General features: G+C 55.8%; 2 protein-coding genes across 7 annotated transcripts; both read left to right on the top strand.

The window, feature by feature from the left end:
- Positions 1–10,770: 10,770 nt before the first annotated feature.
- Positions 10,771–50,129, top strand: CAVIN1 (caveolae associated protein 1). Its single transcript, XM_074978871.1, has 2 exons — positions 10,771–11,340; positions 47,009–50,129. The coding sequence occupies exons 1-2, from the start codon at positions 10,921–10,923 to the stop codon at positions 47,678–47,680; spliced, it is 1,092 nt and encodes a 363-aa protein (XP_074834972.1). The 5' UTR covers positions 10,771–10,920; the 3' UTR covers positions 47,681–50,129.
- Positions 50,130–58,880: 8,751 nt separating this feature from the next.
- On the top strand, positions 58,881–93,852 carry STAT3 (signal transducer and activator of transcription 3). Of its 6 annotated transcripts, none has more exons than XM_074979346.1 (24): positions 58,881–59,001; positions 78,357–78,503; positions 79,777–79,921; positions 81,686–81,784; positions 82,581–82,676; positions 82,785–82,866; positions 83,306–83,400; positions 84,863–85,014; positions 85,206–85,364; positions 85,516–85,608; positions 86,326–86,385; positions 86,677–86,706; positions 86,818–86,911; positions 86,992–87,039; positions 87,361–87,444; positions 87,696–87,794; positions 88,337–88,472; positions 88,987–89,039; positions 89,125–89,219; positions 89,847–89,986; positions 90,539–90,751; positions 90,959–91,001; positions 91,410–91,522; positions 91,719–93,852. In XM_074979346.1, the coding sequence occupies exons 2-24, from the start codon at positions 78,376–78,378 to the stop codon at positions 91,772–91,774; spliced, it is 2,313 nt and encodes a 770-aa protein (XP_074835447.1). In that variant the 5' UTR covers positions 58,881–59,001; positions 78,357–78,375; the 3' UTR covers positions 91,775–93,852. The 6 variants fall into 6 exon arrangements, with proteins under 6 accessions (XP_074835447.1, XP_074835445.1, XP_074835444.1 ...); XM_074979344.1 differs by having other exon boundaries at positions 90,539–90,754; XM_074979343.1 differs by having other exon boundaries at positions 82,563–82,676.
- Positions 93,853–132,462: the final 38,610 nt, after the last annotated feature.

Below are 132,462 nucleotides of genomic sequence, written 5' to 3'. Positions count from 1 at the left end.
AGCTCTGAGTTTGGGTAGAGGAAGAAGTTGGGTGCAGGCTCTGGGCTGGGGCAAAGCATTGGGGCACAGGAGGGGGTGCAAGCTCTGTGAGTTTGGGTGCAGCATGGGGTGAGGGTCAGGCTCAGGGAGGGAGTCTGGGTGCAGGGTGCAGGCTCTGGCTTGAGGGAGGGAGTGAGGGTGCAGGATGGGAAGAGGGGTGCAGGCTCTGGGAGGAAGTTTGGGGGCTGGAGGGAGTACAGGAGTTTGGGGGCAGAAGGGGGTAGGAAAGAGGGTGTAGGCTCTGGAAGGGAGTGGGGCATGCAAAGGAGCATTGGAGAAGAGAGTGGGTGCTGCTACACTTATCTAGGGCACCCCCATCTGGCAGCAGCTCCAGGCGGTGGGGTCTACACACACTCCCCCACCCTCCCATCTCCCAGCCCTGCCTGAAACTCCCACTTGCTGCCCCCCCTGCCACACACCTGCACCCCTGTCTCTGCCTGCTGCCCGGGCACCTTAAAACACCTCAGGTGCCTGCACAGGAGAGAGTCTCTGTGTACGTCTCCCAGGACTTGGGAGCAATGCACGGAGACAGCCTCCCCTCCCCAGAGACAGCAGGGACGCACTGGCGGTGGCACAGACCCAGCGGTCAGAAGCCACTGTAATCCAGCTGTGACACCACTGGGGGTGGCAGGGGCCTCTGAGCTGTTCTAAATCGCCCCAGGGGCAGAAGGCAGGGCTGGGGGACATAAGGGGTGCAGCATGGAGATAGCAGGTAGGGCTGTAGGAGAGACCCAGCCGGCAATTCTCCTGACTATCACGGGCTCAGGCCTAACAGCTTCCTCCTTTGGGTCCTGTCCACCGCTAGCCAAGGCTGTCAGGACCCCTCTCGACTTTACGATGAACAAGAAAGAAGTTCTCCCACCTGTTCCCTACACTCAGCACTGCATAGCAGCCAGGTGGGGTGAATTTTGGGATCATTTCCCTCCTCAGCGTTAGTTTCTGGACCAGAGTACCTCAGCGAGACAAAGCAATGAACCACGAATGGGAAAACCAGACGTGGGTAAATATCTTTAGCTACTTTGGCTTGTATTGTGTCCTTTGTCTTTTTTTTTTTAAAGCTAATTGATGCCATAAGATACTGTGAGTCATCCCCATCAGTGACAGGGTGGCCTAGTGGCTAGGCCCCCTTGCTGGGGCCTGGGTCTTCAGCCCCCACCCAACAGTCTATGGGATAAGCTTGGGCCATGGCCCCAAGAGCCTAATTCCCCCTCCAGCAGGAGAGGGGTTCCCTGGGGTTGGGGGGGGCTTCCCCCTGTGCCTGGGGGAGGGTCATGAGGCCATGCATTCCAGCAGCCGACCAGGCAGCTCCTGCCTCTTAGCTGATCAGCAGCAAACTGGGCTGGGTTCCCTCCCTTTATACCCCTCCAGGCCTGACCCTGGCTGTAGGTGAACCGTGGAGCGGGGGCTGATTGGGCCAACCCTGCCCTGCCCTGACCTGCTCTGCCTGGCTTTTCTCTCACACTCTTACAGGTATGCTGAAAACAACAAAACGGAAAGCAGTCAAGTAGCCCTTTAAAGACGAGCAAAATAATTTATTAGGTGAACTTCCGTGGGACAGAGAAGTGGGTCTGTCCCATGAAAGCTCAGCTAATAAATTATTTTGCTCGTCTTTAAAGTGCTACTTGACTGCTTTTTGTTTTGATAGTGTATAGACTGGCACGGCTCCCTCTCTGTTTCTAAAAACAACAAGCAGTCCTATGGCACCTTAGAGATTAACAAATGTATTACCTGTCGTGGAAAAAACCCACTTCATCAGATGGGTGAAAATAAGAGTCCAGGGAGAAGTGTCATGGGGTAGCTGAGTTAGTCTGTATCTTCAAGGGGAATATGTAGCAGCAAGCCAAAAGCAAAAAGCAAAGGAAGGAAAAGAAAATTTCCTGTCATTAGTAGGACCAGTTTAGCATAAGATGTAGAAATGTGAATATAAAAGGCTCGCAGTGGGGGCGGGAATTGCTCTTGTAATGCGATAGCCAGTTGAGATCTTTATTCAAAATTAAATTAATGGTGTCAAAGTTGCAAATGAATCGCAATTCAGGTGTGTTCCTCTGTAATCAGGTGATATAATTTTTTTGTAGAAGACTGGCTAATTTTAAATCCATTATTGAATGTCCCTGGAGATTAAAATGCCCCCTACAGGTTTATGTGCATTGCCATTCCCAGTAGCCGATTTGGGTCCATGCATCCTTTGGCACAGACACTGTTCGGTTTGTTCAATGGACGTGCCAGAGGGGCGTTGCTTTTTAAGATGCATCGAGTAAGCGAACTTTGTCACAAACGAGGAGCTTTGGAACAGAGCAGGACAAGAACCCCTTGACAGTCAAATCAAGAGAAGAAAGTGGGGATGGCCAGGACACAGTCTCAGAAAACCATCATCCAGCAGAGTCCGTCAAGCTCTCACATGGAACCTGCAGGGAAAATGCAGAAGAGGAAGACCTCAGACAATGTGGAGAAGATCTACTGAGTCTGAAGGACAACAACTGGGGTACTCCTGGGATCAGCTAGAAATTTTGTCTGGAGAGGGAGTAAAGTGGAGCAGCCTTATAGATGACCTGTGCTCCACCAGGAGTACTATGGTTTAAATCAAGTAAGTCTAAGTCTCGCCACTTTGACTGACACAAGACTAAAACCAGCTGTGTCTACACGTGCACGCTACTTCGAAGTAGCGGCACTAACTTCGAAATAGCGCCCGTCGCGGCTACACGCGTCAGGCGCTATTTCGAAGTTAACTTCGACGTTAGGCGGCGAGACGTCGAAGTCGCTAACCTCATGAGGGGATCGGAATAGCGCCCTACTTCGACGTTCAACGTCGTAGTAGGGCCCGTGTAGACGATCCGCGTCCCGCAACGTCGAAATTGTGGGGTCCTCCATGGCAGCCATCAGCTGGGGGGTTGAGAGACGCTGTCTCTCCAGCCCGTGTGGGGCTCTATGGTCACCGTGTGCAGCAGCCCTTAGCCCAGGGCTTCTGGCTGCTGCTGCTGCAGCGGGGGATTCATGCTGCATGCACAGGGTCTGCAACTCGTTGTCGGCTCTGTGTATCTTGTGCTGTTTAGTGCAAGTGTGTCTGGGAGGGGCCCTTTAAGGGAGCGGCTGGCTGTTGAGTCCGCCCTGTGACCCTATCTGCAGCTGTGCCTGGCACCCTTATTTCGATGTGTGCTACTGTGGCGTGTAGACGTTCCCTCGCTGCACCTATTTCGATGTGGTGCTGCACAACGTCGATGTTGAACATCGACGTTGGCAGCCCTGGAGGACGTGTAGATGTTATTCATCGAAATAGCCTATTTCAATGTTGCCACATCGAAATAGGCTACTTCGATGTAGGCTTCACGTGTAGACGTAGCCACCCAGTCCAGCAACTTCATACCCTCTAGGTCTGCTTCTCTTTTCACACACCCTGATATCAAACAGGTATCATTCTACTGCAGTCAGTGGAGTCACCATGGTGATAGGGAGAGAAGAATCAGGCTAGTTGCTGCGTGTCCAAGAGATAAAGGGAGACACAATCCCCCCTCTCGCCCCCCACAGCAAAAAACACATTAATCTCCCCACACAGCTTTGCACAACGTGGAAACGTGACACATGAGAAACCTCCCTCCCAGTAAAAGCACATCATTTCCTTTGCCTTCTGTTAGATCATTAAATGGACACATGATTTCCTAGGAAGAAAGCCAAGCCGCACAAATGGAATGAACTTCGTTGCAATGCACAACGGCTAAGTACATATTCTGCTTATTGTCAGTATCTTTGAGTAAACATTGGCCTTTTCTTCCAGCTTAAAAGTTTAAAGAGGGGCTTTTGCCCTGTGCAAAATAGGTCAGACCCAATCATGGCGGCATTTTATACGCAGCTGTTAATTCCTTGTCCTTTGTGCTGCTTGCCACAGAAAGTACTTGAGTCCCATGGGTGACCAGGGGGTACATGGCATCATGAAGCAATTCACTAACTAGTCAGAGCACGACCTATGTGCAGCCACCTCTGGGGAGGAAACCACAAGCTGCCATGCTCTGCAACAGCTGGGTTAGAAAGGAGCTCTCAGGGCCTCCAAGTGTAATTTTTTAGAAATCTCTTTTTTAAATCACCTGACTGGGTTGTGTGCAGCAAAGTGGAGTTGTACATTTCCTTGTGTATCCTCTCAAGGTGCCTAGCTCAGCCTCGGGGAGACAAGTAATTATTAATCATCTCATGGTTGTGCAGAGGAGCCTGAGTCACGGCCGGTGTTGCCTGTCAGCTGATTACCTGGGGGCAGCTCAGGATTGATTCAGATGCCGCCCAGCTGATTAGCAGAGCACCCACAACCAGCATGTGTTTCTATTGGTGGTGCACATTTGCAAATGCCTTGGTGTGTGTAAAAAATTTATTCCGCCCATTGGTGGCAAAAATGAGAGGGAACACTGGTTATGGCCCAGGATCCCAGTGTGTTAAAAGCTGGACAACCACAGAGCGAAAAGCCAGTTGCCAATGTAAGTGTGAAACTGGAGCCAACAGATGGCTGCAGACAGATAGCGGAGCTGAAGGAAACAATGAGATAATGCTGGCATCATCACAGGCAGTGGTCTAAGCTCACCAGCACTGTAACCTGACAAATACAGCATGTGTGAGTGAGACTGGGGCCTCAGAGAAAATGCAGCAGCATTACGACGGCGAGGTTCTAGTTCTCCTTTTGATCCAGGTATCTGACAATCCCATCAGCTGCCCTGGGAAGATGGAGAGAGATGGAAAGATCAAATACCGTAGCGGACCAGTTTGTTTAAAACTGAGCTCGGGGCTGTTGAAATGCACCACATCGAAGGCTGCCCAGGAGAGAGGGCTGCACATTTTCATGGAACAGAGACATGCAGAGCTGCAGAAGAAATCTATGGTTCTCTCTCCCCCAGATCCCAGTTCCTGCCCTCCAATTTACCTCCTCCCCTTGATTTAGAGCAGGGGTTAGCAGCCCCCGGCACGGGTGCCAAGAGCGGCACGCAAGCCGATTTCTATCGGCACGCGAGGCAGGAGCTCAGCCCTGCCCCTCCTCCCCCATGCAGCTGGGAGCTTGCTCAAAGCCAGGCGGCCCGTGGATTAACAAAAGACCAGATAATTCTACCACCAACTGCCTTCATGGTAAAGCTTGGCCTCTTTACTTGTTTATTAATGAGGGTGTTGTAAGTAGGACTATCAGTGACTTTAAAAAGTATCACCAGTATGCATTCGGACATAGGGGTCAAACAGTCAACTTTCGGCACTCTGCCTTGGAAAGGTTGATTCCCTTGATCTAGAGAATCTCTTGGAGGGGGAAGAACCCACTTAGCCCTTGGCCCCATTCAGCTACCAACAAGAAGGGTAAAGGTGTCAATTGCAACAGGGTTTTCTGTACATGGCCACTAGTCTTGCACAAGTAAATTGACACCAATGCAAGCACAGCTGACAAACCTACCCTATCCGGGGCGACTGGCTTGGCAGTGGTTCTGCAGAAAAGGACCTGGGAGTTATAGTGAATGAGAAGCTGGATATGAGTCAACAGTGTGCCATTGTAGCCAAGAAGGCTAATGGCATATTAGGTTGCATCAAGAGGAACGTTGCCAGTAGATCCAGAGAAGGGATTGTTCCTCTTCTTTCGGCTTTGGTGAAGCTGCATCTGGAGTACTGCGTCCAGTTCTGGGCCCCCAATTATAGGAATGATGTGGATACGCTGGAGAGGGCAGAGGGTGACCAAAATAATGAGGGGGCTGGAGCACATGACTTATGGGCTGTGTCTACACTAGCCCCAAACTTCGAAATGGCCATGCAAATGGCCATTTCAAAGTTTACTAATGAAGCGCTGAAATACATATTCAGCGCCTCATTAGCATGTGGGTGGCCGCGACACTTCGAAATTGACGCGGCTCTCCGCCGCGTGGCTCATCCCAACGGGACTCCTTTTCGAAAGGACCCCGCCTACTTCGAAGTCCCCTTATTCCTATGAGCAGATAGGAATAAGGGGACTTTGAAGTAGGCGGGGTGCATTCGAAAAGGAGCCCCGTTGGGGCGAGCCACGTCAATTTCAAAGTGCCGCGGCCCCCCGCATGCTAATGAGGCGCTGAATATGTATTTCAGCGCTTCATAAGTAAACTTCGAAATGGCCATTTGCATGGCCATTTCGAAGTGTGGGGCTAGTGTAGCCATAGCCATGAAGAAAGATTGAGGGAATTGGGACTGTTTAGTCTGCAGAAGAGAAGACTGAGGGGAGACTTGATAACAGCCTTCAACTTACTGAAGGGAGGTTGCAAAGAGGCTGGAGGGAGGCTGTTCACAGCGGTCATGGATGACAGAACACGGAACAATGGTCTCAAGTTGCAGTTGGGAAGGTCCAAGTTGAACACTAGGAAAAACTTTTTCAGGAAGAGGGTGGGGAAGCACTGGAATGGTCGACCCAGGGAAGTGGTGGAGTCTCCATCCCTGGAGGTGTTTAAGTCTCACCTCGACAAAGCCCTGGCTGGGCTGATCTGATGGGTTTGGTCCTGCTTAGGGCAGGGGGCTGGACTTGATGGCTTTTTTAGATCTCTTCCAGCTCTATTGTTCTACGATTCTACGACTGTCTTGGTTACAACAACCTTGTAGCCCACTGAGAGGAAGGAGGACCAGTCGTGTGCTCCACTCACTAGCCTGAGGTGCCCGTCGCTGGTGTAGGTTGAATCAGTCAAGCCCAGTGAGATGCGGAAACCCAGAGAACATGTTCTGACTGTAGCACAATCAGGACAACCGCGTGTGAGTAAAATGTCAAGGAACATTCAGGACCAAAAGGGAAAGATTCAGGGTGCCACCTATTAGGCCATCCTGGTACGTCCCATTGAGCCGAAGTAGGGCAGTGACTGGGCTAATAAGAGGCCTTTAAAACCCTTCACAGTGGGCAGGGGGCAGAGAGAGAAAGAGAGAGAGAGAGAGAGAGAGAGAGAACAGTTTAGAGAAGAGAGCAGCAGGAGCACCAGAGATCACAGAGGGAGAGCGGGAGCTGAACAGAGGCCAGAGGCCCAGGAATCGGACTGGCTTTGTCACAATAGATAGTCCTCACATCTCAGCTCAAAGAGGTGAGAAAGCGCTGTGCAGAGCAAGGCTAGACCGGCCTCCTTAGCCTCTTGTCGAAAACAAGCAGCCCAAAAAAATATAGACTTGTACTTTCATCTTCCCAACAGCCTTCCACCCAGCCCTACAAGCTCAACCCCCTTTGAGTTGGGAATTGTTATTCCCATAGTACAGACAGGGAAACTGAGGCACAGCAGGGTGCTGTCACCTGGCCAGAGTCATGCCATAGCGGAACTAGAAAGAGAACAAACATCTGCTGACTTCCTGCGCCAGGTGTTATCCCTCGCCCCACACGTCCTCGAGAGCAGCTCTGAAACTGAGCACCTGTGAAGAACAGCCACAGTATGGCGTGGCCAAAATTAATGTTGTGTGTCTGTGCATGTGTGAAGCAAACACAGGAAATGTGGTGTGGGGGTGTGTTTTTTTTTTTTTAAATCCTCGGGGGCGAGGGGGACGGGGAAGCCAATTCCCCGAGAAACACGAGTGCATAACAAATTAAATTATTTTTAGCCAAGTGTGTTGTGGGTTTCATATGGGGAACCATAAAATAAAGCTGTCCCCTGCTGCGGGTTCAACAGCATTATCAAGGAAGCCTGTGAGACAGCTGGGAGCGTTGCCATGGATACCCTAGTGCAGGATCAGCAACCCTCGGCACAGGTGCCGAGAGCGGCACGCGAGCCAATTTTCATCGGCACAGGAGGCGGGAGCTCAGCTCCACCCCTCCTCTCTCATGCAGCCGGGAGCTGGCTCAAAGCCAGGCTGCCTGCGGATGACCAAAAGACCAGCTCATGCTGCCAACCACCAGGTAAACGGTAAAGCTCGGCCTCCTCATTTATTTATGAATGAAGCTGTTGTGAGTAGGCCGATTAGTGACTTTAAGAAAATATCCCCGGCACTCCGAGCGCACATAGAGGTCAAAAAGTAAAATTTCGGTGCTCCGCCTCAGACAGCTTGCTGACCCTGCCCTAGTGGATGGTGGGGTCCCCAGCTTGGTCACAAAGCAGCCAAGGCTGCCCTAAGAGAGGTTGGAGACCAAATGACTGATGGACCCCTCGTTTGCCCACTTGTGGCCAGGCAGGAAGCTGACACTGGCATGCAGCGGTAGGATCCCTTCTCCTGAGATAATCCCAGGCCCACGAGGTCTGGCAGTGGCTGCTTTTCCGGCCAAGCCTAAGACAGCTCCTCCTAGCTCTGCACTGGGAGCGGGGGTCACTTCCCTTTGGCTGAGCCAGAAGAACCAGTGGCAAGCTGGTCTCAGCTGGGAGTCAGCCCCACTCCTCTTCAGCCCTCTCCTTCGGCCAGCCCATCCAGGGCCTCATGGCTTCGCCCGCAGCTCCCAGATATTCCCCCTGCGTGATCGGGCAGAGCAGTGCTTCCGCTGCGGTGACATTGACGTGGGCAGATGGGCACAGTACACCCCACTCCTTCGATCATCTCGCCAAGCTAAAGTGAAAGCAGCTCCTCGTCCTACATCAAAGTTTGCTCAGATCTTATTCAATACATACCTGTCGGGCTGGGACAGGAGAGGGGAATTTAATAAAGCCGCTGGTTGTGAATCAAAACAAGTGTCTTATTCACCATCTTCCCTCTATATGGAAAAAGGGATTTAGTTATCCCTCTACAAAGTCTTCTCCAGACCATCCAGTTAGTTAGTTATGGCCTTGCTCTCATGATGGGGGTGGTGCGAGAAAATTTCATTACAATAATATTTTATTATTAAAAAAATAATTCATATTTAGGTAAACGACAGCTAATACTTAATAATAGTAATTATTGATATTAATTATTACTTTAAAAGATCCATATGAATATTTTAATAATAAATAATATTCACATTTATTAACGTGAGACGTGTCCCTGTGTAACACCAGCTCAGCCAGGGAGTGGGGATGAGGGTGTCAATTCTCTGTGCCAGGGATGCGATTGCCTGTTCTATACCACTGTTAATCCCCGTACTCGCTCCCAGGGAGCCCGGATCACGTGGGTGAGTGAATTTTTTTGTACACATTCAATGTGATTTTTGTTTATAAATCGGCGCAATTCAGCTAAATGCTGAGCTCATGACCTTGTTTAGCATTTGTTTATTATCGTCCTTATTTTATTTGTGGTCTAGTTTTTCAGCTCCATAAAGAAGACTGTTGTTAGGAGGTCTCTGAAATTCTTTCACCTTTACAAGGGTTCCATGGCAAAATAAAATTGGGGAAACACGGTGGCAGATGGTCCTGTGGCTGTAAACAAAAGCCAAGGCAATACACAGGCTTGTAAATGGCTTTTGATTAAAGCTCCTCAGGACAGAGGCTGCTCTGCTTCTCTCTCCAGCACAGCAATGACTGTGATACCCCTGCCACATAATTAATCATCACTTTGGCTAATCAGCTTGCTTCCTTTCGGACAGTGCCTTTGGTACTCGTACCCTGGCACATGCTGAGAGCACGTACTAAGAAAACTAGATTCTGCTGGTGAATGGGGGACTGAAGAGCTGAGCTGGCTGTTCCCTGGTAGGACTGCTTGGCTGTTTCGCTGCATGCTGTTTATAGTTACCCCTTTATTCAAATCCACACACGGATACAAGTGGCAATCCAGTAGTAACATGCCAACACCAGTCTCACGTATGGACTTACATGTGTGGGTCCACATGCATGTAAATTTACACCATCAGGGGTAGTGTCCCCGTAAGCTGAGCACTTGGGCAGCCCCCAGGAGAGACTGAGGTGCTGCCCAGCCAATCAGCAGAGCGCCCACAGCTGGCGGCGTGCGTTTCTATGGGTGGTGCACTTCTGCACATGCCTCGGTGCACATGACAAAATTTATTCTGCCCAGGCATAGAAAAAATTAAAGGTAACACTGACCAGGGTGTGCAATTCAACTTCATGAATGATCCAAAAGGCACATGCCAGGAATGGTCAGGAGGGCATTTAAGCCTCTCTTTAAAATAGTGACAATTGACCTGACCAAAACGTGTGAAGAAATACAGATTGAACCTCACTAGTCCGGCACCCTCAGGACCTAACTGGTGCCAAGCGAGAGAATTTGACAAACCATGGCAAGTCAATATTGTCTAGCAGCATTACCAACACTTCCACTTCTTACTGGGCTCTTAGAAGACATTTGGGGTAAATTGGAACTCTGAGATCCAGGACTGCTGGCTGGAAACAAACTTTATGGGGCCGTGGGAAACTTGGCCACACCCATGACAAGTGGTTGTCCAGCTAATGAAAATTATGACCGATTACAGCTGTTGCTGGATGTGAGTTTTGGACTAGAGAAGTTCAACCTGTACAAGCTGGAGACAAAGAAGATTGAATTTTCCAGATAAGTTCCTGTACAGTCATTTCAGCCATCCTTTCATGGACGCAGCTGTGTCCAGAAGGAGCTGTTTTGTTCTCTCACAACTTCCCAGGTTACAGCAGGGTTTTGTTTTTTCCTCTCCGGCCGATTCCTTGGGAGTTTTGCAGCGAACGCCTTTGAGTGTATGGGAGTTTTAAAGCTTCACAATCCTCCGTGAGCCGTGCCTGGGCTCGCATGCCAAAGCCATCGCCTTCCCTCCGCTCCAACTATTTTAATCATTTCAAAAAGGGTGGGCCGCCAGGCATTTGGCAGTGGCTCCTTTTATATAGTGAAGGTGGAGTCAGCCAATGGCTTGCAAGCCTGGAAAAATTTGCAGGGCAGTTTTGCAGTGCTGTGCCCCACACACACACACACACACAGCCAGGCTCTGTGCTCTCCATTTCTGGCTTGCTTCCCAGCTGAGTTGAGCTAGGGCTTGGGTTCACATTTTTTCTTCTCACTCTGCTCCCTGCAGCAACAGCTTCTCCAGGCTCTGCTAGCTGGGACTCCCGGTTAACCATGGCGGACACCCCTTTGCAAATTATTGAGCAGCCAGCTCCCTCCGAGACCTCGGAGGAGCAAGCAGCCGAGGAGCCGATTAAATCTGACCAGATTAATGGTGTGATGGTGCTCACCCTTCTGGACAAGATCATCGGGGCGGTGGATCAAATCCAGCTGACCCAGACTCAGCTGGAGGAGAGGCAACAAGAGATGGATACCGCAGTGGCCAGCATCCAGGGGGAACTGACCAAGCTCACCAAAGCGCACACCACCACCAGCAACACCGTGAACAAGATGCTGGAGAAAGTCCGCAAGGTGAGCGTCAACGTGAAAACCGTCCGGCAGAACCTGGAGAAGCAAGCTGGGCAGATCAAGAAGCTGGAGGTCAACGAGTCGGAGTTGCTGAAGCGGAGGAATTTCAAAGTCATGATCTACCAGGTAAGGAGACGTCCTGCTGCTCCCCAGTGTGCATTTTCAGAGCTAATGGTTCCACCAGGATGTGTTAGAATCAGGGTTCCTTCTAACTTTTTCCATCCATGGGCAGAATAAATTTTGTTACGCGCACCGAGACATGTGCAGAAGTGCACCACTGATAGAAACACACGCTGCCCCCTGTGGGTGGCTGTGGGCACTCTGCTAATCAGGTGGGTGGCATCTGACTCTCTCCTGGGTGGCCACCAGGGTGCTCAGGTTACATGCAAGACTGGATAGAATGAGGGTGCCTTGCTTTGCAGAGCTCCGCTAAACTCACCAGCCCTCCCGTGCTGAAGTATGCCATAAACGGGGCATTTAACAGCGCTGGTTTCTTCATTAGACAAAGCTTAACACGATAATTTGTTTCACTTAAGGGGAAAAATGCGTGCAGGAAATTTCATAAAGAAGGTGTGGCCGGCCTCAGGCGCCTTATTGCAAAAGCCCAGCAGAATGGGGTTACTTAGCAGAGACGGCTCTTTAACTGCAAGAGGCACGAAAGTGTACTAGGAACTGGAGAGGGGTGTTTTAAATTGGCCATTTCATTTATGGAGCGGGATGAGGTCCTTCACGCGGCAAATAACAGTGGTGCTAGTTCTGGTTTATAACCTGCATCCCGCAGCAATAAGCTGGAACAGTCACTCCAGAGTCGTGTTTAACCTCACTCTTGCAGGAGACATTAAACAGAAAATACACCGTGGTCCGTTGAGTTCCTCAGATCCCCCTTTTCCAAAGCCCTGGAGCTACCTTGGCCACATTGCTTGTAAAATTAAATACAAGCCAGCGTATGTGACAGAGCCCTGCAGCGCCTGGCATTCCGACCGCTCAGTTTCAGGAACAGGCGACTGAGGGCGAGGGGGTCCGGACTTGCCTTTCATCTTTTAATATTGCCCAGGCAAACAAAACAAATGGAGCCACCACCTCCCCTGCATGCCAGGGTTCGGCTTCATTTTACAGAGCAACCCCCGGCCCCATCGGGGAGAGAAAGCAAATGGGACAGCTAACGAGATACAGATACTCTGAGAGGTAGCTATGTTAGTCAGTAGCGGCACAAATAACAAGCAGTCCTGTAGCTCCTCAAAGACTAACAAATGGATTAGGCTGTGAGTTTTCCTGGTCAGACTAATCTGAAGAAGTGGGTCTTGCCTGCGAAAGCTCATGACCCTAACAAATGTGTTGGTCTTTAATGTGCTCCAGGGCTGCTTGTCATTTGAGAGAAGGATAGTCAGAAGCATCTGGGTTAATAATAGACTGTGCGAGGGTTAAAGAGAGAAGCATCCAGTGAAGCTCACAGGGGGAGGGGGAAGAATTCCCCCACTTACACCCACGCAAAATCCACAGCACTTCATACTAGCGTAGTTTGAAAGGAGGTCTAGAGAGGCGGGGCTGAGGAATCTAGCAAGGAGGAGGACCGATATAATGCTCTGATTCACAGCTGAAGTATGTAGAGTTATATCACGGAGGCTGAAACGGTCGCGGATATTAGGCTCACGTCAGCCACTAAACAGATTTATAAATACATCTTGCGGAAGCTCTGAGTCCTGGGCCTGCAGAGTGGGCTAGAGCCAGCTGTGAAAAATGGAGACCCCCAAACAAACCATGGGAAGGGAGGGGAGCAAAATGGGAGGCTCGGGCATAAGATCTCTGGCAGGCCTTTCACAGTGGTAGAGAAATGACCAGCTCCTGATTCCTGGTGGATGGGTGCTGCGACAGCCTGCTCTTGACGGTGTCCTGTCGTGCTCCTTGCCAATCCTTCGTGCAAAACAAACCAAAGCAATGGATTGCCCCTTTCCTCTGGGACAAAACTTGCACACAGCACCCCCTCCTGTTTGCACCCCATCAGTTTCAGTGGGTGCAGGCTCAGATTGCCATCAGCTGAAAAGGGCAACACAGAAGTGAGACTCCCTGCCGCTCAGGGTTGTTCTGTAGACAACGACGGGAACATTTGGAAATCCAGACTGAATTATCCAGGGAGGATTTCAGAAGACGACCCTGGTGTGTGAAAGCCGGAGGGAGTTTGTTCTTCCACATAGAATTCTTCTTTTGGTGGGAGGATGGGTGGTCTAGCGAGTCAGACTGATGCTCATGGGTGTGTTGGAAGTATTCTTTTAGACGCAGATGATGAAAGGAGGAGTCACTCAAGGTCTGCTTTATAAAATCATAGAATGCCAGAACTGGAAGGGACCTCAAGAGGTCATCAAGTCCAGTCCCCTGCCCTCATGGCAGCACCAAGCACCATCTGTATATCATCCCTGTTAGATATTTATCCAATCTGTTCTTAAATATTTCCAGTGATGGAAATTCTACAACCTCCCGGGCAATTTATTCCTGTACTTAACCACCCTGACAGTACATTTTTTCTAATGTCCAACCTAGACCACCCTTGCTGTGATTTAAGCTTCTTGTCCTATCACCAGACGCCGGGGACAATTTTTCCTCCCTCGTCCTTGTAACACCCTTTTAGGTACAGGTTGAACCTCTCTTGTCTGGAACCTTGGGACCTGACTGGTGCCTAGGGTTACCATATATGACCTTTCAAAAAAGAGGACACCCCTGAGAGGGAACATGTCTGTATCAGTATCTACCTATTCACATTGTATTAATGTACTAGGTATACTGTAACACAGTAATACATGGTGAGTTGGTAGATACTGATACAGATACGCTTCCTCTCAGGGTTATCCGCTTTTTCAGATGGTAACCCCGCTGGTGCCAGCCAAGAGAATTGTTCGGATGACAGAAGGTCACTATTGTCTAGCACATTACCACCACTTCAACAGCTTATTGGGCTCTTAGAAGACATTTAAGAAATTGGAGCTAATACCAGCACAAAGCTTGGAGAGCCAGGACTGGTGGCTGGAAACAAACTTTATGGGACCACGGGAAACTTGGCCACACCCATGATAAGCGGCTGTCCATCTCACTAAAATCATGCTGGATTACGGAGTTTGCTGGATGAGAGAGTTCTGAATTAGAGAGGCTCAACCTGTACCTGAAATCTGCTAACGTGGCCCCCGATTCTTCTAATCTTCTCCCATAGGTCATATTTTTCTAGACTTCTACTCATTTGAGTTTCTCTTCTCTGGCCCCCCCTCCAATTTCTCCGTGTCTTTCCTAGCATACGGTGCCCGGATCTGGACACCGTCCTCCAGCTGAGGCCTAATCAGCGCAGAATGTGACATACAGGCTGGGATGGAAAATGCATTACCTTTCACCACACAGCAGAGTTTTCACAACTCTGTCCCGTGCCCAGGGGAAGCCCCAGGAGGAGGCAAGCTGAAGGAGGCCATGGGGCAAGGGTGTGGCTTTGTGCCTTAACACCACGGAGAAGCCCTGCATAGCATCCTGGTCTGGAGCATGGACTGGCCTGCAGACTTCATGGGAGGGAGTTCCTGACTTGCAGTGCCTGAGAGCTAAGCTAGGACGGGCAGCAACAAGCATTATGTAATAGCTGAGTCAACGCTTACGCTATACAATCACCATTATAACAGCAACTGACAGACCACAGGGAATCCCCTGGAAGAACTGGGTGTATTTTTCCAGTCCATTTTCCCCGGCTTACAATGGGAAAATAGTTTTTCTGTCAAAAGAGAAATTTCCACACTGGTGTCAGCCCTCACTGTCTTTCTGGGTGTTTCTGCGGGTCTGCAGTGAGCACTTCGCAAGGCAAAGGGGATGATTTTGTCACACTCATGGGTTATGAAGGATTATCTTTATTCTGTGCCCTCTGCTAGTCATGTACAGTTTACCTTGGCATTGGGTTTGTCTAGTTTGGAAAAGAGAAGACTTAGAGGGGACGTGATAGTGGTTTCCAAGCACCCAAAAGGGTGTAAGACGGAGGAGGGAGAAAAACTGTTCTCCTTAACTTCTGAGGATAGGACCAGAAGCAACGGGCTTAAATAGCAGCCAGGGAGGTTTAGACTGGACACTGGGGAAAAAAATTCCTGTCAGGCAGGTGAAACACTGGAATAAATTGCCTGAGGAGGTCGTGGAATCTCCATCATTGGAAATGTTTAAGAGCAGGTTAGATAAGTATCTGTCAGGGACAATAAGAAGTCCCGGGCCACCTTATAGACTAATAGATATATTGGAGCATAAGCTTTTGTGGGCAAAGACCCACTTTCCAATGAAGTGGGTCTTTGCCCATGAAAGCGTCTGCTCCAATATATCTGTTGGTCTATAAGGTGCCCCGAGACTTCTTGTTGTTTTTGAAGATACAGACTAACACGGCTCCCTCTCTGATATCTGTCAGGGATGATCTAGATGGTGCCTGGTTCTGCCGTGAGGGCAGGGGACGGAACTCAATGACCTCTTGAGGTCCCTTCCAGTTCTAGTGTTCTGTGATTCCACTGGGCAGGGACTGGGCTGCGAGGTTCTGAAGTTGTGGTTCATTGGCAGAGGAATGTTTCCTGGTTGTGTCATTGGGAAGATTGCCCCAGGATTGTGGGAAGAGATTATGGCCTAGTTTTGGCCAAACTGGTTTTGGTTTTTGGAGGTTGCATTGCTGCGTCCGCCACAGGACGGCCTGTTCTTGACGTTCCAGTCTAACACGGCTCTGAGATGCAGCAGAGGGTTACTCTGGATCGGGGCTCCCTCTAATTTTTTTCATCTGGGCCACAATAAATTTTGTTATGTGCAGATGTTGCACCAGCAATAGAAACACATGCTGCTAGCTGTGGGCACTCTGCTAATCACCTGGGCGGCTGCACAAGCAATCAGCTTACAGGGAACGTGCTCTGGGTGCTGCCTTGAAATGTTTCATTCACTTTGTGTTCATGAACAATTCCATTATCAGCCTTTTAACAGCAGCTGCTCTTTAAGAAACCGGGGTGTGTTTTCCTGCTCCCTTGTGATCTCAGTAGCCAGGGAGGATTAAGAGTGCACCAATTTCTGAGTTTGTTTTATTATGGGCGTGCAGATTTGCTTAATAAAGCTGCAGGGTGAGCTGAGCTGAGGAATGGCTTCTTTCCCAGGGAGATTACGAAACAGGCAAGGGCAGGTGGCTTTAGTTGGGAAGGATGCTGTGCCTTGGAGAAGCAAAAGGATGAAGAAAAGTCAGTTTGAATAGGTGAAGGGTGCCTGGTTGGATCTTCTTGTGCTGCAAACTACCATGCCGGTTCAAACCACATGTTAATGTGTCGAATTTGAATATAAAAGAGTTCAGCAGCCTCTCTTTCCAAACTGTTGCGAAAATTCCTCTTCAGTAAAATGCAGACTTTCAGGTCATTAACAGCATGGCCCATTCCATTAAAGTGCTGGCTGACAGGTTTGTGAATCAGGCATGTTTTTATGTCTGTTTTATGCCCATTAACTCTTTGTCTAAGAGAGTTTGAAGTCTGTCCAATATACAAAGCATCTGGGCATTGTTGGCACATGATGGCATATATGATGTTGGTAGAAGAGCATGAGAATGTGCCCGTGATTCTGTGAATAACCTGGTTAGGTCCAGTGATGGTATCTCCAGAATAGATATGTGGACAAAGCTGGCAGCGGGCTTTGTTGCAAGGAAAAGTCCCAGGACTGGTGTTCTTGCGGTCTAGACTGTGGCTGTGGGTGAGAATCGTCCTAAGGTTGGGAGGTTGTCTGTAGGAGAGAACAGGCCTGTCACCCAGGGCCTTCTGGAGTGTGGCATCCTGATTAAGGATAGGTTGTAGGTCTTTAATAATGCGTTTTGTTAATCTTTAAAGTGCTACTGGCCTGCTTTTTTATTTTGATACTATACAGACTAGCACAGCTATCTCTCTGTTACTACCTCCTGAGAGGTTGCGGAAGGAGTGACACCGGGGTGCTGGCAAGATCCCTGGGGCTATTTGTGGCAAGAGGTCAGCCTAAAAGCCCGTGCCCTATCACGGTACTTTACTGATTGCTGGAGCACAGAGAAAACCCACGTGAGTCCCTGTGTGTCTTGGCAGCTGAATTTGTTCCAGAGAGTTGAGAATAAAGCGCATCTGTCCAGTCCGCCTCAGTGTGAGGGAGAGAACATGCAGTACTGTACAGCAACCACGCCCCAGGAGGCCTGCAGAGGACAAGGGGTCTCCAAACATCCATGTGCACATGTACAAACACCCTCCCCCCACGGCCCAATCCACCGCCCAGTGCAGGCAGGGTCTCTGCAGGGAGGTTTTTTTTCCTCCTTCCAGCCGGTCACACTTTATTAGGCTGCTGCGCCGGCCTGCGCAAGCTCTGCACGTTGAGGATGCTCGGCTTGTTGGTGAAGGGGTGCCACTGGCCCTGGATGCTGGGGTTGTGGGTGTGGAAGGGCTTGCGGATGATCTTCAGCCTCGACTGGTTGACCATCTTCTGGACGAGCTGTGTTATCTCATCCAAGGTTTCGTCGGCGATGAACTTGGGTGGGAGTTGTGCCAGACTCCAGGAGCCATGTTAAAAAAAAAAGAAAGGCAAAGCCGAGTGTCAGACGAAGCAGCCCTGGAGACGAAGGGCTAGAGCAGCGGTTCCCAACTGTTTCAGGAATGCAGCACTCTTCCACGAGACAAACAATTCCCCGGCACACCCACTTTTTTCCAGCTGAATCGATTGCTCATAAACATCGCGTTTATTCCCCTGACTATGTTGACAGTCTTACTGGAGCGGCTTGTAACACAGCAGTGCCCACAACAAGCTGACCAAGGATCCTGCGCATTCATGTTTCAAATCCACTGCCGTGCACAGGTCTTAGGCAGCGAGCACAGGCACGTTTGCAAAATCTTCTCGGTGCCGGGCGAGAGATGTTGAGTAAACGAGTAACCACGAAAAGCAGCTCCCCTCCCCTCTCCTCCCCTCACTGCCAGCCAGTTGGAGCCAGGACATGGCATTTAAACTGCATTCCAACTCCAAAAGGATCCCATCCTCCCTCCCGCTTGCCACAGCAGAGAGTGGGGGAGGGCTCATTCAGGATGGGAAGCAGCATTTCAGCTGCCCCCCGGCGCAAAGGGGGCCCTGTGCGTCCAGCGTTTCCCCACATGCTGGCTCTGCAAAGGAGCACTGCGAGGGGGAAACTGACCAACCCTGTGTCAGTTGGGACTCAGGCAGCCTTGGTGCTCGAGGCGCAGCTGCTGCAGGATCATCAGCGAGGGGGAACTGATGAAATTTCACAGCAAACTCAGACCATTCTCACAGCACACCAGCTGAAAACCACTGGCCCAGAAGATGTGATTCTTTGCCAAAACATGTTGTGGCTCCAATGGCTGTGTCACGAAGGGGAACACTAATGCCCAAGGAGCTGGATTTCAGAGGGCTGTGTGCCCCGATTTGTTTTCGTATGCCATCTGGAAGGGCAGCTCAGGGCTGTTTGCTGATAACGGTGTGACAGATTTGTTCCCAGTCCCCTCCTCCAAAACAATCCGGGGCTGGAGTCATTGGGGGCCCATCCCTCCAACAGCAGGGACCTAACCCCGTTATAAAAGCTGCTCTCTGCATTACTCCCGGGACAGGAGGGCGTGTCGCATTAGGGCTCTGAAGAGAGGCAGTTCCACGAACAACAAGAAGACCTGTGGCACCTTATAGACTAACCGATATTTTGGAGCATAAGCTTGTGTGGGCAAAGACCCTTTTCGTCAGATGCGTGAGTGGTAAAGCTACAAACTATCAGTTACTCGATAAGGTGCCCCAGGACTTGTTGTTCAATAGTAACAGAGAGACAGCCGTGCTAGTCTATATACTATCAAAACAAACAAAGCAGTCCAATAGCCCTTTAAGGACTAACAAAATAATTTATTAGGTGATGAGCTCTCATGGGACAGACCCACTTCTTCAGACCATAGCCAGACCAGAACAGACTCAATATTTAAGGCACAGAGAACCAAAAATAGTAATCAATGTTGACAAATCAGAAAAAATATTATCAAGGTGAGCAAATCAGACAGCAGAGAGGCAGAAGGAAGGGTGGGGAGTCAAGAATTAGATAAAGCAAAGTATGTAAAAGAGCCCCTATAATGAGCTAGAAAATTGCCATCCCAGTTCAAACCACGGGTTAAAGGACTTCTTGTTGCTTTTTGAAGTTAGAGTAACTCGGCTACCTCTCTGATAGTTCCACTAATGCAGCTTGTTCCTCCAAACATGTTACCAGCAAACTCTCCCTTCAAGGCCCTGTTTTGTGTGCGGTCAGATTTTGAAAACTGTCACCTCCCCGCCCCCGCCAATGTGTGTGAGCTGCTGCTGAGCTCTGATCAAACTCAGACCATGTACTGCCGGGTGGGAGGCGGGAGAAAGCACCCAGCACAGGTAGGTGCAGACCCAGGGCTCACCCTGCCCAAACTGATGCTTTCAGTGGAATCTGGCCACCCGGGCATTGATGGGGACTATGTTTCAAACCTATGAGCTGCCCCGGGGAGGCATCCTGCTTGTTTCTTTCGGTGCAGGGACTTGTCTTTTCTACTGGGGAGCGTAGCGGTTCGAGAGCCCTTGCAGAGTGTAGTCTGCCTCGCCGAGGAATCAGAGCAGCCACTCCAAACCCACCAAGAGGCCGAGCAGCTCCGAAAAAGGCCTGCTGGTAACTGGGGCCTGGCTGGAAAACGGATCCCTTGCCCACCGTGTGTAGCGTAGGTGGGGCCGGGCAAGGCATATAAATAGCACAGCTTGGCAGTGTGCCTGCAGTGGGCCTTATAGGGCTCCGGGCAGCCAAACGCCTGCAGCCGGGAGGGGGGGACTGTCTGCACAGCCACGTGTGGCTATGGTGGGTCAGGAAGCTGGAGCCAGGCGCGGTCATTAGTGGGGTTCGTTATGGCGAAAGACAAAGGGGGGAGAATGCAATGGTCCAACTGGGGTGAGAAACAGAGCGCAGAGCAGAAGCCAAACCCCAAAGAAAGACCACTCAGCGCAGCCAGGTGCTGGAGGAGGACCCCCCATTCTGGCCAGCTGGTGCTCAGCTTGCAGGGAACACCGAGAAACCATTCCCATGCAGCTCGCCAACAGCCCCATGGTTCTGCATCCTGCCTCAGAGGTTGCTGGTTTTCCCCCCCGATTCCCAGGCTAATTATTTTCCGGGGGCCTGGTCTGCGTGCCAGGAAACTGATTTCCAGGCTTGTTCAAGAGTCCTGGGTTAGCCACGGCTCCTCTGTGCAGCAACTTCCCATGCTGAAAGGGTGCGGGACATTGAGAGGGTTAACAGCACAACAGGTTAATGCAGCTTCCCAGAGCGAGATGACTTTCCCGCGGGAGAGAGAGAATTCCACCTCCCGCAAAGTCAAGCACCAGGTGTAACTGCAGCCCTGCGGCGTCTGGGCAGATCCCCCACCTCCGAGAGGGTCGCCAAGACCAGCCCAGTCCCAGGTTGGGATTCAGTTTTGAAGTTCACCTGAGGATGGGATGTGGCCGGGGAGATCCTGGTCTGTCTGTGTCCGGGAGCCTTGGAACAGGCTGAATTATGACTTAAGCTCTGTGTACAAATCAGATTCAGGCCTGGTCTGCACTTCACCTCTCAGTCAACACAGCTCCAGAGCCCAGGGCTGTGAGGGGTCCATGCCCCAAGCCCCTGGGTGGTGCTGTAGCCAGGTGGATGGAAGAAAGATGCTGTTGACTTAACTGCTGCGGCTTGGGGACATCCGGTTCCTACAGGGAGGGAACGAAACCTCTCCACTGTGTCTACAGTGAGGGTTGCGCCAGCAGAGCTGCAGTGCGAGGGTGACCCTCCGTCCTGTTTTTACGGGGACGGTCCCTTATTTAAGCTGGCTCACAGGTGTCCCGACCTTTTTAAGAAAATGGGCAAATTGTCCGGTATTTTGCAGGGCTCTTGTTCCCCAGTGTCTCAAGGTGGGAGCTCCCCTGCGGGGCAGCTGCCCCTTCCCTAGCACCTCCGGCAAGCTGTGCCCCAGGACGGCTGCTTCATCCTCCTGGTTCTTGTTCCCCAGCATCCCAGACCACGGGGAGGCAGCCCCTGCTGCAGGGACTCCTGCCATAGGGCAGCTGCTGCATTCCCTGGCCCTGCTGCTAGGAGGCTGCAAAGACCCTATTCTCAGCACCCCCCCTGCCAGGAAATGGCAGAGCCCCATCCTCCAGTCCCCATCACTGGGAGGCTGCAGGGCCCCCACCCCTGGTGTCTCACCATGGGGCAGCAGCCCCCACAACTGAGGAGGCCTGACATGGGACAAAAGCCCCTATCCCCAGAGGCCGGCGTCCCATATTTACCATAGGTTATAGTGGGTACCCTGTGCAGTGCTGCGGCTTTGCCTGTGTCATTTGCATGCTGTGGACACAGCCTGAGGTCCTCTGTTGTCATTGCACCTGTGGACTGCTCCGAAAGGATGCAGCTCCCTGTTCAGATACATCTCAAGCAGCTCCCTGTGGGCTAGGGTTCCATTAACACTCATGCCCCCAGGAATGCCTGGCTCTTTCTGGCCAGGAAAAACAAGTTGCAAAGAAACCCTTTCTATCCAGAGGCATTTCCAGTCGCGCGTCCGTGGGCGACTGGCCTCCTGCGGACCAGTGTAACTGAAACCCGCCTCGATGTTGATAAACACCAGGCAAGGCTGAGTGGTTTGGGTAAAATGAGAGCCGGCCTAACGTAAGCTCAGTGTCCAGCTCCGAACTGATGCTTGGGTGGAGAGCCCAGAACAGTGTATCTAACATTTTGCTTTCATTTCCCCACCCCTTGGTGCTTCCCAGCATTTGGAAAGGAGCAGAGCCAACCCATGGAAATATCCTGGGCCTTCCTTGCAGCGATGCAGATAAATGAAAGAGTCAAAGTCCGTGAGAAAAAGCAATTCTGATTTCCCACTCTGAGTTCCAGACTAGTGCGGTTCAGGCAGATTGGAGAAGTCTCCCAACTTCCATCAACCTCCCCGCTTTCCCATTACTGATACGTGTGTTCCAGCTGCACAAGCACGTTGTACCTATTGTGCACGTGTTGTTCGGTATCTATCTTTGTAGGCTGACTATAATACCCGACACCATATGCTAAGCCTCAAAGGGCTGGCTAGACAGGGGGCGCGACACAGAATCAGACTCTACATTAAAAAGTGCATTTCATTCTATAGCTGTCTGCATTCATGAGGCTACACGCTGTGCCGTGTCACGCTGTTTTCGCTTATAAATCAGAGCTCATCCTTTGCTAAAGCGACAGGCTGAACCTCTCTAATCCGGAATGCTCTCATCCGGCAACATCCGTAATCCAGCATGATTTTAGTTAGCCTTATGACCACTTAGCGTGGGTGTGGTGCAGTTTCCCGTGGTCCCATAAAGTTTGTTACAGCCAGTAGTCCTGGCTCTCAGCGTTCTGTTCTGTCATTTAGCTGTAATTTACCCCTAAATGTCTCCTAAGAGCTCAACAAGAAGTCTTGTGGCACCTTATAGACTAACCGATATTTTGGAGCATAAGCTTTTGTGGGCAAAGGCCCGCTTCACAATCTGTAAGCGTCCACAGGACTTCTTGTTGGTCTTGAAGCTACAGAATAACCAGGCCAATTAGAGAGGTTCAGCCTATAGTCCGCTCACTCTTAAATATGAGCTTGTGGTGCAGCAGGAGAGACAGTAAATGAGGGATTGCTTTGACTTAAAATTAGTCTGTAACATTTTCCACACTGCCCCGCTAGGGCCCGGAGTGTGATGTGATCAGTAAAATATGCAATGGTCTCAAGAAGTTAAATCGGGCTTTAAATTTTTTTCCCTGGCTCACAGCTGCTGTTTGGATAAGAAAACCCCAACCAGAGTGATAAGATCGCTGTTTCCTTTTTGATGTGAGTGCAGGAGAGGAGAGTAGACGTCCAGCACAGCTGCGTACAGAGGGGTGGTTTGGTGGTGGTGGTTTTTAGTACACTGGTCTGATTTTACTTTTCCTGCAACATAGCTCACATCAACATGTGGTTTGAATGGATGAAATCTTTCCCAGCAGCCCTGCCCCTGGCTGCTGTAGGCAGAAATGCAAACCGTGCCTGCGTTCTCCCCACCAGGGAGGTGTGTGGGAAGACAACCATGCAAATTAACCAGCTGCTCCAGGGATTCCGCTGGGACCCTGGATGACTTATAGCAGCTTGGCCAGAGGACGGGGCTCACCGCTAGGCCAGCTCAGAGGACTTGCATGTGACCGTGCAATTCAGTCGGGAGTCCCATCCGCTGGCTAAGCCGCTCAGAGCCACCATGATGACATGGTCTGGGCATTGAGTCATCTCCAAGCTCCTGCATGCCATCCTTTTCAGGGCACCAGCAATGCTCTGCGAAGGCCAGCTAGCCTCCCATCCGCTCCCATGCTGGTGGGCCCTGTTGAATTTCAGGGGGTTTGCACAGTAAGTTCGGCTGAGTCCTGTTCACCAGTTGCCCTGAGGAGCCATTTCCGGTGCGTCCATGGTCCTCCTCGCTCCAGGGCTTGGCAGAGGATCGTGCCCAGGGGTCAGCAACCTGTCTGAGGCGGGGTGCCGAAATTTGACCTTTTGTCTTCTATGTATGGTCCTAGGGCCGGCGATACTTTTTGAAGTCACTAATAGTCCTACTGGCACCAGCTTCAGTCATAAATAAATTAAGCTGCAGAGCTTTACCACTGAGGTCTTTAAATCTCTGCCCAGCTGGATTTTTTAAATATCTAAAAATGTCCAGGACTTTGATATAGGTTGAACTTTCTTTTCCCAGATTTGCTGGTCAGGCAACATCCATGGTCCTGCAGGACTACAGATGTTGCAGAACCAGGGAGTCGCAGACACAGAGGTTGCTTGGGGCTGGGGGCTTTGCCGGTCTGGCAGATAGCTCCATTGTCTGGGAGTGGAGCTGTTGCTGGCCCTGCGCAGGGATCTCTGGTGCTGTGATGGGGTTCAGGGGTCCCCCAAGCTCTGCATACCGTCCGCAGGCAGGAGTGACTCTCACTCAGCAGGAGAACAGCGGGTTGATTCGCTGACAGGACACAGCGTCTTACAGAGGAGTCAGTACAGCCGGCAGGGACAGCCAGTCCAATCCATGTTGAGGGGAGGAGGCCCCGAGGGGCCCCCAGAGCCGGGCCCTTGCCCCCTCCTTTGTCTCTCTCTCTCACAGCCCAGACTCACTGCTTCCCAACTCCCAGTTCCAATTCAAATCCCTCAGGCTCCCCCTCCTCCTTTGTCTGCAGCCCAGAGGTGTCACCTGGTCGCCTCGGCTACCTTCAGCAGGAGCCCCCCGCCCTGTGAGCCACACATGTATCCCCCACTACATCACAGGTGACCCAGGTGCAGAGCCCGGCAGACCTGGATGAGGAGCCCCCGTGGTCAGGGGAGCAGAGCTGCTGCCACCCCAGGCAGGAAGCTGCCACTGGCCCCAGCCGGGAAGCCCTGGAATCTAAGAGTGCAGAGCTGCCAGCAGCCCCAGGCAAGGAGCTGCTGCAGGCACCTGCATATGGGGAAGGAGAAGTGGGGCTGAGCTCCTGCTAGGTACCACAGAAAATGGGCTTGTGTGCTGCTCTTGGCCCACGTGTGGGGGTTTGCTGACCCCTGCTCGAGCAGCTACATTCATGCATCAACATGGAGAGGGTGCACCCTGCAAAATCCCAGACAAGCCTGGTTTGAGGCATCGGGGGACTCCAGCAATCCCACGGGAACAGGGGCGGATCTCGAGACCCCTCAGTCCCAACATGCCCGGAGGACCAGCCGTAGTAGCTGGGGAGCATGAAATGCAAAGTCATGGTGAAAACACCCCCGAGTGGAACTGTGCCGACGGAAGTCCAGGACTCGGAAACGAGCCCTGCTCCGTTCTGCACCTTCGGCTTTCACTGCTGTAGTACAGTCCGTAGCATGGCTGCAGAGTTGGGGGAGTGTAATGGGCAGGGAGGGACAAATTCTCCTTTCCCTCTGACACACCTGCCTTTGGCCAGAAAATCGGCGAAGTTAGAGAAGGGAAAAAGCCCTATTAGGTCACGTTTGGCCCGTCCCGTGGGAGCCAGGGCAGGCTGTACACTTAGGCTATTTTGAGTTTCACTCAGCCCCTCGGGGCTGCATTTCTGCAGCTGTGCAGCTGCAGAATTCCCAGCCACTGCAAAGGGCACCGTGCCGCCAGGCCAGCCCCCACACATGAGGGGCCCGCACCATTCCCTGCACAGCATTAGCTGAGCGTTGAGTAATTCAGCCGCAGCAGAACACAGCCCCGGAAAAAATCCAGCAAATTATTTAGTGCAAGACACCCGGTGCATGCTGTCAGTTCTTCCCCCCAAAGCCCCTTTGGCAGCACAGCTCTCTCAGGCGCAGGCTGGGCCCCGCCGTGTTGATGTTTCACTGCTCAGCTATGGTTTATAAACTGCCAGCATTAGGGCAGGTTGTTTTGCTGAAGCACTTTTGTATTGTCCGGACATGCTGAGGTGGGCAGCCACAACTACCCCTGGGCAAAGAGGGACACAGAAGACCCCGAATAAAAAGCAATGTGAGATTACCACTGAATGGCTGGTGAATCTCAAGCGACAGGCTCAAGTGGCTCATCCTTTCATCCGGGTCTCTTGGGAATCGCTTCTATGCCACACTCCTATGATCGCAGCAGCAAGCGTCTGCCCGGTGCATTGCCAGGGAGGTCCATGGACCACGTGGGTGTAACTGGGCAGGATTTAGCCCCTGTGACCAGCGTTCCCGCTATGTTTTTTCCATCCCTGGACAGAATAAATTTTGTTGTGTGCACTGTGGCACGTTCAGATGTGCACCACCGATAAACACACACTGCCCCCTGTGGGTGGCTGTGGGCACTCTGCTAATCAGCTGGGCAGCACCTGACTCTCTTCTGGGTAGCGGCCCAAGCGCTCCGCTTACAGGGAACACTGCCTGCGACTAGCCAGGCCAGGCAGCCCAGCTGGTTTGTTCTTTCCGGGCTTCTCCATCCAAGGCACAAGGCCTGATCCTGCTGCAGTGAAGGGGGTCTGGAATAAATGGAAAGGAGGTTATAGAATGAGATCACAGGCCGGACACTCTGCTGGCGCGCCCCAGGTTTGAGTCCGGCCTTTCTGCCAATGCAACTCTGCCATGGGAAGCCAGCCACAGCTGATGCAGCGTGCCCGGGAGGCCTGCGTGCACTCATGCCCAGGCCTGTCAAACCACACAGCACCCAGCCAGGGTCTTCTTCCTGCAGCAGTAAATGCCAAAAGCGGCCACGAACTCCTGAGCGCCCGTCTGGCTGCAATGAAGGATGAAGACCAGTCTAAACCTCCCTTGCCACAATTTAAGCCCATCGCTCCTTGTGCTGTTGTGCGAGGCCAAGGAGAACAATTTTTTCCCCTCTTTCTTGTAGGAATCTTTTAGGTACTTGAAAGCTGTTATGGACCCTCTCGGTCTTCTCTTTTCCAAATTAAACAAGCCCAGTTCTTTCAATCTTTCCTCCTAAGAAATATTTTCTAGACCTTTAATCAGGACCTTGGCTGCTCTCCTACATGCCAGCGGGCGTAACAGGCTTTAACTAACTAACTAACTAACCTGCTCGACCGCTCCCTCCCAGGACTTTTAGAGCGTGTAAACTGCCTGATTGGCGGTCCGTTCCTATTCTTCCCCACCCTTCCCAAATCGGATCAGCCATAAAGAACTGAGTCTTGGCAATCCATGGGCCTCAGGTGGAGTCTCAACCATCTGCATGTGGCCTGCCGGCTGCAGGTTGCCCACCGCTGTCTTAGGCTATGTCTGCACGAGGCAAAGTAAGCCAACTGCAGATATGCAATTCTGTCTATGGCAATTGCATGGCTAGAATCAACGTATCTGTGCTTGGTTTACCTGGCCCTCCTTCCGGAAGGTCAACAGGAGAATTTCTCCTGTCAACCTCCCTTACTCCTCGTGGGTTGCAAGGAGTACAGAGGTCGACTGCGACCCCGAGAGGTTGACTTTGCAAGTCCCTACCAAACCCCAGAAGATCAACCCTGAGCAGGTCAGTCTCCCAGGCTACAGCAGACATAGCCTTAGATGCTTTGAGAGTCAGATTTGGCTTTCAGGGACGCCGGTGCAAACTGGGGACAACTCCACTGAGTGAAGTGGCGTCACTCCTGCTTTGCATCAGTGAAAACGAGAGCTGAATGTGGCCCTACGGCTACGTCCAAATACACGTTACTGCAGAGGAGGGACCTTGTAAGGTCCAAACCCTGCAGCAAGTCAGCGAAGCTACACTCCTGTGCTCGTCAGTCACTGGCGACTGTCTCTGTTCTTGGTACCTCCCCTCATTAAATCATTCCGATAGCGCTGCCTCACCCGAGATCACGCTAACCCGTTCTATATTTGGGCTGTGTCCTTGTTTAGAGCAGTTAATGGGGGAGAGGGAATTCCTCCACTCGCCTTCCTTTTTGCTGGCCATTGAAATTCCTTTTCCTCATCTCAGCCTGAGAAGACCCCGAGTGTACCCTCTGACCCTGCGCCCGAGAACCTGCCCTCTGACCCTGCGCCCGAGAACCTGCCCTGGCCCCAACCAGCTGTGGACGTGAAGGGAGGCAGCAGTTTTAGGGCACCAGAAGCACCATCTCCTGAAGACTGTGCTGAGCCTCTTCTCCTGAAACTTTAAAAGCTGCTGGGTCAAGTGGGGTGCGTTTGTGCTGCTCCCTTCTTGGGGGCTGCGCTCGGCAGTACGGCTAGTGAGGCTGAGGTTTGTAATTGGCATAAATACCACAGTGGACTGAATAGCTTGTTTGCTGCATGAGGAGGATGCTGTCCTTTTGCAGCTGTGCAAGAAACTTGTGATCTGCTCTCCAGCCTGCAGGGAGGTGCCTTCTTCCATCTCAGGGACGATTTAAGACGGGGGAGGAAAGAGTCAGATGGCGAAAGCGCAGAGTGAAGAACTGGGGACACTCGGGTCTATTCTTAGCGGCTCACTGTGTGACCTCGGGCATATCACTTGCCTTATCCAGGCTTCAGTTTTTCCATCTGTAAAATGGGGGGGCTTGCCGCTGACATCCCGGGAGCTGTTGTGATGGAGTAACGGAGGTCGATGGGAGACCTCCCTTGGTGAGGACGGGGAGATAAGTCAATCGTAGATATGTCAACTCCAGCTAGAGAATTGCTGTGGCTGGAGCTGTGTATCTAGGACTGACTTTCAAGTCCGGTGTAAAACCTAGCCTTAGTGTGCTGGGATCTGGCTCCTATGCCCTCTCCAATCATTGCACCTTGCCATTCGCATCTCCTTCATTCAACAGGGCAATCAGATCAAAGAGGAGAGACCTATTGTAGTACAAAGCCATTCTTCTTTACCTTAACTGTTCTGAGGGGCTATAACATCACGCCAAGGCTTAAGACAAAGGTTCTATATAAAAAGACTTCATACGACGCTCTATGGAAATGCTACTGAGTGACATGAGGATGCTTAATGCCAAGATTTATCTACACCTGCACGGCCGGGCAATCTTCAGAGGGTGCAGGGAGGTTCAAAGCCAGGGTTTAGGTTGGTTCTTATTTTAACCAGGCTCCCTCAACCCCAGAGCAGAGACAGCGTGACTGCACCCCACCCCCCGAGACAGTTAGAACCTTAACTGTCTCCTTTAAAGACCCCGTACCAAACAGAGAGCCATCAGCAGTGGTGCTCAGAAAGAACAGCCTTCTAGGCACCTACAGCCCCTTCCATCTCAGGCATGTTACAGGCACAGAGCAGAGATGAAGTCCAGCCGCCATGGGAAAGGGAGCGGGGGGTGGCCTTTTCTCAGTGCTTGTGGACAGATCCTGGCTCGTATAAAAAGTATCCCCGGGATCGTTACTAGCCAGCCCAAACCTGCATTTGAAGGTCTTGGTAGGAGCCCTGCACTGTGAATTGCCTGGGGCTCGCTGCATGCTACCCAGGAGGCTGAGGGGTGAGTCCCCCCCACACACACCAAGTTTGGCGAGAGCTGTCCCCTGTCTGCACTTTCGTTGAGCTTGTGGTGAAAGGCACTTTTAAGCCACAGACACGAGCAGGGTTCCTGATAAATTTTCCCAGCCATGGGTGGAATAAATTTTGTTCTGCGCACCAAGGCGTGTGCAGATGTGCCCTGCCCATAGAAACACACGCTGCCGCCTTTGGGTGGCTATACACTCTGCAGCTCAGCTGGGTGGCCGCCCAAGCACACTGGACACAAGAGCTGGGTCACTAGTGCTGGCTTCTTATGCTTGGGGTCTCAGCCGACCTAGAGAGAACCACTGCAGCTAGACTCAGGGTCCTTGGTGGTAATGGAATCACCTGGTGCAAACCAGGAAAGGGTCCTGAGGGCTGGGATTTTTGCTTGGGTCAGGGTCGTGAGATGGTCCCTGGTGAATGGACACTGCTATCACCTCTGGCTGTTCAGGTTGAATTCCAGCCTCCCACGCTGCACTAGACAGAGCCACCGTCCACATGGGTAGGGTTACAGGTCAAGGACGGCTTCCAGGTAGCCAGCAGCCAGGAAGGTGGTTGATTACTCTGTCCCTGGCACTTTGTCCACAGGCACAGAATTTCTGATACGCTAAGGCAGTGTTTCCCAACCTGTTCTATAAAGTACCCCTTTTTCAAAAAAAAATCTAAGTACCCCAGACTTTTCTCAGGTACCCCTACGGGGACGTGTACCACTGGTTGAGAAACACAGTCCTAAGGTCATCTGAGGGCTTGAAACAAGTGCCAGTCAGCCTACCCAGATGACTGTACCCTTGGCAGGAGTCAGATTTGGTTTGCAGCCCACCAAGTTACACCTCGCTTAAAAACAACTTACTTGCAAAAACGGGCAAACAGATCACCGAAGACGACTCCTGAAAACCTGCTGACTTTCGGACATCTTATTACCAGATCAATGGATTGGAAGAGAAATACTGTACTTACGTTTGAGTGTAAAGGCGCGTGAAGCGGTAGAAGCAAGTCAGTGTCGCAATGAACTTTTAGATGGTACTGACTTTACTAGTGTTTTTATGGAGCCTGTTGTAAAACTAGGCAAATATCTAGATGAGTTGAGGTACCCCCTGGAAGGCCTCAGTGAACCCCAAAAGGTGCATGACCCCCTGGCTGAGAAATACTATGCTAAACAACAGTGCTAATGTCTTTGTCTCTTTATGGCTACGTCTACACGTGAAGCCTACATCGAAGTAGCCTGTTTTGATGTGGTGACATCGAAATAGGCTATTTCGATGAATAACGTCTACACGTCCTCCAGGGCTGGCAACGTCGATGTTCAACATCAACGTTGCGCAGCACCACATCGAAATAGGCGCTGCTAGGGAACGTCTACACGCCAAAGTAGCACACATCGAAATAAGGGTGCCAGGCACAGCTGCAGACAGGGTCACAGGGCGGACTCAACAGCAAGCTGTTCCCTTAAAGGGCCCCTCCCAGACACACTTCCACTAAACAGCACAAGATCCACAGAGCCGACAACTGGTTGCAGACCCTGTGCATGCAGCATGGATCCCCAGCTGCAGCAGCAGCAGCCAGAAGCCCTGGGCTAAGGGCTGCTGCCCACGGTGACCATAGAGCCCCACAGGGGCTGGAGAGAGAGCGTCTCTCAACCCCTCAGCTGATGGCCGCCATGGCGGACCCCGCTATTTCGAAGTTGCGGGACGTACAACGACTACACGGTCCCTACTTCGACGTTGAATGTCGAAGTAGGGCGCTATTCCCATCCCCTCATGGGGTAGCGGCTTCGATATCTCACCGCCTAATGTCGATGTTAACATCGAAATAGCGCCCAACACGTGTAGCCGTGACGGGCACTATTTCGAAGTTAGTGCCGCTACTTCGAAGTAGCGTGCACGTGTAGACACGGCTTATGTCACTGTTGCTGGCACAAGGAACCCTGGGGGATGCCGGAACCCAAGCACAGACCAGGCCAGGAATCTGAAACTGGTGCAGACTCAGTTAACTTGTTAGGAGGCAGCTGCCGAGTTCCCTGCAAAGGGCGCCAAAGATCATCACCATGCTGCTCAAGGAATGGCCAACCCCAGGGCAAAGGGGGTTAAAAAATTCTGGCAAATCAAAATGGCAGCACTCCAGGTGTTTGCATGGGTTACAGGTCTGGGACATTGCTGAATTGAAGCCAGACAGTTCAGCGTTGGGACACTTGCCTCTTGCAAGGTGGCCTTGTGTCCTTTGGGACAGAGAAGAGAGCTGGAAATGGGTGTGGGGGGAAAACCAGGTTCAATATTGCCTCTAATCTTTTCCGTCCACATGCAGAATTTTTTCATGCATGTGTGGAACAATTTTATATACCCTGAGACATGTGAGGATGTGCACCACCAACAGAAAACCAAAACCCGGCTGTGGGCGCTCTGCTAATCAGCTGGGCAGCATTGGAATCTCCCCTGAGCGGCTTACAGGGAACGCTGGTTGAGGTTACTCTCATTTCCTCGTTGCCCCTGAACAGCGTTTCCCAGTTTTGTTTGGCTGCAGAACCCCTTTAAACTCAACAGAATTTTACGAAATCTCATTCCCAGATTCTCCCCACTTCAGCCCCCAAACCTGTCCTCTATCTCCAGGCTTTACCCACCTCAGCCCCCAAATCCACCCCGCTATCCCCAAGCTTTACTCCCCATCCCACAAACCCACCCTTCCATCCCCACACTTGACCCCTCAAAGCCCCAAACCAGCCCCCATGACTAACCATCCATGGTACTGGCTGGGGGCTGCCACTTTCAAGGGGCCACAAAAAGCCGGTCTGTCGTGCTGGGCTCAGCTGCTGTCTCAGCAGCCAGCTTTCCCCTGCGCTGGGTGCTCCCGAGGGGGCACTCTGCTCTTGGGCCGGCTCCCGCTGTGCTGCATGCTCCAGGATTGGGCTGGCTGCTGTGTGCGGAGCTGGGGTGGGATGCTGGGCTCAGGGTTACTGGGGGAGCCTCCATTTTCAAGGGGCCGCTGAAATTTGCCCAGTTGGCTGGGAGTGGTCCTGTTCTCGCAGAACCCTTACTTTCACGTTGTGGAACCCCGGGGTGCTGCAAAACACCATTTGGAAAACACTGGGCTTGAAGTTGCCTGCAAGTCAAGCTTGGTTTTGCCAAAGACCGGGGTCGGTGCAGGCAAAGCAGCGTGCATGTGCCAAGCTCCACCAGGGCCCAGCTGTATCGCTCCTGGTGCACGAGCAGGACCTAGATCGGCCAGATTTTACATTCGGAGGGAGTTTTCTCAGCTTCTCTGGAGGAAACAAGGGGAGCTGAACGTTTAACACAGACATTTGGCCTGCGGAGAGAGGCACTTTTCAAATCAGCTGGGGCTGGGGAGGCCAGCCCTGCATTTCTTATGTGACCAGGGAAACCCAGCCCCCTCAGGCCTTCTCCAACAGGGAGAAGGTAAAATGCACAACTTCTGTTTTCTCTGTGCTCTTCACCTGAATTGCCAGAGTTTGCTCACCCCAGGGTTCCTTCTCGGGCTTTCTGCTCCTCGTCTGAGAAATAGCAGAAAGCTTCTCCCCCAGCGTTGAGGTTACCACAGGAATGTGGCCTCTTGCAGGTGGAGCTCTTGGGCTCTGGCGCAGGAAAGATGTTATCGTGTTTTTCTCGTGCAAGCTGGAGCTCAGGGTCTGTATGTTCCTGGCTGGGCAAGGAGGGCTCAGAAATCCTCCTTCCAGCCCAGCTGCTTCTCATTCCTGTCTCAGCCCTGCCCCAGATGGAGGGTTAGCCCAGCTGGACATGGTGAAAAGAGGAGGGACTGGAATGAGCAGCTATTGGAGGGCCAGATTTTGGTCCCCTGTGGTGCCTCAGTTTCCAGCATCAGTGCACAGTGATGAGGGGCGTTTCGGTGGGATGGTGTCTCACACGGAGGCCATGGGGCTCCAGGCTCTTTGTAACCTAGGCAGCCAGGTGACACTTTTCTTCCCCGGGAAACAGGACAAAGGAGGGAGGAGGGGCTCTGGCTGGTTTGAATTGGAGCTGGGCTGTGGAGTGGGGCAGTCTGGTCTGGCTGGAGAGGGAAGAAGGGGGCCAGGGCTCAGCTTGGGGACCCCCTCTGGGCCCCTCTCCCCAAGCTGGATGGTATTAAGGGCTTCTGGTTTCTGTGCTGACAAGTCTGTTCTGCGCTGTGTCCATGTCGCCTGTTCACCCTCCTGTTCTCCTGCTGAGCGAGAGTCACATCTGCCTGGGGGTGGGGGAGCAGGACCTGGTAACTCCCACGCCATCTGGTGAGGTCACGTCCCTTGAGAGGTGCTTAAAGCTCAACCTACGGTCAGGATTGGGCCTTTGCTGGCAGTACAGGAGGGGGGATTATACTGGTCACAGGGAGCTGGTCTCATTCCGTCTCTCGCTCTTGTGTGGGAGGAAGGCTCCTGCCCCTCCTCCAGGCAGACACTAGTGTTGTGACAAGTTTTGTGAAAGCAACGGCCTCCAGTGAACTGCAGATGCGAGTCGCGTGTGGGTGACCCCGGCCTCGTTAAATCCTCCAACCGGGGAGCAGAGACCCTGGAAGTTTTGCTTTTTAAAAGAAACTGAAGACAGTATAAAAAACCCCCCTAAACAGCAGCCACCCAGGAGCTCTTGGCAGCGTTTTGCTCCTGGGACTGGGGGAACGTTCCCGAGCACTGGGGGGGATTTTAGAGAACTTGAACAGTTCCAGGCCTGGCGAGGGCAGGAAGGCAGCTCAGCTGTGCCGTCCACGGGCCTTTTATACAATGAGGAAAGTGTTTATGTATGTTGTAGCAACCAGGCGCTCTGTATGTGGCCATAAAGGGCACGGATCCAGTGACTCACTGGAAGAGAACTCAGGCTCCAAAATGCAATCGGATCAACACACCCACGGCGGAGGAGGGCCGGGGTTGAGTCAACCCAATGGCTCTGGCAGTCCTGGGTAATTTGGAATTGAAAAAAATGGAGGTGTCAGCCCCCATCAACCATGGTCTGACAGCTTCAGGTTTCCCAGCTCCAGGGAAAATGCCCTGTGGGCTCCCCAAGCTCAGTGCTTGCAGCTCAGTTTGCTCTGTGCAATAGGGGACAGTACGGATCGATGGGACAAGGATGGAGACAGTCCAGTAAGATCACCCTCATCCCCTGTGTGGGTTCAGGGACAGGGAAACTTCTGAGGCACTCAGCAGAGTCCAGCAAACTCCCCCACACCCCAGCTTTTGTGGGTACCCTTCTGTGTGCCTCCTGCCTGAGGCAGAGGCTGGAGCAGAAATCCAGGGACAATGCCTGTCTTCCGGCTGTCTCTGCACCAGCTGGGCTGAAGCACGTGTAACTCACCCACCTCCTGGGCGTGGTGCCCTGTCCCAGGGAGTGGCACTTACTGATCACTCACAGCGAGAAAGAACCAGCCTCCTCTACAGCCTTAGGTGAGAGCCCGCTGGCTTTTAGCTCATGCTGCTGAGGCTCCTGCACCGCTACCAGGAAGGTCGACCTGGTCAGGGTTCGATTTCAAGGCAGAGTTCGATTTTGCACACCTGGGAGGAAGGTACGAAATCAAACTCTCTGGGGTTGCCGGTCGACCCGTGTGCCTCCCTATCACAAGCAGTAAGGGAGGTCCGTGGCAGTTTCTCCTGTCGCCCTCCCTCTGGGAGGACGGCCATGTAGGTGGATTGCAGAGAAGTCAATTGTAGCAGCACAATTTCTGTAGCTAGAATTGCGTATCTGCAACGACTTAACTCCCTAGTGTAGACCACCCCTAAGCTCCAGAGGTCCCCGGTTTGAGCCCCCCTGTGGGTGGTTATGCATGCAACGACAATCTGGAAATCCCAGTTTGAAGACCCCCAAGTGCAGGGATGTGGAGAGCCAGGATTGTCTGTTCTGGGCAGCTGGAGTCGCTCATCCCCAGACTTTGGGGTTCCCTATAGTGGGCGTGACATGATGTGGCTCTCCCATGCTCTGTGGGTGAATGGGAATTTGCGTAACAGCCAGCTCCTGACTGTTCCCAGGGTCTTTTCCCTGCACCCAAACGCTGGCAGCTTCTGCATCCTTAGAAAGGGCCCTGCGGCAGCTGCTGGCTCGTCCTACGCGCGATCAGGTCAGGCAGGATGGGGCAAGAGCCCCCCATGGGGCAGCTCCTCCTATCTCCCCCACCCGGCCAGGCAGGTCTTGTGAAACTGGAAGGAGAATCTTGGTGTCCCACTGGCAGCATAAGGGTGGGGAGACCAGCCCGGAGCTGAGTCCTTCTCTCTGCCAAGGCTGCTCAGGCACTACCCTCCTGACCCCATGTGGAAGCGGAGCCGTTTTGGGCTGACATTGGCTAAGCAGCGTCTGCTCCAGCCCTCCTCAGCTGCTTCTGAGCCCACGCAGCCACGCCTGGGACTCAGGCCGGCCCTTCCCTCAGGGTGACAGGCAGTCAATCAACACAAACAGCTTCTCTGCCTACCGCAGGCTGCCCCTGGCCATGCTCAGCCCTGAGCTGATGATAGGCCCTCAGTCCACTGCACTGGGGCCTCCTGCGGCAGTGGGTCACAGCCCCTCCTCCAGCAGGGCTCTCGGTAGAAAAGGGGCCCGGGCTCTGGCACAGCTGGGGCAGATTTTTCGACCACAGTTACGCTCCCCTGGCCTTCCGGGGGCAGACTCAGGCTCCCCAGGGCCCCATTGCAGCAGGGTGCGCCCAGGCACACCTGTCAGGGAGCAGCCACCGCACGTCCACGTTGCAGCCTGGGGCCATGGCCAGCTCCGGGGGAGATTTGCCAGGCCCAAGGTCACACAACCAACTACGGGAGAGTCGCTGCTCAAATGAGTAGAACCTCCACCTTCAGCCCAGGCCAGGCAAACGCAGCTCCTGGAGTCGGGGGAGACCACAGCCCTGTGTCTCCATCCAACCCACCACGCTGCTGCGATCTGCCCAGAGTAGCTCCATAGCCCAGCTGAGGGGTACTGCCAGGGCCCACAGGGGGGCTGGAACTTAGGACCCCTGGAGCTTGGTGTAGGCACATCTAGAGAGTTTCTGCTCACACTCTAGTCCCGAGTTCGAGGCTGCCTCTGCCTTACAGGCCAAGGGGGTGCAAAGGCGAGGGAGTTGTGGAGAGCTGCAGCCCGCTCAGCTCCCGGGGGGAAGGGGACAGGCCAGGGGAGAGTCCCAGGATGCAGTGGGAGGCTTGGAACTGGCCTCTGCTCTGTGTACGAACGTTCTGGAGTCAACAAGGGCTGATAAGTGTCAGCGCCCTCAGGACATGGCCCCTTTCCGGGTCAAGAGGGAGGTGCCTCTGTTCTTGAGGCTGGTGTTGCCTCAGAGGGAAGGAAGTCGTGGGAGGCCCTGCTGCTCGGGGTCCCTGGGAGATAAGGGGCATGAGCAGGTGCAGGCATGGAGAGCAGGCGCACTGTCTACACCAGGGCTGTGGGCTCGCTCGGAGCCCCCGGGATGGGTTCCTGCTACTCACAGTAGCAAAGCAGAGGTGGGCTGCTGCAGCGAACAGCACAGCAGGGACTCCCAGGGCCTAGGAATGGAGCCCTATTCACCCAGCAGCCCCTCCTGCGAGCCGCAAACCTTTCCTCTGCTCCAGATGTTTCCGAGCGTGGGGCTGGAAGCACACAGGGTGGCATTCCCAGGAGCTGGGAGGAGCAGTTGTACTGCAAAGTCCTGCCCAGGATCTTTTCGGGGGAGAAGGCAGAACGCCGCATTTATTGGTAAGAGACATGTGGTACCCAGAGGTACTGAGACCTCAGCTGGGGTAAGTAAAGTCTCTGCTCTCCAGCCTCAGCTGAGAGCCAGCTGGCTTTTAGCTCACATGGTAGAGTGCAGGGCTTTAGCCCCTATGTGCGCAGGTTCTATCCCTGGTGCCGGCAACCCCAGGTCTGTTGGAGTTATATGCATATAGCAATCAACACTTATTACATGCCTGTGATGTATTACGCTCTCTCACACAAGCACACTCCAGTCTTGGTGCTGTTACCAGTAGCTGCTCCCCCTAACTGCACTGGCCAGGTGAGTTAGAGCAGGCAGGGGTAGAGCCAGGCTTCTCCCGTTCTGGATCGGTGCTCTAGGGCTGACAAGACAAACCCAGGGTCCCTGTGCAAGATGCCTTTCATTGAAAGTGTCCTCTCTCGCATGCAAAATAAAAAAGCAGCCCAGTAGCACTTTAAAGACGAACAAAATAGTTTATTAAGTGATGAGCTTTCTTGGGACAGACCCACTTCTTCAGAGCATAGCCAGACCAGAACAGACTCAATATTTAAGGCGCAGAGAACTAAAAACAGTAATCAAGGTGGACAAATCAGAAAAATTATTATCAAGGTGAGCAAATCAGAGAGCAGAGAGGCAGAAGGAAGGGTGGGGAGTCAAGAATTAGATAAAGCAAAGTATGTAAAGAGCCCCTATAATGAGCTAGAAAATTGCCATCCTGGTTCAAACCACAGGTTAACGTGTCGAATTTGAATATAAATCCCCCCACCCTTCTGTCCCTCTACTCTCTGATTTACTCACCTTGATAATATTTTCTGATTTGTCAACCTTGATTACTATTTTTGGTTCTCTGTGCCTTAAATATTGAGTCTGTTCCGGTAGGGCTATGGTCTGAAGAAGTGGGTCTGTCCCAGGAAAGCTCATCACCTGGTAAATTATTTTGTTGGTCTTTAAAGTGCTATTGGACTGCTTTTCTGTTTTGAATATAAAAGAGAGTTCAGCAGCCTCTCTTTCCAAACAGCTGTGGAACTTCCTTTCCAGTAAAACGCAGACTCTCTTTCATGCAAGTTGACACCAGTTCGCCAGCTCATGCATATGCATAATCTGGAAGAGCAATCTTATGAATATGCATTTAGCACCTTCTTCTGGGTGGTGCTTCCATAAGCGGGCACTTACTGATGACTCCCAAGGCATCCATATGTCCAGTCTTCTTTCAATGGGCCCATTTCACAGGTTCCATTGCTTTTCTCTTTGGTCTCGGATCTACCTTCTCCAACCCTTGCAAGTACCTGGAGGTGCCGGTCTCCCAGGCCTTTCCATTCATACCTCATTCACACCAAGTTCTTCAGGACAGTCAAAACCAAAAGGGATTGTGAAGAACTACAAAAAGATCTCAGCAAACTGAGTGATTGGGCAGCAAAATGGCAAATGAAATTTAATGTGGGTAAGTGTAAGGTAATGCATGTTGGAAAAAAGGTACTACATGATGGGGTCAAATTTAGCTAGGACAGATCAGGAAAGGGATCTTGGAGTTATAGTGGATAGTTCTCTGAAGACATCCACGCAGTGTGCAGCAGCAGTTAGTAAGGCAAATAGGATGTTAGGAATTATTAAAAAAGGGATCGATAATAAGACAAAAGATATCATACTTCCCCTATATAAAACTATGGTACGCCCACATCTTGAGTACTGCGTGCAGATGTGGTCTCCTCACCTCAAAAAAGATATATTGGCATTAGAAAAGGTTCAGAAAAGGGCGACTAAGATGATTAGGGGCTTGGAACGGGTCCCATATGGGGAGAGGCTAGAGAGACTGGGACTTTTCAGTTTGGAAAAGAGGCGATTGAGGGGCGATATGATAGAGGTATATAAAATCATGAATGGTGTGGAGAAAGTGAATATAGAAAAATTATTTACCTTTTCCCATAATACAAGAACTAGGGGACACCAAATGAAATTGATGGGTAGTAAGTTCAAAACTAATAAAAGGAAATTTTTCTTCACACAGCGCACAGTCAACCTGTGGAACTCCTTGCCCGAGGAGGCTGTGAAGGCCAGGACTCTATTAGGGTTTAAAAAAGAGCTTGATAAATTTTTGCAGGTTAGGTCCATAAATGGCTATTAGCCAGGGGTAAAGTATGGTGCCCTAGCCTTCAGAACAAGGGCAGGAGATGGATGGCAGGAGATAAATCACTTGATCATTGTCTTCTGTTCTCCTTCTCTGGGGCACCTGGCATTGGCCACCGTCGGCAGATGGGATGCTGGGCTGGATGGACCTTTGGTCTGACCCAGTATGGCCATTCTTATGTTCTTATGTTCTTATGTTCTTACTCAACAGGGCAATCAATGAAGCAATCCAGAAGTAAAGGGTGCAGAGATGTTTTCTTTCCCTTACCTCCTTCTGGGAACTGTTCTACAAAGTAGAACTAAATTTCCATACAACAGGGCTTAATACAATGATACATAAAATGACTCGACACAATATTTAAAAACTCCAGTGAGAAAGCAGTTAAAACAAAGATGTATCTACAGGGCTTGGGGCAGGTGCCACCGCTCCCCTCAAGACTGAGGGGCTAAAAACGTGGTGAGGAAATGTCCTGCATTTGCCCCAGGTGAAATTACAGCGCTGGGGGAAAGTCAGCCCCCCCGAAAGGCCAGCTGTCCCTCGGGGTCAAGCTGGGAGAAACGGGGGGTGAAACCACACCAGCGTGGGGCTCAACAGCTCTGCCTCTGCATGGATGCGTCCTGCCTAGCATTGGCATGCGGCTGTGCTGGGGGAAAGGGCCGTGGGCTGGTGACCCTCATTGCCTGGGCCAGTTCTGTGCCATGTGCCATTGTGGGCACCTGACCGGGACTCCCATCCCCACTATGCTGGAGGGACAGGAACATTCTGGGACCAGGGCCGTTAGTGTCCGACCTGCTCCTGCCAGGAGACAGGGCAGTTCTGCAGCTGAGGGCTGTTCCATTGGGTCCTGGGCTGAAGGGCACTTTGATTAACGAGAGGGGCCTGGGCCTTCCCAGCTGTTCTGATCCTTAGCATGGGGTTCACCCTGCCAAGCGAGGGGCTGGCCTGGACACGCGGCCTTTGGCTTCCCAGAGCACTGGGCTTGTTCCTGAGCAAATCAAGCCCCTGAGCCCTCAGGAAACCAGCTACATGGCGGAGCGGGCCCTGGAGGCTCTGCTATTCCAAGTGACTGTGGGCCTGGACTGGCAGCCTTAGCAACCGGCACCCTGACTTCACTGGGCCCCCTCGCTCCTAGGGCAGAACCCAGGAGTCCTGGTGCCCAGACCAGCTCCTCCCTCTTTATCCAGCACACAGAACAGCTTTCAAAATGCACTTGGGAAACCGAGGCTTGTCCAGGTCTCCTCACCACCTGGCTCGTGAAAGCCGAGCCCCGCCCCCGCCGACTGCTGCCCCCCCCAGCGTCCCCCAGCTGGGGTCTCTCAGAGATCACCCACTTCTGGCTTGAGGGAGGGTGTTGAGGGGAGGCCAAATAGGCAGATCTTTGGCCGGCAAGTGCTGCAGGCTCCAACTTAGCTGGGACCAGCGTTCCCTGCAAGCTGAGCCCTTGGGAGACTCGGGCGCCGCTCAGGCAATTAGCAGAACACCCACAGCTGGTGGCATGTGTTCCCATCGGTGGTGCACCTCTGTGCATGCCTTGGTGCACATAATAAAAATTATTACGCACAGATGGAAAAATTAGAGGGCACCCCGGCTGGGACGTTGCCTGTTTCCAGAAGGGTGCATGGGGGTGGGTGCCTTTTTTCCTGGGCAGAGCAGCTGTTGGTTGGGTGCGTCTGGCCGAGCTGTGGTGCTGTGTCCGAGACAGATCCTCAGGCGTGCAGCCCACACTGTGCAGGCCCAGGGGCTGAGGTGCCCTGCCTAGCTCTCAAACCCATTCACGCCTCTTGCTGGCTTCCTGCCTGCCAGCCCATCCCAGCAGCTCCACTCCTCCCTCCCCTCAAGATTCACCCCCGCCCAGTAATAAATTCCCCAGCCGCCTGGCAGCCATGCTGTGACCTGCAGTGCAGGGCTATTTCCAGACGGGGCCGGGAACACAGAGGGGATTCATCGCACGCGATGTGTGGCTCAGCTGAAAACTGAGCGCAGTCCTGCCTGCCCGTGAGCGACCCTGAATGAGCCTGTCCTCTGCTCCTCGGGGAGCTGACAAGCAGCAACCGGGGACACTGGGCCTGAGGTTCTGTCCCGGGTGTTGACACCAGGGACCTCGGGAAGGGAGGGGAGATTGGGGGGGAAAAGCACCTATGGTAAAGAGTGTAAATGCCCCAGGGGTGGGGATGTCGGGGGGGGTCCCCAGGCCCTGTCCCCCCCATCTGCAGGCAGATGTGACTCACTCAGCAGGGAGAGCAGGAGGGTGATCAGGTGACAGGGACATAGCGTGGAACAGACTGGTCAGCATAGGAACCAGAAGCCGTCAGCACCGTCCAGCTTGGGGAAAGGGGCCAGAGGGGGTCCCTGAGCCGGACCCTGGTCCCCCTTCCTCCCTCTCCAGCCAGACCAGACTGCCCCACTCCACAGCCCAGCTCCAATTCCAACCAGCCAGGCCCCTCCTCCTGCCTTTGTCCTGTTTCCTGGGGGAGAAAGGTATCACCTGGTTACCTAGGTTACAAAGAGCCTCAAGCCCCATTGTCTACCTGTGAGAAGTCATCTCACCGAAACGCCCCTCCCCACTCTGCACTGATGCTGTGCCTGGGGAAACTGAGGCATCCCCCTGGTGTTACTACACCACACCAGGAGATACATGCAACCTAACCAGGGGAATAACATCCTTATACCCCCGCTCTTCGTCACAGGGGGTCATGCTGAATTGGAGGAGAATGTGCCTCAGGCAGTGCCTGGGTCTAGGAGCTGGGCCACAGGGCCAGAGCTAGCTGGGGGAATGCAAGGGGCCAAATCCAGCCTGCATGAAAGGGAGCTCAGAGTCCCTCCTCCTGACAGATCCGGCTGCAGCTCTCTGCACCCCAGCAGGGGATTTCCCCCTTGGCGTGTGCTGCAGAGCCAGTCGCCCAGCAAGGCAACCGCTTCTGTAAGACACTGGCTCTGCCTGGCAGCAGGAACCAGTGCCCACATGGCCGCAGCAGGAGCAGGGCTGGCAGGGGAGCTGTCTCGCAGACCGGGCAGCTTTCCAGCCCCGTGGAAAGAAGCTCAGCAATCAGGGGAATGTGGAGCCTCAGATGTGGAGGAACAGGGCCTCTGGTTTCCGAACCTCCAGGGATCACATAACACACCTCCTCACTCCAAACAGGCGGGCTTAGAACAAAAAAGCAGGCCAGTGGCACTTTAAAGACTAACAAAATAATTTATTAGGTGATGAGCTCTCGTGGGACAGACCCACTTCTTCAGACCGTAGCCAGACCAGAACAGACTCAATATTTAAGGCACAGAGAACCAAAAACAGTCATCAAGGAGGACAAATCAGAAAAAAAATGATCAAGGTGAGCAAATCAGAGAGTAGAGGGGTGGGGTCAAGAATTAGATTAAGCCAAGTATGCCAAAGACCCCTTATAGTGAGCCAGAAAATTTGCATCCTGGTTCAAACCATGTGTTAATGTGTTGAATTTGAATATAAAAGAGAGTTCAGCAGCCTCTCTTTGAAGAGCGTTGCGAAAATTCCTCTTCAGTAAGACCCAGACTCTTAAGTCATTAACAGAATGGCCCCCTCCATTAAAGTGTCGGCTGACCAGTTTGTGGATCAGGAGTGTTTTTATGTCTGTTTTGTGCCCATTAACTCTTTGTCTAAGAGAGTTTGAAGTCTGTCCAATATACAAAGCATCTGGGCATTGTTGGCACAGGATGGCATATATGATGTTAGTTGAGGAACATGAGAATGTGCCCGTGATTCTGTGAATAACCTGGTTAGGTCCAGTGATGGTATCTCCAGAATAGATATGTGGACAAAGCTGGCAGCGGGCTTTGTTGCAAGGAAAAGTCCCAGGACTGGTGTTCCTGCAGTCCAGACTGTGGCTGTGGGTGAGAATCGTCCTAAGGTTGGGAGGTTGTCTGTAGGAGAGAACAGGCCTGTCACGTAGGTGGGCTTAAAACATCCATTTCCTTTTACGTGACAAGCCGAATGTCTCGTCATCACCTGATTCCAGGAGCTGGGGCTGGAAACGTCAAATATCCCCAGTGTGCCCTGTAAGCTGAGCAATTGGGTGGCTGCCCAGGAGAGATTCAGGTGCCGCCCAGCTGATTGGCAGAGCTCCCACAGCCGGCAGGGTGCGTTTCTTCTGGTGGTGCACATCCACGCATGCCTGGGCACACGGAACAAAATTAATTTCACCCCTGGGTGGAAACAATGTAGAGGGATCCTGAATATCGCCCGACTTACAGGCAGGTTCTGGGAACTGGCAGCACTCAGATGGGGATAATCCCCTGCGGCTCCCTTATGTTGCCCTGAGCAGAGTCCAGCTGGCTGAGAACTCCCATCTGGGCAAGTGTCACACCCACTTTGCACTAGGTGAAGGCGCCAGGCTGGGCAGAGGCTGAGGGAGTGGAAACCCCCCCCCCACAAAAAGCCACAGAGGGACTGTCTTCTCCTAGCTGCCTGCGAGGCCCCCAATCCGCACACAAACCATGGCACGCTGTTGTGCAGGGCCAGGCTAGCAGGAAAATATGTGCAATCAGGGCCCGAAGCACATTGTGCTTGGCCGGGAGAACAATAGGAAAGTTCTGATTGTCTAAGAAGATGTTGACAGAGCCTATGGTGGGGCAGGAGCCATGGGAGCCGTTCCAGCCTCTGGCAAACAAAAGCCGGATGGCCCTGCTCCAGGGTACATGGTAAAAATGAGGTAAGGCCCTGGCTGGTCCCACAGCCTGCAGGAGAAACAGGCAGGCAGAACTGGGAATATGTGAGGTGGGAACTGTCGGGCCAGCTGGGCTACACGTAAATGAGGGGAGCTGGTCTGGTGCCATCTGCCCCTTCACATCCCCTGGCCCCATGCGCAGCATTGGACACAAAAGTCCATCTGGAGCAGAGTTGCCCCTCAGCTGAGCGCTCAAGCGGCCACCCAGGAGAGATTCAGGTGCTGCCCAGCGTATTAGCAGAAAGGCCCCAGCCCTCAGCATGTGTTTCTATGGGTGGTGCACATCCCACATGCCTCAGTGCATGTAAAAATTTATTCCACCTCTGGATGGAAAAAAATAAAGGGAACGTTGCTCTGCTGGGTAAGAAGCTTCATCCCACACGCTGGCCACCTAGCTCACGCATCAGTAACGTTCCTACAGAGCCCACAGTGTCCATCCTGGGCATGCTCCATCTGGGAAGGAGGGGATGAGACATCCCATCTTTGCTCCAGCCAGGGATTCTGGGATGGTAAGGGCACATTGATGGCCTCCAAAGAAGCCCACAGCTCGTCCGGCTGCCTCTGGCTCCCTGTCGGCTCTGTACCAGGCGCTGCCAACTGGGCGTGGCCAGTTCCTGGCTTGAAAACAGGAAACATGGGGTTATTTTTGTCCTGGATGTTGGGTGTATTCAAGCTGTGAATGAGCCTGGGCCAGACTAATCGGCCAGCCCCCCAGAAGAAGAAAGCAGGGTGAAGTGGGGGAGAATTGAGGGTGGAGAACCACCACCCCAAACTTCTGTATCCTATTTCTGGTGCTGCTGCTTGGTCATGGGGTGATGAGAAGTCATGCCTCAGTTTCCCCTGGGGCAGTGTGGGCACAGCCCTTTCCAGGGGGACGGGAAGCGCACAGGGCTATTGTGTCCTTAAGCATGTTCCAGGCTTACAAATCAGTCACCAGCTCCATCAGCCCATCCATCTGTCTGCTCGCTGGCAGGTGTGACTGTAGCCGTGCCTGGGGGAAGGGCATTCGGCCCGGGGAATGTGAAGCAGAGGGCTCCTCGCAGGCTTGGTCCTTCGTTAAAAAGGGGTTTAATCAGGGAGGAATCTACATGAGCCACCTTCCCCTGTGCTCACGTAACATGGAGACCAGCGAAACACAGGCCCCCGCTCGTGGGGTGAAGAAAGTGAGGCACAGAGAGGGGAAGTGATTTGACCAAGATCACACAGGAAGTCTGTGGCAGGGGTAAGAATAGAACCTGGGTGTCCTGGCTCCCAGCCACCCCTGCACTAAACCCCACTCCCCTCCCAGTGCTGGGAACAGAACCCTGGTGTCCTGGCCACATAGACCCTGGCCCCGTGCAAAGAGGGACCCTCCTCAGGCACCCCCTGCCAGCTGCTCTGAGTGCCAGGCTTCTCCTTGCCACGCACCAGGGGGCGCTGGGAATCTCTCTCTTTCACAGCAGCTTCGAACCTGCCCAGCTGTCTGGCTGTGCGGAGAGGCTGGGCACAGCTCACTTCTCCTTGGGAGAAGGGAGGGAAATCTCTCTGGTTCCCCCTTGCCCCACAAGCCCTGGGGCTCTTGTGAGAATGGGGCCAACTGCAAGCCCTGGGGGACAGGGCCCTGTCTGCTCCCAGCCCAGCTGCTGCAGCAGGAGGCCGTCTGAGGGGCTTTCCCACCGTCCGCCGGGAGGCCTGGCCCCAGAGAAAACCCAGGAGGTGCCCTTGATGACAGATCCCATCCTGGCTAATTTCCTGGGGGACCAGAATTCCTTTGATCCTGCGGGGGCCGATCTCTTCTCAGGCAGTGACTCACGGCCGTGCAAGCTGAAAAACCCTGCAAGGCCTCTGCCCCTTCCCAGGGAGGGGGTGATGCTGGCATGCTGCATCCAGCTTCGCTCTGGGGAAAGTACGGACACCTCCCCGAGCGGCGTGGGGCGGGATGGTCATTACACCAGCAGCCTCAGGAGGAATCTGCTGGGTGTGGTGGTCCTGGCAGGCGGGAGCAAATAACTAGCAGAACCGTCCTTTCCTCCCTGGCAGCTCCCCCACAGCTCCTGCTGCGGCCTGGTTCTGTCCGCAGCATGATCGACCAGACTGGGGAAGCTGGGCCTCTCAGTCTGGGCTGCGGAGACGAGATCCCAGCATGGCAGCCAGGAGTGAGAGGCGAAGGTGGCAGCTTTGCAGTGTGTCTTTTGCACTTTCTGGAAGAAACCACACGAGGATGTGGCCGCGTGCAAATCACACGGGTGGCCGCATGCAAATCACGTGGGTGGCCGCATGCAAATCACATGGGTGGCCACGTGCAAATCACCTGGGTGGCCACGTGCAAATCACACGTGCGGCCGTGTGCAAATGACTGTGTGCAGACCCAGCCTGGCTGGGCTGTAAAACACACCCCAGGGTGAGCATCCTTAGAGGGCTCTCAAGCGCTTTAAAGGGATACAGCCCAATTCCTCTCCACTACGGCGTGTGCAGGCTGGAGCCAGTCAGAGCCCTGGTTCATTCCTGGGGCCAGTGTCAATCAGGAGGGGCCACCCTGTGGTGGGTGGGGGGCTGCCTGGGGGGGTGAGAGAGAGGGTGGGGAGATGCCTTGATGGGCGACGTGAGTGTAGCAATGCAGATGATGTCCCAGGGGAGAGCTGACAGCAGTGTGGGGCACAGTCACTGGACTGCTCGGTGCGGGGGGGCTCGGGGCTGAGGGGAGGCAGGAACCCGCCAAGCTGGGGGGCGCAAGGTCCCTTGGGAGCCCCACCCGCTGAGAGGGAGAGTGGCCCAGGGCTGACGGGTGCGCGTATCTCGGGGTTCTACTGGCATTTGATTTCAAGTATCCCCACTAGAGGCAGGAAATAGACTGATCTCGCGGGTGGTGGAGCTGTGCCCTGAAATACTACACTTTGGCTCCACGCTGATGGCCCAGGGTCAGAGCGGGGACAAGTTTGAGGCTGGGGTAGGTGCGAAGTTTGTGGTCAGTTCCAGGCTGGGGCTGACACCCAGGGTCAGAATCTGAATCAGGAGGCGAAGCCCAAAACAAGCCCAGGTGGAGCCAGGAATTCGGAAACAGCCCTGGGCACGTTGCTGCCCCCACAGTTCCTGGGCTGCCTCTTGGGTGTCGACAGGACAGGGAGCCACTCAGGGGCTGTGGAGCTGCTGCCTGGCAAACCCCTGAGGCGGAAAGTCCCCTGGGCTGGGTTCCCTGTAAGCTGAGCGCTTGGGCAGCTGCCCAGGAGAGACTGAGGTGCCGCCCAGCTGACTAGCCGAGCGCCCCCAGCGCCCCTTGTGGTGCACGTCTGAACATGCCTCAGTGCACGTATCATTTATTCTGCCCATGGATGGAAGAAATGAGGGGGGAACCCTGCTCATGGGCTGTGTCCCCAGGGGATGGTGGGAAGTGGAACGGCCTGGCCCTGCGAGCTGCCCGGTAGCTCTGCAAGCCTGGTCTTGAGTTGTGGGTCCTCCTGGTGCGTAAGTCTTACCGATTCCACCTCCTGTGTTGCAGGATGAAGTGAAGCTTCCGGCCAAGCTGAGCATCAGCAAGTCTTTGAAGGAGGCAGAGAAGCAAGAGAAGGAAGAGGAGAGCGAGGAGGTGCCCGGCGAGGAGGAGCACGCTGATGAGGACCGGATCCAGCTCTCCTCGGACGAGGAGGTGGAGGTCGAAGAGATCATTGAGGAGTCCCGGGCCGAGAGGATCAAGAGAAGTGGCATGAAGAAGGTGGATGACTTCAAGAAGGCTTTCTCCAAGGAGAAGATGGAGAAGACCAAGCTAAAGACCAAGGAGAATTTGGAGAAGACCAAACACAACCTGGAAAAGACCCGGCACAACCTGGAGAAGAGGATGAACAAGCTGGGAACCAAGATTGTGACCACCGAGAGGAGGGAGAAGATGAAATCCTCTCGGGACAAGCTGAAGAAGTCCTTCACCCCCGACCATCCCATCTACGCCAGGTCCAAGACAGCCGTCTACAAGGTGCCGCCCTTCACCTTCTACGTCAAGAAGATCCGAGAGGGCGAGGTGGAGGTGAAGGCCACGGAGATGGTGGAGGTGGGAGGAGATGGAGAAGAGGTCGAGAACACAGAGCTGCTGAGAGAAGAGAGCCCTGAGATGCGCACGCTGCTGGAGATCACAGAGGAGTCGGATGCGGGGCTGGTGGACAAGAGCGACAGCGAGTAGGACGGGCGAGGGCGCGGGATGGACGGCTGACCACGTCACCTTTCACGCTGCAAAAGTTCTCTTTGCCCCGGGACACGTGTACGCCACGCCTCGTTCTTCCTCTGGAAATCCCAGCCGAGCTCCCGCCACCCGGGACGAGGGGTAGTTTCTGGTTTAGTTTTGGCACACGGGACTGCTTTTCTCATGCTCTTGGAGAACATTCCTGCTGGCGGCCACCTGAGAGCTTGCTAGCCACCCGGGACCCAGCGGAGTGGGAGTGCGCCAACCCCGAGATAACTGCTGTACACCTGGGAACGTCCTTCCTGGCAGCTCTCCCCATTTCTCGAACGCTTCCTGCCCAGCGCTGGAGATCACCCCCCGTCCGGTTGTCCACCCCAGCAGCCATCCCCACCGACAGGCAGAGGTGAGCGCGCAGGAGCCCAATGCCACCAGCTCCTGGGGCCGCTCAGCTTGGAAGGTTTCCAGTGGAAGGTGGATGTCTGACGGGAGGGAAGGGTTAACCAAATCCCACCGGTGGGCAGGGCAGGGGGAGGATGTGGGATGTCAGATGGGGCTGGGGGGGGGCTCCCTGCTGCTTCCTGAACCCCAAAGTTTCCACGAGTTAATGGTCCAGTGCTGGAGAACCTGCTGTTGCGCAACCGTCCAACCACACGGTGGACAGGGGGCCCACGAGAGCCCCTCTGTGACAGGGGCATCCTGCCCCCCCCCCAGGCCTCTGCCGCTGCCACTGCCACTTGGGCCGCTCCCGGCCTTTGGCACTGCCCCCGGGTAAGGGCGAGCTCAGGACCTGCCACATGCTCCTGTGCTCGCCTACCCGGCTCGCAGTCAGCGACTGCCTGCTGGGGCCAGAGCCGCTTTGCTTCAGCAGCTTCTCCCTCTCCTGCGGGGAGCTGCGTGGCCTCGGGGGGTCCCACCCCGTCTCCGCTCCGTTCCCGGGGACCGCCCTGGCATCAGCAGCCCTGCGCCGCAGGCTGTCTGGCCAGGGGAGGGGGCAGGTGGGGTGGGGCAGGGCGGAGGGCCCAGCCAGTGGGAGATGGAGGTTCCCTGCCCCAGGGGTAGGGGCAGATGGGGTGGTGGGGAGACAGTGCCGGAGGGCCCGGGGTCTCATTTCCAGGAAGGCCAGAGGACGGGCTGGTGGCAGGGAAAGTGGGCGGAGTACAGAGGCTCTCAGCCAGGCAGCCAGCAATCTTGACGCAGGCCAGTGGGCCCGATCCTGAGCCTCTCCAGGGTATCCTGGCATGGCTCAGGCTCGGGGCCCTGTGTAACCCCCCTGCCCTGCTCGTCCCCACTCCCACCTTCCTAGCTGACGGAAGACGTGGTTCAAGGAGTGGGGCGCCCAGCACCCCCTCCAGCTGTCCTAGCCACCCACCCCGCTGCAGCGCCTTGGCTGCAGCCCAGCAGCACCGACACGGGGGGGTGCGTAAGCACAGGGCCAGGGTGTGTCTCTTGCCCACCCCGGGTCAGCTTTGGGGCTGGCAATTCCCAACCGCCCCCAGCTGGCCGCAGCAGGGGGTGGTCCAGCTTCCTGTAGTTCATCGCGCTGGGCACATCCCGGCCGCTGCACACCTGGCCACCATGCAGCACGCAAGGGAGCGCAGGTGGGTTGTTCACGCCCTCACACTATTGCAACTTGCTTCTTTGTTAAGAGCATTTTCTTTTCCCCTGTCCCGCTCCCACATTCCTCCCTCAGCAGCCAAGCTCCCGGCCTGCCCCGGCGATGCCCAGCTCGGGGCCAGGCTTCCTCCAGCGTTCTCGCTGCGCAACAAGCAGCCTCCTGCGCTGCCCCCAGGACAGGGCAGGAGGAGGTGGGGGTCGGACAGGCCTTTGCCACGGTGTGGCCCCGGGATGGGGACTGTGGCTGCAGGGGGGGATGCCAAGACCCAGGTAGCCATGGTCCCCCGGGGGCAGGGGAGCCTTGCTGGCCCTTGGCTGGGATGTTTGCTCGTGGCCAGAGCTGCTGGTCATTGCTGGCGGGATCGCTCTGCAGCTTTCCACCCTGGGGCTCGCCACTCCCTTGCCCCTCTTCCTCCAGCCATTCTTTCAGCCCATGCACGGGGATGCGGCGCTGAGCCACGCTGCCTGGCCCGTGGCAGGAGAAGGCGTGGCTGGGGGAGGAGCGGCCAGGGCACAGGGCTGTTCACACTGGCTCTGCTTTGGGCGGTTGTGTGTTGTCTTTTTGCTGAGATGTTTTTCTGACCCCAAAGCTGTAGTGCTCAGCGAGCAACTCCCCTGGCACGAGCGGGCGCTTGGCTCGAGGGGCCCAAAGCCAGCAAGGTGTGGCACCGTCTTATACATCCGCCCCTGCAGAGTGTGCGTCCGTGGGGCAGAGCACGAATCCCGGGGGCCAGGGGGCTGTGGGGTGGGGCCGTGGGAGCTGGGCAGAGCTTTATGCATTTTCTATGACTGCATCCTGGTGAGCAGCTCGACCAATAAAGTTTCTTTTCTAAAAGGCCAAGTGTCGACCATATTCCCCAGAGATGGGGGTGAAAAACCAAAACTCCTGTCAGGGCAGGGGAGATGAGCCAGGGCTCTGCCCCACCAGTGGGCTCAAGCTGCCGGGGGGCAGCCGTATTTGCTCCCTCACCCACATAAAACTGGTGCCCCAGCACGACGGAGGGAAACCCTTCCCTCCTCTGAGGGACAAAGCCCTGAAGCAAACAGGCCAGAGAAGGGGAGACAGAGGTGCTGGCTCTGGGGGTGCTGGGGGATTCCCTTCATAGTCAGGGTTTACAGGTTGGTTCGAGGGCTTTCAGCAATGTTCCCTCCAGTTTTTTCCATCTGGGACGGAATAAATTTTGTTATGTGCACTGAGGCATGTGCTGGTGTGCACCACCCATAGAATCACAGGCTGCCGGCTGTGGGGCACTCTGCTGATCATCTGGGCAGCACCTGAATCTCTCCTGGATGGCTGCCCAAGCACTCAGCTTACAGGGATCACCGCCTCTCAGCCACCTCGCTGCGCACAGAGGCTGGCCATGGGCCCTGGCTGCTGAGGGTCATCCTAGAGAGAGGTTCTGGCCCCCGTGCCGGCATGTCTGAACCAGCTCAGCTGCATTTCGGGATCGAGGCCCAGGCCCGTCACTGGACACAGCTCTGCCAAAGCCTGGCATGACGGAAATCGGCCAGGAGCAGCAGGAACCATCGCCCCTGAGCTGAGCCTGGGGACGCTTGCTTGCACCCCCAGCTGCACTCCGAGGGCGGGGGCGGCTGGCACCGTGTGCCCAGGGTGGCACCAGCCAGACACAAGTAAGTCCATGCCTGGTAGCTCCCTCTGCCCCAGAGATCCCCCTGCCCCACCACTGCCTGGCTGCGTCCTGCTCTGGGAACAGGGCGCCTGTTCCCACAGGGTTGGGACAACCCTCAGGGCCACTCCTGCGTCACCTTCGGCCGGGCTGCTGGGCTGCCAGGCTCCAGCGGCAGGGACAGAGACCTGGCCCTGCTGGAAGCCCCTCTGGAGTCGATGGACAAGGCAGGACCAGACCCAGACGGATCCAGCCAGAGGTGCGGTGGGAGCCGGGACTGCTCCCCTCCCAGGCCAGCCTCACATGGGCTGGGGTTTAAAACCAACTTGATCAGAGTGGGCCGGAGAGTGCTGCCCCCTCCCTCCCCCCCCGACAGTGCACCTGCTCGTGGTGGTTCTGCTCCCAATACTGTAGGTCCTACAGAAAAGCAGGGAGGGTTTTGTTTTGCTTTCTGAGGAAGGGGCTGGATGTTTCCAACCTGGCAGAAGCTGGACAACTCCAGAACCCCCTTTGGGGTAAGACGGCTCCTTGTGAACCCCAACTCCCTTTGTTATGCCCCTTCCCAGCCATGCCCAGCTCCCCCATTCCTGCGCCCAGCAGTGACTCAGCCCAGGCTGGCTGGGCACCTTTCTCCATGCACCCTCCCCTTGCCCTGGGGCCTGTCACTCTCTTGTGAATTTACCTTCACACCCCCATCCCTGTGAGGCTCCACCCTCCTCATGTTAGGGGGGAAACTGAGGCACGCGGTGCTCACATGCCCCTCCCCCTGCCTGGCCCCTGGGGAAGCACGGATGCTGGTGTAGTGAGGATCCGGCAACCGCCGCCCCACCACCCGCCGCCTGGGCTTGGGGCTTCAGATTCAGGAGCGCAGGGTGGGATTTGCTCAGTCCCAGCCTCAGCAGAGGCACCGTGGTGTGCCACCCCCCTCCCTGGCCGCTCCCTGTCTGGCACGCAGGCCTGGGGACGAGAACAGCAAACGCCTGAGAGTCGGCAGCCAGGTGAGCAGGACCCAACCCAGCCCACGGTGGGTTCTCACCGCCCAGCGGAGATGCCAGTGGGAGTGGCCAGATTCTGCCCCCCTTGCGGAGCCCACACCCCAAACCTTGGCCCGGGAGAGGCCTGGGCTGAGCACCAGTTCTGCACATGGTGGCCCCTATAATTCCCAGCCCCACTGCTCCCAGTGGGGGCACCCAAGGGAGCAGGCTGGGCTGGGGGGAGGGCCCCGGGGAACCACCCGGTGCTCCCCAGCGCCGCGCTCGGCTCTGGCACTGTGGGCTGCTGCAGGCAGGGGCTTTCCCCAGGGGAGGACTCTGCATGCAGCGAGGCCTGGGACCGGGTGGAGGGGGAGGCTCTGCCTTGTGGTTTCCTCCCAGCCCTGATGGTGTGGCTGTGCAGGGACTCAGCGCCCTGCCCACGAGAGCCAAAGCTGCTGCAGGCCCCAGAGGGGGCGACTGATGAGAGCCAGGGGGTGGGGAAAGGTCACACTGCCAGACAACCTGGTGGGGGGCGGGGGGCAGAGAGAAGAGGCCAGCCCAGGGCCCCTCTGCCCATTGGGCAGCACCCAGCACCTGCTGCTGCCAACGGGGGGGGGCTAGAAACCTGCTGCTCTGGCATCCGTCCCCGCCTCTGGGGCGCTGGCTGGCATGGCGGGAGCGGGTGGGACCAGCAGTGAGCAATTCCCTGCATGCCAGCACCAGTGCCAGAGCGCAGCCCTCCAGCCCCATCTCCTGGCTGGGCCGGGCAGGGCTGGGCATTTTCAGGAACCTCACAGCCTCTTCTGGGGCTCCCAACCCCGTCTGCTGGGGACCAGGTAGGGGCAGCCCTGGGCAAGCCCTGGCTGGGTGGGTTTTCCTGTGACATCATGAGCCAGCACGCTGCAGCTCATGGGGATTCTCCTCAGCGTGTGCTAGGAAAGCCCAGGGGAGCAAAGGGCCCCCACCGGCTGCTCCCCCCAAGGCCTGATCTGTAGCTGGGAAAATACAGCCCCACCCCTGCAGAGCCCTTCCGAGCCGGGCCCTGGGCACAGCGTGCTCCCCAGCACTCCCAGTATGAGCCACACCAACAATCCCAAGTCTGCGGGCTGCGTTCACACAGCGAGCCCCCGGCCGCGTGGCAGGGACTGCTGGGCTGCCTTGGAGATCAGCAGAGATGTGAGCCTGAAGGGCCAGGCCAGCGGGGTGCTATGGGATGTGGGGGTCCCCAGGCCCTGCCCCCCACCCGCAGGTGGACGTGACTCTCACCCAGCAGGGAGAGCAGGAGGGTGATCAGGCGACAGGGACACGGGGAAGAACAGACTTGTCAGCACAGGAACCAGAAGCCGTCAGCACCGTCCAGCTTGGGGAGAGGGGTCCAGAGGGGGTCCCTGAGCCAGGCCGTGGCCCCCCTTCCTCCCTCTCCAGCCAGACCAGACTGCCCCACTCCACAGCCCAGTTCCAATTCCAACCAGCCAGGTCCTTCCTCCCTCCCTCCTGTGTCCTGTTTCTTGGGGAAGAAAGGGGTCACCTGGTTGCCTAGGTTACAAAGAACCTGGAGCCCCGTTGTCTATGTGTGACAAGTCATCCCAGCGAAACACCCCACCTCACAATGCACTGAGGCTGTGCCTGGGGAAACTGAGGCACCCACCTCCCCTTGCTACAGCACAGTGGGAAACACATGCAACCCAATCATGGGAATGAAATCCTCACACACCCCACTTCATCTCATCGGGGGGCCTGCCCCTAAGGATGGAGGGGCAGCGGCAGAGCTGGGGGGGCTGGGCTGCTGTAGGGGCAGAGCTAGAGAAGAGATGAGCAGACTCCAACAGGCCGGCTGCACCCGCCCTGCCCTCTGCACTCAGCTGGGCCCCAGGGCATTTGGTGGTCAGCTGTGCAGCTGCACAAGAAGTCTGCCCTGGTACCCTCAGGACACAGACACAGCATCTGACAGGCCTGAGGAAATCTGTCTCCAGTGCCTTTACCCTCTAACTTTTTCCACCCATGGACAGAATAAATTTTATTACGTGCACCAAGGCATATGAAATGTGCACCACCCTTAGACACACACGCTGCTGGTGCTCTGCTAATCAGCTGGGCAGCACCTGAATCTCTCCCAGGCAGCCACCCAAGTACTCAGCTTACCGGGAACACCAGTCCACAGCTGGCATTGCAGCACAGCTACCAAATCACTACTCTCATGCTCACACCTAGTCTGGGGGGGGGCTCCCTTTACACCAGGGAAACGGGGTGTCTCGGCCCCACCAGCAGGCCAGCACTAGGGCGACAGGGGAACTCAGCCACCAATGTTCCGAATCCCAGTGAAAAGGCACCGGGGAACAGCGCAGCTGGAGCTGTTGTTGCGAAACAAACCAAGCCGGTTGTTTTGAGCTCCACTCGAAAATGCCAAAGGAGCCCAGGCAGACAGTGGGTTTCTCCAACAGCAGCAGACAGGTGGGTTGGGTGGGGAAAGGGGGATATTGTTCAGCTTGCACGAGCAGGGGCAGCCCAGGGAATTATTTAAACACCCAGCTCCGGCTGGGAAGAGGACAGCACGACCTGTTCCCTCGAGCCCAGGAATGATGCAACCGCTGCCGGCGTATCTTAATCAGGAGGCTAGACAGGTGTCTGGCTGGCTGCTGCCAGGAACACAGGGGATGTCCCCCTGCATCTCACTTCCCCGCAGAGACCATCGGCTTCGTTCCAGCTCCCCCATCCCAATGGGCACTACGCCGCATCCAGCGTAACGCGCCTCAGCCCTGGGCTGTCTCGGCAGCAGGCAGGCAACTGCTACACATCTCCAGTCCTGGTTGGGCTCCCAGAGCTGCCAGTAAAGCCTTGTGAGGAGAAGAGCCAGGGTCCAAATGGCTAGCCCTGTGGCTGGCTCCCAGAGACACGAAGCATTACCAGGGATAATGGCCCATCCAGCCAGGCTGCGGGGTCATGAGGATGCAGCCGCTGGCATCAGCGCAGGGCTCTGGGAGGCCCTGGCCTCTTTCTCCCCGATGGCACCCGACTGGAGAGGCTGCTTATTCCCTAGCTGGCTCCTCAGTTCGTTCCAAGGGCCCCAGGCTGTGCGTGCACCTCCCGCTGGCAGAGAAAGTCACCGAACAAAGGGCAGCGAGCGCCCTGCCTGGCACCTAGGGGGTGGTCAGCCCAGAAAAGGAGTCAGGGACATGGCAGGGGAAGTAGGCCTGGGGCTGTCCTGGGAAGGGAGCTCTAGGAACGGGCAAGGAGAGATGCTGGGATACTGGGTGGGACCAGCTCCTGTGACGAGCCTGGACCAAAGAGATAGAGGCCCTGGAGGCAGCCCAGGTGTGGGGTTTCTGGAGGAAAGGCACATGCACACAGAGAGGCTGGCTGCACCACTGGGACGAAGCCCGGGAAAGGACGAGGAATCTGTGGAGCAACGAGCCCATGAGAACGCCTGGAGTCAGGCAGAGGAAGGGAGAAGTCCAGGGATGCAGCATCAGCGAGCTGCGCACCCCTCTCCAAGCCCGCCGAGAAGGTCCAGGCAACTGGGTCTTGCAACGTGCCATCAGGACAGCGGATCCCAGGGGCAGCGGGTTCGCTCTGGCTGGCCAGAGCCCTGACTCTGCTGCCCACCAGAGTGGAGTTTGACGCTCAGAGGAGCTGAGCTCAGAGCAACTTTGGGGTTAGGCTGGGAGGCCTTATTCAACAGAAGGAGCCTTTGTTCTTCCCAAGGGATGTCGTGGATTCTCCACTGGATGGAGTCTGCTGATCACAAGCATGATGCTCTAACAGGGGAAAAGAGCTCAGGAGAACCAGCAGTATTTTAAAGAACTCTTGCTGAAGGCACAGGAACAAACAATCCCGCTGCATAGTGAGAAACGCAAATATGGCTTGGCTTACCAGGGAAGCTTAAACTCAAAAAGGAGGCATATAAGAAGTGGAAACTTGGACAGATGACGGAGGAAGAGTATAAATATACGTCTGGAAAATGCGAGGCGGTAATCAGGACAGCAAAGGCACAACTGGAAGTGCAGCTGGCAAGGGACGCGAAGGGTAACAAGAAGGGTTTCTACAGGCATGTTAACGATAAGTGGGTTTTCAGGGAAGCTGTGGGGCCGTGGATGAGAGACGTAACCTAGTGACAGATGATGTAAGAAAAGCTGAAGTACTCAATGCTTTTTCTGCCTCAGTCTTCACGGACAAGGACAGCTCCCACCCTACAGTGCTAGACAATGACATATTGGAAGGTGGAGGGCAGCCATCTGTGGGGAAGGAACGAATTAAGAGCTACTTAGAAAAACTAGATGTACACAAACCCATGGGTCTGGATTTAATGCACCCCAGGGTACTGAGGGAATTGGCAGACACTGCTGAGCCTTTGGCCGTTATCTTTGAAGACTCTTGGAGATCCGGGGAGATTCTGGATGGTTGGAAAAAGGCAGATCTAGTGCCCATCTTTAAAAAAGGAAAGAAGGACAATCCAGGGAACTATAGACCAGTCAGCCTTACCTCAATCCCTGGGAAAATAATGGAGGGGCTCCTCAAGGAATCCATTCTGGAGCACTTGGACGAGGGGAAAGTGATCAAAAGTAGTCAACGTGGATTTACCAAGGGCAGGTCCTGCCTGTCCAATCTGATTAGCTTCTATGATAAAATAACAGGCTCTGTAGACATGGGGAGGTCGGGGATGTGATATACCTGGACCTCAGCAAAGCTTTCGATAATCTACAACATTCTTGCCCATAAGTTAAGGACTTATGGATTGGATACATGGACTATAAGATGGATAGAAAGCTGGCTTGATGGTTGGGTGGTGGTCAACGTCTCAATATCAGGATGGCGGTTGGTTTCAAGAGGAGCGCCCCAACACTCAGTTCTGGGCTGGGATTGTTCAACATCTTTATTAATGACCTGGATGAGGGACTGGATTGAACCCTCAGCAAGTTTGCGGATGCCACCAAGCTAGAGAGAGAGGTAGATATGTTGGAGGGTAGAGCTAGGATCTAGAGTGACCTGGATAAATTGGAGGATTGGGCCAAAAGAAATCTGATGCTGTTCAACAAGGAGAAGCGTAGAATCCTGCATTTGGGACGGAAGAATCCCAAGCATTGTTATAGGCTGGGGACTGACTGGCTAAGCAGCAGTACAGCGGAAAGAGACCTAGGGGTTATGGTGGATGAAAGGCTGGATATGAGTAAACAGTGTGCCCTTGTAGCCAAAAAGGCCAACGGCATATTGGGCTGCATTAGGAGGAGCATTTCAAGCAGATCTAGAGAAGTTGTGGTTCCTCTCTGTCGGCACTGGTGAGGTCACATCCAAATCACTGCATCCAGTTTTGGCCCCCAGTATAGAAAGGATGTGGATGTGCAGGAGCAGGCTCAGCAGAGGACAATGAAAATAACGAAGGGGCTGGAGCACATGACATATGAGGAGAGGCCGAAGGATATGGGCTTATTTAGTTTGAAAAGAGAAAACTGAGGGCGATTTAATAGCAGCCTTCAACTCCTGAAGGAGACCTCTAAAGAGGATGGGGAGAAACTGTCCTCAGTGGTGACAGACAGCAGAACAAGGAACAGTGTTTGAAGTTACAGAACGAGAGGTGTAGGTTGGCTATTCGGAAAAACTACTTCACCAGGTGGGTGCTAAAGCACTGGAACGCGTTGCCTAGAGAGATGGTGGAATCTCCATCCCCAGAGGTTTTTAAGTCCGGCTTGACAAGGTCCTGGCTGGGATGACTTAGTTGGGGTTGATCCTGCTTGAAGCAGGGGGCTGGACTCAATGACCTCCTGAGCTTCCCTAGGAGCTTCCAGCCCTAGGATTCTATGAGGTGCAGCCGGAGCAGCCACGGTAGCCGGCATCACGTCAGGTGTCATGCGATGACATTTCCCATAAATGCACATTTCCCGGGGGTCCCACAGGTCCCAGGCTGCTTGTACGGAGGTGAGGAAATAAGGGCTGGCTGGCAACCCTCAGGGAGGTCAAGTCTGCCTCAGTTTCGCAGCAGGGTCAGTCCGGGTAATGCTGACACAAGTCCAGGTACACAGGCTCAGAACCCACAGGGAGAACTCAGCCTTTCAGCCTCCCTGGGGAAAGAAATGGAGTCCAGCTCAGCACCCCTACGTACCCTTCCTTGCGCCCCCCGGCCCCACTCTCACCCTCCCCACGGGCCCCCCATCAGGCTCAGTCCTCATGTGCCCCCTCCTGCACTTTGCTTCTCCTCCCAGGCTTGGCCCCTAGAACCCATCCCCATGTGCCTCCACCTCTAGGTTCAGCCCCTCTCCCCCGGGCCCCAAATCCCAGGTTCAGCCCCCCCATGCGCCCTGTGCCCCCAACCTCAGACTCAGCCCCCAATCTAGCCACCTTCATATGTGCCCCCATTTCCAAAGCCCCAGGTACCCCTCCCCTCCTGCCCCCAGTATCAGCACCCCCCCAACACCCTCTCCCCTCGTACTGCCAGACTCAGCCCCCCCCACAAACCCCTCCCCTCGTACCCCCAGGCTCAGCCCCCCACACCCCCTCCCCTCATACCCCCAGGGTCATCCCCCCCACAACCCCTCCCTCGTGCCCCCAGGCTCAGCCCCCCAACACGCCCTCCCCTCGTACCCCCAGACTCAGCCCCCCAACACCCCTCCCTCATACCCACACACTCAGCCCCCAACACCCCCTCCCCTGTGTCACTCGCCCTTTAAGGGGCGGGGACAGCGGCAGCCCGCCGGGCTGACGTCAGGCGCTGCCCGGAACTCAGCTGAGTTTCCCGTATGGATATTCCCGGAACTTGCCTCTCCCCCCCGCAAGGCCGCTGAGCTCCCCTGTCTCTCGGCTCGGCGCTGCGGTGGGAGGGGAAACTTCAGGCCGGAACAGCCACCAGGGGCGCCCCTCCCGGCAACTCATGAATAATTAACGATCCTGCGCCGAGGGGGTGGGAGTGGAGGTGCTGATTGGCCGAGAGGTCACTTACTCTGTGAATAATGTGCAATCGCGGAGCGCCATTGGTCAGAAGCGCCGTGACGTTGACTCGGGGGCAGGGCTGGGGGACAGTAGGTTTCTGGTCCGCCGCGTTGGGAGTAGGAGGCTGAGCGCCCCAGGCAGCCGGAGTCGCCGCCCCGCGCCCGGCCGGGGAGTCCCGTCCCCGCAGGTGAGCTGGGCCTGGTCGCGGGTCCCTGGGGGGCAGGGCGCGCTGGTCTCCCATGGGGGGGGAACTGCACCCATGGGTGCCCTGCCTGTGGGTCCTGGGGGGGAGGGAGAACTGCGCCTGTGGGTGCCCTGCCAGAGGGGGCTGGTGCGGGGGGAAGGAGAACTGCACCTGTGGGTGCCCTGCCTGTGGGGGCTGGTGGTGGGGGGGAGAACTGCACCCAACTGCACCCGGGGTTGCCCTGCCTGTGGGGGCTGGTGGTGGGGGGGAGAACTGCACCCGTGGGTGCCCTGCCTGTGGGGGCTGGTGGTGGGGGGGGAGAACTGCACCCGTGGGTGCCCTGCCTGTGGGGCTGGTGGTGGGGGGGAGAACTGCACCCGTGGGTGCCCTGCCTGTGGGGGCTGGTGGTGGGGGGAGAACTGCACCCATGGGCGATGAGGAGGGGTGCTGTGCCTATGGGGGGTGCTGTGTCCATGGGTATCAATGGGGGGCACTATGCCGGTGGATCCCTGCCCAGGGCTGCTGGGGGAGGCTGCTGTGCCATGGGTGCCCTGCTCACGTTTGCAGGGTGGGCTTTGTGCCTGGGGGTACCCTGTCTGCTTGTGCTTGGTTAGGCTACTCCTTGTAGGACTGGGGGTGGGAAGTTTCTGGGCCCACTGACAGCTGCTCGCAGGGGTGCTGGCTGTCTGGCCTGGCTCCAGCATCTCTTGCTGTGCTGCAGCTGGGGAGCCAGGCTGGCGGCTGGTCTGAGTGTCAGATTGAGGTGCAGCAGAATGAGGAAACTGAAAGTGGCGATGCCCGTGGCAGCCAGAACTCGGCCACTCTCACACATCCATCTTGTCTTGCATCAGTCTGGCTGGGGTGCTGTCTCCCCCAGCCCTGCTGCAGCCACACTCCTGCTTTGGTGTAGGTGGCTGGGGGGTCATGCTGAGTGTCTTTAGGACACGGGCTCAGGGTTTCCTACCGAGAGTCTCTTGCTGCAGTGTCCTGCTCTGTCTGTCTCTCTGCATCAGTCTAGGGGTTGAATGTAGCAACTTGACCCTGGAACTAAGCACCTTTGCTTTGCTGTTCCCCCCCCCCCCCCTTTGTGTCCCCCCCAAGGGCCCCAGACCTGCCCCCATTACCAGACTCTGGTGTTGCTCCCTGGAATCTGACCTGTGCCATGTTAAGATGGGAGCCTCTATTTGCCCAGCACTGTCAGTGGGCAGAGGCATCGTCTGCTGGAGAAACTTCATGGCCAGCGCTTGCAAAGATTCCATGTGTTGCTAGTGGTGGTGTGTGGATGTAAAAGACCAAATGCCCCATAGTTTGGGATTATTTTAATCTCCTTTCCCTTTGCGGGGGGGTGGAGATGCTGTTTGGGTCTCGTTGCCTGGCAGGAGAGAGGGCTGCAGGTTCGCTTTTGTTCTTCGTTTTTGTCCGCTGGCTGGCTGTCCTGGGGTGCTAGGTCTGCAGCCACTTGACGGGGAGTGGGGAGTCACGCTGCTGGCCTGGGCACCTGCCAGAGCCCCTCTGGCTGCCAGCCCCAGCTCTGAGTTCTGGGCTGCCACCTGAAGCTGAGGCCCCATTGGCTTCAGGGGAGAGGAGGGAGTGAAGGTGGGGCCTTGGGTCAGAACCTGGTAGGGCCATAGCCTGGTTGGGGGGGAGCCCTTCAATACCTGTTGCCCATTGGATTGCCAATCTCTCTGCCCCTTCCCTGAGGCACTTCCCTTCTCAGGTCCAGCCCTCCACTTACGCCATCCCTGTATCTCTCATCCACTCATTTTCACTGGATAGGAAGTTGGAGCGCGGGAGGGTTGAGGGCTCCAGCTGGGGTTGTAGGAAGCATTCCCAGTAAGCTGAGCAATAGGGTGGCTGCCTAGGAGAGATTCAGGTGCCATCCAGCTGATTAGCAGAGCGCCCAGAGCCAGCACTATCTCTTTCTACTGGAGGTGCACATCCCACATGTATCAGTGCACAGAATAAAATTTATTCCACCCACAGGCGCAAAAAGAATTAGCGGGAACAGCGGTTGTGGGTTCCAGGATTGGCCCAGAAATGAGGGTTCAGGGTGTGGGAAGGGGGCTTTGGGCAGGGGCCAGTGGAAGCTGTGGAGCCAGCATGGGGAATGGAGCAGGGGAGAGGTTGAACCCCTTTCATCCAGCACCCTCAGGAACTGACCACTGCTGGATGAGAGAATTTTTGAACCATGGGAGGTCAATGTTGTCTAGCAGTATTATCAACCCTCCCTCTGCTTACTGAGCTCTTAAAAGACCTTTGGGGTTGTAATGGGGTTCAGGGATCCCCAAGCTCTGCACCCCATCTGCAGGCAGGAGTGACTCGCACTCAGCAGATAGAATGGGAAGTTTATTAGTTGACAGAGGCCCAGCTCAGTACAGAGGTGTCAATACAGCCGGCAGAGACAGTCATTCCAACCCATCCTGGGTAGAGGACCCTGTGGGTGCCCTATCTGGGGTGTAGCTTCCCCCTCTGCACAGGTTGGCTGCCTTCCCCTCTCTCCTTGCAGCTTCCAACTACCGCCTTAGATTTAAACCCCAGCTCGGCTCCTCCCTCCTCTTCGTTCAGGTCAGAGGTGTAACGTCCGGGTTGTAACTGAAGCTGGCAGGTGTGTGTGAGAGAGAGATCCTTAGCCTCTGTGAGCTGCTCTGTCACACACACATCCAGCCTGACTCCCACACACCCCCACTCCATCACAGGGGTAAATTATAGCTAAATAACCACACAGAACACAGAGAGCCGGAACTACAACCTTTATGGGACCGCAGGAAATCTGATCACACCCATGATAAGTGGTTCTACAACTGACTACAATCACACCGGATTACACATATTGCTGGATGACACAGTTCCAACTTGGAGAGGTTCAGCCTTTAAAACAACCAGAGTATTTTACTGGACTATATGGACTGGGGAATCTAGTGACTGATTTAAGAAGCCAAACTATGGAGATTCAAAACTCTAGGTTTAATTGGAGTCTGGCGGTGGGATTATGATCACAGCCGGGTCCTTCTCTTGGGAATTTTGGAATGTTTGAAAATAAGGATTTCTCGCAGAACTTTTCATTAGCACCATTCCATTAATACCAATCACAGCTGCTCAGTTACTGCTGACCAAGTCTGAAAACCAGGAAGTTTGGTTCCCAAGGCTTAGTGAACTGGTTGGTGTTTCTGACAGATGGGAACTCTGGGTTGCATTTCATTCTCCCTGGCTTGTTACAACTGTTCTCAGATTGCCAGGGGGAGGTTTTTTTGTGCTAAGCCAGGTGTTTTAGCTGGGCCAGAGTGTTGTCTTAATAGGAGTTTTATGAAGTAAACTGGCCTATGGGGTGAACCACAAGTTCTGGGATTCATCATAGTGATGACTTTGCAGTCCTGTCAGGGAATTGGGAAGTCCTTATCTGGTTCCCTTGACCATAGCATTTGAGTGCCTGTCTCGCCTCTCACCCACCCGCCCCACCACACCCCCACGTGAGTGGATTTTTCCCATTTTAGAGAGGCAACAACAGGCAAAGAGACTGTGACTTTCCCAAGGTTACTCAGGAACTCTGTGGCAGAGCATGGCTAGTGCAGTGAGGTCTGCAGTGATTACTTCACTTCATCCATCTCCAGGGTTGTACTTCTGGCCTGTTGGAACGCCGAGGGCTATATTCTGTCATTAAACCAGCTGTGCAAATCCTGCTCACCCATTTCCCTGTGGCAATGGACTTCCTGTTTTATGGGAACAGAAATCCATCTGTCTTGTCGTGCTGCACACGTTTATCTGAGCTGGTGAAGTTACATTCACCTACTGTGCCTCGCAAAACTGTCTCGGGAGACGAGGAGGAAATGCTCATTCGAAAGCTCTGAGAGGTGCTACATGTGACGAAACTTCAGAATAGTTCGTGAAGGAGAATTTTTCTCACCCTGTCTGATCGGCAGCGTGAGAGTCAAGCAAGCTGTGCAAGGTCTTTCTGTGCTGTGGCGCAGGAGTGTGAATAGCCCTGGAGGAGTTTGAAAAGAGAGCAGATGCTTTCTGGCATGGTTTTCTGTAAGCTAAATGCTTGGGTGTCCACACAGGAGACATTCAGGTGATGCCCAGCTAAGGAGCAGAGCGCTCACCCCTGGTAGCCTGCGTTTGGAGTGGTGGTGGACATAACAAAATGTATACTACCCTTGTATGCAAAAGTGAGGAGGTACACTGCTCTCTAGAGGTGTCCGGCTGTTCGCTGCTGCTTGTCAGGCAGAGTCCCAGATAACCCTCCTGCCAGGAATCTAGAGCACAGGTAGCTCTGTTGTTCCTCCCCTGCGTGTCAGACTTCAGTCCCCAGAGCAAAGGGTGTGCGCGGGAGAACAACTGGTGGCTTAATTAAACAGCACCTCTTGCTCAATCCAGTGTGACTTTCAGGGGAATGCCCGACCAGGCAGGCTAGCTGCTAAACAGGCATTTAGAGTGCAAGGACTGATGGCAGCTCTTTATTTTAACCATTCCCTCTCCACCCCTGCAAGACAGGGAGGGTGTAATGATCCTTTGGGGCTTTCCAAACCCTATCCAGTTGTTAGACTGGGGGTGAGGGTTTCTTCAGAAGTGCGTGCGCTGTGACTTGGCTCCTTGAAGACATCCGCTTAAAATGGCCTCGCATAATTGCTGGTGCGGAAGTTGGGTCCCGAATGAAGCTTGCTTGGGAAAAAAACAGAGTCTGCAGGCTGCTTGGGAGGCAGCCAGTCTTCCGTTAAGGTTGAAGTAATGTTCGAGTGTATTTCCTGTGCCTCTTCGGGAGGAAATTTTGCTGTACAGACCTGTCTCCCGCCTCCCAGCAGTGCTCCAAGTGACTGAGGTACCTGTTGTGTGTTCCCCCACCCCCGGCACACCTCCAGTTCAGGGTAACCAGGGAAACTGGAGGTTAACATTGTAGTATCTCTGTTTTGTGCTTTTGCACAGCATCTGTTTGTTTCACCCAGTGCCTGCATGATGTCAACTAGATACTGGCAGCAGGGCTAAATGCTGGCTCTGTTCCAGAGATGAAAGGAAAGGCTAACCACACAGAGACGGAAGTCAAGCAGAGTCGGAAAGGTTCATCCCTCAGATCTTTAAACCTAGGTTCGAGAGGTTGAGCAGGAGCACGTCTTGGTTAATGGGGAAAGGGACCCCCATTAAAACTTCAAGGTCGGTCAAATTAAAGCTTTTATAATGCCAGGGATCTGAAGGCTGGAGAGAGATGGGTAAGCTCTTCCTGCTTTCTCTTGCGGCTTGTCTGTGTGGGGCTTTAGTTACCAGCACAAGCCCCTGCCGTAGGTGGCTGCAGTGGTGCCAGGCCCAAGAGCGGTACATACAATTGTCAATGGTGATGCAGCAAAGGGAGACACGTTCAATAAATATTTGCTATGTGTTTATGGGGAAACGCTACATGATACAATCACAGCCTATGTATGGTGAATCACTCAGTTTCAGTAGTTGCTTAGGAAGATGTTAAACATCAGATACTAAACTTAGCCATCTTAAAGTCAGCAGGTGTGGATAATTTGCACACAAGAGTTTTAAAAGAGCTGGCTGAGGTGCTCAGTGGACTGTTAATTTTTTTTTCAATAACTTATGGAGCCCTGGCGAAATGCCAGAGGATTGGAAGGAGCAAATGTTGTGCCAGTATCTGAAAAGGGTAAACGGGTCAACTCAGTTAATTATAGACTTCCACCAAAACAATGGGAGTGGCTGATACAGGACTAATTATATAGAATTAAGAGAGGCTGATGTAATGAATAATCAGTTCATGGAAAATAGAGCCTGCGCAACCATAATTTTTTTTAAGCAACTAAAATTTGGATGATAAAAGCAACAATATTGAGAGCACAGACTTCTGTAAGACTTTGTATTGCATGACCCCCCCCCCTTTTTTTTTTTTGAACTAGAGCAATGTAAAACTCGCATTGGGGTAAACTAGCTGATCGCAAAGTAATTGTCAATAGGGACCAATGAGCAGGCCCGTTCGTAGGAGGGGTCTGCAGGGATTCGCTCTTGGCCTGGTGCCAATTAAGGTTTGTATCAATAACCCAGAAGAAAACATGAAATCAGTGATCAAGCGAACAGATCCCCAAAGATGAGGGGAGTGGTAAACACTGAAGGGGACAACTCACTGAAACAGAGTAGTCTGGATCGTTTGGTTCAAGCAGATAATGTACGTTTTAATATGGCTACACGTAAGTGGCAGCTCCTAGGCCCTATGAGCTTTCAGCAGTACCTCCAAGGTGGGAGGGCTCTGCACTGGCAAACAAGGACTCGGAAGATTGGGGGCTCATGCTGGATAATCAGTTGCACAAGAGTTCCCAGTGTAACCCTGTGGCCAGGAGGGTTGATAGCAGGGTGGATAAAAATCGGTGACTTAAAACATGATTTTTTTTTTAAACTGAATATTTATATTTTGTTAAAAAATCAAAGTACTAAATTTCTCATTTAAAACTAGCAGTTACAATTAAATCTCATCTCAGACATTCCATGAACACACTGACAGTCTTATATAAATGACTTAATGGCTTTAGCCTATCCAGTTTAATTACAGGTTGAACCTGTCTAGTCCAGCACTCTCTTGTCTGGCAACATCTGTAATCCAGCATGATTTTAATTAGCTGGGTGACCACTTATCATGGGTGTGGCCAAATTCCTCTCAGTCCCATAAAGTTTGTTTTCAGTCACCAGTCCTGGCTCTTGGTGTTCTGGGCTGTTGTTTAGCTGTAATTTACCCCAAATGTCTTGTAAGCAAGCAGTGGAAGTGTTGGTAACACTGCTAGACGGTATTGACCTCCCATGGTTGGGCAAATACCATCATTCAGCACGGGTTAGGTCCCAAGGGTGTCCAATGAGAGGTTCAACCTGTACTAGCTCTTGCTGCTTGAAAGTTCTTTCAGTTTCTTCAAAAACAAGAAGTCCTGTGGCACCTTATAGATTAACAGATATTTTGGAGCATCAGCTTTCGTGGGCATCAGATGAGGGTCTTTGCCCACGAAAGCTGATGCTCCAAAATATCTGTTAATCTATAAGGTGCCACAGGACTTCTTGTTGTTTTTGAAGATACAGACTAACTCAGCTACCTCTCTGATACCTTTCAATTTCTGTTTCTCAGTAGACTGAAAAGTAACATGTTCAAAGAGAGAAACAAGCTGGATAAGTTTGGTTTTGTTCTGTGGTTATGTGGTGGTGGACCTCAGCCAACCACTGCAGAGAAGCTGACAGAGACAATGTATAGCAGAGGACAGAGGCAGTCTAGAAAGGATCAGTGGAGTGGATTTCACGGGGGGGTGGGGGGGAGACGTTATTCATTACACACGCACATTCCTAGATTCCCTCGCACTTCGACCACACACAAACTGTCGTGGCTTCTGGGCATAAGAGACCGTGCCTGTGAATATTTTGGGGAAGTTCGCTCCCTGGGTAAAAAGGAAAATGTCAAATGTAAGCAGTGCAAGAAGGGAAGACAGGACCTAGTTGCAAGAGTGAAACATCATAAAGAAAACTGCTTACTGGGACAAAACTGAAGGAGGAAAAAAAAAAAAAAAAAAGCAGTCATGTAGCACCTCTGAGACCAACAATATTATTTATTAGGTGATGAGCATTTGTGGGACAGACCTGCTTCCTCGGATCTGGGTCTGTCCCACAAAAGCCCGTCCCCGAATAAATAATACTGTTTGTCTTTGCGGTGCTACAGGACTGCTTTCTGTTTTGCGTGGGTACAGACTAACACAGCCATCTCTCTGCAGTTTTTGGGAGAAAGTGATGGGGGTGTGGCTGAGTGGCTCAAATGGTTACCACCTTAAATAAGTCGCTTTGCAATGCCTCATTCGTCAAGACCCTTTCTGTGCTTGTTAGTATAAGAGTAATTTGCAAAGTAAATTCTCAAGCTGTTTGCTGTGTTGAATGTGGGGGGGGGGGGGGGGGGAGGGGGGAGAAGAAGTTTAGCTTAGCCAATCCTTATGGCTTGTTTAGAACGTCTCCCAAGCATGCAGCACGGTAAGAGAAATCTAGAGTTCCCAGTTGCCTTGGTTGTTTTTTTATCTTATATGACATAATGGCTGCATCTACACTAACACACTACGTCAAAGTAAGAACATCGAAATAGGCTACTTTGACGCGTATCATCTACACGTCCTTCAGGGCTTGGTGCTGTCAACGTTCAACGTCGAGTTAGCGACGGGGAATGTCGAAAGGAGCCGCCCCCAGAAGGAAATGTGGAGCGTCCACACACACAAGCGCTCCCCATCAAAATAAGGGGCCAGCAAAGCCTGCGGATGGGGTCACAGGCTGAGCTAGCCCTTCTTGGGCAACAGCAAGCCGCTCCCTTAAAGGGCCCCTCCCAGACACACTCGACCTGCACAGCACGAGGTCCACAGAGCTGACAACCGGTTGCAGACCTTGTGCACACAGCATGGACCCCCAGCTGCAGCAGCCAGAAGGCCTGGGCTAAGGGCTGCTGCACACGGTGATCAGAGCCCGCAGGGGCTGGGCAGAGCGTCTCTCAACCCCTCAGCTGATGGCCGCCATGGAGGACCCCGCTATGTCAACGTAGCGGGACACGGATCGTCTTCACATGCCCTACTTTGACGTTGAACATTGAAGTCGAGGGCTATTCCCATCTTCAGATAGGAATAGCAATTTCGACGTCTCGCCGCCTAACATCGATTTCAACGTCGAAATTGCACACGGAATGTCTACACATGCCGTGCGCTATTTCGACATTGTGCCAGCTACTTCCAAGTAGCCGGCTAGTGTAGACGCACCCAATATGTGGCCCTTATTTTCGAACATGATGGCCACAGACCATAATGGTGATGCCATAAATCTGTTCCCTATTTTAGTTGAGCCTAACTCAGCTTTCCCAAGGGAACCCCATTCTACACTTGCTTTCTCATAGAAACAGAAGTGCCGGTGAGTTCAACTCCAAGCACAGTTAGTCCCAGCTTTTTGGTAACTTGATTTAAATCAGTTCACCCTGGCTGATATGATCTTTTGGTGCATGAACAGGGAACCCTGAGTCGGGGGAAAAGGCTGCATTTCATGGAGTTATATTGTGTACATGGGAGACGTTGTCTCACCGAAATGCCCCTCACCACCGGGGCCGATGCTGTGCCTAGGGAAACTGAGGCACCACCCGGTGTTACTACAGGACAGCAGGAAGCACATGCAGCTTAACCAGGGGGATAACATCCTCCTACGTGCTGTTTTGTCACACACGCGGTTTCCAGGGTCTGGCCCCCTGCTATGCAGAGGTGGGACGACAGCTGCCTGTTCCTGGAAATGAGGCTTTGATGAGTTTCTCTTTCTTCAGACCGTGGCCTTTGGCTGTTTATTCAAACAGAAACAGAAGACGCAGCTGTTCTTGCTGTGGTCCACTGTGTGTGATTTGTGCGTCCTCGTGCCCAGGCTGTGCAACCGGAGCAGCTCCAGGGCTTACAGAAATCAACCCAGGCTGGGAGTGCGGCGGGGGGCGGTTCTCATCTCTGGCTCCTGTGCTTTTTCTCTGAGGGTGGCAGGAAGCAGCTTGGGGGTGTGTGTGTGTGTGTGTGTGTTGGGATCTGATGCTTCCTGTAACTTCTCACAGGCCACCTCTCCTGCTGCCACCTCGTCAGGCTTTCCCGACTTTCAGCCTGTCCTGGCATGTTGGCTCTGATTGCCTTAGTGTGTCCTGGGCTGTCCCCACAGCTGCTTACCATCAGGCCTGCTGATGGGGAGAGGGAGCGCACAGAGGCCTGGCATTGCAAAGGGACCTGGAGCCGCAGCTGTGCCAGCCTGAGCTCTGGGCCCCTTTGAACTGCTGCAGAAGGGCTGCCCGTGAACTGCCTGTGTTTGACCTTTTGTCCTCTATGTGCAGGCCGAGGGCTGGTGATACTTGTTTGTTTGTTTTTTTAAGTCACTAATAGTCCTACTGGCAACAGCTTCGTTAGTAAATAAATGAAGAGGCCGAGTTTTACCATGGAGGTGGCGCTTGGTGGCATTAGCTGGTGGTCTGTTAATCCACAGGGGCATGGCTTTGAGCCAGCTCCCGGCTGCATGGGGGAGGAGGGGCAGGGCTGAGCTTCCCCCTCACGTGCTGATAAAATTTGCCTTGTGCGCTGCTCTCGGCACCTGTGCTGTGGGTTGCTGACCCCTGGCCTTTCTCAGGGACGGTGAACCCCAGTTCCTGCCCCACCTCCCATCTGCCTCTCTCGCTCCCCCGCTTCTGGCCTGAGACTGAGCTGACACAAGACGGGATTTTTCAGATCTCGCCCAACGCTGAAACCTTTGTTTAAAAGCAAAATTACCCTTGAGGAGGTTGGCTCAGCTGACCTTTTGCAGTGAGCGAACGACCTTTAGCTGTGTCTGGTTGAGCTCCCGCCTTCGCAGGGCTGCAGCTCGTCCAGCGAACCAGCTACAGTTCCCCCTGCTAGTTTTTGTTTGATTCCCACTGACACACATGGAATACAACCCAGCGTTTCTTCCTCCTTTCTGTTGTGGTTCCTGCCAGTCTCCGCCTCTCGCATTTACTGTAAGGCGAGCGTGGCTCATTCCCTGCAGCAGTCCTGGAGGGAAACTGGAGACGAACATCACAGTAGAACCTGGTTTGGGGCGAGGGCGTGGACCAGCACCCTGATAAAGTCACGTAACTGGCTGTTCTGGGATGGTGCAGAGCCCTTAAAGGTGAAGGTAGGGAACTTATCGGAAACCTTCTGTGGAGAGGGCAGGTCTTGCCAAACACCCAGAGGGGAGCTGGGAGTTGGCCTTGTGTAGAGCACGAGTGTGAAAAGGTGGGGGCCATGAAGTTTCCTAAGGGCTCATCCATCTCATTAAACATGTAGAAATATGTTACAGGTTGAACCTCTCTCCTCCAGTAGCCTCGGAACTCGACCGGTGCCGGACGAATTTGCCAGGCCACAGGAGGTCATTATTATCTAGCACAGAGTTTCCCAAACTTTATAGAGCTGGACCCCATCTTTTTTTTTTTTTTTTAGTACCTTTTTTTTTTCGCAGCCCAAAAATAGAAACTCCTGTAAAACTATTTAAGACTGGAAAAAATGAATAAATTGTCACCACTTATTATTTATTCACAATAATAAGAGTACATAATGTAAATCTCAATATAAAATACTTAAGTGCCTAACTCGTTGTTACCTTAATTGTGTGGGAAGATATGAAATGTACCAAATTAATAGGATCGTGCATGATAATTTGTATATTTTTTATAAGGACCAGTTTTCTTTTTTTTTTTTTTCCCCCCCAAAGACTGGTCCTGGGCTGCGGGTCGCACTTAGAGAAATGCTGGTCTAGCACTTTATCAACATTTCCCTGCTGACTGGGCTCTTGGAAGACATTTGGGGTAAATTACAGTTAAATAACACAGAACACTGAGAGCCAGGACTAGTGGCTGTAAACAAACTTTATGGGACCACGGGAAACATAACCACTTGTCATGGGTGTGGCCATCTGGCTAACTAAAATCGTGCCAGATTACGTATGTTGCCAGATAAGAGAGTTCCAGATTAGAGAGGTTCAACCTGTCATGTTTTTATGTAGGTCTGTTCATACTGACGTACAGATGAATAAAGTTTTTTACCTTCTACATACTTATTTATTCCGCTCTACTCTGCGCTGGTTAGGCCTCAGCTGGAATATTGTGTCCAGTTCTGGGCACCCCAGTTCAAGAAAGATGTGGAGAAATTAGAGAAGGTCCAGAGAAGAGCAACTAGAATGATAAAAGGTCTGGAGAACATGACTTATGAAGAAAGGCTGAAAGAATTGGGCTTGTTTAGCTTGGAAAAGAAAAGATTGAGGGGGGACATGATAGCAGTTTTCAGATATCTTAAAGAGTGTCATAAGGAGGAGAGAGAAAACTTGTTCTTCTTGGCCTCTGAGGAGAGAACAAGAGGCAATGGACTTAAGCTGCAGCAATGGAAGTTTAGGCTGGACATTAGGAAAAAGTTCCTAACTGTCAGGGTGGTCAAGTACTGGAATAAGTTGCCAAGGGAAGTTGTGGAATCTCCCTCGCTGGAGATATTTAAGAACAGATTAGATAGATGTCTGTCAGGGATGGTGTCGATAGTGGTTGGTCCTGCTGTCGGGACAGGGGACTGGACTCGATGGCCTCTTGAGGCCCCTTCCGGTCCTAGTGTTCTATGGTTCTATGATTTTCTTACACTTGCCAAAAGGGTTTTTTTTTAATGCACATAACCGAAATATCCACTGGGTTGGAATACAGTAGATCGGTTGGCGGGGGGGGGCGCTGCTAATTGCAGGGATGAAAAGTGGGGGCCCAACATAAAACGTTTGCTCACCCCTGCTCCAGAGCAATGCTTCTTAAACCTCTTCAGAACATGGAACACCAAAGATTTTTTTTTTATGCAGAACACTTATGGGACCCCCCCCCCCCGCCCCCCCAAAAAAAAAAAAAAAAAAAAAGTTCAGGCCAGAAAATAACCAAAACAGCCCCATAGCCAGCAAAAACAAAAGTAATATAATCAGGTATCCTAGCAATGGAGAAGCAACCTTGTATCTGGTTTTAATAACAGAAGCCTCAGTGTATTTTTCCAAACACCCCAGGCACACCTGCGAGCTGCTCATGGAACACTAGTGCTTTTCGGAACATAGTTTTAAGACACCCCGCTCTGGAGAGTTGAGAGCAGCTTTGGAGCTGAGCACCCTGGGACTCCCTTTTCGAATCTGAGCGGCCGACACTGCGTAATCGGTTTGCTCCTTTATTCCCAAGCACGGGGAAGTCTTGTGGCTGGTGCTGAGGGAGCTGGTGGGTGGGTAAGGTTCGCAGTGCAGGTACTGGTTGGTACGCAAGGCTCAGCTCTGAGTCTCTGACTTCTGAACGAAAGATTCCTACAGCTCCATGGTCCCCCCCGCCCCACCTTGCCTTGGGCAGGCCAGGCTCCCGCCACAGCTGTGCTCAGTCTGCCAGGTCGGGCGTTAGGAGCTTGGATCATGGTTCAAGACCTTTGTTTGTTTGAAGCTGTGATGGAGTCGGGGGAGTGCGTGCCTGAGACAAGCAGAGCAGCTCCCAGCGGCTAAGGATGACCCTGGGGCTATAACCTAGGCTGGCAGGTACCACCTCTGCCCTGAGCAAAGAGCAGGGAGGAGCCGAGCTGGGTTTGATTCTGGGGCGGCAGTTAGAAGCTGGAGGGGAGAGGGAGCTGGAAGGCAGCCAGCCTGGTGAGGGGGGAAGCTACATCCCAGAGGGGCACCCCTCGGGGTCCTCTCCCCAGGATGGGTTGGAATGACTGCCTCTGACTGCTGCACTGACTCTTCTGTGAGAAACTGGGCCTCTGTCCTCTAATAAACTTCCTGTTCTACCTGCTGAGTGAGAAGTAATGATGAAGTGAGTCTGTGCTCACGAAAGCTCATGCTCAAAACTTTTCTGTTAGTCTATAAGGTGCCACAGGACCCTTCGTTGCTGCCGAGTGAGAGTCACTTCTGCCTGCAGACGGGGTGCAGTGTTCGGCGACCCCTGTACCCCATCACAGACGCTTGGCATGTGCTTAAGTGCTTTGCTGGATCGGGGCCGTAGCCGTGTAAACGTCGGTTTCTCTTGTCGGGAATTGGCTCTGACGAGTGCTGTGCTGCACATTCCTGGCTGGTTCGAATTGCTCCTGTGGGAAAGTCATCCCCTGCACAGAGCTCCCCCCAGGCCTGTGCAACATACAAACCTCACTAGCCCAGCGCGTGGGCCTGGCGCTGCCGAGTTCCCTTGTTGAGTCCTGGCCACGTGGCTATTGCTGTGCGTGCTGCTCTGGGGAGGCCGTAACAGCCGACCTAGCAAGCTTGAGGCTCCTAACAGCACGGCTGAGGCAGGTGGGGAAATTAACCCTTTCCAGGCTGGGGCGGGGTGAGGCGCTAGAACCTGACTGTAATTTAGTACTCGCAACAGGCTGGCTGGCTCCGGCTTCTTTTTTCCATCTGTGTGTGGAATAAGTTTTATGTGCACCACCTATAGAAACACAGGCTGCCGGCGGTGGGCGCGCTGCTAATCAGCTGGACAGCTCCTGAATCTCTCCTGGGCAGCCTCCCAAGGGCTCAGCTTGCAGGGAACGCCAGAGCTGGGTTATCAGGTTTGGCTCCTTGAGTTTTTCTTACTCTTCTTGGGCTCGGTGGCTGCCCCAGGCTGCACAAGGCGACGGTGGCACTTTACCCTGTCCTGTTAAAGCCCGCAGGCACATCATGTTGTGAGGGGTGTAGGTGGGTTTGTATGGGGGTGGGGATCCTCCTGGGGACGACGTGCCCATTGCTCCCCAATGCGTGTCTCAGCCTCCGACAACGTGGGCTTGGCCTGTGGGTCGGGATTTGCTCTGCCTTTGCCCAGAGCGAGGCAGTGGCATGAGCAGGGTGTGTATTGGGGGGGTTGCAAGCTGTCTGTTACTTTGGGGAAGGCTGTGCCCAGAGGCTGAGTGGGATGGGAATCCACGCACGTCCTGGCCCTCTGCGCTGGAGTTGCCCTGACTGCCAGCTGCAGGGGAGAATCTGGAAGCAGCTTTGGTGCCAGGAATCCTGATAGAGTCCCTGAGACGCGTGTCTCCCCCGGATGGGTGCACGCCGCCTCCCCTCGCTCAGTGCAACACGCTGTCCTGGAACGAATGAGGGCCAAGGCCGTGCTCAGGGCTCCGGCTGAATCAAGAGCTGAAAGTGAGGTACCGGCCAAGCAGCCGGGTCTTGCCTCAGAACAGTGGCGTGTCGAGGCAAGTCCAGTGCAGCTCCAAGGACTGGGCCCCTCTGACCATCCAAACCCAAACGGCTGCAGCCGTTATATTTCCAGCGTGCGGAACACAAACCCGTGTGTCTGCCTGCAGCCCCCTTTCCCTCTCCCTTGGTTGCACAGACCCAGGCTGTGCCAGCATTGGTGATTGGGCAGATCCTCAGAGTCTGGCATGGCAGCCATAGCCTTGCTGAGCGACGTCACCCTCCGCAGGCCCTTAGCAAAAGGGAGACACTATTTGTCATGTTACCCAGGGAGCAGGTGCACTCGTCTGTTGTACATAAGAATGGCCATTGCTGGGTCAGACCAAAGGTCCATCTAGCCCAGCGTCCCGTCTGCCGACAGCGGCCAGTGCCAGGTGCCCCAGAGGGGCAGGACCAAAGACAATGAACAAGCAATTTGTCTCCTGCCATCCGTGTCCAGCCTGTGATAAACAGAGGCCGGGGACACCATTCCTACCCCCTGGCTTTTATGGACCTAACCTCCACAACTTTATCTAGCTCTTCTCTGAACTCTTATAACACTGGCCTTCACAGCCTCCTCTGGCAAGGAGTTCCACAGGTTGACTGTGGGCTGGGTGAAAAAGAACTTTCTCTTATTAGTTTTAAACCTCATCATCATCATCAATAACTGTGGGCTCAGCGCCCTTTGGTGCCTGATGCTTCTCTCACTATTTCCTTCCATCTTTCCCTGTCCAGTGCAGAGTGGCTTAGTTTCTGTAGACTAGCTCCTCACCAATCTACTATATCATCTATCCATTCTCTGGGGGGTCGGCCTCTCCTGTTCGAACCGTCCATTATGCCGAATACTAGAGTCTTGATTTTTCACTCGTTGTTCATTCTGCAAATATGTGTGCAAGTAGTTGTAGCTTCTGTTTTATAACCTTCTGTAGCAGGTTCTCTTTCGGCTGTATCTTCCTACGTAATTCCTCATTGGTGCCTGGATGAAGGAGGAGGGTTGGTCAGATGCATGTTGATGTGCTGACTGTCAAACAACAATACAAACGAAATCTGATGCCAGTACAACTAAATGTTAAAAGCTTTAAACCTGCTGCCCGTTAATTTCATTCAGTGTCCTCTAGTTCTTATATTATGGGAACAAGTAAAGAACTCTTCTTTATTCGCCCTCTCCCATCACTCATGATTTTATATACCTCTATCATCTGCTCTTTGCTAAACTGAAAAGTCCTGGTCTCTTTAACCTCTGCTCATACTTAACCCGTTCCAAACCCCTCATAATTTTAGTTCCCCTTTTCTGAACCTTTGCTAATGGCAAAATATCTTTTTTTTTTTTTTTTTTTTTTTTTTTTGAGGTGAGAAGACCACATCTGTACACAGTATTCAAGATGTGGGGGTACCATAGTTTTCATAAAGGGATAGTAAAATATTCTTTGACACGTTATCAGCGCTTACAGCTGGCAAGCCGCCGGTCAGCCGGATTAATCGCAGTTCTGTTGCGTCCTGCAGCGTGATGGGGCTTTAATTAACGGACATGCTTCAAGGCTGTGCTTTGCCACTAACCAAAGGAAAGAGCTGAGTTCCAACCCCCAAATAAGCAGAAGATAGCGAGTCATCCTGCTCTAAGGGAAGCATGACTACCGGTGGGGTCCCCAGGGCCGGGGCCATGGCTGGGGATCCCACTCGATAGCTTGTTTAAACAGCTAGACGATTTTTGGCCGCGTACTTGGCGCTGGCCCAAAGCAGAAGAGCGCAGGAAATGGCTCTCCCAAGCGAATCTTGCTTTCGCTTTCTGTGTCGATGAACTGAAATGGTGTCGCTCTCTGGCCAGCCGCCGAAAACAGCTGAGAAACAGCTGCTCTGCATATGGGAAGACAGGCAAAAGGGGAGGCCGGGGGCTCTCGGACCCAGAAGACCCCTGCAGATGGGCTGCGTAGTGGTCCTGCTTTGAGCCGGCTGTTGGACTTGCTGACCTCTCCTCCAAGGCCTGGGGTTCTATACGTTCTAGGAAACTGATTCTCCCCCTCAGTGGGGTTGAACTTGCCCCATGCAAAGGCCTGGGAGCTGCTCTCCCCTGCTGCTGGGGCCCGGGTTGGCCCCAGGGTGCAGCTGCATCTCAGCCGGAGGGCAGCAGAAGTGCTGTGACAGGATGTCCTGGCCTCTCGTTTGATGTTCTCACCGCCTTGGCCTCGTAACCTCAGCGGTGGCGGGAGCCGAGGCCTCTGACTCAGCGTGGAAACGCGAGAGCCGTGTGTGTCTGCTGCCAGGGACCGGCCGGCGAAACCTGGGGCGGGCACCCTGGTCTGTGGTTCCTGACAACCAGCGTGGGTCTTGCCCCTGTGTCACAGGAAGATTTCACTCCCGCGCAGGGGGCCGGCACAGGCCCACGCAGGAGGAGAGCGTAGGCTGACTGCACGAGGGGGCACTGTGACCGTCAGAGGGCAGCTGCCCCCTGGCGCTCGGGGCAGGAGCTCTGCCTTGCCCTGCCAGCTGCTTCTCGGCCACGTTTCTGTCCCGTGGCAGGTGCACCTGTGAGAGGGTGGATCAGGAGATTGGCTCGGTTCTCGCATTGGGGGTTTTATTCCTCCAGTGTCTCTAAATCCCTTAGTCGGTGCACTTGGCCCTTGTCCTGGAGTGTGGGGGTGGGGGCACCAGGCTCTGCCTCCCCATCTGCCGTCAGATGTGACTCACTCAGCAGGGAGAGCAGACAAGTTATCAGGCGACAGGGACACAGTGTAGAACAGACTTGTCAGCACCGTCCGCCTGGGGAGGGGGTCCTGAGCTGGGCCCTGACCCCTCTTCCTCCTTCTCCAGTCAGACCGGACTGCCCCACTCCACAGCCCAGTTCCAATTCCAACCAGCCCGGCCCCTCCTCCCCCTGTGCTCTGCTTCCCAGGGAAGAAAGGGGTCACCTGGTGGCCGAGGTTACAAAGAGCAGGGAGGGCCTGGCCTAGGTGTGGGAAGTCATCACTCTGAAACTCCCTTCACCGCTGTGTACTGGTGCTGTGCCGAGGGAAACTGAGGCACGCACCTGGTGTTACTACAGGACAGTAGGAACCCATGCACGCTAACTGGGGGGAATAAAATCCCTCCCTTGTCGCAGTCCTCCCCTGCCAGCTTTCGCAGCTCATCCTGCCAAGTGTTACCTGCAGCCAGCGGGCTGGTCATGCTCACCCATTATCGTCCAGCCCACAGCGGCTGGCCCTTGGGGCCTGGATCCGCAGGCTCAGAGCTATGCCCCAGCGTCTGTCAGTCTTCGGGAGTGTGCCAGACCCTCTGTTTCCAGGGCAGGCCATGCAGAGCTGCAGCCCCCCTGCCTTTCCCCTTGAGCAATTCCTGAGCTCCCACCGCCCTTCACAGTCCCTTGTGCTCTGCTTTGGGGGGGTCTCTGCAGCTTCCCTGCTGTCTCTTTGGCCCCCAGGTCAGGCCGTTTCAGCCAGTCTCTTAATGACTCATTCCGGGCAGGCAGCCAAGTGAGACCCCCCGCCCCCCGGCCTCATCCCATTCGTTAGTCTGTTCAGAGAGCAAATGTAGCCCCTCCACCCCTCTGCCAGTAGTGCTAGGTGTGGGGAAAACTGACGCACGCACCTTTCTGGCAATCCCTACCCCTCCCCTTCGCCCTGGGGAGCCGCGCCTGTGGGGCTGCTCGGTGACGGTGTCTCCTGTGGCCGGAGGGGTGATAGCGAAGCCAAGGAGCGCTTCTGGGGAAGACAGGGACGTTCTCTTTCTGCTGAGTTCAAAATTAGCCATGGGGATTTTGATTGGCATTAACGAGTGAAACCCAACCGTGGGCTAAGATGAAACCCAGGGATGCCTCCCTTCCAGATGACCTGCCCATGGGGCTCGGAGCCGGACTGAATAGGGGGTGGCGGCGTTAAAACCTGGCTTGGACCTTTACCCATAGGCCTGTGAGGATTGAGTGACTCCAGCAGAGCATCCTCCACCAGAAACAGGTGTGACCAAGATGTGGACACAGGGGAGAGAGCCCAGGAAAACGATCAGGGGCTGAAGGAGTCACCTGTGAGGAGAGGCTGAGGATTAAGGTTTATGTCGTCTACAGAAGAGACGAGCAAAGGGCGATTTGATAGCAGCCTGCGACTCCCTGAAGGGGGGCCCTAAAGAGGACGTTCTATGGAGATACACATCTTACAGAGCTGGAAGGGACCTCGGGGGGGTTATTGAGTCCCATCCCCTGCCCTCTTGGCAGGACCAAACACCATCTCCCCTCCCCTGATGGTTTTTTTTAATCTGTTTGCCCCAGACCCCTAAATGGCCTCTTCCAGGATTGACACTGGGTTTAGCAGGCCAGTGCTCAAACCACTGAGCTATCGGTGACAAGTGACAGAATGAGGAGCGGGGGTCTCAAGTTGTGGTGGGGGAGGTCTGGGGTGGATATAAGGGAAAACTGATTCCCCAGGCGGGTGGCGAAGCGCTGGAATGTGTTACTGAGAGAGGTGGTGGAACCTCCATCTCTGGAGGTTTTTAAGTCCCGGCTTGATCGGTTCCTAGCTGGGCTGGTTTAGTTGGGATTGGCCCTGCTTTTAGCAGGGGTTTGGACTGGATGAATGTTTCTGCCAACCCTGTCATTCTGTGACCACGCTGCAGGTGCCCTTAGGGGTCATTTGCTGCAACCCAAGAGGCGCCTGAACGCTGCGGGTGGCCCCTGACAGCTCCTTGTCCCTGCAGCTCTGACGCGGGTCCCTCTGCCTTGCCAGGTTTCCAGAGGCAGCCGAGATGGCTCAGTGGAATCAGCTGCAGCAGCTGGACACGCGGTACCTGGAGCAGCTGCATCAGCTGTATAGCGACAGCTTCCCCATGGAGCTCAGGCAGTTCCTGGCCCCCTGGATCGAAAGCCAGGACTGGTGAGTCCTTGTGCCACGTCGGCCCAGCCCGCTTTCTTCAGGGCCTGAGCCAGCCTCCAGCGCACAGGGTCAGGCTGGCAACGGGTGTCCTGTAACTGCTGGGTCTCTTTCCAGCAGCAGCCGGCTGGGCAGCGTCTCGGTTCCACACTGCCTCTCCTGTTGGCAGAGTGCCGCTGGGAATGTCCGTGCCTTGGTGGCTGCACGCTCTCTGCACGGCGCCCTCCCCGTGCATGGAGAGTGCAGCAGGGTGGTGGCTGGGTTGCAGGCCTGTCACAGGGGAGGGGGGTGTCCCCAGGTGCTGCCCTGCATCCGCAGGCAGATGTGACGTTTATTCAGCAGGGAGACCAGGGATGCAGCGTAGTACCATCCGCCCTGGGGAGAGGGGGTCTCCTGTCCTCCCCCATGAGCCAGCGGGAACGGCCCCATTCAACAACCCAGTTCCAATTCAAACCAGCCAGGCCCCTCCTCCCTCCTTCGTCCTGTTTCCCAGGGAAGAAAGGTGTTGCCTAGGTTACGAAGGACTTGGGAGGCCACTGCCTGTGCATATCCTGCCGAAACGCCCATCACCAGCTATGCCCCGATGCTGTGCCTAGGGAAACTGAGGCACCCACGTGGGGCACAATAGGAAACACATGCAACCTAACCAGGGGACTAAAAGCCTCACGCGCCCGACTTCATCACGGGGCGACAGGTCCCGGTTTCAGGCTGGCATTGGAGGTTACAAGGCCGCCTGAGGCATCCCACCTTTGGGTGGGAAAGGTGTCCCGGGGGTCAGTGCCGGGGCTGGAGAACAGAAGTGCCCAGACGGACGTGACCCGTTTTAATGGGGTTGTGATGCCCTACGCAGGGCGAGGGGGTCTCGGCTTGGGAGCTGGCCGTGGAGGGTGTCGCTCCAGAGCGTGTGTGGCTCTCGCAGCCAATCTCTCAGCAGCAGCCTAAAAATGGCCCCGTAGGATTTGCATGACCAGCTGCCTGCACGAGCGAGTTGGTGCTGCACGCACCAGGGAGCAGGTTTCTGCAGCCGCCTGAATCCGGCGAGCAGAAAGTGCCTCTTACATCCCCTGGGGCTTTCGTAGGCAGTCGTCACCAGGCAATTCGGTGTGCACGTGGGGGTCGCTCCCATGCAGCCGATGGCGTTGCCCTACAGGGTAGCCGGGGGGCGGGGGGGGGATGAGGGCGGCATGGACCATTCCCACCTCCCCCTTCGCACCTGCGTCAAGTGCAAAGGGTGTTGATGGATTTCACTCCGGCTTCTCTGCTGGCCCCCTGGCAGGGCGTACGCAGCCAGCAAGGAGTCCCACGCCACACTGGTGTTCCACAACCTGCTGGGGGAGATCGACCAGCAGTACAGCCGCTTTCTGCAGGAGTCCAACGTCCTCTACCAGCACAACCTGCGCAGGATCAAGCAGTTCCTACAGGTGGGCGCCTGGGGGGAGCTACAGAACTTTGGGCTGGCCGATGCTGGGCCTGTAACAAGCCCTGCCGCAACCCCTGGCCGGGTCCCCCTCCCAGCCAGACTTCCTCCACCACCTCCCTCCAAGCCTATTGCAGGACTGACAATGCCCCCCCACCCCCACTCCCTGCACCACCACAGCTTGTTAACCCTTTCCTGGCCAGTGTAGGCCGCCTGCATGGCGGCAGAAGGATCCACATTGTACCTGTGTGGCTAGACAGGTGACCGCCTCGCCCCCCAGTGACCTGACTCTGCTGGTCAGAGACTTCTGAATGGCCTTTTGCTATGGCTGCTGTGAGAATGGGGTCGGGGCCAGCAGAGCTGGGAGGAGGTTCATCCCAGCCTTCCTGCTCTGCAAGCTCCCTTCCCTGTGCAGACGAGGCCATGGTGCAGCTGCCAGGGCCCAAGACTCCGAATCTGAACCCCAGCACCCTGACCCAGAAGGGAGGAGGAACGGGGCGAGGCCCAGCCAGAGATGGGCGGGAGCAGGGCTTCCTGTTAGCCGAGCGCCCACAGTGGCCGTGGCTGGAAGCACGTGGTGGGGCACAGGAAGAAATTAATTTTGCACGTGGATGGGAAAAATAAATTGGCGCCCTGAGTGGGAGTCCAGCTGGCCTCGCCGCTTTGCTCCTTCAGCACCGGCCAGGAGCCAGAGGCCACACGCCGTGGCTGATGGGCTCCCCAGCCTCCTTGCCCTGGAAGTAGAGAGGAAGCCATGTGTGCTCTGCTCTGCCTTGCCTGTGTCCTGATCAGGGCTCGATCCTCGCACCTGCCAGCCCAAAATGCCCTTAAAAGGCCTCCACTTCCCAGGGGTGGGTTCGGAGTCCTGCCCTGCTGGTCTCCCTTGTCCCCCTTCTTCAGGTCTCTGTTACCTCCAGAGTCTTTGGCAGATCAGAGAGCCGGCAGTGGGCAGTGATACCTAGTGGCCAGAGCACAGGAGGGGGACTGGGATGCCAAGGTTCTAATCCCAACTCAGACTGTGATTCCCTTGGTGACTGGATCACTTCCTGGGGAAACTGAGGCACCAGGGAGGGGGCTGGGCAGGTTCTACTGGCTGACTGGAGTGACCAGGGAGGGGGCCAGCCACTAATGCTGGACTCTGCAAAACTGAGAGGGTTCCATTCTGAATCTTAGGCCAGGCATGTCAAACTCGGACCACTGAGGGCCACAGCAAAGAGAGTCGATAGCTTTCAGGGCCACCAAAGGAAATGTACTTCATTTGGAAAGTCCTAATTATGTGTTATAGATTATGGCTTAGGAATACCTTTTCAGGTCGTCTTTGAATATAATGCAATATTGGAGGATGTAATATTTGATGTGACTCTTCTTGGTTTTAACGTTAGAGGTGTAAAGGATATATAATTTTAATTTAAATATATACGGGTACTCCATGTCCCGCCCGGCCTCCAGCCCTGGGGCTGCGGGGTTTACCCGGCCCTGCCTGGGTCCCTGGAGCTGGGCCTGCTGGCAGGGCTGCTCGCCCCCGACTGCTCCCAGCCCTGGGGCTGCAAAAGAATTCAATGGGGCTGCACGTTTTGGTGTGCTTGTCTCAGGCAGCTCTTTTGGGAGCGAAACCTCAGCCTGGCCAGTTGTGATTTCGGGTTGCTGTGATCCTCTGAGTGGCTCTGAACTGTTCGGCTTCCCCCGCTGTGTTTGCACCGGCTTGGGCTGGACCATTGTTCTTTTTCTTTTTTCCCTCACGTGTTCCTCTCCCCAAACCCGCCTCCAGAGCCGGTACCTGGAGAAGCCCATGGAGATCGCCCGCATCGTGGCTCGGTGCCTCTGGGAAGAATCTCGCCTCCTCCAGACAGCTGCCACCGCAGCCCAGGTGAGAGCAGGACTTGGCTGTTGCCTGGGGCAGGTCCCAGCCGGACACTCCGCTGGCCCTGATGGAGGACAGGTCCTTTGGCTGGAAGTGGGGCATCGGTGGAACCTGAGCGGTGTTGGCTTTGGCGGCTGTCCTTGTTTGCTAGGCAGTTCCAGCTCCAGGCGAGCTCGGCACATGGCTCCAGGCTAGTCCAGCGGCCGCCCAGCACACGCTCGGATGCTGCCCACTGCGTGTTTCCATTGGTGTGGCACATCCTCAAGTCTCGGTGCATGCAACAGAATTTATTCCACACAGGGAGGAGAAAAAAATGAGGTGATACCGGCTCTGAGGCCTGGTGGGCTGGGAATGGCCATTTACAGGCACAGGAGAAGAAGCTGCATTCGCTCAGCACCTCTGCTAACCGGCGCATTCCCAGCACCGCAGCGTGGCCGTTAGTTGGCTTTGGCGGCTGTCCTTATTTGCTAGGCAGTTCCAGCTCCGGGCAAGCTCGGCACATGGCTCTGGGTTAGTCTCTGGATAGCTGTGTGTCCCCCTCTCCCCTTTCTCTCCTCGTCTGTGTTCAGACTGGCCGCTCGGGCGGGCGGAGAGCTGTAGGGGGGGGTTGGCATCTGCTCATATCCAGAGCCCCTGATCCATCACCCCAATAACTCCAGTGCTGTGGGTTTTCTTCCTGGGAGGGAGGCAAAGCCCCAGAACCCAGAGCACCCGAATGGGCTGGCCATTCCCAGAGCTCCCCCGCAGGGCAGGGGGTGCGATCTGCTGTTACACCCCACGCCAGTCGTCTTCCTCTCCGCAGCAAGGCGGGCAGGCATCCCACCCCACGGCTGCCGTGGTGACGGAGAAGCAGCAAATGCTGGAGCAGCACCTGCAGGATGTGAGGAAACGGGTGCAGGTAGGTCAGCCCAGCAGCTCTGGGCCCGGCCTGGGGATCCCCACCCACAGCCCTGCTGGGTGCGCCGGAGCCTGTGCCCTGAAGTGACCCCAACTCCTGGGCTTGCAGGATCTGGAGCAAAAGATGAAGGTGGTGGAGAATCTCCAGGATGACTTCGACTTCAACTACAAGACACTGAAAAGCCAAGGAGGTAAAGGGGATGGGCCTGCCCAGAGGGGGTACACTGGGAGCTGTGATCCGGTGAGGCATGTCTGAGCTGTCGCCGCTGCTCTGTGCTGGAGCAGAGCCTGGGTGTCGCTCCCAGTGCGAATGGGGCATAGCTGTGACTTAGGAGACCCCAGGCCTGTTCCTGGCTTGCTCAGACTTGCTGTGATTTGGGGCGGTCACTCAAGCTGTGCACCTCTGCCTTGCAGCAGGGATGCCGGCCTGGCGCGGCGCCGGTCGCTGGGCCCTGGCACTAACCAGGGCTGTGAGGATGAACACCTGAGAGGTGAGGGTGCCCAGACCCTCTGGTGTTGGGGGGCTGGGGGAAGCTGAAACCCAGGCTCGCTTACCTAGCACCTACTGGGGACTGCTGGGGCAGGGCTGGGCGTGTGTATTGGGTGAGTCCCTTGCTCTTCTCCCCCTAGACATGCAGGATCTGAACGGTAACAATCAGTCGGTGACGCGGCAGAAGATGCAGCAGCTCGAGCAGATGCTGACTGCACTGGACCAAATGCGCAGGGTACGGTGTTCTTCTGCCCTGGCGTCCCTCTGCCCCTGCTTGTGTTGCAGCCGGGGCAGGAGCCTTCCACATTTGTCCTGGGCGTGCACAGGAAATACCACGCTCCACGCAACGGCAGCTCCGGCTCGGCGCCAACGAGCAGCAGGGCTGCGGGGCTGTCCGCTCCCGTCTGTCCCCGGGCACCCGTTTCCTGGCCGATGGGTTTGTGAGCTCTTGTAAGTCAGCCCATGCCAGATTGCTTTCAGACCTGCCTCCGGGTGGAGCGCGAATAGTCCGCCTGGCCAAAATGCCCACGCAGGTTCGCAGCCACGTAACTGAACTGGAGCAGGGGTGTGAGGTGAATTGGATGAAGTTTAATAAGGACAAAAAGCAAAGTACTCCACTTAGGAAGGAGTCATCAGCTTCGCGCATGCAGAACAGGAAGGGACCGTCTGGGAAAGACTGTGGAAGAAAGGGATCGTGGGGTCAGAGTGGACCACAAGCTAAATGAGTCAGTCGTGTGATACTGTTGCAAAAAAAAAAAAAGCAACATCATTCTGGGATGTATTAACTGGAGTGTTGGGAGTGAGACATGAGCCGCCCTGCTCAGCGCTGGTTAGGCCCCAATGGCAGTATTGGGCCCAGTTGCGGGCACCACGTTTCAAGAGAAATGTGGAGAAATTGGAGAAGGTCCAGGGAAGAGCAGCAAGAATGATGGAAGGTCGAGAGCACACGAGCTGGGAGGGGAGACTGAAAGAACTGGGCTTGTCTAGTTTAGGGAAGAGAAGACAGAGGGGACGTGACAGAGGTTTACAAGTACCTCAAAGGGTGTTACGCGGAGGAGGGAGAAAAAATGGTTCTCTTTGGCCTCTGAAGGCAGGACAAGGAGCAACGGGCTTAACCTGCAGCAAGGGAGGTTTAGGTTGGACATTAGGAAAAAGTTCCCAACTGTCCAGGTGGTTAAACACTGGAATGAGTTACCTGGGGAGGTTGTGGAATCTCCACCACTGGAGATATTTAAGAGCAGGTTAGACAGACACCGAGCAGGGCTGGTCTAGACAGTGCTTGCTGCTGCTGTGAGGGCAGGGGGCTGAACTCAACGACCTCTTGAGGTGCCTTCGCATTCTAGTGCCCTGATTCCTGAGGCTCTGCTGGGCACAGCTGGTGTGCGGTGAGCCCCGGCTGGCCCCTGGGGTCCGGAAGTTGGCTTGACAGGATGGGAGTCGAGGTGGTGAATCTGACTGGGCACCCAAACGTTTGTCCCTACCTTCAGCATCAGGGTGCTCAGATACCACAGTGAGGGGCTCGGTGGCTAGAGCAGACCACGTCCAGTCTGCGTAATCCCCTGGCAGAGGCTCTGGGGCCAGGTGCAGGCAGTAGAAGGCGCTGAGGCTGCAGGCGCCTTTTGGGGGGCCCCCTCCTGTCCAGTGGCTCTGGGCCTGGCAGGCGGAGGAGAGACCTGACTGTCCCGTTCCCGTGCCAGGGCATCGTGAGTGAGCTGGCTGGGCTGCTCTCGGCCATGGAGTACGTGCAGAAGACGCTGGCCGATGAGGAGCTGGCGGACTGGAAGAGGCGGCAGCAAATTGCCTGTATAGGGGGCCCCCCCAACATCTGCCTGGATCGCCTGGAAAACTGGTGAGAGCCCCTGAGGCGCCTCCCCACCCCACCAAACCCCCCACTGCCTGCTTCCATTGATTCGCCCTTGCTGAGAGCCAGCTGGGCTGGAATTCAATCCACCAGCAACGGATCTGCCTGGGCCCAGGTGCCAAGGGTGGAGCTACTTGTGGGTGTGCTCGGGCGGCTAACCCCCTTCATCCTCCCTCCAGGATCACGTCCCTCGCAGAGTCCCAGCTGCAGACGCGGCAGCAGATCAAGAAACTGGAGGAGCTGCAGCAAAAAGTGTCCTACAAAGGAGACCCGATTGTCCAGCACCGGCCCATGCTAGAGGAGAGGATTGTGGAGCTGTTCAGGAACCTCATGACAAGGTAACTGGTGCATCCCCCCCGCACCCCCAGTCAGGAGGGTGGAGAGCTGCTCCCGCTGCCCTAGGGGGTGTCTCGGAGTGGCTGACAGCATGGGATGGCTGGGAGGGGGCGGCCACCAGAGCATGACGTGTCCTTTACTCTCGTCCCGCAGCGCCTTCGTGGTGGAGCGCCAGCCCTGCATGCCCATGCACCCCGATCGCCCCCTGGTCATCAAAACCGGCGTGCAGTTCACCACCAAAGTCAGGTTGGTCTTTCTGCTGGGGGCACCTGGGGAGAGGGCATGTCGAGCGCTCCTCATCCGCAGCGGGTCGTGGTTTCGCCTCGGCCTACCGCTCGGGGTGTGCGACGCCTCTGCTGGTCGGCGTGCCCAGCTCCCGCTGCCGTCAGCTGTTCCCACTGAAGCTGGTCTTCCCCACCCCAGCCTCTGCCCCCCAGCAGGGAGCAGAATGGTTCCACGTCATGCTGCAGCACGGTCCCCGGAGGCGAGCGCCGAGGGCTGCTGGGTGCTGATCCCAGCTCTGCCAAAGCCCTGCTGTGTGGCTTGGGACAAGTCCCATCCCTGCTTGTTTCCCACAGACCTGCCAGGCTCGCTGGGCTGGGGGCTGCTTCCCCAAGTGCCTTACAGAGCCAGGGGGCTGTGGGTGCTAACAGCCTATGCCTCAGAGGCTGAGCCCTGGCAGCTCGCCACATGTCCAGCAGGGGCCCTGGGAATGGGGTTCCGATCTCTGGCGGTTGTGGGGGCGGAGAGAGACAGACAGACACCCCACCCCACCCCACGTCTCTTTCTAGGAAGAGCCCCTGGCGAAACAGTCCCAGCTGCTCCGCGACCAGCGGTGTAGCCAGGGTAGCAGATGTGGCTCGGCTGGGGTTGAAATCTCAGACGCGCTCCCTGGGCAGGTCGGCGGCTACCATGAGCAAAGGCAGCTCTGGTATCCGTGTGGTTCTTGCTCCCTTCTGACAGGTTACTCGTCAAATTTCCTGAGCTCAACTACCAGCTGAAGATTAAAGTCTGCATAGACAAGTGAGTATCACGCCTGGCACTGGGCCGTGCTGACCTGCCACTGGAGTCACAGAAGGAAGGGCTGCCCAGAGGCCAGGGCGTTGCCCTGGTACCCACCTCTCAGGAAAGAATCAGGCCCTAAGCCGGGGGTCACGTGGGGTGAAGCGGGGGCCCTGGGTGCAAGGGTCAGGGTGCGAATGAGCTGTCTGCCCCAGGTCCGCTGCGGCGCTGCCTCGGAAGGGTGCGGGGCTGGGGGACTGGGACATGCTCTCTGCCCCAGAGTGGCTGATGCTGTGCCTGTCTCCTCTCCAGGGACTCTGGGGACGTTGCCGCGCTCCGGGGGTAAGTGGAGCTAAACCAGCCCGTCTTTCTCCGTCCCCCGAGGCGCACGTTGCCCTGGCGCAGGGGTGCTGGGCGCCAGGCAGGGCTCTAACCGTCCTCCTCCCCACTCAGGTCCCGGAAGTTTAACATCCTGGGGACAAACACCAAGGTCATGAACATGGAGGAGTCGAACAACGGCAGCCTGTCGGCAGAGTTCAAGCACCTGGTACGGAGCAGAGCTGGGCTGGCCCCGGGGCTGGGGGGGAGGGTCCGGCTGCTGCTTTAGCTTCTCCCTTCTCTTTGCAGACGCTGCGGGAGCAGAGGTGCGGGAACGGGGGCAGAGCCAACTGTGACGTGAGTGTCCGAGCCTGCACGTGTGCCCTGCGGGGAGGCGGCCTGTGGGGGGCCCAGCAGGACACCCCTCTGGGCTGGGAGAGCGCCTGCCAGGCCCTCCCCTTGGGCTGGTGCCTTCAGAGCTTGCTGCAGCATTCTCTGCCTCTCCAGACAGCCTCTAGGGAAGGTTTTGTGCTGCAGGGGGGCAGAGCTGCCCCCCTGCAGCCCCCTCCAAAACCGGTCCAGGGCGGAGCAGCTGGCTGCTGGCTTCATTGTGCCCGGGCGCTTGGGCCCCGGGGAATAGCCAGCATCCACCCAACACCCTCCCTGTCGTCCTCCCAGGCCTCCCTGATCGTCACGGAGGAGCTGCACCTCATCACCTTTGAGACCGAGGTCTATCACCAGGGCCTGAAGATCGACTTGGAGGTGAGTCTGAGGGGCAGAGCTGCCCCCTCCCGACAGGGGCTGCCCAGCGTCTCTGCTGGCCTGGCCCAGCCCGTGGTTCCCTGGGAAGAGGTGGGCAGAGGCCGGCAGCTGCGGGGGCAGCTTGGGAAGGGGAGAGGCCAGGGAGGAGGCTGTACGGGAAGCAGGGCGAGTTCCGGGGACCCGCTGCAGGGGGCACAGCTGGCGTAGGGGTTTGTGTTCTGGGGGTCTAAGGAAACCACTGGTCTCTCCAGACCCACTCGCTGCCTGTCGTGGTCATCTCCAACATCTGCCAGATGCCCAACGCCTGGGCCTCCATCCTGTGGTACAACATGCTGACTAACAACCCCAAGGTCTGTGTGCGCCCCCTCCCCTCCGGCGGGAGGGGCCTGGGGCAGCTTGGGGCCCTCCCCCGATGGCGTCTGCGCCAAGCTGAGCTGCATGGGCCTGGCCGTGTGACGCCAGCTCCGTGCCGCACAGCGGCAGCGCGTCGAGGGGGTGCGCCCGGGAGGGGTGGGGCACCGCTGGAAGGCCGGCCCGCCTGGAGGGCCGCGTCGTCGCTTGGTCTGGGGCTGGAGTGGCAGGAGTGGGGCTGGTGCTGGGGTGCAGGAGGCTCGGCTGGGGTCGGGTTCTGTACGGAGACGGGCTCTGCCTTGTCGGAGCTTTCCGGCCCTCCAGACGAGAGGGAGGAGAACGGGGAAACTGAGGCACCGAGCTGGGGAAACTGAGGCAGCCGCTGGTCGTAGAGGTGCCGCCCCCATCTCCTCTTACAGCCGGGCGGGGAGTGAGGCTGGGAGGTCTCCCCCCTTGGGGATGACCCGCACAGCTTTGCCCGTGGCGTTTCTCGGGCCCCGTCGGCGCTGCCCTCGGAGACACGCTCCCTCTCCTCCCACAGAACGTGAACTTCTTCACCAAGCCCCCGATTGGCACCTGGGACCAGGTGGCCGAGGTGCTGAGCTGGCAGTTTTCCTCCACCACCAAGCGGGGCCTCAGCATCGAGCAGCTGACCACACTGGCTGAAAAGCTCCTCGGTAACCTGCTGTGCCCGTGGCTCCTAAACCCCTTAGGCTGGCAGCTTCAGTGGGGCATGAGGGCTCTGTTAGGGTGGGCAGCCTCCAGCAGAGGCTGGTGCCAAGGCTGCAGGGGCCAGGCGTGTGCGTGCGAGGCAGGTGGCTGCACCTGAGGGGCGGGGGGGGGGGTGTGTGTGTGTGTGTGTGTGCGCGCGTGTGTGTGCATGCACCGGTGAGCCCTGCCTGGGCTGCTCTGCAGGGGGCCGGCAGGGTCAGCGCCCAGGGACATGGGCCAGAGGCTGTTTGTTCCCAGCCCAGACCCCTGTGAGTTGGTACCGCTCTGCACGGCACTGAGGGAGGGCACTGCAGTCTGGGCTGTGCCCTCGGCGCCCCCTGCCCCTGAGCCCCCAGGGGCTGCCAGCCTCACGGATCCCACGTGGGGCTGTGCAGCCAGACGCCATCAGCCGAGTCGTGGAAATGCCACTTGTTCCAGAAATCTAACAACCTGCTCTGTCCTCCCCAACCCCCGCCCCAGGGCCGGGCGTCAATTACTCCGGCTGCCAGATCACATGGGCCAAGTTCTGCAAGGTGAGTCCTGCCCCATGGCGCAGCCCTGCCCCCCTGCCCGCCCCGCCCAGGCCTGCGCTGACCTCCCATCTCTGCTCCTGCACAGGAAAACATGGCCGGCAAAGGCTTCTCCTTCTGGGTCTGGCTGGACAACATCATTGACCTGGTGAAGAAATACATCCTGGCGCTGTGGAATGAAGGGTGAGTCATGGCCTGGACCCCGCAGCTGGGACAGGCCTGCGGGGGGGGACTGATGAGCGGAGACAGGCGCAGGTGGGGGTGGGGGGTGGTTTGGGGACTGCCAAAGCCCAGGGGGTTTCCCCCTCCTGGGAGCTGCCCCCAGCTCTGAGCCACGGTGGTTCCTTCTCAGGTACTGAGCTGCGCTCCCGGCGACGGCGCAGGGCAGAAGTGGGGGCGGGAGGGTTGAGCCCTAGGAACAGCTCAGCCAGAGCTGCAGTGCTGTGTTCGACTCCGAACCGAGGGCTCCTAGCTCTGCTCTGAGCGGTGGGTGGGCACTGGGTGGCACCCGCTGGTCGGGCTGGGTGCTCGGCAGCGCTGCCAAGAGGGGCTGGGAGGCTGCACCGGGGCAACTAGCAGGAAGTACCATCGGCAGGTCCGTGGATCTGACTCGGGCAGCGCCCAGGCCGGAGCACCGTTCCTCCTGCAGTGAGTTCAAGTGCTGCAGCTGCTCCTCGTTGGGCTGTGCTCGGTGGGGCAGAGATCCCTTCCGCCAGGGGCTCCGGCCTTGCGGCTGCAGGGCCGGTGCAGGGGGAGGGAGGCGGCGCCGGAGCCAGTCGCCGGCCCTCAGCGCCGTCTCCCCTCCGCCAGGTATATCATGGGCTTCATCAGCAAGGAGCGGGAGCGCGCCATCCTGAGCACCAAGCCGCCCGGCACCTTCCTGCTGCGCTTCAGCGAGAGCAGCAAGGAGGGGGGCATCACCTTCACCTGGGTGGAGAAGGACATCAGCGGTACGCCGCCCGCGGGAGGCGCTCTCCGCCTGCTGCCCAGCCCAGCTCGCACGTCCGGGGGGCTCGTCGCTGTTGCAGCAGCAACCTGTGATCAGCCGCTGCTCTAACCACTGCCCATCCTTGCCCCCGATCTGTCCCTGTTTGTGGACTGTCCCCCTTTAGGCTAAGCCCTCGTATGCTGGCTGCTTGCCGTTCCCGGTGCTGCCCAGCAGGGTTCCCGCTGACGTTTTTCCATCCGTGTGCAGAATAAATTTTGTGCATGGGTGCGCACCGCCCGTAGAAACACACGCTGCTTTGCTGACCGGCTGAGCAGCACCTAACTCTCCCCTGAGCAGCTGCCCAAGCTCTCAGCATACAGGGAACCCTATGGCCAGGAACAGGGAGTGGGAGGGATCTTGCGTTGCCATGCCCAGAACCTGCCTCTGTTCTTACGCAGCTGCTCTGTGCTGCCAGCGAGCTGGGGGGCTGGTTTTGTGGGGCATTTTCTGGGGTGGGGGCTGGGAACGGGCAAGGAAGGAACCCGCCTGAAATGTTGCCTGGCCCCACCTCCAGGGAAAACCCAAATCCAGTCCGTGGAGCCATACACCAAACAGCAGCTCAACAGTATGTCGTTTGCGGAAATCATCATGGGCTACAAAATCATGGATGCCACCAACATCCTGGTCTCGCCCCTGGTCTACCTGTACCCCGACATCCCCAAGGAGGAGGCCTTTGGCAAGTACTGCCGCCCCGAGAGCCAGGAGCACCCCGAAGCTACGGACTCAGGTAGTCGTTGATTTTCCGCTGCTGCCGTTTCTGTCCCATGGCTGCCGGGGGCTGCGGAGAGGGAAGGTCGGCGAGATCCAGGAGCCATCAGCTTCCTGACGCTTCCTTTGCTGGCGGGGGGAGAAGCTGCCCGGCTGGTTAAGGCAAGGATGGGGCTGAGGCTGGTGGGCCGCACGGCGTTTGGGTAACCGGCGCTTCTCCCCGCAGGCACCGCACCATACCTGAAGACCAAGTTCATCTGCGTCACCCCGTAAGTGTTCCTCGAGGAGGTGGCCTGTCTGAGCCCCCTGGGGTCTCTGCATGTGCCTCAGCTGGTCGAAAGAGGTTCTGGTGCCGCAAGCCCCGAGATCCGGCTGGTGCTGCACAGACGCGCACGGAGGCGCTCGGACGCTCGCCGTCTCCACCCCATAGGGGGTGGGGAAGTGTGGGGCTCTCCCTGTTTTGCAGGTGGAGGACTGGCCCCCAGACACCCCGGGGTGGCCCAGAACGTGAGCGCGGAGCTGGGGGACTGACCCTTGTGTGGCTCGTGGCATCATCCTCCCCCTTCCCCCCCACGCAGGCCCAGCTCCGTCCTGCCCTAGGCTGGCCCGCCGTGGCGCTCGGCCTCTCACGGCTTCTCTTGTGCTGTCTCGCTGTCCCCCACCCCCTCCTGCTACAGAACGACCTGCAGCAACACCATCGACCTGCCCATGTCCCCGCGCACGCTGGACACCCTCATGCAGTTCGGTAACAACAGCGAGGGAGCCGAGGCCAGTGCAGGAGGCCAGTTCGGTAAGTGGGCGAGGCCTGGCCCCCCTCCCGGGGCTCCAGCCCTCCCTGGCACGGGGTCTCCACTCACTTGGAGCGGCTGCACATGGCACCAACCCTCTCCCGGAGCCTCTGGGGGCAGGGGGGGGAGATGTACTGTGTTCAGCCAGCCCCAGGGTCCCCCCATCTCACCGTCCCCTCCCTGTGTGTTCCCCCGCAGAATCACTGACGTTCGACATGGAGCTGACTCCGGAGTGCGCTGCCTCGCCCATGTGAGGGTTGCGCCTGGCTCTGCCCTCCCACCTCTTCTCTCGGGGAGCGCCCGGACAGCCTGGCTCCTAGCTCCGAAGCGCCCTTGGGAGGCGACGTCCCCGGGGCCCCAATCCCTTCGCGGCTGTCTAACCGGGGCCCCCAGCCGGCACTGGGAGGGGGTGACGGGCGTGTGGGGGAGGGAGCTGGTTTTTCTATTTCCTTCCCTAACCAACGTGTCCTGCTCCGTGAAGTGCCTGTTAGCATCTGATTGTCGCTTCCATCCATGCGAAGCTCTTCCCAAGCTGCTGCCGGCAGCCCCTTTTCCAGCTCCTCCCTGCCCGACCAGCCACGTCCCCTCCAGGGTGTTCACGCGGTTACTGCGAGGCAGCCGGGACAGGAGCCTGGGAACTGCGTGTGCTGAAGGCCGAATGCTCAGGCTAGTCAGCCCGGAGCAACCTGCAGCACCTATCAGGGCAGCAAATACCCCCTACGTGCAGGCTGCGCTGGGGTGGGGGTGGGGGGTGCCTCGCACGAGGCAGCTGGAGATGCTGTCGCCCAGCAGGAGGCCTCACCCCTCTGTCTCCAACATGGCGGGAGGGTGTGAATGGCGTGGTTCAGCTCCTCTGCACCCCTCTCTGACAGACCAGGTCTGCAGCTCCACCCAGCCCCTACAACAGGCAAACCTGGTGCCACCTTCCTCCTCCAGGGATGGCCTCTTTGCGCATGGCTGGTGCCCGTTGTCCTGCAGCGGCTAGGGCTTGTCCTGAGTGCAGGAACTGTGGGCAGGGTTCCCTCTTAACTTTCCTCCCCTCCCCATCTGTGGGTGGAATAAATTTTTTATATGCACCGAGGCCTGGTCAGATGTGCACCACCCATAGAAACACAGGCTGCCACCTCTGGGCACTCGGCTAATCAGCTGGGTGGCACCTGAATCTCTCCTGGCCCCCAGACGAGCACTCGCCTTGCAAGAAACTCTGGCTGTGGGGTGGGGAATCTCCAGCAAGCGGGCAGTTGTTTTGCCCCCTCATGCCAGATCCAGACCCTGTCTGTGGTCCCCATGTTCCCTCGGCCCACGCAGGTGGGTCCCTCCTCCAGGTGGTCACTGCAGTGACACTGCCGTTCCTTTCGTCACCGATCCTCTCGGGCAGAGCCAGGCTAGCCACCTGCGTCCTGGCCCAGCTGCTGGGCTCCTGCGGGCACAGAAGCAAACCCAGTGCCTCTGGCATGCTCCAGCCAAGTCCGTGCCCCACAGACGTGATGCTGGGGTCAGCTCTTGCCAACCCTGGCCCAGCCAGCTGGAGGGCAGAGATGTGCCGTGGCCAGCACTAGGCAAACATGGGGTCTTTGCCCTTCCTTTGAGCCCGAGGGGGGTTTTTCAGAGATAAGCTAGCAGGCTGGAAGGCCTAGGAGTGATGCCAGCTGCCTGGGGCCGGGAGGGAAGCTGTGGGGTCTCCGAGCCTATTCCAGAAGCATGGCAAACGGCCAGCCAAGCATTAGGTCAGAGACGGCGGATGTCCTCCATGGAGCCCGGGTCGCCCGGCAGATGGCGTCGGGGCGGCTGTATGAAGCCGTGAAACCGGCAGTTCTATGCCGTACTTCGCCAAATCAAGGAACCGCGCTTCGAATTTCAGCAGCTGAACCAGTCGCCCGATTTGGCTGGGTGGCAGCGGCTGGTGGGTGGGCAGGCGGGGGAGGCAGAACTCCAGCGGGAACCCTGTCCGCATTCGACAGCGATGCGAATGCTCGGAGCGGGGCGGGAGCCTTTTCTTAACCCAGAAGCCTGGAGAAGCCCTGGGCCCTCCATCCTGGGCGGCGGCGCCCCAGGGTCACCAGTCTGCACTAGTGCACAGCGTGAACGCACGTTCACCATGCTGGTGCAGCCCTGGACACTCAGGCCAGGTGAACGCTGTTGGCCGACCAAGTTTATTTCGTAACCCCGTAGCGCTCCCGTCTCTACCTCCCCCACCTGCTTCTCTGTCCTTCGGCCGCCTCCGCCCTCTACGTCCCTTAGCGCCGCTCAATACTGTAAAGATATTTTTTTGTATATTTTATTGCTGTATTTACAGGCTTTAACTTTCTCCTAAATAAAGGTGCTAAAGCGATCATGTGCCTGGCTGGATTTGTGGTGAAGCCAAGACTCTCCATCTCCTGGTGCAAACCCACAGGGCAATAAGAACAGCCCTAAAAGGTCGGACCAAGGGCCCACCTAACCCAGGCCCCTGCGTCCTTGCAGAGCCCAGCACCAGGGGCTTCCCAGGGGATGAACAGACCTGGAACATATCGAGTGGTCCAGCCCCAGCTTGGAGCACACAGGCTGGTCAGGACTCCCAGAACGGAGAGGCGTCCCTGCCTGTCTTGGCTACTAGCCATTCTCAGACCTGTCCTCCAGGGATTTATCGAATTCTTTGCTGGGCCCGGCTGCCTGCGCTGCACAACTCGGCGCTAAGGGCTGCGGTGAAGTGTTTGTCTGGTCAACACACGGCCCCGGGGGGTTGCGGGACGCAGAGGTCTTAGTCACTGTCTCCACACTCAACACCTCTATCCAACCTCTTCATCCTGTCTTTGCTGAGCTCTGTGATCTGCATCTTCGCTGTGGAAAAGGCTGTTCCACTCTCCAGCGCTTTGGTGTCTACCGGGGCCCCGTTTCCCATCTCTTGTGTATCTTTGACTTGGGGGTGTGCCCAGACTTGTTTGTACCTCCCCAGCTTGGCCATTGCAGGGGTTTACTTACAGAATGATCCCTTCTGTCGTCTTCTCTGTCCCTTTCCTAACGGTGCCTCGCATCGCATGTGGGGTGGACGCACTCGGAGAACTGTCAACAATATCGCTGAGAGGATGCCAGTGGGACCAGCTGATTGTAGATTCCATCGTTCTGGACTGTTGCATCCAGTTCTGGACCCCCCCGGTATAGAGAGGAGGTGGATACATTGGAGCGGGTCCAGCAGAGGGCAACCAGAATGCTTAGGGAGCTGGAGCACGTGACCTACAAGAAGAGGCTGAGGGATCTGGGCTTACTTAGTTTGCAGAAGGGAAGAGTGAGGGGGTGGTTTGATAGCAGCCTTGAACTTCTGCAAAGGGGGAGCTCTAAAGAGGGCTGAGAGAGGCTGGTCTCACCGGGGGCAGATGGCAGAATGAGGAGCAATGGTCTCACGGGCGGGGAGATCGGATATCAGGAAAAACTATTTCCCTAGGAGAGTGGTGAAGTACTGGGTTGCCCAGAGAGGTGGTGGAATTTCCATCCCCGGGTTTTTAAGTCCCGCGGTAACAGAGCCCTGGCTGGGATGACGTAGTTGGGGTTGATCCTGCTTTAGCCAGGGGGCTGGACTCGAAGACCTTCTGAGGTTCCTTCCAGCCCCAGGATTCTGCAGTTTTGGGTGGTACTAGGATTGTTTTTCCAAGGTCGGCCACTTTGCTTTCCCTCTGCCGGCGTGCTGCCCACTTACCCAGTTCAGCCGGCTCCCTCTGCAGCCTCTTTCAACGCCTCTTTGTCCGCTCCCAGTCTATACCTCTTCCCGGCACGTTGGATGAGGTTGAACAGTGCAGCCGTGGGGACCCCACTCTTTACTTCTTTTCGCAGTGAAAATTGGCCAGTTCCCACACCCTCTTGTGTCCTGTCTTACAGATCAGTGCCTGCACACGAGACATTCAGCAGGGAGAGCGGAAGGGTTATCAGGCGACAGGGACAGAGACTTGTCAGCACAGGAGCCAGAAGCTGTCAGCACCATCCATCCTGTGGAGAGGGGCCCAGAGGGGGTCCCTGAGCCGGGCCCTTCTCCCCCTTCTTCCCTCTTCAGCCAGACCAGACTGCCCCACTCCACAGCCCGGCTCCAATTCCAACCAGCCAGGCGCCTTCTCCCTCCGTTGTCCTGTCTCCAGGAGCAGGAAGGTGTCACCTGGTTGCTTAGGTGACAAAGAGCCTGGAGCCCCATGGCCTCCATGTGAGAAGTCATCCCACCAAAACTCCCCTCCCCTCTGTGCACTGCTGCTGTGCCTAGGGAAACTGAGGCACCGCCTGGCATTACTGCAGAACAGTAGAAAACACAGGCAACCCCCAACCAGGGGAATAAAATCCTCACCTCCCGCTTTCATCCCAGAGGGCACCAGTGGGTGCCAGTTGGCGGCTGGTGTTTGAGGTCGAGCTACACTGCAGCCCCCGAGTGCTGCTTTCTGTCTTGCAGCTGCCTCCCCTCTGCACCCCTGGGGGGAATCGGGTCCCCCTGTGCAATTAGTAAGGGCGGGGCCAAGAGCTCTCCCCTGAAGCTGCTGCTGGCCGCTCGGCGCGGGAGTGTTCTTAGCTGGGTTGGGTATGTGATTGTCTCAGCTGGGGCCCCTCAGCGTGGGGCAGTCCCAGGGCTGGGGAGGGGGCTAATGTCTGGCCTCCCCAGCAGTGCAGGGGCTTAGCTTGGCTCACCTTGGCCAGGCGGCTCACCCGGCCTGCTGCAAACACCAAGACAAATCCTGCTGCTGTCCCCACATCCTGGCTGCTTCGCCTCCTACAGAAAATAGCCCACGAGCAGAAGCAGAGCTGGACCCCGCAGCCAAAGGGGGTGGCGCTGGGCCGGCCTGGCTCCCTGGACAGTGTCCTTGCATCCGCTATCTGGTATGCTGCCTGGTTTCGGCAGGGGGGGGGCGGTATTTCCAGCCTCTTCCCAAGTCTCCGCCCGCAGGGAACCAGACACCAGCCTGAGCTGCGGCCAGTCCCATCTGTTTCTTTTCCGCCTTCTGCGGCCGGCCATGGTGAGCGCGGCCAGCCCTGGGAACCCAGCCCAGGCCTCTTGCCCTGAATGCTGCAGATGAACCCTTACGTGCCCAAGCAGCAGGTAAAGGCAAGGCTCTGGGGCTGTCTGAGTTAGGTCACAGGCCCTGCATGTCCAGCGTGCACAGCCCGTGCCCTGGCCCAGGGCTGCTCACAGGCTGCTTGTATCTTTTATCGCTTGGGCCTGTCCCCTTCTCTGAGCACTCTGGGCAGAGCCTTACCAAATTCACAGCCGTGCAAAACACATCATGTGCCGTGATATCTGGCCTTCTGCATGCCTTTAACCTGCACTCTACAGATTTTACAGCAGGCCACCAGTGTTTCTTAAATTAGGGGTCATGAGCCAAGCATGAGGGGCAGGGGGATGCTGGGGTTATTGTAGGGGGATGGGAGCGACCCTTACTTCTGCGCTGCCTTTGAGCTGCGGTGCTGGAGACCGCTAGTTTTAAGGTTGGCTTGGTGCCCAGCTCTGAAAGCAGCACCCCACCTGCAGCAGTGCAGAAGTACGGATAGTAATACCACACCCTGCCCTTAATTCTGTAGTGCTGCTGTCAGAGCTGGGCACCTGGAGGTTGGCAGCTGCTGACCAAGGGCCCAGCTCTGCAGGCAGCAGGGCAGAAATAAGGGTGGCAACACCACCCCATGCCATCCTTCCTTCGATGCTGCTGCTGGCTGTAGCTCTGTCTCCAGAGCTGGGCTCCAGTCCAGCAGCCGCTGCTCTCCAACTGCCCGGTTCGGCAGGTAGTGCTGCCACCAGCAGTGCAAAAGTAAGGAAAGCAATACTGCAGCCCTCCCCACCCCCAGCCTAGTGCCTCTCACAGCTCTTTATAGCGGGCTCCCTACGGGTACAGCTGTGTCCTTTTCAGGTTTAAACAGCTGAAATGGTGAAATGGACCATTTTTATAATCCCCTGACTGCAACTGGCAAAAGTGGACTGTGAATTTGGTAGGGCCTTAACTACTGGCCTCCCCTCCAGCTCCCACCCCATGGCTGAGCAAAGGCAGAGCAGGCCCCGGCCCCCAGAGCCTTTGGCTTCTACAGTTCACACTCCAGAAAAGGGGCAGTGGCCTCCTACAGCCCTGCCCTGCCTGTTGCTTCTGTCTCCATCATCACAGCAGTACGACAGCACCACCTCCAGCTTCGGGGCCGCATTACGGCCTCTAACCACGGCTTATTCCAGTGGCAGTCACTAGGGCTGGAGATGGCAGGACTGGTTCTCGTCTTTCCTGGGTGCACTGACTCGCTGCGGGAACCTGGATTGCACCCTCCACAAGTTTGTGGATGATACGAAACTAGGGGGAGAGGTAGATACGTTGGAGGGTAGAGAGAGAATCCGGAGTGACCTGGATAAATTGGAGGATTGGGCCAAAAGAAATCTGATGCAGTTCAACAAACAGAAGTGTAGAGTCCTGCACTTCGGGCGGAAGAATCCCAAGCATTGTTACAGGCTAGGGACCAACTGGCTCATCACCAGTCCGATGGAAAGGGAGTTGGGGGCTATGGTGGATGAAAGGCTGGATATGAGTAAACACTGTGCCCTTGTAGCCAAGAAGGCTAAGAGCATACGAGGTTGCATTAGGAGGAGCATTTTGAGCTGACCTAGAGAAGTGGTTGTTCCCCTCCATTTGGCACTGGTGAGGCCACATCTGGAATATTGTGTCCAGTTTTGGGGCCCCCAGTATAAAAATGATGTGGATTTGCTAGAGCAGCTTCAGCGGAGGGCAACAACGATTAAGGGGCTGGAGCACAAGAGCTAGGAGGAGAGGCTGAGGGATTTGGGCTTGTTTTGTTTACAGAAGAGACGATTGAGGGATGATTTAATGGCAGCCTTCAACTTCCTGAGGGGGAGCTCTAAAGAGGGTGGAGAGAGGCTGTTCTCAGTGGTGACAGGCGGCAGAACAAGGAGCAAGGGTCTGAAGAGAGGAGTAGGTTGGATATTAGGAAAAACTACTTCCCCAGGCGGGTGGTGAAGCACTGGAATGCATTGCCTGGAGAGGTGGTGGATTCTCCATCCCTAGAGGTTTTTAAGTCCCGGCTTGACAAGGTCCTGGCTGGGATGACTTAGTGGGGGTTGATCCTGCTTGAAGCAGGGGGCTGGACTAGATGACCTCCTGAGGTCCCATCCAGCCTTAGGATTCTATGAACCCCAGGGGTTTGCTGGCAGGTGGGTGGATGAAGGCCCCTCTTCCTCAGTTTCCCCATGCATCAAAGGTGAGAGAGCGACCAGAACCCTGCCCCCTTCATGGCAGGTGAGGCACAGGGGCAAGGGGCTCCTGGCAGTGTGCGTGTGTCTTTGCCTGTGTTCCAAAAGGGGCCCTGCAGGTTTAATGGGGAGGGGGCGGTTTTAGCTGCCGTCCCAGTAAGGGGCTGCTCCGAAGTCCCTTTGCAAAGCAGCAGCTCTGCCCAGCTCAGGCCAGCGCTGGAGCGGCAGACAGGGCTGTGCTTGGCGCAGCTGCAGGAGGGTTGCCCCCACTGGGGCAGGGTCCCTGCTGCACCCCTGGGTGCTCACCGGCAGGGCGGGGGCAGGGCCCGAGTGTGGGGTTGTGCCCCCCAGCGTGTGGCGAGCTGGAAAGCTGCAGCTGAGCCCTGAGCAGCGGTAGAGAAGGGGCAGCCCCTGATCGCTGGCCAGCGGGGAGGGGGCTGAGCTGGCTTGGCCCTAAGCGAGGGTTCGGCAGGGTGCTGCTTCCTCCAGCTGCCAGTTTCACTCTCCCCACACTGCCCCAGCAGGGGGGCGAGGCTGGCTGGGAGCTTGCGGCACAAGCGGAAGAGAGGCCTGTGCTAGAGCCAGGACGAGCTCTGCCCCAGCCAACTGCACCCCCCTGCATCTTTGCTCCCTCCAAGTGCAGGGTGGAGCTCTGGAGCCCTAGCAGGAGGCTGGGGGGCAGAGAAGTTCATTCTCCCCACCTTTCTGAGCAGATGGCTCAAAGCACGCCCCCAGCCAGGGCCTTGCCCAAAGAGGGTTTTGCAGAGACGCCCCCACCCACTCTCCTGCAGAAGAGAGCCAGGGAGCCAGCTCTGAGCAAGGAGCAGCCAGCCTCAGGCTCGACTCTGCTGCAGTGCAGAAAGTAGGTCACTAGACCAGGCTTCCTCCTTCCCAAAGCACAGGAGCAGCCCTGGGGGCACCCCTCTGTGTCAGCGGCTCCCCCAGGCTTAGGGGTTTCTGAATGCAGCTAAGCCACTCAGGCCCGCCCGTGGCACTGCCGAGGGAAGCCCCCTGGCAGAGCAGCCCCTGGGGATAAAAGGAAAAGCTGCAAGATCAAAGACCGTCTTAGCAGCCCACCCCCACCCCAGAAATCCAGGGCAGACCAACCACTGCAAGGAGCTGAAGCAGCTGCACAGCCGGGCCTGGGGCGGAGGCATCATTTTAAACGGGACAGTTGGAAGCAGATGTCTCAGCAGGTGTCCCTTGCCAGGCACTCAGCGCTGAGCTATGGGGCACAGGGTGGGAACGGCCTTGGCTTCTGTTCAGTTCAATTACCGACGTTCCTTCCCTTGGGAAAGGGCTGGGAGGCCACCGCCGAAGGGAGTGAGGCCAGTTCCCAGCCGGACAGCTGCTGCGGGGAGGGAAAGGGGTCGGCTTCGGGTGCTCTGAGGCAGGACGCCTGCGCGTTCCTCCTGGTGCCGCCTCGGGGGGCGAGTTACTTGGCCTCGCTGACTCAGAAATAACAAGCAGCCCTGTGACTACCTAGAGCAGGGGTCAGCAACCCCCTGCACAGCTGCCACAAGTGGCACACAAGGCAATTTTCATCGGTATGTGTGGCAGGAACTCAGCCCCTCCTCGCCCATGCAGCCGGGAGCTGGCTCAAAGCCAGGCCGCCTGTGGATTAACAAAAGGCCAGCTAATGCCACCAACCACCACCACCTCCAGGGTAAAGCTCTGCCTCGGAATTTAGGAATGAAGCTGGTGTCAATAGGACTAGTAGTGACTTTAAAAAGTATCCCCAGCCCTGGGATGGTACACAGAGGTTAGAAGGTCAAATCTCAGCCCTGGGCCAAGGAAAGGTTGCTGAGACCCGTCTTAGAGGCACATTTATTAGGTGAAGAGCTTTCCTGGGTGAAACCCACTTTGGTTTTACCCATGAACACTGCGGACCTAATGCAAGAATCCCGCCAGGTCTGTGTAATTGAATTGAATTTTGCGTAAGTTGGGGAGAGCTGGGGAATGGGTTGGCGGGGGGATACCGCTCAGCGGTTTGAGCATTGACCTGTTAAACCCAGGGTTGCAAGTTCAATACTCAAGGGGGCCATTTAGGGGTCTGGGGCAAATAGATTAAAAAATAACTGTCAGGGATTGTGCTTGGTCCTGCCAAGAGGGCAGGGGGGCTGAACTCAATGTCCTCTGAAGATCCCTTCCAGCTCTATGAGATAGGTACATATATGTAACAGCCGTTGCTTCCCCAGGGCTCCAGGCAGAGGGAAGGTGGCTTTAGCATCAGGCAGCGAGGCGAGCTAAAAGCCTTCCCCCTACCTTCCCTGAGTGATGCTCTGGAAAGGCAGGGGAAGGGGCTCTTAGCCCTTCTGGCAGCTCGCAGCTGCAGGAAGCTAGGCAGGCTGACAGCCCAGCAGCTTCACATGGTGCAAAACTCGCATTAACGTGAGTTTCACGTGAGGTGCAGCCATGTAAAATGAGGGTTTACTGTACGGGGCGAGCGAACGCCTGATGTTGGGCCGCGCTTATCAACCCCTCAGCTAGCTGCCCCCCCCCCCCTCCCCCGCAACCTGTTCCATGAAATCTGTGAACTCTCTATGGTGGTCGTGTGAAAAAAACCCTTTCGGCGCGTGCACAAAAATGCATCGAATGTAAAACCGTTCCGAGTCGGCCTAGAAAGGTGAACACACCGACGTCAAAGCAGGACCAGGTTTCAGCCGGTTTAATGAGATGGATGAGCCTGCGACCCAGAGCGGGTTGTGCTGTGCCCCGCCTTAGGCGGTTACTCCCCCGAGGGGGCTCAGCCCCCCCCCCACTTTCCGCACACCTGGTCTAATCAATATGTTAGTCTCTAAGTGCTACAGCACTGCTTGTTGTTTGTGACATTGCAGACTAACATGGCTACGCCCCCTGCCTCAGTTTACCCACAGGACTTGCCTGCCCCTCTGCTTAACTGGCATTTCCTTACATGCGCCAGGAGGGGCTTTTCCCACCTGAACGTAGCCGAAATGCCCGTCGGTTTGGATGGCATTCGACTGGGGACGGGGGTTGTGATGGGCGGGGGGGGCTGCTGATTGCAGAGGTGAAAAGTAGGACCCGAGGGAAGAATTTGCTCTCCCCACCACAGCTTTTAGCAACCCAGTGAGGGAGACAGTACGTCACAAGCCCCCACCCCAGTATCGGCCCCTTCCTCTACCCTGGCAATCTCAGTCAGCGCTGTGCCACTTCTGGGGAGCACGGGTGCAGTCCTGCCCCCGCCCCCAGAGCTGCACGATCAGGGACCCCCACCACCCCAAAGAGAGACAGAGGGGAAACTGTAGCCTTCTGCAGGGAAAGGTAGAGCAGATATGGGGAGAGGGCGGAGCATGAGTGAGGAGGGGCGGGGCATGAGTGGAGGGGGCGGGGCATGAGTACAGGGGGTGGGGTGGGGCGTGGGCAGAGCGCAGGCAGGAAGGGCACAGGTGGAGCAGGGGAGGTGTGTTAGGATATGGATAGTGCAGGGGCATGTAGCTGGTGCCCCCCGCCCCAGAAACGCCCCCCCCGCCCGCCCATTAGATGCAGCCGCACGGCCCTGTCACAAGACATCGGGCAGCATCAACACCATTTGTCAGCACTTTTGCTGGCAAAATACTTCCACCCTCCTCTGAGCGGGCTTCATGTTTTCAACACGAGCCCGTTCCTGCCGACAACAAGTCGTTTCCTTTGCCGCTTGCCACAGCAAATCTTTCGCCTGTGTGTGTGTGTGGGGGGGGGTTACGCACCTGTGAACGACAAAAGTTTTGTCGTGCCATTGGCGGTGTAGAAAAAGCCTTTGTCTGCGCTGGCAACTGAGCGACAGAGGTTTTGTTGTTCCCAGGTGCTTAGCCACAAACACACCTGCACGCACACACCAACGGCAAAAGCTTTAGCACCCGCGAGTGGAAGCAGTGCTCAAGCAGGAGGCGTACTTTCCCCCCGACAAAGCACCCATGGCTCACAGGGTGGATGTTTTAAACCAGGTTTGCACCACCTGACTGCGAGCAGCATGGCCGGGTTGCGACAAGCAGCCTCGAGTGGGCACGCCCTTTCAGACGGGACGGATGAGCAGCGGCTCGGCTTGGGCAGCTGCTCGGGAGAGATTCCAATGCCGCCCTCGTCTGGGATTCTGGTTCTACCGGTGGGGCACATCGGCTCTGCCTCGGTGCATGTAAAAAATGCATTCTACACGTGGATGGAAAAGAGTAGAGGGAACAGTACTGGTGGGCAGCTTTCTGGATTCTTGCTCCATGCAACCCTGCTCTGCGCAGAGGAGCAGCATAGCTCCTTGGGCTCTTGCTGCTCCAGAGCCTTCCTTTCTCTCCCAGCGCAGGAGCGGTGGGAAGACAAGACACAGCATCACCCAAGGGAGCGGAGCTGCCGGGGGTTACCGCTGCCAGGCCTAGAGCCTCGTGCAGGCGCAGCTCAGCAGGCAGTAATCCGGCCGGGCGGTTTAGCAAGGCCTGGGGAAGCCTCATCTCTGTGGTTAATGTCGGCGCCCCCGCCAGGGATAAACCCAGACCCAGATTAGACGGGCTGTGGCGGCGCTTTAATAACGACCTCGCGGCCCAATTACCCGCTCTTGCGCGGAGGCGCGTGTGACAGGAGCTTGACCCGGCGAGGCACAAAGCAGGGACCCAGCCGCGTACCGGCTCTGCCGCAGCCTGGGGGACGCCTGCAGCCAGCAGGAAGCTGCTCTGGCTGGCAGAGGAACTCCGAGCTGGGCACCTCCTCGGCTCAGCCAGTCATTTCCCTTCTCGCCTGGGGCCCAACAGGCTGTGCGCCCACTGCCCCTCCCTGCAGCCTGGGAACGGCGACGGCCTGCGGCACCTCCCCCTCCAGCACCCTGGGGCAATCAAGGGTGAAACCAAAGTGCCCTTCTTCCCCTGCAGTCAGGGGCCCAGGAATCCAGTGCTCCGAGTGCAGCCAGCCCAGCCGCTCACAGCCCCTCCACAGCTCCTCCGGCTGGGACACAGAGCCAGATCGCCCCTGGGTGCTCCCCAGCGCTGCTCAGCGTCGTTCCAGCTGGGCCACCCTGGGGACTCACCCCGACATGCCCCCATCCGGCCTGCGGTAAAGGGTCCTGTTCTGAGCCCCAGAGGGGCCAGGCCTGGGTGTCGTTACAAAGCCTGGTGTGCGGCGGCTGAACAACTGCAGGCTTAGAGCTGGGGCAGGCCCCACATGCCCAGCTCACTGCCTGATCCTGCACTGAGCCCTGCAAGGTCACAGGCAGCGGGTTCCCCTGGCAGGTCTGTGCTAGGGTTACCAGACGTGAGCTGTCGAAAGACACACACCCTGGAGAGAGAGTGTGTCTGTATTGGCGTCTCCCAACTCAGCTTGTATTAACTCAGCGGTCCTCCACCTGGGGTGCTCGCACTCCCCGGGGCTGCGCGATGCCCTTTCTGGCGGTGAGAGACCAGCCAGACCTTTTTAGATGGTAAATCATCAGCAACACAAATAAATCACCGGCACGGAAGTATGACTACTTCGCTTCATCAAACCTGTGTCTTTATTAGCATTCTAGACGTGCTAACGGTTACTGTCGTAGACAAACAAAAATGTCATTGCTCCAGTTTTGAGCTCATGGTAGTGAAATTAGCTCACCACAAAAATACAGCGCCCCACCACCTTGCAGGGTATTTCTTGACCCACGTGCAGATGAAGATGTGGCAGCCGAGCGGCTTTGTTTGCATTCACTTAGCCGCGAACGGTTAGCACGTCGGTTACTTCCACAGCAAAGCTCTTTAACATCCCTGGGTGGTGCTTGTGTATTTTTGAATGCCTCCTGTACTATTCTTTGTGGCGCGTAATAACTTCAAACATATATTTAATGTGCGTTTCAATGGGCAGAAGCTCCTCCGTCTCCATTTTTGATTTTTGCTGAGGGGTGTGAGAACGTATTTTGGGACCCGAAGGGATGCAGGCTGCGGGAAAGGGTAAGAACCCCTGTATTAAGGGATGTGACCACGTGGCGTGTGTGAGGATTTTATTCCCTGGTAAGTCTGCATGTGTTTCCCACTGTCCTGTAGCAATCTGAGGTGGGGGCCTTAGCGGTGCTTCAATAACAACCTCATGGCACACGGGGCCTTGCTTTGGGGAAAGGGGTGAGTCCGTGGCGGGGCTTGACTCAGCTACAGGCACAAAGTAGGGACCCAGCAGAGTTCAGGATCTGCCATAGCTCAGTGCCTTTCCCTGCTGTGATGGGATTCCCTAGGAACAGAGCTCAGAGCCAGGTGCTGCCTCATCTCATGCTCTTCAGACACTTCCCACCTCGCAATGGGCTTGAGGGTCTCTGCAGGGGCAAGCCGAGGAGGTGGCAGGTCTGGATTCTCTAGTGTCTGGCCCAGCTCTGGAGCAGAGAACCCAGGCCCTGCATCTCTCCACTTACTTCCCCAAAGCCAAGCAAGCGGCTGTACTCAGCCAATGTTCCCACTATTTTTTCCCATCCCTGTGCAGAGTAAATTTTGTTATGAGCACCGAGGCATGTACAGATGTGCACCACCCATAGACACACACAAAGCTGGCTGTGGGGCCTTTGCTCATCAGCTGGGCAGCACCTGAATCGCTCCCAAGCAGCCACCCAAGCGCTCACCTTACAGGGAACACTATACTCAGCCCCTGGCAGCATAGAGACGGGCAGCAGCGTAACCCAGAAATTCACATGTTAATTGTGGTGTCCACTGCCTGGACTCCCTGGCTGCCTTCTGTGCCTGCATCAGACACAGGGGTAGGGAGCAGCACCGCGCTGTCAGCCTTACCTGCCAACTAGAACCGGGAACAACTCAGCCACCAAGCCACAGCCGGCCAAGGCTTCACGCTTGACTTGGGCCATGCCTGGCATGGGCTGGTTGTGTGCTTTATCCAGGGTTGCCCAGCTCCCTGTAGCCCCGCATTTGCCCTGCAACATGGCAAGAGAGTAAGATCCTGAGTGTGAGGTCAGGGCTAATGAACAGGTGCATGAGGGCAGCCGGAGAGGGGGATGACAGTTTTTTAGAGCTGTGATTTTATGATCTTCCCCAACACACTGATAAAATAGTTGCAAAACAAATTTTAAACTCAGGTCCTGTGGACTAACCCGGCAAATTCAGGGTCTCCCTCCACTGCCTGAAAGATCAGCCCGGTCAGGGTCCATCTTCCAGGTTTCAATTTCATGTGCCTAATCTCTCAAGGAGGAAGGAGGGTCAAGGGGAGAGTTTCTCCTGTCCACCTCCCTCACTGAGGAGGATCAGGTAAGTCGATTGTAACTAGTTTGCCGCTATACAACTGCCCTACCTAGAATTGCGGATCAGCAATCGAGTTTAAGGTCGAGTGTAGACCTGGCCTCGGAAAGTGATAAAGGATGGCAAATGCCTGTTAAAGCCTCCCTTGCCAATTGAATGCCTCTTTCCGAGGTTGGACTAAGTGCCCTGGGAGATTTTTTTCACTCTTAAGTTAAGTAGCACCTCTCCGTATAACAAGCAGTCCTGCGGCACCTTGACTTAGACCCTTGCACACCTCCTGGAGCACACGTCATCTAGAAGTCTCCCCCATTTTCCTCTGTCTCAGGACAAAACTTCTGGCTGACCCCAAGAGTAGCCCAGTTGTTGGCCTTCAGTCTCAGTAGATCTGCTCCACATTGTCCGCTGTCCGAGGTTTTCCTTGAAGGTTCCATGGGAGACCCTGATGGGCTCGGCTGGATGATGGTTTTCTGAGAGTGTGACCCGGCCATCCCCACTGTCTTCTCTGGATTTGAACATCAAGTGATTCTCGTCCTGCTCTGTTCCAAAGCTCCCTGTCCGTGACCTTGTCCTGCCATTTGATGCGAAGGATGGACCTCAGACATCTGTTTATGAACGTCTGTCGCTGTGATTTGAAGACTTTTTAGTATGCTGGGTTCACAGCCACGGAAGAGCACCTTAGAGCCTAACAAATGTATTCGGTCATGAGCTTTCATGGGCAAAACCCACTTCCTCAGATGAATGGAGTGAAAAAGCAGAGTCCAGGGTTTATGCAGTAGTAAGGGGTGGGGGAAGAAGGAGAAAGAGGGTTATGCTAGTTGGGACCAGTTAGTGAAGCAAATTAAATCGGCTGTGTCCCATCCCTGTGAATATCAAAGGTGGGGAAATTGCCCTTGCAATGCATAAGCCAGTTACGATCTCTGGTCAGGCCCAGGTTAGACGCGTTAAACTTGTAAATGAATTGCAGTTCAGATGTCTCCCTCTGTAATCTCGTGGCACAATTCTTCTGTAGAAGAACGGCTTCTTTTAAATCCGCTATTGAACGCCCAGGAAGGTTAAAATGGTCCCCAACAGGTTTATGTGTGTTCCTCCTCTGCAGAGGAAACAGACCCAGAGAACAGGGCTAGGAAGGGGCAGATGGGTGGATGTTAAGACAGGCTCTGTGGTTCTGTCAGGTTTCAGGTGTCCTATGCAGCTGATGCTTATTCTGCATATGGGTAAGGAGGACTCTGTGGGAGAACCCAGACACAGATGAATCCCAGTTTGGGACAAGGGATGCAAATTCCTTTGCAAGATTCTTCCTACGCTCTGCGAACATCAGCTTGGATGTGGGTCTCTGTCTACTTTACAAGCTGCGAGTTCTGGCTCCGCTGCCATCTGGCCGTGCACAGCTAATGGGACCAGGCTGTCTCCTGAGCCTGCCCTTCCTCGTCTAGGGAACTTCGCCTGTCCCCTCTGGGCTGCCCTGGAGGGTGGGCGGCAGTGTTCCCTGTAAGCTGAGCACATGGGTGCCCGTCCAGGAGAGATTCAGGTGCTGCCCAGCTGATTAGCAGAGTGCCTGCAGTGAGCAGCATTTGTTTCTATGGGTGGTGCACATCCACACATGCCTTGGTGCACATAACAAAAGTTATTCCGCCCATGGACGGAAAAGAAATTAGAGGGCTCCCTGGCTGGGGTTCAGGTCACAAGGAATGCTCCAGTGAGCGCATTTGGACACCCTTAGGAGACAGGCACCCGGGGCTGTCCCTGCCTGTCCGCTCCCTTGGTGTTTGGGTATTGTGCTTATTGCGGCATGCGTCAGCTCAAAGCTGGGCCGTCAATTCCCTAATCCCCAGCAGTTCTGCTTGGCTGGGCTGCAAAATTATCCAGGTCATGAGAATGGGCAGCTCTCCACACACAGCAGCGCAGCCAGCAGCTGAGTAGAACGACGTGTCTCCTGGCTCGGAGGGCTGGGCACCCAGTTTGAATTTGAAATGCCTGGCCTGGAACCTCATTTCTCACCCTTTCAGATCTGCAGCGGGACGAGATGGGCTCCACCCCTCACCCCGCTGAGGCTGCGAGTTCCAGGCACCTGGCTGCCTTTCCAGCAGAGATGTTAACAAACAAAGGCAGGTCCCTTCTCCAGATGGGCGCTGGATCCCATGGCCCCCCCTTGGGAGAATGGAGGGGCTGGTTACAGCTGCCTGGGCCAAAGTGCCGCTCTCCAGACCTGAGTTCAGGGGTCTGCTGTCTTCCTGGCTGCTGCCCCTCCCCGGGGTGGCTGCATTTCAGAGATACCTTGGCATTACTTCTGACCTTACCATCCAGGTCTTGGCTACAGTCAAATACGCACTGACGCAGTTAAACCCCTGCGAAGGGACTTAAGCTAAGCGGGAACAAAGCGCTCATATTCTGGAACAAGCGTGCCCACCGCAGAGTTAAACAGGGAGGCCTCCAGGCACACACCTGGATCTCCACTCTGTCTTTTGGCATAGGGCTGAACTGGTTTAGAGCCTGGTGCAATACCCTGTGTAGACAAGCCTTAAATCCCCACGGGCAGAAGAGGCCGGGTCCAGGGGCAGGGTGACGGTGCGGGAAGCGAAAGGTCACCCAACCACTTTGTGGACTGGGCCGCTGGGACTGGACACTGGATACGGAGTGAACCGGGTCCCTCCACTAGAAAGCTTCAGGGCCTTCCATCGAGCCCCTAAGAGCTTAGCCACGTCCCGAGCCAGGCCCGCTGTCCGTGAACCGGGAATGATCACTCGCCACCTCGAGCTTCCGCTGCGGCCAGAGACAATCTTGTTTCCATGCTGGGAAGAATCACAGAAGCACTGGCGTGGAAGAGCCCAGGAGAGAACATCTGGTCCAGGCCTCTGCACTCCTGGCCAAGCCACCCCAGGCAGCCCCATGTGTCTCTTTCAAAGACAAAAAGCAGCTTGTGCATCCCCGTCCCACTCCTGCGATTCCTCACCTCCCGGACTTGCGGGGGCTCAGGACCTCTGCCTTGCATCGGGGCAACGGGGTAAGGGCTTCTGCCCAGTGGGGTGGTGGATGGGGTAGGAGCTTCAGCACGGGCAGGCACCTCCCACAAGGCTGATCCCCGAATGGTGCAGCCCAGCTCTTGGACTTCTAACGAGGGTTGTGGCAGCTCAGCGGGTCAGCAAGTTCGGCTGACCCTGATCTCCCCACCTCCCCGGCTAGTGCACCTTTAACCTGCTCTGCAAAATCTTCGAGGACAGCGGTTCCACGACTTCCCTCGGCAATTTAGTCCAGTGCTGTTGGGAAATCTCTGCTAACGTCCACCCTAAACCTCCCTCGCTGCAGTTTAGGCCCAAGGCTCCTTGTCCTGTCCTCAGAGGTTAAGAAGAAAAATCTTCTTCCTTCCCGTCACAACCTTCTAAGTACTTGAAAGCTGGTAGCAAGTCCCCCTCTATCTTCTTTTTTCCAGGCTATACAAACCCAGTTCTTTCAATCTTCCCTCCTAGGCCTTGCTCTCTTGACCTTTAATCATTTCTGCGGCTCTTCTCTGGACCTTCTCCGACTTGTCCACATCCTTCCAGAACTGGATGCAATACCCCAGCTGGAGCCTAATCATTACAGAGCAGAGCAGACGAATGACTTCTCATAGCTTGCTCACAACATCCCTGCCAGCACCTCCCAGAATGAGGTTTGCTTTTTCTGTAGGTGTCGATTCATACTTAGCTTGTGACCAGGCAGACCCCAGAGTTTAAGGTTATCCTGGTTGAACTTCCAAAAAAGAGGACACCTCTGAGGAGAGTATCGGTAGCAGCATAATTCACCTTGATTATAAATACCTGCCTTGATTGTCAGGACTGATTCTGACTCAGGCATCACATACCCCATGGAAAAAATGTTCATGGGATTCCAACTCTGCCTACCTGTGAGCGTATGTGGCTTTCAACATCTGAGCAGGCGCGTCGCCAGAGCCTGAGCTTAGCTCCCAGTATGTCCCAGTCAGAACAAGCTGTGGGAGTTTACAAAACGAGAGGGAGAGATGCTACCACCCAACAGGCTGGTGTGTGAGTCCCAGAGCCAAGTGTCCCTCTAATTTTTTCCATTGGTGGGTAGAATAAATTTTGTTATGTGCACAGAGGCATGGGCAGAGGTGCACCACCCCTAGAAACACAGGCTGCCAGCTGTGGGCGCTCTGCTAATCAGCTGGGCGGCACCTGAATCTCTCCTGGGTGGCCGCCCAAGTGCTCAGTTTACAGGGAACGCTGCCCAGAGCTGCTTTGGTAGTGCTCCCAGGGCAGTGCTGGGTGTGAAATAAGACCCAGCAGATTCTTGCCTGCTGCACCCTGCAGGCTTAGCACAGCGCTGGCATGGAGTCGTGGTGAGATTCTTGCCTTACCAAGGCAAAACTGCCTGTGGCAGCAACTCTGTCACGTGAAAAGTCCGCAGCAATTTGCCGCATCCGCCTGCAGCCTGCCCGCCAGTAGGAGCAGCTGGCCAGACGTGAACCAGAACACCCACCCTGCAAAGCGCTTCTGCATTCCTGGTGTACCTGCAGCTCTGCTGACCACCTGCCCCTGCGACACCGCACTTCCGTTGTCACTCAGCCGGCGGGTCTACACTGGCGGATGACGTCCGGTTAGAACCCTGGTAGCCACGCTGGGACCCTGCCTTCACACGGACACACGCTGTGGTTTACTCATAGATGTATCCGTGCAAGCAGGGGGTGGTGGGGGCTGAAAAGCCCTCCCCTGGAAGGCAGGGCAGGGTGTGTTTCCCCACGTCAGCTGGCAGGAATACTCCCCGGGCTGTTAGCTATCACGTTACCCTGCCCCTTCATGGAACCAAAGAGCATAGAACAGGAAGGGACCTTGAGAGGTCATGGAGACCAATTCCCAGCCCTCACAGCAGGACCAAGCACCATCTGGACCGGGGTGAGTAAACTTTCTACACCAGGCTCCACTTTTCTCCCGTGCAATTGACCTGTCGGCTGTAATCCACATCAGTGGGAACTTCGGTTAGGTTCATATGAAAAAAACAAAACAAAAAACTTTGGGCAGGTGTAAGAAAATCAGTCTGTAGAATGGAAAACCTGTATGAAAAGGTGTGTAAATGGGAATACCCAGCCATAAAACCAGTCACAGATGTCGGTATTTTTAATGAGAGGGATGAACCTGAGACCCAGCAGCCGACTGGGCTATGTTCACTCTTAGAAAATTTCACTCCCCAGCCGCCCATTTATTCACCTCTGGTCTAGGGCATGGCTGAAGCAGAGAGCGGAGAGGTAGCTCAGGGGTTTGAGCATTGGCCTACCTAAACCTAGGATTGTGAGCTCACCCCTGAGGGGACCATTTAGGGATCTGCGGCAAACAGACTTTAAGGAGGAGAAAGAAGGATGGTACTTGGTCCTGCCAAGAGGGCGGGGAACTGGCCTTATCGACCCCCCTGAGGCCCCTTCCACTTCTGTGAGGTGCATGTCCCCACATCCCTGAGCAGTGTCTATCTAACCCATTTTTAAATAGCTCCAGTGATGGAGATTCCACAACCTCCCCAGGCAATTTATTCCAGTGTTTAGCCACCCTGGCCGCGTCTACACATGCACGCTACTTCGAAGTAGCGGTGCCAACTTCGAAATAGCGCCCGTCACGGCTACACGTGTTGGGTGCTATTTCGAAGTTGAAATCGACGTTAGGCGGCGAGACGTCGAAGTCGCTAACCCCATGAGGGGATGGGAATAGCGCCCTACTTCGAAGTTGAACGTCGAAGTAGGGACCGTGTAGACGATCCGCGTCCCGCAACATCGAAATAGCGGGGTCCGCCATGGCGGCCATCAGCTGAGGGGTTGAGAGACGCTCTCTCTCCAGCCCCTGCGGGGCTCTATGGTCACCGTGTGCAGCAGCCCTTAGCCCAGGGCTTCTGGCTGCTGCTGCTGCAGCTGGGGATCCATGCTGCAGGCACAGGGTCTGCAACCAGTTGTCGGCTCTGTGGATCTTGTGTTGTTTAGTGCAACCGTGTCTGGGAGGGGCCCTTTAAGGGAGCGGCTTGCTGTTGAGTCCGCCCTGTGACCCTGTCTGCAGCTGTGCCTGGCACCCTTATTTCGATGTGTGCTACTTTGGCGTGTAGACGTTCCCTCGCAGTGCCTATTTCGATGTGGTGCAGCCCAACGTCGAAGTTGAACGTCGACATTGCCAGCCCTGGAGGATGTGTAGACGTTATTCATCGAAATAGACTATTTCGATGTCGCTACATGGATGTAGCGTGCGCGTGTAGACGTAGCCCCTGACAGGTAGGAAGTCTTTTTTTAACGCCCAACCTGAACCTCCCTTGCTGCAGTTTAAGCCCGTTGCTCCTTGTCCTGTCCTCAGAGGACCAGGAGAACAATTTTTCTCCCTCCTCCTTGTAACCCTCTTTGAGGTACTTGAAAACCACTGTCATGTCCCTCCTCAATCTTCTCTTTTCTAAACTAAACAAGCCAAGTTCTTCCCTCAGAGCTCCTGCTCTCTCGACCTCCCATCGTTCTTGTTGTTCTTCTCTGGACCTTCTCCAATTTCTCCACATCTCTCTTGAGACGCGCTGCCCAGAACTGGACGCGACACTTCTCACTTAGCGTTAACACTGTTGTGTCCACTGTCTGGGGGCTGGGAGGGTGGGGTGGAGGCGCTGGCTGCAGTTCTCTGTGACCATCAGCCCCAAGGCAATGTACTGCTCTGGCCCTGGGCACCTCAGGGAGAGCACGAGGGGCAGCCAGGTAGGTCCCTGCCAAAGATCCTCGGCTTGATAGTAAACCAGCTGCAGCATCTCTCAGGGCCCATTCACCCTGGTTGAGACACCACTTCTCAGCACAGTGCACAGAGGGTCTGTGTCCCTGGCTGGCGGCTGTGCCCGGCCAGGGGATAGGGGCAGGGAGTGACAGGCAACACCCCTGGGGGAGTCCTGCTGCTCTGGGACCGTTCGGCATGTCTCGGCTTGACACTCTGCTCCAGGCCCCATGGGTCGAAGGGATCCAGCCACGGCCCATCAGCAGTGGGGCAGGTCTGGGCTTTTCAAGGTGCCCACCCACTGCTTGTTGGAGATGGGGCCTTTTGGTCCGAAAAAGCTTTTCTGGGGGAAGAAAATTTTCATCAGTGTTCCGCATACGAAACGTCCCTGGTTGCTGTTCCATGGCCTCAGAACGTTTGAGAAACACAACTCCACAGCACAGCTGCTTGCCCCGGGCAGCCACACCTCAACAGGAGCTTGGGACGTGCTGGTCTCATCCCCGGGAACATTTCACAACACACAGTGGCAACAAGGAGACAGAAGAGCCACAGGTGGCAGGTGTTATGAGCCTGTGGTGCCTGTGCTCAGATTCACGATTCAGAGCGCGGGGGCCCAGCTCCACCAATCTACGGGGCCTGACCCCCTGAGCACGTCCCCAAGGACAGCGGCTGGCAGCCGCTCCCCAACTCTCTCCCTGCCAGGGCCAGAAGCCCCCCGACACCTGGAGAAGCTGCAGTTGCCCCCGCCTGCCTGGAGGAACCCCAGGGCAGCTGCACTCCGCCACCCCAACCTGCTCAGGGGAGAAGCTGCAGCATCTCTTGATTCAAAAATGCTTTGGATAAGCCCCAGGCAGGTTCTGGGGCAGCGACATTTACTCGTCAGCGGCTGCCTCGGCTGCCCCAGAACTTGCAAAAGTGTCTTGGAGTCAAGAGACGCTTCCCCCCAGCAAGCAGAGCTACCGCGGCAGCAGCCGGGCCCCCGGGTTATCGCCCCCTTTAACTCCCACCATTGGCAGGCCTGGCCGGCACGGAGAGGGAGCTGCAGGTATAGGGCTGGGGGAGTCGCCTCCAGCCCCAGTCCTGGGAGAGCCATCCTGCACCCCAGACTTCTGCTCCCCAACCCCACCCAGAGCTGCATCCCCGACAGAACCCACAAGCTCCCTGCACCCCCACCCACACCCCAACCCCCAGCCCAGCCAGAGCCTTCACCCATCCCCCCAACCCTCCGCCCTATTTCTGAGCCCCCTCCCCACCCCACATCCCAACCCTTCCCCCAGAGCCCACATCCCCCAGCACAGCAACCTGTGCCCCAGCCCAGAGCAATCTCCCATATCCCCAACTCTGGTCCAGAGCCCTCACCCGCTCTGCCACCAACCCTCTGCCCCAGTCCAGAGTCTCCTCTTCCTCCATCATGACCCCCTCACCCCCCGTCCCACCCCGCAGCTCTCACCCCTGCTTTGGCTTGCAAGGCAGGAAGGGGCACAGAACTTGGACCTGTTCTGGGCACCGCCAAAAACGGCACAAACCTGCCACCCCCACGAGGAACCTCGCCATGAACCATCAGCAGAGCCTGCGCCAGCCCCCAGGGACCCAGCTCCACACACAGGTTGAGCCCATGTAAGATTTCTCGGCCGAGGTTTCGGCAGAATGCACCGACGATCTTGCTGTGCCACCAGGACCAGAGCTGAGTCACTCAGCTCCTGAAGGCAAGGGGCGATGCAGTGAGGCATTCCTGGATCCTCACCCTACCTGCAGCTGCAGACTCCTTGCCTGGGGGAAAACTTGTAGTGCAGAATACCGGCTGGTATCACAGGGTCTGTCTACATAGCCAAATTATTCCGGAATAGATTTTCCCAGAGTTATTATTCCAAGCAAACTATTCCAGAATAATGCATCTACACCACAGGAAAGCCCAGGAATAACCAAAATGTATTCTGAAATAGTGCTTCCGGGGGCTCTAATCTGAACTACGATGTCTACGTGGCAGAACGATTTCGGAATAAGCTATTCCGGAATAGCGTACAGGAAAACCTCGAAATACGCAGCTTCAGGTGGTGGGTAACTCACTTTAACACGAAGCACAACTTGAAGCTACCCTGCGGTTGTCGGGCTGCCCAGCTGCCCTCAGCTGCAGGGATCAAGGCAGGCTAAGAGCCCCTTCTCCCTGCCTTCCCCTAGCAGCACTGCTGCTGTCAGGCATGGGGGAAGGCAGATGGAACCAGCCAGCAAACTGACCAGTCCTGGTGGGCTGGTCAGTTTCTCGGGTCCCAAGTGGCATCCTGGCTCCCTCCCTTGCCCTGGAAACTGACCAGGGCAGCAGCCCTGGTCAGTTTCCTGGCTCCAAGAGTGGAAGGGAGCTGGGAGGCAGGAAACTGCCTGCCCTACCCTGACCTGCTGCCCTGGTCAGTTTCCCAGGTTTCCCAAGCAATGGGGAGCTGGGAACCAAGCGGTAGTCTGGTTCCTAGCTGCCCTGCACTGGTGGGAATTGGGAAACTGACCAGCCACGAGCCGGTCAGTTTCCTGGGTCCCACAAACAGGGGATGCTAGGGATCAGGCTACCTCTTGGTTCCCATCTCCAAACTGACCAGCACATGCCCCTGGTTCCCAGCTCCCTGCCACTCTGGGAGCCAGGAAACTGACCAGCCCTCGTGGAAACCCTGCAGCCTGGTTCCCATCCCCACTCTCCCCCGACTTATATGAAAATTTGAGTTATGCGGGGGTCGCAGCAACACAACCACTGCGTAACTCAAGGGTTTACTGTATTTCAAAATAGCTCCTGCTCCCTATCAACACTGCCCCTACCACAAGATATTGATTTTGGAATCGGCCCTATTCCTCATATAATGGAGTTTCCCAAATTCAAAATAAGCCGTCAGCTATTTCAAAATTATTTCAAAATAGCGATTGCATTGTGTAGACACTTGCAAAGTTATTTCAGAATCATGCTGTGATGTAGTGGGGGATACGTGTGTGTGCGTGTGGGGCTCACAGAGGGTGGGGGGCTCCTGCTGAGGGTAACCAAGGTGACCAGGTGACACCTCTGGACTGTAGACAAAGGGGGAGGTGGAGCCTGAGGGGTTTGAATTGGAACTGGGAGTTAGGAAGCAGTCAGTCTGGAATGGGAGAGAGAGAGACAAAGGAGGAGGCAAGACCCCAGCTCTGGGGGCCCCTCGTGGCCTCCTCTCCCCAACATGGATTGGACTGACTGTCCCTGCCGGCTGTACTGACTCTTCTGTAAGACGCTGTGTCCTGTCAGCTAATAAACCCACTGTTCTCCTGCTGAGTGAGTCACTCCTGCCTGTGGACGGGGTGCAGAGCTTGGGGACCCCTAAACCCCATCACCCGTGCACCCTCTGAACCTGACTGGTGCTGAACGAGAGAATGTGCTGGACCACTGGAAGTCAATATTGTCTAGCAGCATTACCAACACTTCCACTGCTTACTGGGCTTTTAAAAGACATTTTGGGGTAAATTACAGCTAAATAACAGCACAGAACACTGACAGCCAGGGCTGGTGGAAAGGGCCACATTACTTTAAGGAAAGGGTTAAGTCAAGGTGGAGGGAGCATGTGCAGCTCCCCCAGCCAATGAATGAAGGGCTCCTGCAGGGAGCCAATTACAGGGCAGCTTTCTGGAGCAGCCTACTATATAAGGAGCTGCTCCAGTAGTTCTGGTTTAGTTAGGTCCTAGTTGGGCAGGATCATATGCTGGTTAGAGCAAGCATATGAGTTGACTAGTGCTGGGCAGGCCCAGGGGGATAGAGAGTGACTCTAGTCTGATGCCTGCTAGCCCCAAAATAGAGGCCCAGACACTGCACAGGGGAAATGGTCCAGGGAATAAGGCAGTGAAGAGGAAAGCAGGACAAAGCTGCAGCCAGAGGGTCCCTGGGATAGGATTCAGAGTAGTAGGTGGGCCTGAGTCCCTCCCCTTGTACCGCACCTAGCCACTCACCAGCATGGTTCTAATGGACTGTAGTCTGCCCCTGTGGTGAGGGGCTACACCAAGCTGCAGGGGGTGGGTGCCCTGAATTGAACCAGGAGTACTGAGTCTCCTGGAAGGGGGCAAGGGACTGGTAGGGCAGGCAGTGCTAGAGGGTAATGTCCTGGAGAGGGTGCTGCTGTCGAGAGAACAGCAGGGGTCTGGGGAGCTGATTGTGTGGAGAGAACAGGCATCTGGCAACACCCTCACCAGGGGGAGGTGCTGAGCTGGATACCAAATGAGCTAATTCCTTCACTGACCAGCAGGAGGTGCTGTGATGGTGAGTTGTCCCTGTTATGTGGCGGTAAACAAACTTTATGGGACCGTGGGAAACGTGGCCACACCCATAAGCGGTCTTCCGGCTAAGGAAAATCATTCTGGATTGCAGATGTTGCCGGATGAGAGAGTGCCAGACTAGAGAGGTGCGATCTGTAGTTACCTTGGCTTTAGCTTGGAGCAGGAAAGTTATTGACACAAGCTACAATTTTCGCTCACAAGAGACATTGACCACTTGGATTTAAGTTAGTTGTGCCCATGCATGGGTCTGGCACCAAGGTGACCGGCTTGGTTTAAAATTCGGCCTTTACTTCAAGTAGCACAGCCCAGACTCCAAGCTGAATTTTTCCTGCCTGCCAGCTTGGGGGGTTGTTTATACCCACAGGACTGCTCTTGGTGGGTGGACAATAGTGTCGTTTCACACTCATACAGGGCTAGATGACAACACAAATTCTGTGCATTGCTCCTCCAGAGACAAGGGAGAGGTGTCCGGTCTCAAGCGGGCAGCTGGAAGTTGCAAGCAGGTTCTTCAGCCCAGAGCAATGACCCCATGTCTGCAAACCCAGGTAGTTTGTTTTTTAAAGTGACGCTGGGAAGAAGCCCCTCCCCACCAGCACCTGCACAAAGGTGGGTTTGGGGCAGCGTTCCTGGTAAGCTGGATGTTTGCGCGGCTGCTCAGCTGAGCACCCACGGCTAGGTTTTTAGCTTCCATTGGTTATGCCCGTGCCCGTGCCTCAGGGCACATGGATGGAAAAGGTTAGAGGGACCTAACGCCACAGTTGTGGGTATCAGAGAGGGAGCTGTGTTCGTCTGTATCTTTGTGCTGTATGTCCACAGGGACTGAGCACCCATGGGCGCTCTCACTTTAACAGGCCTGAAGAGCCTTCGCGAATCAGCCTGGCCGCAAGTCCGTGCTGGGATGGGAGGCAGAGGCAGGGGAATGGGTTGGTCGAGAGAGAATAATGACCATCAGGCGTCTCTAAGCTCCAGTGTTATCACTACCTCGGCGGTGAGGCTCTGCTCAATGGACTTTGCCTACAGTCACCCTGGGAAATAAAGCAGATTGGAGGGTGGAGCCCTGGGCAGAGCTGAAATGGCTTTTTCAGGGGGAAGAAGGTGGGACTGACTGGAGCCCGGGAGGCCGCCTTGCTCAGCCCGCTCGCTCTAGTGCGACCTTGCGCACCTCGCGGCAGGTGTCCTGCGTGTGTCTGTGCCCTTCAGCCCAAAGGCTGAGAACGAGCACAAGTCACATGTTGGCTGGAGCCAAGCGTGCTGGTCTCCCACCTTCCTTCATCCAGATGCAGGGGTTGTGTTGGAAAACCCGGTGCTATTGGAGCAGGGTGTTTGTTTTGGACGGGTCCTTTTTCTTGCGCCCCGCTGGGCCGGTGTCCCCCCAGGCTAGGAAACTCCTCTTCCTACGCCTCATGAACCTTTTGGTAGTTTTGTTTCCGCTTAGTTTGATCTGGAGTCTTTCCCTGGCTGCTTCTCTCACCAGTAGCAGACTGTGGCTGGCGGCCTACCTGCCTCTCCTGCTCTGGCACATCCTACCTGGGGCCAGGGACCCCTGTAAGCAGAATACGTGGGCGGCTGCCCAGCAGGGATTCAGGTGCTGCCCAGCTGATTAGCACAACACCCACAGCTGGGAGAATGTTTCTGCTGGTGGTGCGCGCAACATTTATTCTGCCCCTAGATGGAAAAAATGAAAGAACCTTGCCATGCTGTCTGGGATATCTGTTTGCATGAATACGCAAGGGCCATAGGCACTGCTGGGCCCCCAAAGTCCAGCTTTCTGTCTCTGATAATGGCCATCCACAGATCTTTCAAAGGAAAGTGTCAGCAATCTGCCTTCCACATTCGACCCCGGAGAAAAGTTGATTTAAATATTGAAGGCCGCTGTGACCCAGCGATCTTCTGGTGCCACCTAGCTAAGACAACAGCGGTCCTCTAACCTTGGTAGCTACAAAATAGCCCACCAGAGAGCGCTGCGTAAGGTGTATAACGAAGACCTGTGTCACACTGGCCGGCGGGATCGCTGGAGAGGTACGTGAAGAGCTGTGCCGAGGGGTAAGCACAGTGGTGATCTGCACTGGGCCCAGCATGCCGGTGTGGGCTGTTGTGTTGGGAGAGCTCGGTGCACTCCAGAAGGAGGGCGTGAGATTGGTGTGTGCCCCCCGCTAATCTGTGCATGGGCAGAGAGGCCAGCAGAGCCTGCCAGGCCATGCAGGTGCTGCCAGAGGCCAGCGGGCTCAGGGAACTGACCTGTTTTCCTGCTGTGTGTGGAATAAACTTTGTGTTGTGCACCACCCATAGAAACAAACGCTGCTCACTGCAGGCGCTCTGCTAATCAGCTGGGCAGCACCTCAATCTCTCCTGGGCGGCCGCCCAAGTGCTCAGCTTACAGGGAACGCTGGAGCTGACCTCTGGTAGGTGCGGACAAGACTGCCTCACGCTAAGGGCAGGTGGTAGCTGGGTACCTGACTGCCGGGAGGGTGCCTGGTGGGGGGCAAGGCACGTTCTGTTGTATCCCTTCCAAAATACTCTTCTAGTCCTGGATATTTGCCTTACCCAGCTGAAGGGAAGGGACTGCCGAGTGCCAGGTCCCCAGTCAGATTTCAGCTGCACCAGTTTTGGTGACACCAGTGTAGTTGATGCTTGAGGAAAGAGGACGTACCATGGGCACGAGGAAGCCTGGCTCTTGCTGCATTGCTCAGCGCCAAAAGGCCCTGTCAAGCTGCTCACTTAGCACCCTGACAACAACTCCCCTGGTCCTGGTGTGTTGTGCCCCATTGTCCAGTTTGTCTGTCCATCCCCTGCTGCTTTTCTGCCTGGTACAGGCTGTGCGCTGCAAAGCCCCAGGGGGGACCTAACTGAGTTGCTTGCCCTGGTGGGTGCAGCAGGAAAGCTGCTGTGCAGCCTAGGCAGGAGTCTAAGGGCTTGGCCATTGGGGAGCAAAGACAGAAAACTGCCTCTGGAGCAGTGTGTGTGTGTGTTTTTTTTTTTTTTACAAATCTTGAAACTTTGAGGCCTGTTTGCAGGGAAGCCTCTAGGGAGAGAGTAGTTTGCATGGGGAAGTCTAAGGTGCTGGTATAACTGCTGCCAGGCAGACGCAAACCTGCGACCTTTGGAGCTTAGGGCAGGAGCAGATATAGCTTGAGCGAAGAGCCAGCTGGCTTCCAACAAAGGCTGCAGGGGAGATTCGTTCTTTCTCTCCTAAGTCAGGGCCGGGGACCCCTTCATCTGTGGCCTGGATCTGGACTCTGAGTCCCAGGACCCCCGACCCTTAGCTTGTTTCTGCATCTTCCCACCCACCAAGACCCCAAGACCCACCCCAGCCTGCTCCTGCAGCCTCCCTCCTGACCAAATACCACACCTGTTCCCTGGCAGCCCCCTCCTGCACCATTTGTGATCCCACCCCGAGCCCCAGGAGAGTAACGTGGCCTGAGGGAAGCCCTCATGAGGATAGTGAGGTGCCTGTTGGAGCCACATCAGTGGAGGTTTGTGTCACGCTTATGTGTCCTCCCCCCTTCCACCTGCCGACTGAGTTTTCTGTGGGCCAGGGTCCTCCGTCCCTGCTGGAAGGGGTCTGAGTGCCAGGGTGTGGGGCAGGGAACCCTGCCCAGATGGTGTCTAGCCTGCCTGGCATGCACTCCAAGCCCCCGCAGCAAGGGGATGCTGAAGCCAGCAAGGTACAGAGCCAAGCCCCCTAGATTCTTACAGCCCCTTTGGGGCTTAACCTGAGATCAGGCTCCCGGCAGTTGCGCCATCACTGCATCAGCCCTCCCCCTGGCCGCACGCGGGCGGGTGGGCGGCTGCTCCGGCCTGTGCCAATGAACCAGGGTGACCCCTCTCCGGCTGTGTTTACCAGCCTGGTTTGCGCAAGAGCAGGCCTCGGTGGGGAGAGCAGCAGCCCCAGGGTTACTGTGGCAACCGTGGGCTCCCTGCAAAGAAGGAACAAAGACATCAAATGTGTTAATTCATGGCAACAGCCCGGCTCGAGCGTTCCCTGCCCAGGGTACAGGGCGTTCCAGCCCGGGGAAGGGGAGCCCACATCCATGACTTCGCCTGCCCCCACGGAGAGAGGTGCCATTTATGACTCCAGGGGCGGGCGGCGAGGCCCCTGAACCCAGATTTAAGCCGCATACGCGCAGAGCATCTGTAGAGCTGGGTGGGACCGGAAACCAGGCCAGATTTTAGAGCCTGAAGGATGGAGCTAGGTGGCTTCCCTTCGGCAGCGGCTTGTGCTGGTTGCTACCTGCCAGGGGCCTCCGTTCCGCAGATGCGTGAGGGAATTTCTGGCTCCTCGTTCACTGGCTTCTGCCTAGTTGTTATGGGTTTGGGGCAGGGCTCCCTCTAATTTTTGCATCCCTGAGCAGAATAAATTTTGTTATGTACATAGGTGCGGCTGTGCACCTCCCACAGAAACACACGCTGCTGGCTGTGAGCACCTTGTTAATCCACTGGGCGGCCCCTGCATCTCTCTGGGTGACCACCCAAGCACTCAGCATGGGGGGAAAACTGCTTTGGGGATTTATGTCCCACGAAAATGCCAGAACTCTTCCATTTTCATCCACCTCTTTCTATGCAGTTTTCAGGGTTTCATGGCCAAACCCAACCCCTTTTGTCTTCTGTTTTCAGCCACCAAAGCCCAAAACATTTTCAGAGGCACCGAACAGGCAAGCTAACCGGTGCTGCCCAGCCGTCTGAAATTTTTCTGTTTTACTGACTTGTGAACACAGAAAAATGTTCTAGTTCTCAGTTTCGCAGTGACTCCCCCAGCACCTTCATCTGTTACAAACGGGTGTCTCCTGTGGAAATACCATTTGCAACAAACTAGCCCCTTTCCATGGGCATTTTTCCTAGTCACCACCATGGCCCACGGGCTAGCTCTTTCTTACCCCGACCAGGCAGATCCCTACCCATCTCCCAGCACCTGCAACTGCTGGGGTCTGCCCTGGAAACAGCAGCTGGTCTTAAGACTGCGTGTGGGGGGTTGGAGCAGCCCTAGCCTCGTGGTCAGGTGAGGGATGCGCCGTGTGATGGGACATGGGCGTATCTGCCTTTGGTGAACGGCATTAGAAGGGAACAAAGACAGCCAGATGCGTGAATTCCTGCGGTGGTGCCATGGTGGTCCTCGTGCATGGGGCTGTGAACGCAGTGCAGGGAGAGGGGACCAGCAGAGCGCAGGGGTGGAGGAGTTCACCATCTGGGCGTGGGAATCTCTGCATTGACAGGAGAGGTTGTCCTGTCTGAAGTCCTTTTACACCTTGTATTCAGGCTGCGAAGGCAGCTGCCACCAGGACAGACAAGCAGGCTGTGTTGTTGGGAGGGGTGAAACCATGCATAGGGCTCGCCGTGTGCTGGGTTGGAGGGTCTGCACAGCACAGGGCAGGCGTCCCGCGAAGGGTGCGAGCCCCAGGGTTCCCTGTGAGCTGAGCACTTGCGTGGCTGCCCAGCAGAGATTCACGCGCTGCCCAGTTGATCAGCAGAGAGCCGGCAACGTGTTTCTATGGGTGGTGCACATGCCCCTGTGCACTTAACAAAATTCATTTCGCCCATGGATTGAAAAAATCAGAGGGAACATTGCAGGGCACCAGGCTGCCCAGTGCGTGACCCTCATGCGAGTTTGCTCTCTGGTTCCTACGTGGTGGGATGCTATTGCATTGTAAACAGGAACTGTCTGGGAAGAGGCAGTGCCAGGCCGGGACCCCAGGAGCCCCCGCACCTACTTGGCTGGCCCGCTGAAGCTGTCTAATTTGCAGATGGCTCTCATGCGTTCTGGCAGGAGAATGGCGCACACAGCTTCCACGCTGGGGTTGAATCAGGGGCCATGAGAGCGAAAAGCCTGACCTGCTACAGCTAAAGAGCCCTGGCTGGGGCTGTAACCGACAGGTGGGGTGAGCACGGGGGTCACAACATGAGGGTGGGGGCGCACAGCCTCTCCCGAGGGTGACCGTAGTGACCAGGGGACACCTGGTAAAGCTGCTCAAATTTAAATGAGCTCAGTGGCAATCAATCACCTAGGGGGTCCCCCCCCGCCCCAACATGCTATACACACTCCAGGGCCCAGTGGGGGAAGAGGGGCAGGGGGTCTGGGCTGGGGGGAGCCCTCAGGTGTATAGGGGTTGTCCGACTCCTATTTTGGGGTAGGGGCTGGCAGGCTCAAGCCAGCTCCGTATGGCCAGGCCAGGGAGGCAGCACCACCTCCACCCCTGATTCACTCCAGGATACCACCCAGCCTGGCTTGGCAGGGCCTGTGTGTGGCTGGGGGGGTAACTCTGGGGGCACGGAAGGGGAGCTCGGGGCTGTGTGCAGCCGGGGGGTGGCGCGGGGAGGGGGAGCTCGGAGCTGTGTGCGGCTGGGGGTGGCTTGGGGTGGGGGGGAGTGAGGGGCTGTGTGCGGCCGGGGGGGGTGGCTAGGGGCTATGTATGGCGAGGGGCGAGCTGCAGGCTGGGTGCCAGGAGGATTCCCTGCAGCCCCTGTTCCCCAAGGGCTCTGCCAGCCATGCAGCAGGGCCCCTCGTCCCTGCGGCTCTGACTGGCTGGGTGAGCAAAGGGAGCTGGGAGCCAAGGGACAGCTTCAACCTGCTGCGGCAGGAGAGAGCCCCATGGCTGCCCCAGCCAGAGGAGCAGCTGGGCCCCCCTCCCCCCACAGCCCACCTGCAGCTCCCCACCTGGAAACTGGCTGGGGGCCAGGGAGAGAGGAGGGGCGGATCTGTCCCTGGGACTGCCCCACTGCATCTCTAGTGCCCCCTACCTCTGCCCATGGGCTCAGGCGTCTTCTGCTGCAGAGGCAGCACCGGGATTCAGCCCCGAAGCTTCAGTTTGGGGTGAGGTGGGTGGTGGGGAACACCAGCCCGTTCCCCCAGGACAAGGCTCTCCTCCCGGCTGGTTCAGTTCCATGCACCGGGTTATTCACCTCCCGGGGAAGGGGGCAGGATGGAGACAACGCAGAGGGCGAGAGGTATAGATTAGACCAGCTGGAGCTCCAGCAATGCAGCAGGGCAGGCCAGACTGCCCCACCCCGCCCCACCCCGCCCAAGGCGCACAGCCTTCCCCCCCGGGTGTGAGGCCGGCAGGGCCCGTTTGGTTCAAGCACACTCCACCTCACCCCCCCCTCGGGCGCTCTCAAACAAGGGCCCATTTGCAGCTGGAATTCGCCGTGCCTCGGCTCCCAGGGGCGCGCACCTGCAGCCGTCAGCCGCTTGTCTGCATTCACCCGGTGCCCCAGCGGGAGAACCTCCAGCTTTCAGAACAAGCCGTCCGATTTCACCTTCCCCCGAAGGAACAGTTTTGCCGCCAAGCGTGGAATCTGGCAGCACCCGCTCACGGCTCCCCAACCTGACCTAGCATGTTCTTCCCCCCACGCGCCTGGGCATCGCCTGACTTCGGAGCGGCAAGGATGCAGGCGTGCACACTGGTGCAGCCAGAGAGTCTGCAAATCCCCCAGCTTACGGAGCCGCCCCGGTACACAGGGCACCATTCTGCCCTGGGGCGCACGCCGCACAGCGGTGCCCTCGCAAGTGGTGAAGTGAGCCTATCGGTGCTCCCGGTGCTCCTCTGCCCGCCACCCGCCGTCGTGCAGGCAAGTCTCTGAGACTGGAACGTAGTGGAGAGGGAAGAACAGGGCAAGGAGCAGCATTTCCTCCAGTCTTGGCTCATCCGTGGCATGTTGTAGGGGTTATATTCCCCTAGTTAGGTTGCAGATGGTTCCTGCTATTCTGTAGTAAACTCCAAGCGGGTGCCTCAGTTTCCCCAGGCACAGAAGCACAGCCTAGTGGTGATGAAAGTTGCCACATGATGACCTCCCATAGAGGCAGTGGTCCTCCAGGGCCTTTGTAACCTAGGCAACCAGGTGACATCTTTTCCACCAGGGGAAACAGGACAGAGGAGGAGCAGGGCCCCAGGTGGTTGGAACTGGAGCTGGGCTGTGGAGTGGGGCAGTCTGGTCTGGCTGGAGAGGGAGGAAGGGGGACCAGGGTCCAGCTCAGGACCACCTCTGGGCCCCTCTCCCCAAGCTGGACGGTGCTGACGGCTTCTGGTTCCTGTGCTGACAAGTCTGTTCTCCCCCGTGTCCCTGTCGCCTGATCACCCTCCTGCTCTCCCTGCTGAGTGAGAGTCACGTCTGCCTGCACACGGGGGGCCAGGGCCTGGGGACCCCCTTAACCCCATAGCATTCGCTTCTGCCCGGCTGCTCCAAAGCCAGCCCACAGCAGGACTGGCAGCCACCTGAGGCCTCGTGTGGAATAAGTTTGAGGGTCCCCATTGAATCAGCAACCTCTGGAACACAGCTGCCAGCAGGGACCCTCTGCCGTGGCCAGTGGGCGGCCAAGAACATGGGGGGGGGGCACTTTCCTGGGGCGTCCCGCGTCTGGGCTCACGGGGCTCCGGGGGAGGTGTGCGTGACTGCAGCGAAAATTGCTGACACGTCTAATGAGAGGCAGGCGCTGCAGGAAATGGCCTCTTCCCAAGAGGCTCCATCTGTGTAGGCCTGAGAGACTGAGAGCAGGCCAGGGATTTGCCCTGCGGCACCAACAGGCACGCCTGGCAAAACGCAGCAAAACTCCGCAGCGCTGGGGCACAGCCCAGAGAGAGGCCAGAAACTTCCCAAACCACCCTCCCTCGCTCAGCCCCTGCCCACCTCTTCCTGCAGAACCCCGCTTGCAGCGAGTGCAGGGCCGTCGTCACCCCCCGTGCACCTCGCACGCCTCGCCCCTGCAGGGGAGCCTGGGAGAAGAGCGTGCTCCTGCACGTGTGAGGCTGACCTCTTGGCGGCTCGCCTGAAACAGGAGGGACAATTCACAGGGTGCATGAAAAGCATCTCGGGAAAGGGGGGAGATGCAAGAAGCTATGGTGACACCTGGATCGGGCCCGGGTCTGGATTTGCCTGAGCCTACATCTCCCGAGACATCCGCCCAGGCCGGCAGATCAGCTGCTCTTGCTGGGTTTCTCCTGTTGTGACTCTTGCTGGAGCTCATTTGTATCTGGAATGGAACTGGAAAACAGCCTCCTTCGGGTTGGGATCAGCTCCAGTGTGCAAAGAAAGGTATAATCAAGCCAGAAAGAGGGAGGTTCTAATACCTCTGTACTTGGCCTTGGCATGAAGCCGCCCAGTGGGCCTGGATCCCTATGGGTGCAACCGCTGCTGGGGTCCTGTGTCCACGCCTGCTGCCCACAAGTCAAGAAGGAGGTAGATAAACAGTCAGAAAAGAGCCAGGAGACTTAGTAAAGGATCTGAAAACCTCCCTGAAGGGCAGTGACTCTGGGGGCTCCATCTATGGAGCTGGATCAGAGAGAATTTCAAACGGGGACTTCATCGCAGTCTGAAAGCCTGTGTGGGGGGTGGCCAAGCAACACCTCCCATCTCTCCCTGAAACCCCAGTTGGCCATGGTACATCCTGCCTTCGGCACCAAGGGAGCTCTGGGCAGAGGAGAGCCCGAGCAGTGCCCAGGGTTGGTCCCAGCAGAGGTAAGACAGGCTGCAGGCAGGGATGAGTGAGGAGGTGCAGCCTCCAACGCCCTCCTTTTTCTCTGCAGCATCTGTCGCTCATCTCCTGGCTAAATACGTGCTTCCAGCCCCGGAGCGTAATTAAGACTCCCCAAAGGCTGTGTAGTGAAGAGGGGAAGGTTGCCCTGAAAGCCTGAAGCTCCCACTCCAGAGGCAGAGAGGCAATTTGCTAGGAAGCCAATTAGAAAGCTGCGCCGGCACGTCCTGGGGAGCTCAGCAAAGACAAGAGCACAAGGCTGGGGCTGGACAGTGCACCCGGTGACCCGCCTGGGCTCTTGTTGTGTGTGTCCAAAGAGCTCTGCACTGGTGAAGTTCCCCGCAGAGCAGCCAGGCCGCTGGCCCTGCCTTCGCCACGTCCGTTGCAGGAGGCGGTCGCGTTGCAGTTCTCAGCAGCGTTCTGCAGCTTTCGAAGCTGCCACGCGGCGTCTTTGCTGGTTAAAAAACCCTTTTCCCTGCCCACCTGGGGCATCGAGATGAACAGCAGCCAAGACACGCTCACCTGGCCATGCTTACCAGGTGTGGTTATCCCAGGATGACTCTCCGGACCACAAAGCTGCAGTGTCGTGGTGTTGGGGACAAACCGGCATTCAATAAAAACCCCCAGCGCCAAGCGTCATGACAAGGTCTCGTTCGTCTGACAGGCTACACAACAGCTCTGGCGTTCCCAGCCTGGCTGGAGTGTGTCCGGACACCTGTTGCTGCATTACAGGGGCTTGTGTGACCACCCTGGGACCTCAGGGCAGGAGCCTCTGTGTGAGAGGCCTGCTGGCTCAGGCTGAAGAGGAGATTCTTTCTCTCTGTAAGTCGTCTAGGTGCCACCACCTGGGCCAGTGACCCAGGTCTGCAGGGGGTGTGGGTTACATACTTCCCCTTCAGAGACCCAGTTGAAATTCCAGACAAGCCCCTATTTGTAACCACCCACAGCTGGGCTCAAACCTGGGACCTCTGGGTCTTATTGCAGGAGCCTCCCCAGCAGAGGACAGCAACCCCCCAGCCTGCGTCCCGAGTGCAGCACCCGAGCCAATTTTCATCAGCACACAAGGCAGGAGCCCAGTGCTGACCCTCCTCCCCCAGGCGCTGCCGGGCTGTTCTTGGATTAACAAAAGACCAGTTCATGCCACCAGCCACCTCCGTGGCAAAGCTCTGTGTCTCCGTGTATTTATTAATGCAACAGCCAGAAGTCCTGTAGCACCTTAGAGACTAACAGATATTTTGGAGCATCAGCTTTCGGGGGCAAAGACCCGCTTCGTTAGGGGAACGACGTTACATCTGATGAAGCCGGTCTTTGCCCACGAAAGCTTATGCTCCAAAATATGTTAGGCCATAAGGTGCCCCAGGACTTCTGGCTGTTCTTGCAGATAACAGACTAACTCGGCTCCCCCCTCTGATATTTATGAATGAAGCTGTTGTCAGTAGGACTATTAGTGCCTTTAAAAACTATCGCCGGCCCTGGGACCGAATGCAGAGATCAAAAGGTCAGATTTTTGGCACCCGGCCTTGGAAAGGTTGCTGACCCCTGGGCACGGGTTTGGGCTAAAAGCCAGCTGGCGCTCAGCTAAAACTGCAGGGGAGACGTTCTCTCTCTGTAGGTGGTCTTGGTGCCAATCCACAGGCTGGTGAACTGCACTCGGCGGTGGTGTGGGTTACGCTTGCCGGCCGAGTGGCGGGCAATAGTAGATCCGGGCCAAATCTCCAGATTTTTGTCAGCGTTTTACCCCTCCTTCCTCCCCCAGAGTGAGTGTGATGTTCACACCCAGTCACAGCACCTCTCCAGCTGGCTTGGAGCTCTCTGAGGCAGGCGGCAGGACACTGTGAACTGGAACAAGCTGATGGTTCATCTGTAACTCAACCTGGCAAGGCAGGGAGCTCCCTTGGCACTGCACCCTGCGGCCCACCACCCAACGCACCCATGGCCCCAATCCAGACATGCATGCCCTGGTGGTTTTATCACAGTACCTCCCCAGAGGAAATCACTTTTATTGACCGGTTTCCAGCTTTCCCTGGGATTCGTGTATCTCGGCGGTTCGAAGAGAACTGGTGTCCACCAAAAGATGCCCCAGCCAGCCCTGGACAGCAGCAGGGAAAGCCCCTAATTTGCAGGTGTTCCAAGGGACCTTGGGTTTTCCCCACTCGGTCAGTTGTGGACCAAGTGGCCGGGCTGACGGGTCACGTGGCTTTTGTGTCGGGAAAGAAGTTTGCTGGCTTGGTGCAACTTGCTGATGTGTGAGTTTCCTTCTGACGTCTGGAGACGGAGGTTTCTGTTGATTTTCCCTGTCCTGTTCCCTTTTCTGCTGGAAACAGGTGGAATTGGCGTTTCTGGCCATTATCATGGGCTGAGGAGAACTCCAAAATCGGAGAAGAGGCAGAAAGGCCCCACCTGTAGACTGACACCTGGGACTCTGCAGTGCAGCTACCGGGGCTGTACAACCTCTGCTGGCCTGATTCTCCTTGGTATGAGAGCAAACTGCTCATTTTCAAGGCTGTGGGGGGCTTGCCTGTGAAAGGTTGACCCTGCCTGTGGTGCCACCTTCTGGGGGATGCTCCATAGCCCACCTTGCTGCTGCTGCTTTCTCTCGGGACAGGAAAATAAATCCAAACAACTGCCCCAAAGGGGGAGCCACTGTGGGGCACGTTGCCTGGAGCTGCCACAAGAGGGGATGGAAATCAGGCCTGGGCGGGGAACTGAGCAGACTTCTTGGGCTTGCCAGCTTATCCTTGTTGGAACGGGTCATCCCTGGGCTAAGGCCACTTCTGCTCTCCCCTTATTATTGGCTGTTCTGGGACCTCTTGTTTAGGGTGGAGAGTCAATAGAAAAAGGTTGATGTTAACGGGTCGAAAGGAGATGGGGCAAGGAGTTGTTATGGGGGGGCAGGGAGCGTGCTTTGCCTTCTGCTCATTTAGATACCCAGGTGGAGCTTGCTCTGCCCTAAACCCATGCCTTAACCTGACCCCGGTGCCTAGACGCCTCGGTGAGGGGTGCAGCGGGAGGTACTTGGGAGGTCTTGCCTTCCAGAGAGGACAGGACAGTGATCTCACCCCAGGGTCACCAGTACCAGGGCTGTCCTTACCCAGACACAGTTCCATAGGGCACCAGGAAATTTGGGGCACCCCTGGTTCTTAATATCCATATGCCTGCCTCTTCGTATCCCGGTTCCGTGTGTCTCCTTCCTCCGGAGAGGGCAAGTTAATTTAAAAGTGACCAAGCCAGCCAGAGCAATTAGCAGAACCTGCGAAAGAGCCATTCCAGTGGTAACGAAGCCATTTAACGGGCCAACCTCGGGCAGTTTCTGAATTCACTGCGTTATTCTGCAGGACCTGAGCTTAAAATTTGCTTTTCAAATATTTCATTAGCGTGTTGCTGAAGGTTATAAAATCACATCTCTACAAAATTGTCATCATCATTCCTGACTGCGGTCAGGCAAAGAGGGACCCGTTTAGTACTACAGTGAAGGACCCTGGAAAGGTTAAGGATGTTGCTTCCGGGTAACAAAAAGGGGCTTCTCCCTGGTGGGCCATTGCTCTGGAACAAGATACTGATGCCATATATGTTCTTAACTGGCGGGGAGCAAATCCAGGTTAAAATACCGGGGAGGGGGCAAGGCACCTTTTCACTCATGCCAAGGTAAAAGCAGAGCCCCTGTTTCCTCTCTGCTGTTTTCACCTGGATCATCTAACTCCAGCTCTGCAGACTTCCTTGGCCAGTCAGCCTGTGCTTGTTGGAACTGGTTTTGCAGTGTAGATGCCTAGGTGCCAGAAGGCTTCGGGTGCCAGCTGGGAGCCGGAAAAGCAGGCATCATGAGTTCCCCAGGTGTGGGTGCTAATTATCCATAGGCTGCTTGCAGGCTGTAACACACCGCAGGTGGGCAGAAGGGTGAGAGTCCTTGCAGCTGATGCCACGCAGAGGGAGTGGCTGCCTGGCAGACGCTGGCTGTGTCACACGCAGATCTCCGGTGCTGCCAGCCCCTCGAAATTGTTCATGGAGTTCGGGGTGTCAGGCTGGTTCTTGGTGCGTGGGAGTCCATCTTGCACTGAGGTCCCAGAAAACAGCCTGGTGCTCAGCTGGGGTGGGAGAACACAGCCTGCCCCAGGCGTGTTGATTGTTGCGACTCTGCCCCTTAGGGCCGGCACCCGGTGGGCAGGGAGCCAGGCAGCTGATTTGTGAGCACCCTGGCCCGGGTTAGCCTCTTGCAAAAGGCAGGACAAAGTCTAATGCCCAGGGCCAACGTGGCAACTGCTTATGCCCCTGGAAAGGACAAAAGTGGGATCAGAGTGGCTGAGATGGGGGCACAAGGCGGGGCTGCAGCCTGCCCCACAGCTGTGGGGCAGAGGGAACACAACAGGCTGGGAAATGCAACCTGGCCCTCCCTGTTCTCTCTCTGCGGAGACCCAGACGAGGGCTGACCCCACCAGCTCAGCGGCTGCGAGGCAGAGGATCAGAAGAGGTGCCTGCAGGACGTTTCTGAGACATTCCTAAAGCTGCTGGGCTGGGCCCTGCGGCGTGGGAAGAGATGTTTGCAGAAGGTCAGGCTGCAGGTAATAGACCTGTGGCATGCCAGACACATGGCTGGGGGGGATAGGTTGTCTCTGGGCAGCCATGTGTGACCTAGGCACCCCGCACTGGCAACAGAAGGGAGGCACACCCAGACAGGCCTGTTTCCCCAGTTATAGAATCACAAGGCTGGAGAAGACCTCAGGAGGTCATCTAGTCCAGCCCGCTTGCTAAACACAGGGCCAACTCTTGACAAAACCAGCCCAGCCAGGACTACGTCAAGCCGGGATTAAGAAACCTCTAGGGATGGAGATTCCACCACCTCTCTCGGTAACACATTCCAGTGCTTCACCACCCTCCTGGGGAAGTAGTTTGTCCCAATATCCAGCCTAGACCTCCTCAACCACCATTTTTGAGACCCTCACTCCTCATTCTGCCACCACTGAGAACAGCCTCTCTCCATCCTCTGTACAGCCCCCCTGCAGGAAGTTGAAGGCTGCTATCAAATCCCGCCTCACTCTTCTCTTCTGCAAACTAAATAAACCCAAATCCCGCAGCCTCTCCCTGCAGGTCGCACGCTCCAGCCCCAGAGTCATTTTTGTTGCCCTCTGCTGGACTCTCTTCAATGCATCCTCGTCCTTTCTATACCAGGGGGCCCAGAAGTGGATGCAACTCACCAGATGGCAACTCACCAGTGCTGACAGTGCTCCTACCATCGCATCCCAGTGAGCCCTGAGCCTTCTTGGCTACAGGGGCCCACTGTTGGCTCATATGCAGCTGCTCACCCGCTGTAATGCCCAGGTCCCTTTCTGCAGAACGGCTGCTGAGCCAGTCGGTCCCCAGCCTGTAGCAGTGCTTGGGATTCTTCCATCCCCAGTGCAGGCCCCTGTGCTTCTGGTTGACGAGTGACTGCCGCCTTTCCAATATTTCACCAACGGGGCACTGTGTGTGCGGGGGTCCTGCTGAAAGCTGAGAACGTGCTGGGGCCTGTCTTTTACAGGGCAATACTGGGTCTTTTGGGGGGAAACACACAGCAGGGATGGGCTGCAGCTGTTACAGTGGCAGCTGGCGAAGTCTGATCCCATTTGCCAACAGACAGAACAAGCCACGGAGAGACAGGGTGGGGGAAGTTGGTCTTTTCTTTTACCGGGCCGACTTCTGCTGGTGGAAGAGACAAGCTCTCAAGCTTCCTGGCTCTGCGTTGAGCCTCCCAGCCAGGGTTCCCTCTCATTTTTTTTCCATCCGTGGGCAGAAAGAAATTCTGTTTTGTGCACCATGGCATGTGCGGATGTACACCAGCCACAGAAATACCTGCTGCCAGCTGCGGGTGTTCTGCTCATCAGCTGGGCAGCACCTGAATCGCTCCTGGGTGGCTGCCCAAGTGCTCAGCTTACAGGGAACAGGCTTCCAGCTACAACCCGGCGGGACAGATTGTTAAGCCTATGGGGCTAACCTGTTGCAAGAAACCCCTTCCAGTGAAGCAGGCAGTTAACATTTCTGCAGTGCCTGCACAAAGGAGGGTCAGTAGGTTAGTTACCAACTGAGTGTCTTGCACAGCAATGACTTTGAGCCTCCAGGCTCCTCTTTTGAAGATCTTGGATGTGCTTCCTTTGAG

Source organism: Carettochelys insculpta, chromosome 28, assembly GCF_033958435.1.
Source record: "Carettochelys insculpta isolate YL-2023 chromosome 28, ASM3395843v1, whole genome shotgun sequence".
Classification (NCBI taxonomy): domain Eukaryota; kingdom Metazoa; phylum Chordata; order Testudines; family Carettochelyidae; genus Carettochelys; species Carettochelys insculpta.
The sequence above is the reverse complement of the archived record's forward strand: the minus strand, read 5'-3'. Positions and strand labels throughout refer to the sequence as shown.

Excerpts from the sequence above, each read along its gene's own strand:
- CAVIN1 (XM_074978871.1), top strand. The coding sequence starts at position 10,921 with ATGGCGGACACCCCTTTGCAAATTATTGAGCAGCCAGCTCCCTCCGAG. Across the intron at positions 11,341-47,008 it reads TCAAAGTCATGATCTACCAG|GATGAAGTGAAGCTTCCGGC; the intron begins GTAAGGAGACGT and ends CCTGTGTTGCAG.
- STAT3 (XM_074979342.1), top strand. The coding sequence starts at position 78,376 with ATGGCTCAGTGGAATCAGCTGCAGCAGCTGGACACGCGGTACCTGGAG. Across the intron at positions 88,473-88,986 it reads ACTGGCTGAAAAGCTCCTCG|GGCCGGGCGTCAATTACTCC; the intron begins GTAACCTGCTGT and ends CCCCCGCCCCAG. Across the intron at positions 91,523-91,718 it reads CAGTGCAGGAGGCCAGTTCG|AATCACTGACGTTCGACATG; the intron begins GTAAGTGGGCGA and ends GTTCCCCCGCAG.